General features: G+C 39.1%; 6 protein-coding genes across 8 annotated transcripts in view; 4 read left to right on the top strand and 2 right to left on the bottom strand.

The window, feature by feature from the left end:
• Nucleotides 1–6,521: 6,521 nt before the first annotated feature.
• On the top strand, nt 6,522–19,242 carry LOC149300840 (kelch-like protein 7). The gene is made up of 11 exons (XM_089484844.1): nt 6,522–6,644; nt 11,553–11,655; nt 12,267–12,360; nt 13,018–13,142; nt 13,272–13,447; nt 14,140–14,314; nt 15,178–15,320; nt 15,574–15,814; nt 17,281–17,482; nt 18,395–18,492; nt 18,959–19,242. The coding sequence occupies exons 1-11, from the start codon at nt 6,522–6,524 to the stop codon at nt 19,240–19,242; spliced, it is 1,764 nt and encodes a 587-aa protein (XP_089340970.1).
• Nucleotides 19,243–24,568: 5,326 nt separating this feature from the next.
• LOC149300839 (nucleoporin NUP42-like) lies at nt 24,569–30,664 on the top strand. Its single transcript, XM_089484822.1, has 7 exons — nt 24,569–24,716; nt 27,314–27,554; nt 27,867–27,961; nt 28,290–28,366; nt 28,659–28,745; nt 29,144–29,225; nt 29,976–30,664. Exons 1-7 carry the CDS (start codon nt 24,584–24,586, stop codon nt 30,662–30,664), a joined length of 1,404 nt encoding a protein of 467 aa, XP_089340948.1. The 5' UTR covers nt 24,569–24,583.
• A 14,637-nt stretch (nt 30,665–45,301) lies between these two features.
• Nucleotides 45,302–50,215, top strand: LOC149300838 (protein QNR-71-like). The gene is made up of 11 exons (XM_089484923.1): nt 45,302–45,374; nt 46,362–46,514; nt 47,084–47,227; nt 47,316–47,480; nt 48,161–48,319; nt 48,515–48,859; nt 48,946–49,110; nt 49,198–49,300; nt 49,386–49,604; nt 49,676–49,759; nt 50,065–50,215. The coding sequence occupies exons 1-11, from the start codon at nt 45,302–45,304 to the stop codon at nt 50,213–50,215; spliced, it is 1,761 nt and encodes a 586-aa protein (XP_089341049.1).
• Nucleotides 50,216–54,002: 3,787 nt separating this feature from the next.
• On the top strand, nt 54,003–56,256 carry LOC149300837 (mitochondrial assembly of ribosomal large subunit protein 1-like). Its single transcript, XM_089484821.1, has 4 exons — nt 54,003–54,156; nt 54,894–55,072; nt 55,773–55,854; nt 56,099–56,256. The coding sequence occupies exons 1-4, from the start codon at nt 54,003–54,005 to the stop codon at nt 56,254–56,256; spliced, it is 573 nt and encodes a 190-aa protein (XP_089340947.1).
• A 4,394-nt stretch (nt 56,257–60,650) lies between these two features.
• LOC149300836 (insulin-like growth factor 2 mRNA-binding protein 3-A) lies at nt 60,651–98,659 on the bottom strand. Of its 3 annotated transcripts, none has more exons than XM_089484734.1 (15): nt 98,485–98,659; nt 96,819–96,879; nt 82,041–82,089; nt 69,866–69,917; nt 69,691–69,754; nt 67,526–67,837; nt 66,797–66,931; nt 66,423–66,545; nt 66,177–66,312; nt 65,073–65,212; nt 64,697–64,871; nt 64,186–64,260; nt 61,553–61,684; nt 61,149–61,262; nt 60,651–60,767 (listed from the first exon to the last, which is right to left on the bottom strand). In XM_089484734.1, exons 1-15 carry the CDS (start codon nt 98,657–98,659, stop codon nt 60,651–60,653), a joined length of 1,860 nt encoding a protein of 619 aa, XP_089340860.1. The 3 variants fall into 3 exon arrangements, with proteins under 3 accessions (XP_089340860.1, XP_089340861.1, XP_089340862.1); XM_089484735.1 differs by having other exon boundaries at nt 64,697–64,816; nt 65,081–65,212; XM_089484736.1 differs by lacking the exons at nt 66,797–66,931; nt 67,526–67,837 and having other exon boundaries at nt 64,697–64,816; nt 65,081–65,212.
• Nucleotides 98,660–140,744: 42,085 nt separating this feature from the next.
• LOC149300835 (transformer-2 protein homolog alpha-like) overlaps nt 140,745–144,179 on the bottom strand; it is an 11,051-nt gene continuing 7,616 nt past the window's right edge. The window contains exons 5-8 of the mRNA XM_089484820.1: nt 142,034–142,149; nt 141,516–141,659; nt 140,872–140,939; nt 140,745–140,755 (exon numbers count right to left, since the gene is read on the bottom strand). Of these exons, the coding sequence (XP_089340946.1) occupies nt 140,745–140,755; nt 140,872–140,939; nt 141,516–141,659; nt 142,034–142,149 (339 nt within the window). The remainder of the gene's footprint in view (nt 140,756–140,871; nt 140,940–141,515; nt 141,660–142,033; nt 142,150–144,179) is intronic.

Genomic DNA, 144,179 nt, shown 5'->3' with positions numbered 1-144,179 from the left:
TACTGTTGTGTAACTAATACTACATTATCACACTATAATGTAGTGTTATTAACCATGAGCGAGCTGTACCAAAAATATAGAATAACAATTTAAATGTAACGTTTGCAGAAGCATATTGTGCGCACAAAATTTTGGCTCTGGGAAAATTTTTGCACAAGAGAAATTTTCTGCGCACATCACCTAAGAAAAATTAGAGGGAACATTGGTTGGGAGTACTGTAAAGCAATGTTGTACGCTTCCCTGAACAAGTGGGCTTTCAGAGAGGTTTTGAAAGTTGTGTACGAGGCAGAAAGTCTGACTGAACGGGGAAGGGGATTCCACAGGAGGGGAGCTGCACGGGTGAAATCCTGAATACAGGAGTGGGAAGAGGTAACAACAGTAGAAGAAAGCAGCAGGTCATGACAGGAACGAAGAGGGCGGGTAGGGATGTATTTGGATAGGAGTGTAGAGATGTAAGGGGGTGTTGAGGGCTCTATAGGTCAGGGTTAGAAGTTTAAATTTGATTCTGAAGGGTATGGGGAGCCAGTGAAGTGATTGGCATAGTGGAGCAGCAGATGAGGAGCGGCGGCAGAGAAAGATTAATCTAGCTGCAGTGTTGAGGATAGATTGAAGCGGTGAAAGGCGGGAGAGGGGGAGACCGGTTAGTAGGGAGTTGCAATAATCCAGGCGGGATATCACAAGGGAGTGGATTAGTAATTTGGTGGTATCTTGTGTGAGCAAAGGGCGGATTCGGGAGATGTTTTCAGGTGGAGGCGGCAGGATTTGGTGAGGGATGAAGGAGAGAGCAGAGTCGAGGGTGACACCAAGCCAGCGAACCTGGTCTGTTGGATGGATAGTAGAGTTGTCAGCAGTAATATAAATGTCAGGAAAAGTGGACAAAGCAGATGGCGGGATTACCATGAGTTCGGTTTAGAGATGTTGAGCTTTAGGTAACGGGACGCCGTCCATGATGCAATTCCTGATAGACAGTCAGTGAGGTGAGTTAGAAGAGAGGGGGAAAGGTCAGGAGCAGAAATATAGAGTAGGGTGTCATCTGCATATAGGTGGTACTGGAAACCAAAGGAAGAAATAAGTTTTCCAAGTGAAGAAGTGTAGATGGAGAATAGCAGAGGCCCAAGAACTGAGCCTTGAGGAACACCAGTAGATAAGGGAGAGGAGCAAGTTCCAGTAATCAAGTGAAGGTTTCTTTAGGATGGGGGAGATGATGGCATGTTTGAATGAGGATGGGAATACACCAGAGGACAAGGAGAGATTAAAGATGTGGGTTAGGCTTGGGGTAAGGACACTAGAGAGAGGTGGCAGGAGATGTGAAGGTGCAGGGTCGAGGGGACAGGTGGTGAGGTGGGAAGACAACAGGACATTGGAAACGTCGAGGGGTGTAACTGGGCTGAAGCAGATGAGGATCGATTGAGGTGAAGAGGGAGGTTGAGGTACCATATGATTGACACTATGGTGGATGTTATGCCTGATGATGTCAATTTTGTTTTTGAAGTAGGTGGCAAGCTCTTGGGCAGAGAAGTTAGAGGGCAAGGGGGGTGCTGTGGGTCTGAGAAGGGTGGTTAAATGTGGAGAACAGACGTTTAGGGTTATGGGAAAGAGAGGTGATTAATGAAATGAAATATGTTTGGAGAGATGGAGGGCCGATATATAGGAGCGGAGCATGAATTTGTAGTGAACGAAGTCTTCAGGTGAACGAGACTTCCTCCACAGGCGCTCAGCTGTACGTGAACACCTTTGAAGGAAGTGTGTCTGCTTGGAATGCCATGGCTGGGGTGCACGGCGTGGGGGATTGCGTACAGTTACAGGGGCAACCGTATCTAGGGCTGAGGCTAGTGTATGGTTATACTGATCTGTGGCTGTGTCAGGACAGGAGGAGGAGGAGGATATATCTGAGAGGAGTGGCCGTAGTGTAGCTGAGAGCTGTGGAGTGTTTAGGTTGCTGATATTACGGTAGGTTTGTGGTGGTTTCTTAGGTAGGGAGGGTGTGTGTGGTATGTCGAGAGTAAATGTGAGCAGGCTGTGATCAGACAGACAGATGGGAGAGTTAGAGAATTGAGAAATGGAACAAAGGTGGGAGAAAACTAGATCTATTTGGTGACCGCCACGGTGCGTTGGGGAGTTGGTCCATTGTGAGAGTCCGAGGGAGGAGGAGAGTGAAAGTAGTTTGGAAGCAGCAGGTGAGGATGGGTTATCAATAGGTATATTGAAGTCTCCTAGGATTAGTGTAGGGATGGTGGAGGAAAGAAAGTGGGAAAGCCAGGCAGCAAAGTGATCAAAGAAATGAGAGGTAGGGCCAGGAGGCCGGTAGATCACTGCAACACGAAGAGCAATTGGGGAGAAAAGGCGGACAGAGTGTACTTCGAAAGATGAGAAAGACAGAGAGGGAATTGGTGGTAGACATTGAAATGTGCAGCGAGGAGAATACCAACACCACCTCCCTGTTTGTCTCTAGGTCTGGGTGTGTGGCTGAAGTGAAGGCCACCATAAGTGAGAGCAGCAGGAGAGGTAGTGTCAGAGGGTTTCAGCCACATTTCAGTGAGCGCAAGAAGGCTAAGGTGGTTAGAAATGAAGAGGTCATGGACAGCAGTTAGTTTAATGCAAACAGAGCGTGCATTCCAGAGGGCACAGGAGAAAGGGGGTCCGGGGTTGCAGTGGACTGGTCTAAGATTGGAGGGATTGCAGTGGTTTGTGTTATTTCGGCGTGTGCGGGGACGGAAGAAGGTGGGGATGGTGGGGCCAGGGTTTCGTTCAATGTCACCTGAGCAGAGGAGAAGGATACAGACAGAAAACAAATGGGAATGTGATTTGTGGGCATTGGATGCCATTACTTGTGCGTGCTTAGTGATGTTGGGGCATGAAGAGAACGGAAAGGCATGTTAGCTAGGGTGGGGTGATAGATGGGAAGGAGTTATGTGGACTGTAGAGTATTACATTAAAAAGGAGTTTTCAAAAACATTGTGGGGTTTTCTTTTTTAAAACAGTTCAAGTTTTTATGCAATGTAATGGTTTGGGGCTGTATAATAGTCATGCCTGTGTGTTCCAGCTGTGTTGCCTTAGCCCAATCTACAAGACAAACTTCCAGGCGACTTATACTGTCGAGTGCTAAAGAACAGAAAGGCTTAGTCTTAATCATCCAGACAGTGACAGTGACAGTGACTAATAAAAGTCTATGGAGGAAAAAACATCATTAGCTGATCTTTTAATGTCTATGATGACATACTTATGTCTATTCTACATGCCATTGTGTCCCTTACATAATCAGCATTACATAAAATGTAAAGCAACATCAAAAGAAAAAGCCAGAAACAATAGCATTTTGTACAAAATCCACATAAAACAACACAGAGCACATCCTGGCCCTAAAAGAGATCTGGGAAGAATAAGGCTTGTTCATCTGGCTTCAAATCACTTGATTATATAAAGTTGCACTAAGTGTAACCCTTTACTGACCACCCAAACTAGCTATCACTGAGTTGCATGCTATATATCAACATGGAAACCTGAACAGTTGTGGACTTTATTCACTTAATAGTGAGGCGTTTTTTGGTAGCGATGAAAAAAGAATGTCATGTGTACTTTAGCCATCTCCAAAGAGTGGACTGAGTAGCCTTGCATTATGCTAAGTCCAGGGCCCTACTTATATTTAAAGTTGTAGGACTACTCAAATTGGCTTGTTGTATTTGAAGATTTAGAGATTCTGTCTATAATGTTTGCATGTTTGGAATGATATAGATCTGTAAATAAAACCTGAGGTTTGCTGGCAGGGTTCCATGAATTGTTTACGTTCCTTTTAAAGCAGAGCGTTACTAGTTTGGGGATCTTCTTTCATGTAGCAGATATGACCGTTCAGCTCTTTGAGATATGTTTGGCGCAGGTCATAAAAAAGAGTGTTTACATCTGTTCCTGGTATGCTCTTGATATGTTGTAGCGGTCAGTTTCAGTCTACATATTCAATCTAGTAACAGCAGGTTTACCAAGCTGCTCGGTCACATTTTGTATCGTGAGCTCGTGTAGACCCCAAAAAGAAGTCCTCCGTGTTGAGGGACCCATTTTTTCCTTTTTATTTAGTTTTTGAATGATAGTACTAAATTAGTTTTTATTTTTCTTAAAATTGACTTTGAAGGAGCAAATTATGTATGGGAACATCAACTTACACGTCATATTACCCTAAAACCCATAAATTTCCTTATGGCCATGAAGAAGTTGCTCAGCCAATGCACAAGGTTGCTCACATCCTTGGTTGTATTGTCTGTCTTGGCCTGACCCATTTCAAATGTAATTTAATGAGAACATTTACTTGGTGTAATCTTTATTAATCTGCCAAAATGAGCTGCCCAGCTGTATTTAACGGAGTATTCTATGTTTGTGGGGTGTCTCACGTCAGCCAACGCATCACATGTACATCTCCTGCAAGGCAAATAGATTCTCAATAATTGATGAAAAATGGTTTAATTTGAGCTAACAAGGCTATTAAATGCATTATGACGGCTCTCCACATTGGTTTTTGTGGGATCCTGCAAAATATTAACAACATAGCAGATGTTGAACCTTTCACATAGGTTGTTCTAGTTTTAATGTTCATATTTTGCAGGTGTGTTGTGTGGATATAAGATAAAGCAAACATTACGGAATGACAATAAAATCATATATATATTTATAGATATATAGGGAATGTTTGTAGGATAGCAACAGCAACATGTGTAAGAATGACCTTTGGAATGCTTTATAATGGTCCACCCCACCAACAGCATTGGGACCGCCCACAGACTTCAGAGGGCAGTCCTGGCCGCATCCCACAAGGGAAGGCTCAGACGCTCCCAAGTATGTTGAGATGAGATGCGGGGGGATTTCTAATGCTTGCTCCTTGGTTGAAGCCAAACAAATAAAACCTGAAACTGATATATTTATTATAAAGTGATTCAACTTTCAAGGCCTCAGAGACTTTAATTGAAGTAAAGAGGTCTTTGTCTAAAGTACACAAGGTGACAATAAAGCTAACGTTAAACATTTCAACGTTCTTGCTGCGGGTAATATTTCTATCACGTAAAGGAGAGGGAAGGGTGTCTAGGCATTCTTCAGCCACCTTAAGCAAAAGGCCTGTTTCTGTAACGCAAGTGATAAAAAGCATAATTATACAGAAACAACATGCTATATTATGGTGATATCTCTAGATTGTAAGCTTGCGAGCAGGGCTCTCTCCACCAAATGTATCGGTTTGTCTTAGTCTGTCAATTCTTGTCTTGTCATATCCCTTGAATTTATGTATTGTATTAAGCGCTGCGTAAACTGTTGGCGCTATATAAATAAAAGATAATAATAATAATAATATCTGTATGAGGAAGCATACATGTATGCCCTGATAAAATGGGCTAAGGCTCCCCTCCTCACTTATCGTCTCTTCCTCTTCCTGTCTACAAGATTTCACACAGCTGCCCCTATATCTCTGGAATCTACTCCCAAGGAACCTTCAGCATTCACCCTCCCTCCCAACATTCAAGAAACTTCTCAAAACCAACTTCTTGAGAGAAGCCTCATTATCTTAGCTGCTAGAACTTCCCTGTCATTGATACAACCACCACACTACCTCTCACCCTTTCTCTGTGCCTTATGTTTGTTACCCCATTCCCTCAAGATCGTTCGCTTGCGAGCCGGGCTCTCTTCACCTAATGTATTGGTTTGTCTTAGTCTGTCAATTCTCATCTTATCATTCCCCTTGAATTTATGTATTGTATTAAGCGCTGCGTAAACGGCTGGCGCTATATAAATAACAGATAATAATAATAATGAGGAAGCTGTATATCACCCATCATCAAAACCTCTGCAGCAGCTTAATGCATTTGTATGGCAGAGCCGTCTGAATACTGAGGTCACTGCGGGTATCATTTGGCCCTTTAAGGTATGGGTGCAGGGAGGTGAGATGCAGTACCCCTACCCCATTATTCTAGAGAGAGAACCTAGAACAGAGCTAACAACATCCCGATCATCTATGATCAAATAATACAGGGCCTGACACTAGGCCACATTGCGCCCAGGGCCGAGTCTGCGCAGTAGTTTGTACATAGTGAGGCGGGGCATTGCACATGTGCACAAACGTCACCGCTAGTTGTATCAACTCCCACCCCTAGTCCCCCTATGTTTCTCCTTCGTCCCCGGGAGTGCTGCGGGGAAGCCTCGGCCCAGGCCTTTATAACATCTCACACCTTCCCAATAAGAGCCTAATAAACGCTGCACACCTCCCTTTGTAATGTAACCGCAGCACAACATAGAAAACAAAGCGCCCCGCTGAGCCAATCCCGAAGCGAGCTGTGATTTCTGGCAGCCAATAGGAGCGCAGCCGTGGGTCCTGCACACTGTGTGCCGTCCGGCCCTGGCCCCGCTGTCTCCTGCTGCCTTACCTCTCTCCGTTTAATGTTGTTATTATTGGAGGTTGCGGGTCGGTTGGTGTGCCGGTAAGCAGCAATAACGGGAAGGGACGGGGGATCGGGGAAATCCTGGGAGGTAGTGGGTGGCCGCGGTAAAGGATGGCAACGCAGGGATCAGAGAAAAACTCGAGCAAGAAGAAAACCGAAAAGAAATTCGCGGCCAGGGAAGAAGCTAAACTGCTGGCGAGTTTTATGGGAGTGATGAATGTCATGCGGAAACAGGTAAATGGCCCCCGCTAGTTATTTGGCACCCTTTACGTGCCGGCTGGTGGCTGCTTTGCCCGCCCATCCGGCGCTGTATTGGTTAATGGCTTGCTTGGTTTATGTGTGCTGTCATACTCTGTCTCCAAGGAGACTGCGGTGACATCACAGCCAGGTGCTGGTTTAATACAATGACATTATTTTGGCACAGAGCAGCCATGCAGGTGATTCATCTCTCTACAAGAAACTTCTAAATACAATGAGTGAAGTTCTGCGTCCTCTTACTACGCATATTATTATTATTATTATTAAATAAACCAAAGGAATGAATAATAATACTTAGTTATTGTATGATGTGGCCGTTGCCAAGGGATGACATTAAATAATATTTTATTGTGTTTCTTGTATGCAGTGGAACTCTATTGTTTTGCATAACAATACAGTGTGAGTGTATTGTGGCGTCTGCGCATGTTAATCATGCCCGCCGTTTGGATTGCTTGCAGCACTAATGGATTACAAGTTAAAAGCCGGAATGTTCCTCGGATCCATTTATAGCACAGTAACAGGTTTTGTGTAGAAGCAGATGGCTGCAATGGACGGAGGGGGCTCCGCTGTTCCCCACATTGAATGATACAATTGGGCTCTTTAGAAGGCCTTCTTTACTAATTACTAAAATGAAAACTATACACCTGCCAAACAATTCGGATGCAAAATTACTATTTCTACCCAAATAACTTTTTATTTTTTTAAAGACGATGGTAATATAAGTCGCCTTCACCCCTGATTCTCAATTTGGCCTTTTTGTTTTCAGGAATCAAAAAAGGAATTTGGAAACTTAGAGTTTGACAGCAGATTTTAAAAAAACATTAGGCCCATCTGGGTTTCGTCGTAGAGTCAGGATACCTTTTATTCATTATTAATATTTTATATAGCGCCATCATATCCACGGCCCGATGGGTTTGATGGAGATGTCTTACAGATGTCCCCTTTGAACTGGTGGATGGTCCATACAGGTGTTGAGGATGAGGAGAACACAAATGTAGTGGGTATTGTGCACCTTTTGGGTGCTTACAGCCACAGCAGCAAATTCTCATAAGTTACTTAGAACAGATACCTTCCATTTATCACTCCAGACCTTATGCATTGAGAAAGAGAGTTAGCACCAAAAAGTCTGTTTTTACAGCCTGTCATATGCGTAATAAACATGAAGAGACCCTAAAGCCCAAGTTGGATTTGGAGTGTAGTATGTATTACATGCGCGCTTGTAAATGGAACAACCCCTCTGTGGCGGATACCTCTGGATACCCAGGGGAATCAGCTGTTTTCTTTTTATACGAGGTGGAATAAACACATCAATTCATTGATATATTTATCAATTGTATATTTATTAATGTAGTTGTCAAATCGTGGTGTTTTGCATTGTGGGTGTCTTGCACAATAACAAGTCTACAATTTTGTACTGAATAGTTTGCCGTGCCTCCTCCACAGAGCCTGGCTGAATCAACAACATCACTATACATGAGAGAGAACTTATTGGGGAGGAATAATCATGCAGATTTTGGGGATAGGAAGTTAAGATACCTTTCCCATAGAATACATATTATGTGACATTTGAATATGGATGTATTATTTCTTCTAATATTTGAACACAATGACATGGGTTTCTTTAGTTGCATTGTGAGATTTGATTAAAGTAATATTCTTTTAAGCATCACAAGCCTTTAGTTTAATGACGCCCACCCAAGTAGAAGAAAATATTCTAAGCTTAAGATAACTATTAGTTTGTGTTGCTGTACAAATGTCAGCCCGCTGAAAGGTAAGACACAGCGGCATAACCCTAGATGTGCCATCTTCAGATATCAGATCATGTTAGTAAATGAAACTAAATACTAATAGACGAGGCAGCGTCTGTAACTGGATAAAGTGACAGCCCGACCCAGTCGTTCACACCAAGCAGTCTCAGACAGAGGATTACGATACGCAAGGAGCTTAGTCTACAGTCTGAGGTGCGGAGAGGGAAAGGATGGGATAGTTTGTGAGTAAGATAACGTTACGGATGATCCTTGTACTTCTTGTAACGGCGCTTATTATAGTTATTAACAATGCAATGAGGTGGGGGTTTTATGTATGTACATTATTGATGTTTTCTGGTTTCTGTAAGTCCAATTGCCAGGTGATATACTACTTGTTATGTCCTGTTAACCCATTGTACAGCGCTGCGGGATATGATGGTGCTATAGCAAACCATATACAATAAGAATGTTCACAACCGTTAATGCCTCTGTAATATACTTTAGTCACTCCATAAGGACACCACTTTTAGCATATTTTTCACTATTGTTGACTTTTATGACTCTTAAAAACGATATTGGACAGCCTAGCCTTCCGTGTCATCTTTAATTGAACTCTTTGGACGTTTCTCTTCCTGGTTCAAACTGGCTGCTAATTTTCGGTCAGGGTAGTAAATTCTTCACATTTTATTTTTCTTTCTTTCACTGTTTCTTCTTTTCAATTAATATTTATAATTCTTCCAATAATATTTAATAAAAAAACAACCCAATCTGTTATATCTATATGACTATAGATAGGAATAAATATATATATTTTAAAAAAATTGCAAAACACGGTGAACATTAATGTACCGGTGATGTTTTTTGGCTCATTAAACCACAAATAACATTTGCATAGGAAGAGCTGTGTTGCAAAGTGGTTGAAGCAGAAGAGCAAAATATTTTCATACGTTTCTCGATCACCCGTGACAAACTTTTTTACACTTCAAATATCTGTCCTTACATATCCTTTTCTGTGTATTTCTGTTAAGTCATAAAAATTGTTTCCTTCGCACTCACGCCTACTTAAAAGCACCGTCCACCGAGACGGACATCAACCGATTGCCTCAAGGGACTTAAGCAGATCTTACACGGATTTCCTCAAAGGGTTTATTCACACACTAGTAAAGTGGAAGCTTTTTAGATGATGTTGCTATGACAACAAAAACGTTCAGTCTATTCTCTTTGTATGTCACATGATTTAAGGTTAACAATCAACAAAACATGGGAAAAATTTCATTTGGGTTAAAATATGATTACAATATTTCTAGGCAAGGTTGGCACATCTGAAGTACTAAGAAACATCTTTCTAGTGATATAGTTCTAAAAGTATTCAAAAGAGTACCTTATAGTGCCTTCAAAACATCCTTACGTTATTCAATATGCCAGATTTTGTAAATATATCCCATCGCTCATGTTTGGTGAAGTTGACTGGATGCCCGTCACAGTCTGGTGAATGACTTCTTACATTTTGGGTTGGCAGTATGCAGTCGGTATATGTACTCTGCATATCTCCAACTGGGTGCATGGAGCCTGGATATAGAGCTCTGGCTCTCCGATACAGACTACAATACATTTATTTATAGAGCCCCAGCTAGGATCATTTTAAAATCACAAACAATAACTGGTACAAAAGGAGAAGGGGGCCCTGCTCTTGCGAGCTTACAATCTTGTCGGATGGGGGAAGTGAAACAGGAGAGAAGCAGAGTCACATCCCAGTTCTTTAATTAACAATATAGGTGTCTTTCTATGCATCTGCCTTGTTGAAAATCTGGTCTCACACACACATCGGTGGCACGTGCATAATGGAATTATCATTTATTGATTTAGACACTGTATGACCAAACTTATATGAACTTGTTGGACATCCCATTCCAAACCCATGGGCATTAATATTCATCTGAAACGTATTCAATGGGGTTGAGGTCAGGGGTCTGTGCGGCCAGTCAAGTTCTTCAACACCAAACTCATCCAACCATGTCTTCATGGACCTTGCTTTGCTGGGGCACAGTCATGCTGGTATAGAAAAGGGTCTTCCCAAACTGTTCCCACAAAGTTGGAAGCATACAATCGTCTAAAATGTCTTTAAATGCTATAGCATTAACGTAGAACTAAGTGGGCCAGATCATTATCCCCATTTCACAAAACTTTGCAGTATGCACTATGCATTCCAATAGGTAGGGTTCTCCTGGCATTCACCAAACCTGTTTTCGTCCATCAGACTTCCAAATTCCAGTTGTTTCCAGAGGTGGTTTGGAACTCTGTAGTGAGTGATGCTGCAAAGGACAAGCATTTAAACTTTATTTAAAGTCCTTCAGTGTTTGGCGGCCTGCTCTCTGCGTGGTCTACCGCTTTGTGGCTGAGCCGTTGTTACTCCTAGACACGTCCGCTTCACAGTTGACTGGGGCGGATCTGGCGTGGCAGATCTCACGACCTGACTTGTGGCAAAGGTGCCATCCTATGACAGCGCCATGTTTAAAGCGACTGAGCTCTTCAGTGCGACCCGTTCTACTGCCAATGTTTGTCTATGGAGATGGCTGCCAATGTGCTTGGTTTTATACCCCTGCTAGCAGTATGTGTGGCTGAAACACCTAAACTCAGTAATAGGAAGGGGTGTCTACATACGTTTGGTCATATCAGGTATAGCACTGTATAACAGATAAAAATTACATAACAGTGCGTCACGTAAGAATTTGGACTTAGAGAAACAAAAGGGGGTTATTTGTTAGGAAGGGCATACACTTGTGTTTTTTCAGCAAGAAGGGCTGAGCTGACCCTGTTTAATACACCATTCATGGATGATGAGATTGACTAAATCTCACTTAAGTATACATTATACAGGGTAAGCCAAGCTCGTTCTGTACCATAACTGTTGTTAGACCATCATAATGTATAGTGAAATCAAGGAGTCTTCTAAGAACTCTCCCTTTGTTGTAGTAGATTTCTGGGTAATATTGTTGTGTGATTTATTAGAATCCATATTTATTGTGCTTTAGCTGGTCTAATATCCATTACTTCTCCTTCCTCTTCTAATTTCTTTTGTATGCAGTGGAAGAAGTAACTTGATTGTGTAATAATAATGTATTTATTGTTTGATTAGAAAACCCTTTGCGATGTCATTCTTATGGTGCAAGACCGGAAGATTCCAGCTCATCGAGTAGTATTGGCAGCGGCCAGTCATTTCTTTAACCTAATGTTCACCAGTGAGTATCCTTCACATACTTGATACATAAAAGTCACTTTCTCTAACCGCTTTGTGAGTCAATGGGGCTTACTGGTTGCTGGGGCCAAGTTCAATGGGCGTCAGTATTGTTGTCAAAACCAATTTAAAACTGTTTTTTAATGTAAAACCAGTATTTTGGTCCTATGGTTTGTGTTTTTATGCACCCACATCTCTGTTCTTGCATAAAAGCTGTGTATGGCCCTTGTCCAATTCTTGCAGTATATGATTATTTAAGTCGCACCCATGCACACCCCTGGCAGCTCTCGTTATGACAATCAATTCACGTGGTTTTTAGGGTCAGGTTTTTGAAGTCTGTGAATGTTTCCAACTTGGCTGCCTCCTACCGGGCCCCCCTTTCATCTTAAACCCATCTATCCTGTGTGTCTGGTTCCTCCCGCTCCTGGCTTCCGCATTAAGTGCTGAAAGACGACTCTTCGATAATCCTGAAGGTGCAGGCTGTCACCAGTCATGTTGTAAGACGTATAGAAGCAGAATTTATGGAACACCATGGAAATCCATGACATTTAAATTTTTTGTTGATTTACCCAAATTAAATGAACACTTTTTATCTTCCGGTTTTTTTTCTTGCAGCGAATATGCTTGAATCAAAGTCTTTTGAGGTGGAGCTGAAAGATGCAGAGCCTGATATCATAGAGCAGCTGGTGGAGTTCGCCTATACCGCAAGGTATCTTTCTGTGCTCGGACAGATTTTGGGGGATTTCTGTGGCTTTATACTGACCAAAGGGGATCTGTCGCCAGCTCGGTGTTACCATCATGAAGTTATTAAGTAACCTAGAACGTGTTCCTTGTATGTTTTCAATTGGTATTGTTTGATACATTTGGTTTAAAGGTAAAATACTATTTTACCTAACTAAAGCAGTTGGTAGTGAAACCACCAACCCTGAACCCATCAACCCTGAACTCTTCAATGCCCTCCTAGGGAAACTGCTCCCATCAAGCACCCAAGGGGAGGAATAACTTAATGGGCAGACATGCAGATCCTGCTAACAGGTAGTGAAGGTCACTGGTGCCAGTAACATGCTGCCTGAATGAGTGAATGAGAATTATTCTGCAAGGGATTAGTAGATTAGATTTGGCATTCCCTGTGTGGTAGAGGGTGATAGGTATTATCACTACAGATACAATGTGTTTGCCTCCTAATATTAGTCTGGCAGCAATGCTGAGTAAAGCCATGCATAGAGTCCTCAGATTTAAAGCCTATTGACTATTTTATCTAAAGGGTACATCATTGGACCATTAGCTACTAGTTGTTGCAGCCCATGCAGTTGTGAAATATTTGCTGTGCACAAAGGGGTAAGGTTATTTCGCTTAATTCTTGTAGGATATCAGTAAATAGTAACAACGTACAGTCCTTGTTGGATGCTGCCAATCAATACCAGATTGAACCCGTCAAGAGAATGTGTGTGGACTTCCTGAAGGAGCAAGTAGATGCTTCCAACTGTCTGGGTAAGAAGAGGCTCTCTGTGCCTACATAGACCACTTTTTAGTTGCAACTCCAAAATGTGCTACCTACATAAAATTCTTTTAATGTTTTTGTCTAGCGGCTCAAACGAACTGTTGTACTTTCATTCCTAGGGATTAGTGTTTTAGCAGAATGTCTTGATTGCCCTGAGCTGAAGGCTACAGCAGACGACTTCATCCATCAGCATTTCACTGAAGTTTACAAGACAGATGAGTTCCTGCAGCTGGATGTGAAACGTGTTACCCATCTTTTAAACCAAGACACCCTGACTGTTCGCGCAGAGGATCAGGTATAACATTAAGGAACTATTATATAAACATACCAAGATAGGCATAAACAAAGGAGAATAAAAATAAGAAATGACCAATGCGAAATACACTTGGTTTAGTTCAGTTACCACCTTGTGGGACTGATTGGTTTTAGAAAAATTATGAACCCCAAAGAAGGGGGAAAAAGTCACCACTCCTCCATCAGGAACACCCTGGTAGCAGAAAGCTCTTTAAGATGCACTGTAATATCGGCAATAATATGCGATCTGCAGAAAAGAATCAGGCGTGGGTTACAGGACAAGTGCTAAGGTTTCCAGACCCCTACAAACCACTTCTCCAGCGCCCCCACCCTGCATGTAACATAGAAAGAAACCTTACAGTGCTGCCCTCTACCACCTCAACCCGTTATTCACAGCACCCACCTAGCCACTCAACCTGGTGGAGCCTACCCTACAAGTAAACGGGAAAATGACGTGTTCAACACATTCCCTATTCCAAATTACTTCTAGTGTAGATCATTAAAATGATAATAAATTAATGTAATGATTTTGTCCAAAGGTAACTTGTTAAATTACATCAGACAGAACAATATTACTGTGTGTTCAGCTGGGCATTGTATACCTGTGATTATTTTATACTTTTTTATAGTGTAATGCTATTTAACGTAAATTCAAGGGCATGTGGTTTTTTTCTACTTTGTCAATGTTTTTAGGTGTATGATGCAGCCGTCAGATGGTTAAAATACGATGAGCCAAACCGCCAGCCATACATGGTGGATATTCTTGCTAAAGTCAGATTTCCTCTCATTTCCAAGAACTTCTTAAGCAAAACTGTGCAGGCCGAGCCTCTGATACAAGACAACCCGGAATGCCTGAAAATGGTGATAAGTGAGTAAGCTTGGCATTGTTTTGGATCCCTTCTCTCTTTCTAGTAGACTCTAAACACAGTTTTGTATCTGTTGCTTCGGCTGGTGCCTTCAAAGTATCAGCAGGTGGAAGTGGCGTATGTTGATGTTTGAAAATAAAGAACGCATTTGGAGAGGATATCTGGTATTTGTAGTGAAGCTGAACAGAGGACCAAATTCAGAATTTTGATGTTTAATCGGGGGAGGGGTTATGATTTAAGGAGACAGAATAACAGTAAATGTTACAATTGATAAGCAAACATTTACTATTACAATAAATAGCATGTAGATTACATAATATGGATTGGGGTCTGTCTTCATCAATACATCCCCCATCAGTCTGATAAAATCAGTTCTAGAGATAACCCTCCATGCGAGTCATATCTTCCTGCCCCGCCGTCATAACATATTGTATACTATAATATTACATATGCAGTACCCATGCATTAATAATCTGTGTATCTTGAATCGCCATCAATAGTTTTCTTTCTTTCTAGTTTGCTTTCTAGGCATTTATTTGATAAGACCCGAGATGTGCGGTATTGTATATCAGGCTTTGTGGTGACTTCTGAGCATGGTCCACGTGGGATGCTATATCATGACATGGATTAGGATGCCTTTTGTCAGGAGATGACTCACATAAAATATGTTTCCCTTATTTTTGTTTTATTTAAAATGTCAGATTTGAATGTTCCTTTTCAAATAAAAAAGTTGGCAAAACTAAATTCCAATTACAACAAAAGGTGGACCCAGTAATGTAGAGACAAAAACGTAGGCACAAGTCTGTCTGTCTTGCACAGGTTACTATATAATGAGTACATTGCTCTTAATATTTTTTACTCGCAGGTGGGATGCGATATCATCTGCTCTCTCCAGAAGACCGAGAAGAATTGGTAGATGGAACTAGACCAAGGAGAAAGAAACATGATTATCGAATTGCCTTGTTCGGTGGCTCACAGCCTCAATCCTGTAGATACTTTAATCCAAAGGCAAGTATGTTGATGGTTATAGTTAATTGGCTAATATTCAGTGGGGTATTTTTATAAAGGCCTATTCCGGGACAAGGTTCTAAATGTGAAACCATGGCCAAGATATGTTAAGCGTGTATGTCCTTTAAGCCGAAGGAAAACGCCATCTTTAAGGTAATTGATATCAAGTGACATAACTTATTTTTGTTCCATTTGCAATGGGGAAACCATTATTATATACAAGATTTATATCCAGGTTTTTCTCTACTAACAGGATTACAGCTGGACTGACATTCGCTGCCCCTTCGAGAAGCGACGAGATGCAGCATGCGTTTTTTGGGACAACGTGGTTTATATTTTGGGTGGTTCTCAGCTCTTCCCGATAAAGAGGATGGACTGCTACAATGTTGTGAAAGACTCTTGGTACTCCAAACTGGGGCCGCCAACACCACGTGACAGCCTAGCTGCGTGCGCCGCCGAGGGCAAAATCTACACATCAGGGGGCTCAGAAGTAGGTGAGAGACCTTTCCATTATCTAGACAAGTGTTCCAAAAACAGAAATCCAAAGTGATAGTATCCTGAAAGTGGACAGGTCTTAGTTTAAGTAAAACATGCTTTAATCCAAATGCATTGATGGATTCATCAGAATACTCTCTATTTGGATCATTCTCCGACCCCCAACCTCATTGTCTTTTGGCTGAGGTATTCACATCCAGTCAGCTTCAGTGCTTGCCAACAAAAGATTTCCAGAGGTTCTAATAGATCCCACTGCACATATGGCACCCTCCGATTTCATATAAGAAAAATGGATATAGCTGTGTTAGCCTAAAAATGGAGTGCCTCATTTAATAGAAAAGGCCCATGTAACTTTACATCTTGTTCTATGTTGGCCTGTTAAAAGGGATCAACTTCAGCTAAAATATTCCATTGATTTCCAAGGGAGAGCTTTCGTTCCAGTGACCGGCTACAATAAGCAGCCAAAACTTGAAAAATAGGTGTTTTTAATTGTTTCCTTTACAAAATAAAAAAATGCATATTAAAGTACATACTAAGTACTTTAAAGGAGTCCGTCCTATTTACGTGTTAAATGCATAGTCAATCCAATGTTGCATGGGCTCCAGTGCATTTTACTAAATGATAATTGGTGCAGGAATATTCTTCTCAGTAGAACTCCCATTCTGTTCAATGGGAGAAGCAGCAGCTTGTTCCTTTAATATGCATGGTGGTTTGGGACAGTAGGCTGACCCTTTTAAAGATGTCCCTAACACCCCTTCTATAGAACAATGCGTATAAGTGTCCTCCGTGAATACTGTGTGCTCTTCCAAAGAATAAAACACCTGACACAGAATTTGCTGCTGTGCTGCAAAACCTGCTTTCTTTATCCATAATCGAATGTTGCATCTTCTGTTTCTCTTTTCTATCTTCAATCATTCTTTCTTCATCCTCATTTTTTCCAGACATAACTCGGCAACTTCCACCAAAATGGCGGCGCTGCAGTTACCTCCTCCCTGATCATCCAGTCGGTGGAGAGGACATCCCTGCAAGCGCCTCCATTTTGGCGAAAGTTGCTGGGTTATGTCCGCCAAGATGCGGAAGAAGATTTAAGATTGAAGAGAGAAGAAGATGCAGAGAAGGTAGGAAAAGGTTTAGAGAGCGGGAGTGAATGTGGACCCACAAATGAAGGCCGAAAATTTGTCCAATTCGTGGGAGTCTGGCTTTGTTTTCGATTCGTATGAATCCAAATGCACAAGTTACTTAGCTTGCTACTGCATCAAAAGATCAAGCAATTTTGGGAAGCCTGTTACTTATTCCTCTAATCTCAGATGGCCTATGTCATCACTGTTGCGGTTTTGGGAGTTTTCTGATTCACTGATCATTCCTATGTTGCTAGTTTTAGGCAGCGGAGAACCCCCAATCTGTTTTGTTATCTAGCAAGCTAAAATGCAAACCGAAGTAGGCAAATATTTTTCTCCCTCTTAAGGAAATTCTGCTCTGTACCTGTTTGAGTGCTATGATACGAGGACCGAGAGCTGGCACACAAAGCCTAGCATGCTGACCCAGCGCTGCAGCCACGGCATGGTAGAGGCAAACGGACTCATCTATGTATGTGGAGGAAGCTTGGGAAACAACGTTTCGGGGAGAGTGCTGAACTGCTGTGAAGTGTACGATCCTGCAACGGAAACGTGAGTTTGTACAAGATGTTTTACTTGTGTCCCAAGCCCGTTTCGAGGAGTAATTTATGGGTCAGAGCCACAGAATCTTTACAAAATATAACTATCCCCTTGGCAGTCAGGTCTCTGAATGACCAGCTTAACCCTTCATGCATGGAAAACTCATTTGTAATGCTACCTGTTAAAAAGTTTTGTCTCTCTTGCAAACCTTTTTGCAATAATATTAAATACTCCCTTAGTGGATATAAGGAAATCCAGACTTTGACTCCTTGCTTGCTGTTGTCTGGATGTGCAGCACTAACAAGATCCAATCGCCTTCACTTCTATTCAGGGTGTGCATTCATGCAGAGGCTATTTAGGGCTGTGTTATAGAATGTATATATTTATCAGTGCTTCTCTAATCAAATTCTTTTTAGATGACAGATTTCTTAATTAGAAATCCATTTGAATGACCGCAAAAAATGTAATACTTAAATCATGCTGGACCTTGTCATTAACATTTGTGGAAGACATGGCCACGTAATAGTAATTGACCTTAGTAGTAGGATGACCACATCTGCCATGTTTTCCAGGACACGTATATATTTTTTACATATTGTTGACCAGCCCAGATAAAATGCTGCCCTGCAGAATGTGGGATATATAGACGTATGGAAGGGAACCAATTAGTCAGTTATAGATCCCACATAATACAGGGCAGCATTTTATCTAGGCTTGTCAGCAATATGTGTCCTGGAAAACATGGCCAGTGTGTTCATGCTACAGTTAGTAGGTCAATGTATTCATAAACTAAATGTTTCACAAGGATGAATGCACTTTTAAATAAATGTCCAATATAACCATATTGATTTACCCGTTCCATTACACTAATAACATTGCACTAATAACCACAAGGTTCGATTTTGTCTTTTTTGTTATTTTTAGGTGGACTGAACTATGTCCCATGATAGAAGCTCGGAAAAACCATGGGTTGGTGTTCGTGAAAGATAAAATATTTGCCATTGGTGGGCAAAATGGCTTAGGTAATTCTTCTGTGTATTTTTTGCTCTTTTGCAGATCGTAGGTAAATAGGTTTGGGTTGGCAAACAGCTCAGCAAGTGCCTACAAATACTGAGAAAAGAATACAAAAGGAGGACGGTTAAGATACTTAAACCTATGTTTTAAAGTGTGGATGTATGGCGTCGGTTATTAAACTAAACAAATTACTACACAGGCGCTGATCTCAGGTTTAATGGAAGATGTGAGGGTTACAATTTTCAAGATATTTCTAGAATATGATATTGGTATCTGCTACTTCTAGATTGACCTTATGTGATGCACTAAAATGGTTTTCCATGACATTGTGCACTATTGTTTAGCTTAAAGGCATTTATGTGTTTTATTATTATGTATTATTATTGCACTAATAAGTGATAATAAATACAGTGTGACATCTGCTTTAAAGCTGACATGTGATCCTAGCTTTTGTCCTTGTGCTGTTTCTTTTAGGTGGCTTGGACAGCGTGGAGTATTATGATATCAAACTTAACGAGTGGAAGCTGGTGTCCCCTATGCCGTGGAAAGGCGTGACGGTGAAATGTGCCGCTGTGAGCTCTGTCATTTATGTTCTGGCGGGCTTCCAAGGAGTAGGGCGCTTGGGACACATTTTGGAATACAACACAGAAACGGACAAGTGGGTCGCCAACTCCAAGGTCCGTGCCTTCCCAGTGACTAGCTGCTTAATCTGCGTGGTGGACACGTGTGGAGCGAATGAGGAAACACTAGAAACATAAAGATCGCTGCTGCGGGGAAGACGTAATGCCCAAAATAAGACTACTATTTTCATACAGAAATAAACATCCATTTTTTTTGTGTTGAAAACAAACTTTTCAGACTGGTAAAGTCACGCAATAAAAAAAAGGTTATATATTCTCTTAACCCTTCGTATCCTAGCGGTGCGATTAATTCAGCAGATTGGACTGATCATCTCTTTGCAATTATTACTTTTATCAGGTAATAAGACTTTTTATAGATTTTTTTTTTTTGCCGGGCTGTTTAGAAATGGTCAATATTTGCTTACTGTGTGGCCCCTTGGATCATTTTGGTTAAGCACTATGTCCTTAGTTCTGTTGTTTAATATGTTTTATTTGGAAAGCCTTTCAGCTATAAATTAATAGGCGTTTCAAACCCTAGGTATGCCAGAATTTGCTCATTACAGAGATTATAGTTTATTGCACTCTTTTTACATGTTGAATACATATAAAAACTGCTTAATTTAACTACGATTACTTAAGGTATATTTTTTATTTATCCACCTCTTAAATCTCATTCATTCCCCGCATCCCTTGTCAACATCTGCTTACTTCCTGGATATTTGGTTCTTACTTTTTCCTAATTATTTACATATCACATCTGTTTATTAATAGTAAATATTAAGGTAAATGCAATTCTAGCAAATATAGATAACTGACAATACTAAGATGAATGTGGTCCCAAAATTCTAGGGTTTTTTCACTGTAATGTGAGTTGCTGTCAGAAAAATTTAATCTCACTCACTTAACTCTGCATTATGCAGGGCCAGTTTGACCCTTATTGTATGGCAGGACCCTTCATAATACATACATTATATAAATAACATTTTTTAATTGTGACATTTCATCTCAGAATTTAGTGAATAAACCCCTAGATTGCAATTATAGAATGAGGTGTGAAGGGAAAAGAACGCAGATTTAAAATTGCTCACCTTGTCTGAAAACACAGCACTTTGCCAGGAACCAGACATCAGCAATGGTTTGTTTTAATATGGTGCCTCCAAAGCTACCAGCGATCTATTCACGTAATCTTCCATATTATTGAATCTCCTCCAAAAATAAACAATTTGTCCTTTGTGTTTGCAGTTCTATATGCCATCAAACAGGGCTGGGTGGTTACTGATCTGGACATTCACACTTTTGGTAGGTAGTGGGTAACTGTATGGGTTTACAAGTATACAGCCTGCATGGTAGTTATACGTCATCTTAAAAAGTTGCAGTTTACTGGCCAATCAGAACAGTGCAATTTTCTAAATATAATGATGACCCATAAACAATAATCGAAAAATGTTGTTGTAAGTTTATTTGTAGCCGTTGTACATGTTCACTGTGAACACACAATTGTTTTTAAATTCTGTCAACGTAAAGGGTGAAACCATCTCTTTGTAAACATCCAGTGTATCACCAGGCCTACTGATCACGCTCCTAATGCCATTTCAAGCACCTAGGTTCATGATTGAACCACTCCGCCACCTGTAAATGCCCATTGCACACTAGCCAACTATGTGGTCTTCTATGCCACATCATGGAATGGGGAAGGACCAAGGGCTATGCAGAGGGTTTCACAGAGAAACAGTCTCTGAAAAAAAAATCAGATATTCTTTGTTTAGTTTAAATGGATGCGTATGTTGTGAAATGTTCAAGTTCACTTTTATTTTCAGAGTAGCATTTAATATATGCGTATGAAAGTATTTTCAAGTAATAAACTTCTAAAGCTATGCTGTTGTAAAAATGCCTCTTACAGTTCCTCCTCCCAATAGTGCAGACCAGAATTTTACCCGCTTTCAGTTAAAAAAGAATCGAAGTGTATTTTGGTTTCATTTTCCTTTCTAGAAAGAAAAAAAAAAGTGATTCAAACCTTATTTACTGGGTGATGCTGGTTAAAGGCGACTTAATACAAATCAAAAAGTAACACACTGTGTGGGATTTGGGTTAGTCGTAATAACATGGGAAAAAGGGCCAGCTTGGTTGGGGGTTTTTGAGGTGTGGATTTATATCTAAATATACTCGGAACTCCGAAAAGATTTCACGAGCCACCAGTGTGAAGAATAGGACAACTATACTTATTAGAATATATGTCGCTCTTATAAAACTGGTATAATACTCATGAAACATCTAAAAAAATAGATGTTATTTGGTTGCATTTGAAAAACATTCATTTTTTATAGCATTAGTGTTTACAGTATATACAGTGCGTCTGTGCATTTTCAACGTACAATGTGTGCGTCATTTTTCACAAGATTCACAAGTATTTGCAGTTCCTTGGGTAGATTACTGAATCTATGGTTCTGTCTTATTTTTATACATCTTTTTAATTTCATATTATGTAACAGTTTCTGTATTCACAATGTTCATTTATTAAACTAAAATAATGTGTATAAAAATACATACTGCTCCTTCTTTTGCCAAAAAAATACCATACCAGAGATACCGTCAAAGGTTGAGTCACTGTGAATTCATATATAAGAGCTGTGTGTGTGTATATTACATTACAAATTAAATTATATCATATGATGTATTATATTAATATATTAGATATATATATATATATATAATTGATATTAGATAATATATAATAGATTATATAGATATATATATAGATTAATATATATGATATCGATCATATAATATATATATATAATTTTTTTGTATTTTATTAAATCTTTTCATGTAACACTGAAGAAATGACACTGTAGTGAGACAAAGTAGTGAGTGTACAGCCTGTAAATTTGCTGTCCCTTCAAAATAACTCAACACACAGCCATCAATGTCTCACTTTTGTGAGTGTGTGTGTATATATATATATATGTGTGTATGTGTGTATATATATAAGTGTGTATATACTAATGTATATACTATAATAATATATCCTATAATATATATATTATATATATATATCCTATAATATGATATATATACGACCCAGTGTATAGTTCAATGGGGAAAATAGTTGTTACAATTTCATCTAATGATCAATTCGCCCTTTAAACTTAACCTTGGATTAGGGAACACAACCTCCCATTGGAACACAGGAGTGATAAAGGGAAGATGTTCCAGTACAGTTCATGTTATTTTAATGGACAGAATTTGACATCCAAAGCTTTAAAGGGCACCACCCTATAGAACATTGAAATCAGTGGTTTTGGCTAATTTGTCACAGCTGAATCCCTGCTTGAATATAGGTGACAGTTAATATTCTATGTCCCTCCTTATAATTGTATTTATTTATATATTATATTAGAATCATGTGGTCGCCACCATTAGCAACGCCATACAGCAGAATACGTAATGGGTTTTTAAAGGGTTAATATTTGAGGAGTCTCGATGTCAGCTGCTTCCCAGATGTGCAGGGATTGGATTTCAGCGTCATGCACGTTTTCCGGATAATCAGCAGGGCTAACGTGCCTTACTAAGCGGCCGCCATGGGCCCTAAGGAGCAGCCGAGCTACACGTTGATTTGATCCGGTTCTTTTTAGTGATCCGGATGAATCGGTTCACTAGACTGAACGATTCATTTGTAGCGGTTCAGTCTGTGAATCATGCAGCTGTAACCTGATCCTAGAGCTGTGAGTCATCTGCAGAGCACTCAGACACAGACTCTGGGGTCAGGTTACAGCTCATTAATTCACACAGGAACGATGACTCACAGAGTCAGAGAGTCGTTCAAAGAGTCGAATGATTCGAATCTTATAGGGATCCGGATCTTACAAGGATCCGAATCTTACAGAGATTCGAATCATTCAGAGAATATTACTGATACCATACTTTTATAAATAAATACATTAATAATGTTCACACTGCCCCCAGGATTTAGATTCCCCTGAGTTTGCCCCCCTTTACCTATAACTGCACCTACAGTTAACTTTATTAAATTAATTAAATTAACCCTCAGTCATCAGCATAAAATTAACCATTATACCCCATCAACTATAACTGCCCCTGAAATTAACCGTAAAGATCCCATTAACCATAACGGCCCCTGAAATTAACCCTAAATACTCCATTAACCATAACTGCCCCTAAATTAATTGCATGTACTCCAGATAAATTACCTAATAAATTGGTATGGTTGATGGGGTCTTTAGTGTTAATTTAGGGGCAGTTATGCTTAATGGGGTGTTTAGGGATAATTTAGGGGCAGTTATGCTTAATGGGGTCTTTAGTGTTAATTTAGGGGCAGTTATGCTTAATGAGGTCTTTAGGGTTAATTTGGGGGCAGTTATGCTTAATGGGGTCTTTAGTGTTAATTTAGGGGCAGTTATGCTTAATGAGGTGTTTAGGGTTAATTTGGGGGTAGTTATGCTTAATGGGGTCTTTAGTGTTAATTTAGGGGCAGTTATGCTTAATGAGGTGTTTAGGGTTAATTTGGGGGCAGTTATGCTTAATGGGGTGTTTAGGGTTAATTTGGGGGCAGTTATGCTTAATGGGGTGTTTAGGGTTAATTTGGGGGCAGTTATGCTTAATGTGGTGTTTAGGGTTAATTTGGGGGCAGTTATGCTTAATGGGGTGTTTAGGGTTAATTTGGGGGCAGTTATGCTTAACGGGGTGTTTAGGGTTAATTTGGGGGCAGTTATGGTTAATGGGGTGTTAAGGGTTAATTTTAGGGGCAGTCATGGTTGATGGGGTGTTTAGGGTTAATTTAATGGTGAGGGTTAATTTAATTAATTTAATAAAGTTAGCTTAAGGTGCAGTTGCAGGTAAAGGGGAATGTAAATCCTGGGGGCAGTGATTATTAATGTATTATTTATAACAGTATGGTGATATTCTCTGAATGATTAGAATGCCAATGAAGGCAGAGAGTCGTTCAAAGATCCGGATCTTACAGTGATCCGGATCTTACAATGACCCGGATCTTACAGTGATCCGGATCACTGTAAGATTCGGATCCCTGTATGATCCGAATCTTTGAACGACTCTCTGCCTTCATTGCCATCACTGGAGGCAGGGGGGAGGATTCATAATGAAAGGGGCGGGGCCAATCGTTAGTGTGCCTGCACGGAGTTACTGGAAAACAGTAACTCCGTGCAGGCACACTGAGTGATCCGAAGATCCGGATCATGAATCGGATCATTTCAGTGAACGAATCGAAATGATCCGATTCACTTTAATGATCCGAACTTCCCATCACTATTACCTTCCCCTGGCCCCGGCACGTCTCTTATCCGAGAATCACACAACCCGCCCAATGATCTGCGCAGACTTGTGACGCGCAGACGGGGCGCCAGAACCCAGCGGGCTATCGCGCTACATATTCATCACTCTGCAGCGCCGCTTGTTTGTGAGTCTTGTTTTGTCGCGCTGATTGACGTCACGGAACGGCAGTATGGCGATCTGTCAATACTTCTTGGAGGGCCGGTGCCGTTACGGAGATAAATGTTGGAATGAACACACGAGAGGTGGTGGAGGGGGTGGTAGATACCACACGCAGACCCGACACCAGCAGCCACCCTCTTCAGGTAATACCGCTAGGAGCTGCAATGGAGGCTTTAGTTGAAGTTGAAAGAAAAGTGGATTTCATCTGAAGAAGAGACCTCTGAGGTCCCAAAAGCGTATCCACCGTTACAGCTTATGTTGGACCAATGAAAGTTAGAAACTTAAGACTCCATTTTCCTTATGACTAAAACAGCAATGTCTATTTTCTAGAGCGTTCTTCTATAAACATAAAATTAGACCTTAAACAGAACCGTGAATTAATAGGCGTTCGGTGATTATATGCTGGACACCAAACGCTGCATTGAGCATTATTTCTAAACCTGTTTACAAGTAAACACAGCCAATTGAAAGCATGTCTGACGATAGATCAATCGTATCTCAATCGTAAACCTTGGGGCCAGTACTTAAGTATAAACATAAACTTGGCTCCTCTTATTCTCCCGTATGGTGTGTGTGTGTGTGTGTGTGTGTGTGTGTGTGTGTGTGTGTGTGTGTGTGTGTGTGTGTGTGTGTGTGTGTGTGTGTGTGTGTGTGTGTGTGTGTGTGTGTGTGTGTGTGTGTGTGTTTTTAGACGTATGGCCCCTGCACGTGGGACAGGGTAGAAGAGATGCTCCGAATCGTTCTATCAGCCGTCTTGCAGAACGGGGTACATCTGCAAGGTTATAGGTTTATAATCCTAGTTTGGGTGATCCCGGTTTGCTCAGGATATTGGAAAGTGGAGGGAGGTTTGGTTGGTGCTGCCTGCCATGGCGATGACCTGGAGAATGTATATTGCTCTCTACAGGCGAAAAACAAATGAAAGAGGACGTTCCTCAGCCCGTAATAAAATAGTTTAATCTGTATTAACTCCAAAAGTATTGTGAATTATAATTTAATTAAACTAATTGGAAGACTTTTACTTGATTTATTTGTCTTTATGAACTATTTTGTGTTTAGTGTTTCTTTGAAAATGGCATAAAAACCTCTCAGATGATATGAGGAAAGTGTTTGTTGCTTAGTGACTTTGTGGAGGTCAAATAATTGGTTCCTTTGTTATGCCCCATTGTGACCGGCACGCCAGCTGGGTACGCCTGTCGTATCTGCGACGCTTCCTGCCGGGATCGAAATGGTTACCCACTTCCAACGCTAGCCGATACTAGCAGAGCCCGTCTGACGAACTGGTCCGGTGTCTCTAACGTCACGGCACCGCAGCCCGCCGAGGCGTAGCCGAATACAGCGCCGTACCTGTCCTGAAAAGGACAATTGGTGATTTAGCGAGCCCCCGAAGCATTAGAAGAGACTAATGTTCCAGGGAAGTAACAGTTTATTGGGGATTATATGCAGGTTAGGTGAGAAAAGGACCATACATCAGGCACACATCTACCAGTCCTGCCCACGAGGCGACAAGAGCCGAAGTCTGTGGGCAGGGTATGTGATACATGGATGGGGTAGGACGGGAAGGGGAAAAGGGCATAGGCAATAAACGGCACATACACAGAAAGGGAATACGTCACTCACACAGGGATCGATACAGATACGGTATTATTTAACCCCGGATGGTCATAATAACTGTTATAGACGGCACTTATTAACCCAGGGCCGTCATGCCCATGATGTAACAACTGCGTTTGTGTCTGTATGTGTGTGTGTATGAAAGGATTGATAGGGCTGTGAAATACTCCAAGCTTGGAGCGGGGAGATTTTGTCCATTTGGATTTTGAGGTGTTGAAGCGGACATGTTGGATGTCCCGATAGGGACCTGTTATGTCCCTGCGCTGCTTAGCCCGGTGGAAATGTGGGCTGTCAGAGAGGGCATATGGAGTGTAACCGATAATGGTGTATGATGGCTCTCTGGGGTATGGTCCAGTCTCGCTGTTAGATATCTCGGCTGGCATGTATAAAACAATATAGGTAAGTGCAATGGGTGTTTTTTTTTTTTTACTATATTTAAGGAGTAATATTTAAAAAAGTGTTTTATCTGGTAATGCAGAAGAGCATTGGGGGAAGTTTTGGGGCAGTGTCTGTATATGTGTATGTATATATAATGTAATAGTTAATATTGTGTTAAATGTATAAATATACAAAGCCTTACGTGTCTTGAGAAAAAAAAATATATACACTTTGTGCGGGCCGACTTAACACAAAAATGGGAAGCAAATCTTGCAAGAAAGCTCAAATCTTTCGGGCACAAGTGACCTGTAGTTATTAAAGAGTTAAACAAAATTACCAATTGCATAAGTGATGTTTTACTTAAAAGTAACAGATCCTACGCAAATGTTTAATTTTAATGTGTATAAGTTCATGTTTATCAGGCTGTTCTTGTCGATCACCTTTTTATGTTTTCCTTTTTTTCTGCCACACGTTAACAAAGTCTGTTTTAAAAAGGTTAATATATAATTTTTTTAAGTTACGGTAAATCAGACATGCTTCTAAGCCATATCAACCCGTGGAAAATTAGCACACGTGTCCCATAAACATAAGTGATAAAAATAAATAACATTTCACTGATCCCGGGGAAATTCATGGCTACGATACATGACTTGAGGACAGAACTTTCTAGACTTCATTTCCTTGTTGTTAAGGTGAAATTGCTCTGGAATATCTGCATTTCCGCTTTACATCTTTCGTCATTTTCAAACAGGTGGCTCTCATATTTGGAAAAATGCTCCTACAAAACAGGCTCCCGGTTTCCAAAAATCCACAACATGGAGCAGTAAGGACAATAACAGGGGTGGGTTTGGATCATTTTCCGGCTCTGACAATAGCGGGAACAGAAACTTTACTGGATCTTCGGGGTTCCAATCTACCCAGAATCGTTTTTCCGCCTTAGGCAATCAAGGTCATAGTAAGGATTCTCAGGCAGACCAAGACGGCAACCTAATGTAAGTAAAAATCATTGCGCCTTCTCATACTATATAATGATGATATAAGCCATCTTAGAACAGTTATCGGTTTTATTGATGGCCAACATTTGCTATGTGGAATAGTGACCAGAAATGATTTCTAAAAACACAATTGCAAAGAACAGAACGAGGATATGCTGCAGGCGCCGGGGGCCTTTCCCCCGAGTCCATACATTCTAGACGTGTGTAAGAAACCATGAACTGAATTGCTTTTTGTACAGCATGCGTTTCTCCAAATGTACAGAAAGGCCATTATTGACCTCAACCTAACGTGTTTGTCTTATCTTTCAGAGATGACATTAAAAATGACATGGCGGTGTGGGAATCTACAGGACAGTGGCAGCTCTCTGTTTATGCGCCACAAAGGGAGAAACATAATATCTCCGGTAATTATTTGGTTTCACTGGCTGTTAAAGCCTTTTCTTGGAAGCGCCTTGAAGCCTTCAAAAAAAATAAAAATAAAAGTTTAAATCAAAATCTACAGTAATTAGTGATATTCTGCAGAAATGGCACAGCATACCTTGCTAGTGATTTCATGACTGTTGAGCAATGCTTTATTCTCATCTTTATTCTTCTTATGATCAGTAGAATGGTGATAAGCCTAATGATTATTTAAGGGCCCACTTTTTTTTTTTTTTTAATCCATTGGGATTTCTCAACATATTGTCTAGTTGGTAGCCGCATGTAATATTTACTTTTGTGTTTGCCTTGCAGGGTTTTCAGACGTTTCACCAGAAGAGCTACGTGTTGAATACCACATGTCCAAGGCCAATGGCAATGCTGCAGGCTATGTACGTCAACCTTTTATTTAACAGAGTATATGAAGAGCGCGATTACACGTGTGGCTGGAAAAAAAGACAAGCCTTCATTGAAATTATTTTATAGACTTTTTTTGTATATGAAAAAGACAAACACATCTTTTTGTGGGTTGGAGAATTTGTGAAATTTGGAACATGTTTGCTCATTTCATGTGGTGGGTAATTGTTTTATTAGCTCAGTTTGTTTAGGGTAAAGCTGGGGGGGGTGGATAATTTATTTTGCGTATAACAATTGCAGCATTTAAGCCTTGTTTTCTTGCACCAGATAAATTCAGTCCAGCAGATGGTGAACCAGTGGAAACAGAGACTTCTTCAACTCAAAAACCTAAACCCATTGTCTAGAGATGCCTTGGTAAGAACAGGACCCTTACTACTTCCCCACGTCTGTCTTTATTTCTTTCTCCGTTTGCTCTCCAGGTTTATTCGTTACAGATGTACAGGTACAGATGGCAGGAGAGTTGCAGTTTCAGCTCCCTCACTTAGTTGCAGTCCATATTGCACAATGGTGCATTATGGATTTCCAGCACTGGCCCTTTTCTCCAACAAGGCGACTGAGCTGACCCTCCATAGTTCAATGGGTGGGGGGGAGCCTTTTTGAAGAAATCTTACTTGTTAACTGTGCATTATACAGGGCCAGCCACGCTCTTCCAGCAGCTGGAGCTCACTGGAGATGGACCTTTGTAATGTATGGCAGTCAAAGTCCCCTCTTTTTTTCTACTGAATGATATTTAGTAAACTTTTGTGTTTCAGCTGCGTGAACTGACTTCTGCATCTTCTAGTAACACACCTGCAACATTTGGAGCAGCCCAGCAATCTACCTTTGTGCCTTCCAGTAAGTTTCTGTTAAGGTGTAGAGATTCAAATGATATTTCCATTTAATAAGGGAGATTATACGGTGCTATTTGGTGCAGTGTTTCAAAAAAGGGGTCTTATTTCCTTAGCAACCAATGGAATGGTCCAATCGACAAGAAAATACCGTTGGTCGCTAGGGCTATGTACCACGCACCATAATCACCTTTTTATAAATATCCCACAGTTGATTCGTATTCAAATGTGGCAAAAGTTCTAGTTCCTTAGCAAATTAGTAATTTTTATTCTTTCATCTGAACATTTAACATAAACCAACTTTTTAAGAAGCTATTTTACTTAACTGTGGCAAAAGCTCACGAGTGCCTGATTTTGTGTCACGTGCCGGATATTCCCTAAAACATTATGAATGTAGTAAATTTTGAGATTATTTTTTAATTAATTCTGGCATGGTTTTGAGCATTGAACCCTACTTGGAATAGTGTTTTGTATACTGCATTTAGTTCTATAATCGCTTAATTTAGCAGAGCAGGTTGAGCAGCACTTTTAAAATGAGACGCCATAGGAGTTGTATCATTCTTGACTTTTCAGCATTAAATATATATTTTTAAGATAATGTTTTTCTTTTAAACTGGTAATTTCTGCAGATTACAGTGTAAACCGTATATATTTGCATTATTACATTGTTTCATATAAGGACTTTACAAACAACCAAGGGAAGACGGAATGGTGTTTGTACATATTAAGTGCTAATACACACGTTTTTGTTCTGCAGATGCGTCATCCAGCAGCGCAGCCCTTGCCTCGTTCAGCTTTAAATCGGATTCTACCTTTGCCCAAAACGTGAATGCTCCATCTTCAGGGACTGGTTTTACTTTTTCAGGGGCTTCAGGGTTTGGTAGTAAACCCAGCAGTACTGCTGCGGTTGGCAGCATGGGGACGGCATCCGCGGCAGCAGCTGCTACATTTTCATTTGCAAGAACAACTGCCCCAACCATTGGAACATCTGGGTTTGGTGTGCCATCTGTTGCACCTAGCTTTGGGATGTCTTCTACTACACACACCGTTCCTGCTTTTGGTGCAGGCTCCCCACCTGTTTCGGGATTTGGGGGAGGTGATGGTACTTTTGCCAGTCCTGCTTTTGGGGGAGGTCATAATACCACAGCGGCTACCGGTTTCAGTGGCGTTGCAAGCACAGCCTCTTCAGTTGCTGGCCTTTTTAAATCTGCCACCGCGAGTCCTACTTTTACGACCTCAATATTTGGGCAGCCACCAGCGCTTCCAGTCAGTGGTACTGCAACTAACGCACCACCTGCAGCTTCTGCATCTGACAGCAGCACACTAGATCCTTTATTTACCCCTCGGAGTGAGCTTTCTCCCGAAGACCTGCTGCGATTTACGGCAAAGAAGTTTACTTTAGGAAAGATTCCTTTGGAACCACCACCAGCTGATCTGGTTAATTGATACAAGACTCCTTGAAAGCCGGCTTATTAAAACTTTCTTTAATGCGAATGCTTACTAAAGCTGAACACTTTTAACAACTCGCAACTTGTCGCCTCTATAAGTTAAGCTCTTTTACATTACTTGCAATCCTTTTTAGTGGTGAAATCTCCCAAGAAAGGAAAATATATTTTTCTGTGAATTTTAAATGCAGCATTGAAGAGAACCGGCTTTTGTTTCAAATACCTGGAGGCAGCAATTTGATATTTTTGGTAACTATTAGTATGAGTCTTATAGACCCTGATTCAGGGGAATCAGTGATTAAGACTGAGACATTCCACTATTTACCACAAGTTCGTATGTTTGGGTAATAGATCTGAGTTGAAGCAGATGTATATTTTTTTTATTGGGCCAACACAGACCGATGTATCCACTTGGTTAAAAGATGAATTTTCTCTTGTGCTAACATAACTATCACTGCGAGATACATGAAGGGAATTAGTACCTACCACATGCTTCTGATCCGCACCGTTGTGAAATGAGGTGTTACTCATCATGAACACATGTATTGAAGGCGCTGTTTCTCTTCGATAAAACAATTGTACTCTCTTGTATGCGACGCAAACAGAACTTAGCAGCACCGTCGTTTTTCTGTTATAAGATTTAGTCAAATTAGAAGCTTTAAAAAGCCTTTTCAGTTTCTATGGCAACAAACTCAGTGCCCGCCGTTGTCACATAAGTTAAGTGTTTCATGTGACATTTTGACTGATGCTGAATGGTACATGGTTAAATAACCGTTTTTGGTAATGAGTTTTGGCTGATTTATCAGGGATGATGATTCTAATGCTGCATTTAGTTACAGAAGCGTGAGACTCACAGAATCTGAGATGTAGTTACCTTCTGTATTGTCCTCTGCCCCCACCGGGCGCAACACACACAGCTCTGTCCCTGCATCGAATGCGTTCTGTGCTTTTAAGACACGAAGTGCCAGGATATGATGACCTACCCCGGCACGCTATGTCTTAAACACATGCGGCCTATGGGGGTTGTGAGAGAGCAAACATCTTTCCTATAACAGGCCCATTGAGCAGAGGGACACTGGGGGGTCTGATCACCCAAGAGGGCAATCTGCCCCCAGTTTTGCAGCAGGTGGAGGGTTGCCTCCCTGGGTCTAGTCAGCCTAGGCCGGGATTCAGCACTGAGCAGAATAGGTGGAACAGCACCTTTAATTTCTATCACTGCTGTGAATGGTATGTCAGATGTTTTGGTGTGGATCTCAAACAGGTGAAGCTATTAAAAAATATTGTCTTCTATACACAAAGGAGCTGGATCGGCTAGCTCTTGTGTCTCTCTGCATGTGTTAGCTGCGAGTAATGACTTAACAGACTTATTAGGTTTGAAACCTGTATGCATCTGACTTTAAATTGTCTCACGTTGAACATGATAAATAAAACTACAATAGTGTTGGAGAATTTCCAAGTACTTCTATTTGGGGTTCCAAATTTATATAGATATGTTTATGGAGCGGCTCGAGAGAATCAGACACACAGACAGAGGTGTATGTATAATAAGATCTCTGTTTATTCCAGTATGGATGTAAATTAACGCTTAACACAAAGACCGGAAGTAACGCTCTATACTAATCCAATAGTTTTACATAAAATAGCAGAATGCCCATATTTATCAAATACAAGGGAGGAGAGGGTGGGCAACAGATACTCGCTGCAGCTTCCAAAATGACCTTGCAACTGGTTTCAGCCGAAACTGGTTTAATCTGGAATACCGTGGTCCTGCAGATTTTGGGAGAACCAAATGTGGGACAAAGTTCATCCTGTATTCCTCCACAACAGGGTGGCAGATAATTCTTATCAAGCCTGGACTGACGGACAGATCGGGTGCTTCAGCGTCCAGCCAGCAGCTGGAAATACACAGCGTGCGTAAGGTGCCGGATCCAACCCATCCCCGCCAGTCTGGCCCTGATTCTAATTCAGATAAATAATCTCTTTCAAATGTTCATACAAGTACAAAAAAAGCTATCTAATAGATATTGTTCTACTGGCTCTAAATCATAGTTCTCAATAAAATAATACTGAAGCAGGCAAAACAGAACAGGTAGAAAAATAGCCAGCTGGCAGCCCGAGGACGAAAACACGCATTTAAAATACATGTTCATAAAAAATAAAAGTAGCTGTGGTTTTTTTTTTTTTAGGATATAAAATCTATACCTGGAACGTAAATAAAAACGTTTTTGAGCCTTGTCCAGCTTGGTAATAGACAGATTGCTGACTGTTTTGTTATCTGTCTCCTGGTTTGGGGATCACATGATAGGCTGGCTGCCCTCACTGTCATGTGTCTCTTAATATTATTGAGTTATTGGTAATTACACCCATAGTGCTCATTGTAGACACAGGGTTGCGTGCTAACAATTTGTTGCAGTAATAAAAGTTTCTCCAGAAAAAAAAAAAGAGATATATATGTTATATTTCGCGAAACATCAACCATTTCATATAGTTCCCAGTACTATACCTTTCACATATGCCTCATAAGAGGGCTGTCCCTTTTTTCCCCATCATGTCTCATTCCAAGCACAATATTCTTTAGTCATATTCTGAGGTCACAATAATATGTATTAAAACAGCAAAAATGTATTTATAAATTATGTAAATAAAATACCTGCTCCCAGCACACCATGCAAGCAGAAATCACCCTGAAATCCGCAAACAAAAGAAACAGAAAATAAGTTATTTAAGTTAGAAATATTGTTTTCTCTTGAGTAATGTCTTTATGCAGTTCATATCATGCTGTGAAAAAGTAAAGCTCATATCATTGCTTCTGTTACTGTCTACAAGGGTCACCCATTTCTTTGCCGAGTACATCAGATGCTTCCTGTGATGATCAGGATTCTCTTAGGTGCTCTCCCGAAGGGTCTGATTGTAGTCTGCACATGGATCTTAGCATGGCATGTGTCGAGTCACTATCCATATCTCACTGAAAAGGCCCGTAAGATGCTTGAATTCGTCTGGGGTTCTTGTGCATTTGTGTTGTATTTTGCCGCTGACATATCTTCATCTCATGAGGCAGTTTGATGCTTATTACACTCCTTGAAAACCATCTCACATGGCAAACCTCTAAGTAACACCTGATCTTAGCATTGTGATCTTCAAAGTATATTATGCATGGTTTAATATAGACAGGGATGTACTAGAGTATTTGGCATCCAGAGTAGACCCTATGTTTCACACCCCCCATCGGCCTCTTCCCCTCCCTGGTAACTCAAATATTCACTGTCTAGCATTTTTACTCACACTCTCACATTTGCAGAGACTTACATGTTCATGTAAACACATATTCACACACATACTCACTAAAACAGTTAAACCCTCATGATAACATGCACTTACACATACACATTAATTCTCACAAACACACAGACACATCTATGATCAAACACATACATGGTCACACACACATATACACACACCCATGCTTACACATACACAACCATGCTTACACATACATGCTGACACACACATCCATGCTCACATACATTTACACATACATGTTCACACAAATATACTTACACATGCATAGACACATAGACATCCATGCTCACACTCAAACATTTATACATACATGCTGGCACACATGCACATTCATGCTTACACACATACACATCCATGTTCAAACACACATATACTTACACATGCATAGTCACACAAACTTATACATAGACACCCATGCTAACACACAAACATTTACACATACATGTTCATTATAACACACGCATCAATATATCAATACCAAAAAAAGTTTGTTGACTAGTTCCTTGTTTTTTTAGGAAATACCACCACGCACAGAACTAAGGCACACAGAGCTGAGTGTCCTTTAAGAGGAAGTGTACATATGATCAAATAGTGTAAATAAGGAGGAAAGCTCGAGGAAATGTTTAATTAGTTGTGGCATAGACATTTCTTGAATGTTATTAAGACTCTATCTTACAGTTACATGAAATAGATACTTTACTGAAAAAAAAACTTGAAAAGAAAGAACAAAACTAATTATAACATGAAAGCTTAACAATCTAACTGAATTCTAGAATGAAAAATATGTTCTACTAATTTAGGTGTTCTTTAAGAAAGATCTTTCTTTAAATTTCCCTTAGTTCCTTTATTTGTCATTGCAGTGTTTGCTGTTGGGCTCAGTGATGTACTGCCCTAGGCCATCAAGGCAACTCCAAGGACTGGCTGCCCTAAGCCAGAGTACTCCTGCCCTCCCGGATGGTCCCTCTGAAGCTTTATGCACAAACAGGTTAAAACACTATAAGAACAGGCAGTTGTTTTATTTGTTTTAGTTTACAGAGGGAAAAAACTCCATGAAGATTATCTATGCCTCTGGCCTTTTCTTGCCCCAGTACTTCTGCTTGTTAAACTGGCTTCCACTGCAATGAAACAGAGAAGATACTGCTGGCTACAGTGCTGAGGCCAGAGTCACAACATCAGTGGAACAAGGAAGCTCATAGAAACTATCTTAAAATATGACTATTCTCTCCTTGTTAGCAAAGAAGAACCAATTAATTAAAGATTAAGATTAATGAAACTCATGCTGATGAAAATACGTGATGGCAGTTTGTATTATGAGAAGGTAACATGCAGATAGATGCATGAATGCCTTAAATCACTGGACTCCTCTCTTATTTAACTCCTCCGACAGCTGCCTCTACTGAATGCAGGTGGCATTTGACAGTATCCCAGTAGCCAGTAGCACACCCATTATAGTCAAACGGAGTTGATCTCCCATCACTCAATGAGAGTATTAGCCGCCAATCAAATGTATAAACACCCATGTTCTACATGCCTGTGACGGGATGACCTGTGAAAACCAAAAGGGATGGGGAGTAAGACAGGAAAACAGGTATGGCTTTTGTGAATCCCTTCAGTGGGAGCTCGACTAGTTCTACTGGGAATGTGGAAGACGTATACATACTAATGGTTCCTACACTCAGTAGAGACAGTCAGGGTAGAAGTTAAATGAGACAAGAGATTTATATTCCAATAAATAAATAATGCATGTTCTAATTTGCACACAGTAAAATACACTGGAGTCCATGCAAAATGAACGGCACTGAAAAAAACCTTCTGTACTAGAATCCAGGGGGGTGAAATTCCTGGACATAAAAGCAAGTCCATAATTTCTGGATATCCCTGCATGAGCACTAAAACATCAATGAAAATGGTTTAAATCACTTATGTTCAAATCGAGGGTTTCACCAAATCCTGATCAGTTTGTAGCCTTCTGGTCTGGTCTGGAGTTCGATACACTTGGGTAAGACTGCTACTTTAAGGGGCTGTGAATTGCTTTGAATCCTTCCACTCTTATTTTACACATTGCCAATTATCTCAGTGTATCATTGCATTGGATACATCCATTCTCTACATCCCTATATGTATGTTTTATATTTTTTGTATGTTTTTATATCAGTATGAACTGATTGCCTCGTTTCTGCTAATGAAAGTATAGTTGGTTACATTTGGCAGCATTTCTCTTTTGGTTAGGCTTTGGTTAGGATCACAGTTTTTCATCCACCTGATGTAAGTGCTGATTCATTATTAGGAAATCACAGGCTGAGAGCACTTTTTTAGCTGCCCTGCATGACTTATGCTTCCCTTTTTGTTGTCATATGAAACATGTCTTCATGGTCCACATCAAGTGACTACAGAACTAATATAATCACATGGCACATTAACCACCCAGAGTGATGCAAGCAATTTAAAGGATAGATGCGACAGTCTTCTTTATTAATCTACAAATATTCAGCTAGTTAACTGTTACTAGCAGGTCATCACAGAATACATACTCCACAAATAATTCACACAATCCCCAGCATCTTTCATACATGTTATAAATGTAGAAATAAACCTACGAGGAGCTCTCTATTTCATCTCATCCTCATCTTTTGTTTATTTAATTTTTAGAATAGACAACAAAAGGAAGTCTTGTGCTGACTCTATGAAGCCTTAGACCAGAAAAGGGAGCACATGACTTTAACATTCCAAGTTTTCTTTGTTGCAGGCAATATTGGAGCATACTGAGTCACAAGTAGCAGATTGTGGTAGACCATCATTCTTAACACAAAAGATCGACTATAATATCCACTATTCTTTCTGTTAAAGATTTCACAGTGCTTACATGCAAAGTCAAAAAGGTGTGAATCCTCTACGGTGAATCAGAAAGGATCTGCGTTAAACTCACATGCCAAAAAAGTTTTCACTGAAAACGTTTATTGACACTTAGGTTGAAGGTTATGAAGCCCCACTATGTTTTTTGTTATGAAGGAGTTGATTTTCTACAACAAAAGCTTTGGTCCCTCACTTAGAGTTTGGACCCAGCTTCCCTACTTGATCAGTTACTACTTGATCAATTATGTGCATCAAAGCTTGATACATGCAGAGAACAACATAGGAACTAGCTGAGTTCCATGAAAAAACACTGATGTCCTTCAAATGAAACCCCTACCCAGATACTGAGTTACCTAATGCAATACTCCTATAATGTCAAGAAAAGATAAATAGCTGTTCTGTGTATGAAATTAAATTAATAATGAGGACAGTGCTTTTGAGAATTATATTTCCCCAAAAGGAAATTATTTATTTACATTGATAGCTTTCACATGCTCTTTGATAAAGTTAAAAATTAGAAAAATATAAAACAAAATATCCAAAAAAACCCATTTGGAACATTTAGAAATAATGCTTCAGGGATGGTTTTATGGGGTAAATTGAATTGGGAGGCTGCAAAGATGTCCCAAATAGGACATGGGTGCAGAATGACCAGATTTGAAAAAAATTGTTTTGAAATAGCAATATGCTATTTGTACTTTTTGCCCTATAATTCGCAAAAAACCCAACCAACATAAAAACATTGGGTGTCTCTAAATGCATTTTTTATTAGTCTTTGTAGGGTAAAAGATTTTTCAAATAAAAATCAGAAAAGGTGACTGAATTTTATTATAGTTTCATAGTAAATTATCTAATATGATCAAAATAATCGCATTTAAAGAAAGCCCTTCTTGTCCTAAAAAAACATTACATGTAATTTCTGTGGGAACACTAAATGAGAAAAAAAAAAAGTTACAGCTAAGCACAAACACTGCAGAAGTATTAAAACAGCTATTGTCAGGAAGGGTACTTGAGGGGTTAAATTGTACTGATGTAAAAAAACAGCTGCCTGTATTACTGGTCTGTTTTGATTACGGTAACGTTGGTTCTTAATAAAAAATATTTAATCATAAAACCTGATATGATTCGCTTTATTTGGTTACCAGGTTGTCAGCATGTCCCTAAATAAACTCATTTGTTTTTCATGCCCTTGTGGTTCTTGAGTGAGAAGCAATCATTTGCTTTAACCAGGGTTTCAAAATATTAAATAATAATATTTTGATGTATGGCACATTGTCATTTCCAAGCTGTTCTTAACATACATGGTTTAGACAAAAACATCATGAATTTGTTGTAAAGTCTTTTTTTTATACTTGCATGACAGCAACAATATGCCTCTCGGCACAGAAAATAATGTAATGAACACTAAGCTCTTTGTTCAGAAGTTTTAACTATAAATCCATACGGATAAACATCATTTCTGCCAAGGTGACTAATGCTTATTTCTGTCGAGCAGCAGATCACTTGGTGGGGAAAAAAATCTAAATATTGTATAAACAATCTGTAAGAAAAAGTTTTGTTTAACCACTTTAAAGCATGAAAAGATTGCCCAGTAGTAATTAGAGGGAGCAAATTAATTTTGTGCACAAAATATGGTAACCTGCATAAGAATACCTTAAGTTTAAAATTAAGGCATATGGAAAGATAAAATTGCAATGTACAATTTGTGAAATTTTTTAAAATGATCTGCTTCGTTTATCAAAGGTCAATGCACAATAATAAAAATATTTTGGTATTATTTAAAAAGCTAGAAATAGTTTCTGATTACATATTTACCAATGACAAACGGGAAGGGATCAGAACAGAAGTATTCCCCACATTAGAGAGAATCTCTACATTAGCAGCACTATATTTTCAAAAACTGCTTAAGATTCCCAACTGAATCGACAACAGATGCTCACAACCTTCTACCAACAAATGTAGAGGTGATATAGCAATGCCACAGGGGAAACTTTGCAGTCTATAGAACCGTCTGGTTCCAGTCAGTGGCGGCGCTACAGGGGGGCAAGGGGGGGCAATTGCCCCCCCTAGGATATTCCTTGCCCCCCCCGCCGAATTTGGAGTCACCCAGGACAGTCCCGCAATGGGACTTTAACCCCTTGACTGCTAATGACGGCATGGTGCCGTCGCTAGCAGTCCCAGTCAGGTGCTAACGACGGCACCATGCCGTCACTAGCACTACCCTACCTTGATGGAGGTCTGCGGACCTCCATCACCACCTACCCCGGCGATCCGCCCCTCAAACTGAAGGGCATCACCGGGGCCACCCGATCCGCCCGGTGACGTCTCGCGCAATGACGTCACCGCGCAACTTTATTAACAACTGACAATTGTCAGTTAAAGAGGTATGGGGGCATGCTGCTTAGATGCCTGTATCTCAGGCATCTAAGCAGCTACAGACCCCCAACATATACCGTTGGAAAGGTAATTACTTCACCTTTCCGGTATATAGCTTGTAAAAAGAATAAAAAATGTTAAGTTAAAAAAATAAAATGTAAAAAAAAAAAAGTTTAAAAAATTAAACATAAAGTAGTTTAACTTAAAAAAAAAAAAAGTTTATGTATTCTAGCTAAATGATCCACTGTGGTAGCCAATGTTACCACAGTGATCATATAGCTATAAAAAGTCACATTCCCTTTTTAAAAATGGCCGATACTAATTTTTAATCCCATGATCCCTTTGATCATGGGGTTAAATTTAGCCAACGGTAGAGGGAGGCAATTTTTGAAATCCTGATGAACTGCAAATATTAATAAAATCAGCCATTTAGCCTGTGCGGTACGTGAGTAACCATCTTATCCCTGGAGCGCCTTGCATTTTTACTGCAAAACTTATTTTTGCTGTAAAAGTGATTTTTTTCTCCCTTTACCATCATTTCTTTGGGACTGTAAGGGGAAAGAATGGTGTGTGCTTCTGTGAGTGAATGTATGGAAAGTATGGTGTGTGTGTGCTTCTGCGAGTGAATGTATGTGTCAGAGCTGAGTTGGGATCGGAGCGCAGCGCAGAGAGACCCCGGGTGCAAGGGAGTGAAGTAAAGGGTAATCCAACACACAAAGTCCAGTATATAGCCAAGGGTCAAAAGTCCATGTAATCGAATCAGAAGGTGCGCAGTACAACAAGGGTAATCCAAAAACAAAGTCCAGAAATCCAGCCGAGGGTCAAAAGTCCATATAATCCAAATAAAGAAGAAACAGCAACAGGGTATAGGAATCCGGTAGGGAACTTGAACAACCAAGTACTGAAGGTACAGGGTTGCAGGTTTAAATAGCCCGCCTAATTGTTACTCCTCCCCTCCTCTCTCTCTGTGGCTGTCAATTAGTCCCTAATCCCTCCCCTCTGCGGTTAGACCGCAGGACACGCCTCTCCTGGCTGTCAGTAGAGGTTTGGGACTGCAGGCCACGCCCCCCTGGCTGCCAGCAGCGGTCTGGGACCGCAGGACCCGCCCCCCCGCCATACTGCTAGTCCTGGCGTCTGTTGCGTGCGGCTGCCGCCGCAACAGAGACCAGGGACACGGCCCGCGGCACGGAGATGCCGTGCCGTGCGGCCGAGGATGTAGTTGCTCGGCGGGGATTCCGCCGGGTGAGGACCTCAGTCGCCGACGGGTTGGGACCCGACGGACACGTGGCCGAGGACCGCCGGGCGAGGACCCCTGCCAATGACCGGTAGGGTCCTGACAGTATGGAAAGTATGGTGTGTGCTTCTGAGAGTGAATGGAGATATGAAAGGCGTGTGAATGATCAGTAATTAGGGTTGAAGCCTTGACGTGGCATTACTGCTCACGTAGGAAGTTAAATTATGGTACAAAAAGTACACATTTGCAAGAACTACACCCCTTGGCACATCAAATGAGGGGCTGTATGTGTTTCTAGTACAAACCTGGAGTGCGCAAAGCGACATATTCCATCATTATTTGTGCAGTCAACTTTTGTCCTAGAAATACATGTAGCCCCTCATTTTAAGCTCCAAGGGGCGTAGTTTCTTAAAATGGATGAATTGTCCTAATGAGGGAGAGCATGAGTTAATATGTGGATGAATTGTCTGAATGAGGGAGTGCATGAGTTAATGTGTGGATGAATTGCCTGAATGAGGGAGAGCATGAGTTAATGTGTGGATGAATTGTCTGAATGAGGGAGAGCATGAGTTAATGTGTGGATGAATTGTCTGAATGAGGGAGTGCATGAGTTAATGTGTGGATGAATTGCCTGAATGAGGGAGAGCATGAGTTAATGTGTGGATGAATTGTCTGAATGAGGGAGAGCATGAGTTAATGTGTGGATGAATTGTCCTAATGAGGGAGAGCATGAGTTAATGTGTGGATGAATTGTCTGAATGAGGGAGTGCATGAGTTAATGTGTGGATGAATTGCCTGAATGAGGGAGAGCATGAGTTAATGTGTGGATGAATTGTCTGAATGAGGGAGAGCATGAGTTAATATGTGGATGAGTTGTCTGAATGAGGGAGAGCATGAGTTAATATGTGGATGAGTTGTCTGAATGAGGGAGAGCATGAGTTAATATGTGGATGAACTGTCTGAATGAGGGAGAGCATGAGTTAATATGTGGATGAATTGTCCAAATGAGGGAGAGCATGAGTTAATGTGTTTGTGTGTATCATAGATGTATAATTGTGGAAGGGCAAAGATGGCACTAGCAGGATGTTTGAGCCTTGGGGACCAAGATGGCACAGTGTATGGGACAAAGATCGCAAATCTTATGTGTGTTATCTGGGTGCTGGCCAGGTTCTATGTGGGCAGTGTGGACGCCAGGGCTGACTTTGGGGTGTGCAACCTGTGATCTATGCAGTAGAGCAGCAGGTAATGCTAGCAGAATGCTTGGTTGTATAGCGAGAGGCGTTAGCAGTAGAGAGAGGGAAGAGCTCGTGCCGTTGTACAGATCACTGGTGAGACCTCACTTGGAGTATTGTGTACAGTACTGGAGACCGTATCTCCAGAAGGATATAGAAATGTTGGAGAAAGTGCAGAGAAGGGCTACTAAAATGGTTTATGGATTACAAGATAAACCTTACCAGGACAGGTTAAAGGATCTTAACCTATATAGCCTGGAAAAAAGACGGGACAGGGGGGATATGATAGAAACATTTAAATACTTAAAGGGGATCAACAAGGTAAAGGAAAAGAGTTAATTTAAAAGGAGAAATACTACCACAACAAGAGGACACAAGCATAAACTAGAGGGGCAAAGGTTTAATGGTAACATCAGAAAATATTACTTTACGGAAAGGGTAGTGGACGCATGGAATAGCCTCCCAGCAGAAGTGGTAGATGTTAATACAATAAAGTCATTTAAGCAAGCATGGGATAGGCATAAGGCCAAGCTAGATATAGGATAAGGGCAGGTACAAAAGGAAAGTACTCAGAGGTTGGGCAGACTGGATGGGCCTACTGGTTCTTATCTGCCGTCACTTTCTATGTTTCTATGTAATTTAGGGGGTTTAAAATATACCTTTAATACTGTGTTTTTATGTGAATTCCAATTGACACTATACCTGCAAATACAGGGTTTGTATGTCTTGTTCAGTTGATTAATACCTGCAATGCTGTTTCCATGTATTTATTTGATCTATACCTGCAATGCTACATTTCATATATTATTATTGTATACCTGCAAATACAGGATTTGTATGTCTGATTCTGTTTATTTGATATATACCTTCAGTGCTGAGATCACAAGTGAATTTCAATTGATCTATACATGCAAAGCTGGGTTTGTGTGTTAATGTGTTGATCTATACCTCCTATCAGCAGAAGGATATAATATTTATATATCTATATATATATATATTTATATATATATCGGCAGCAGGGACTAATATTAATATATATGGGCAGCAGGGGCTAATATATATATATCAGCAGCAGGATCTAATATTAGGCCCTGAAATCATTTAGTGCAAAAGTTAAGGTATTGTGTTGTTTAAAGGATTTCAAGGATTAGTCGTACTAAATTGTGGCTTCAGGCTTCCCATGTTGAATGATCAAGTATTGTATTGTCCAATAACAAAAGTATCATTCCATAGCACATTACTTTTGGCAATATATATATATATATAGATATAATGTGTTTTTTCAGTGTTATGATTTAATGGTGGAAATTATTAATGCCCCCCCCAGTTTGACTGTGGTATCTTGTGTGCCCCCCCTATATATTGTTTCTAGAGTCGCCACTGCCCCTTATACATACCCGAGTCTCACTATTTGCCATACAAATAACTATAAAACAATCTTTTTAGCACATTATTTGTATTAAAATGCCAGAAAAGCAAAATTGTTAAAAGGCCCTAATAAATGAAAATACATTAGACATAATGGAATCAAAACATTTGCTACTGCAAACATTTTTAGATGAAAAAGTTCAATTTTATTCAGTGGAACAAAACAGTGATCACATTATTCTTCACGATATTCTTGTAAGAAGCTTGTATTTCTTTATTAATTAATTTAAACAGTTTTTTCATATTTAATAAATGCTATGATTGAGAAAAATATATTTTTTTGTTTTTATTTCATTTTATTTGCCAACCTGCCCCCCTAGTTAAGCACATCTGCCCCCAGAAATGCTTTATACCCCCCCTATATGCCACTCTCCTCCCTGATATGCCTTATACCATCCTATATGCCACTCTGCCCCATGATATGCCTTTTAACCCCCTGCCACTCTGGCATATAGGGGGTTAAAAGGCATATCATGGGACAGAGTGGCATATAGGGGGGTAAAAGGCATTTCTTTAGGCAGAGAGGCATATAGGGGGTTAAAAATGATTTCATGGGGCAGTCTGCCTACAGAAAAGCCTTATGCCACTGCTTCTGACTCCCTGGTGTCTGGTGGGGGCAGCCGGTGGAGGCCGGCGTTCATGAAATTAAAGCAGCCGTGTGCACGCACCGCGCCGCCCAATGGCCGTGCCTCAGCTCTTTCTCCCACCCCTTTTAAGACGTGGGACGAAGAGCTGAGGCACGGCCATTGGGAGGCGCGCTGCGTGCACACCGGCCCCTTTAATTTCATTTGGCGCCGGTGGCCGGACGAGGCGGCCCGGCTGCCGTACGACAGTCGCTTCAATCCCGCTCGCAGCCACTCAGCGGTTTTTGTTGGTCTGCCGATTGATAACGGGGGAAAGTGTGGCATTGTCTCTCCTAAATGGGGATACATGGAAGGTACATGTAGATGACGTGTAGATTCACTTTTGGTCAATACACAAGGATAAAAAATAGAGAAAACACAGCCTAAAACAACAAGTCAGCCTACTACATGCAAACAGAGCAGGACATGTGATTTTTAAGCAGATGGAAAAAACATCAGGGATTATATTCGCTTAGTATCAGAGCCATAACAGGGGTTGTTAATGCCTGAGTTAGGGTTGGAGGTTCCATTCATTGTCACACCATTTCTGGACGCAGAGCTATTGCCTCCAGATGCACACCCCTGACATTGTGGAGGTTGCAGCTTTGTTGTGTATCAAAGTGACACACAGGTGTCACAAAAAATCAAGGAGCATGAAAACTACTCACTCAAATTACTGGGTAAGGAGAACACGCTCCTCCTTTTACCACCCTGGCCAGCTTTTTAAAATGAAATCAGGAAGTTGACCCTGGCGCTCCCCTCTTCTTCCCTTGGTCAATGCCTAAGTGCCCGATGGGTCAATTTGGCCGATGTGTTACCTAATTTTTATACCTCTGTGAACAATTTTCTGTTTCTAGTTACCCAGGTGTAGTACAGAAATGTAAAGTATCACTGGGAATATACTTCAACTATATTTTTCTCGTATGAATTCATAGGGGTGCTAATAATTGTGGCACACATATATTTAACAATTTTTATTTTTTGGGGATAAAACTTGTTTGATATCCATGGGAGCAGAGTATTTGTGTATATTGTTTTAAGAAAAGATCAAAAGGTTAAACTATTTTTCAGTCTTCTTTGCTCCTTTGCCCCTTTACCAAGGGTGCCAAATATGGGCACTGTAATTAAGTCTCTGAGTGTAGAACTTAAGAATAATGCAGGGTACTGGTCATCAACATGTAAAATATACATATGTCCTGGAAAAAATGGTTAATGTGGCAACCATAGCCAAGACAATAACTCTGGTTATCAGGAGAGCAACTTCAGGCAATTTGGCAACTATGAGGTTCTCTCTAGAGTAACAATGTTTTACTCTTGGAGGATACAGTTTTTACATTCCAGATTTCTATTCTGTTGTTGCCATGAAATGTTTAAGATTTTTATGACTCATAAGCACATGAGCTAAGAGGCTGGACGGTGAACATGAAATCAGGCATCTTTCCCTAATTCTATCACATGATGAGCCTACAGCCTGTTCATAATCAGGAGAAGGGATGGGAGAACCTGATTTTTGTTGGCTTCAGCTGTGAGGTGCAGATCTCTGCTTTAAATTCTGGTGCACTGACTTCTTGGAATCTCACTCTCTTGGCAGAATGAAGGCTATGGGGCTGGGGAGTGTAGTGGCTCTCATTCTGTGTCTTGGCTCAGGAATCCAGGCAGTAACACGTGAGTTATATTTATATGCATAGTCTGATTCCCTCTACTTAGGTGACTATTTCCAAATAATCTAGAACCTGGTCTATTGCACATCCATTAGTTAGTTTTTCTATTGTGTTGTGCATGTGTTCCTGGTCTGTTGCCTCCATTATGTACTGGTGGAATGCTGAATCCCTCTGGCTTTTGTTACTGCTTCAAAAGCAAAAACAAACATTGCCTAATGCTGAAGAAATACAGTATTTATGCCTTTTATCAGGGTTTTTTTGTGTTGGAAAACACTTGTAATTTGGTATGCTTGCTGTTTGTCAACTATAAAAGTGGCTTCTCCAGTGTTCTGGAGGGTCTACAGAGAGCCCCCTGTGTGTATCTGTGTATCGTGTTCAGCTGGTACCGTGTTCAGCTGCTGTTAGTGTGTCCCCCTCTACACAGGTGTTTAATATGCACTTTGTCAAAAACTTTGAGTGGGACACGGGAGCAGCCCTTTAAGGTGCTGTTGGGATCTGCTTATCAGAGGATGTTAAACTGATTTACTCCCCTAATGTCGGTTTATGACAGACTTTAATTCTGTTAATACAACTTTAACTGGGTCTCCAATCACATAATGTATCCTTCATGGAAAGCCCGGATTGTAAGTAAGACACCTGAGATTTATAGGTATACAAACCTTAGAGGGTTATGGGTTTTTCAGGATATAATCTCTGCAATACTATTAACTGACTTTCTTGCTGTTGTGTTCTGGCACTTGGGTATCAAGATGCTAATGTTGTGTATTAATGATAGACATATTTTCCTGTATGACAAGGAAATAATTTCCAAGCTTCGAACAGAGCTTGCGATCTATAGTCTGGCCTTTTTGAAGTCTTTTCTTCGGATGTCAGTTTGTCCATAGTGATGGATAGATATATAGCTGTGTTTTGTTTTTTTTTTTGTTTGTTTTGTTATTCCTTTCTCTCAATAATGAATGTGCAGGTGTCTTAGGTTTGTCTGTCTCATCAGGTTATCAGGATGTGATGGTTCTTGGAAGCCAGTCTGGCCATACGGGAAATCATAACCAAATTCGTGGCTGGTCTCCTGGCAGTAACTCTTGGGATGAGATGCTCTATCCTGCCTGGAAAGCCGGAGATTCCAGATGGGAGAACTGCTGGAAAGGTGAAGTGATGTTATGTTGGTTAGTAGATGGCATGTCTGTATTGACAAGCAACAGTTAGAGGGCTATTGAAACAGTGCCTTCATACATTCCTTGGTAGCATTATTTTACTAGAAACATGGATGGGCTGTAAGTTGTAACTCTCTGTACTGGTAAATTAATAGATGTGGCTTGTTCCCTTAACCACTCAGTTGACTTCTAACATCTATTTGCAAGGTATCTGCTTGTGTAAAGCCATACTTATTGCTTCAAGGGATAAATGCTCAAGTGACCTGTGCGCTACTGGCAGGCTATCCTTCAACTAGAAAAGGCACGGGTATATTGCTTGGGCACAAAATGCACTGTTGCGATGGATTGATATATTTAATGAGGGGATAGCCTTATAACCACTACCTCTATAGCTGCCTGTAGGGTTATTTTCCCTTTGTGCTCCTCTGAGGATACTTGTACTATAGAGATTATCTTTGTGAATGGGCCCTGAAATATAACTTGTAAATTTGTCTGGTTTCATTATAATTTGCTGTCGTAATGAATGTCTTTGTATTAATCTATAAACGCACAAATCTTATAGGTGGAAAGGTGGTGGCTCTCTTGACCAGTAACAGCCCAGCGCTGATAGGGTCAAATGTTACCTTTGCTGTGACACTACAGTTTCCCAGATGCCAGAGAGCTAATGATGATGGGGACATAGTGTATGACAGAAGATGCAGAAATGGTGCGTAAATTAAGACATTGAGCCTTGCACATTTACCCAAAAAATTCAAATCTATATTGCCATTGTGACTACTCTGCCTTATTTCCAGATACTGCCAACTACCAAGACCAATATGTTTATAACTGGACCAAGTGGGTAGACTACTGTGATCAAGGAAACTGCAGCTTTATGAACAAGTTTCCAGATGGCCGACCTTTCCCACAACGTCATGACTGGAGAAGGAGGAATTTTGTTTACGTTTTCCATACACTGGGTTGGTAATGAAGGGCCATGCATCTTGGAAGTAAAAGGCCGTGGGCCGTAAATGAATGTTGTACTGTAATCAGAACCAAGACCCATAATGTTATGCCCTATTATGTTACTTCAGTAAGGTGCTTAGTGTTTATAAATTGACCTAGCTCAGCCCAGGCTGAATTGGTAAGGTAGAACAGCCTCGCTATGCTGAAAGTCCTTACGTCATAAAAAAAAAAAAAAATACACCTGTATTCATGGTAGGAATGTCCCAGAGTCCCTCTAGAAGCCGAATGGCATGCAGCTGTACACATGCTAATGGTAGCCTTGGTATCCATTGGCTTGTTCAGAAGAATCTGGAAGTATATGTTTCTAATTTGTGCTAGAAGCCTTAAAATGCTAGTTCTTAATCCACTTGTAATACATCAAATCAGTGTTTTAAGAAATGCCTTCATTATAAGGTGATTTAGAATCTAAATGGTTTTTAATCATTTTAAATCTAGCGCTTTGTTTATATTGAACCATAGAAGCACCATTTATTGTAAAGAATCCAATGCCAGTCCATTTGGTGTATGTTCTGCAACAATCACGCTTCTGTCCTTAACTCTATATAACTCCGCATGTTTAAACTGGCAGAGGTGGTGCAGTTTTAATATATGTGGCTTTCACATGGCTTGTGTGAAATTAATGCTTGTATATTAGGTCAGTACTACCAACAACTCGGAGGACCATGGACAACTCTGTCCCTTAATACTACAAATATCACAGCTGGTACACAGATGATGGAAGTGTCTGTCTATAGACGAGCGCACAGAAGATGTTATCCAGTTGCTAAAGCAAGTGACATTTACGTTGTAACAGGTAATCTGTATTCAATTTTATTCTGGTTGGCTGGTACTTCATGCGGATCAGAAGTGTGAACTGTCTTTAGCTGTAAGATACATTTTAAAGGCTAAACTTAAGATATGGGTATCTGTCTAACTCTTGCCTGGCAACACACATGGCTATCATGGTGGTTGTTTTGAACCTAGCATTAAGTAGTGAATCTTGTTACAGATGAAATTCCTTTCTATGTGAACATTTCTCAGAAGAATGACCGCAGCTCATCAGACAAGACCTTCATTAAAGATTCTCCTATTAAATTTGATGTCCAGCTTCACGATCCTAGCCATTACCTTGATGATGCAGTGGTGACCTTCAATTGGAGCTTTGGTGATGGAAATGGGTCTTTCATTTCTAATGATCCAGATATAAAACATACATATAATGTACTTGGAAATTACAGCCTTAAACTAACTGTGAAAGCAGCCATTCCTGGACCCTGTAATCCTGTCACGCCTACTCCTCTTGTACCCACAACACACGCTACTTCCACTGCCCACACAACAAGCAACAGCACTAGTAAGTTGTAAAACTGTGTAAAGGGGTGGGGGGGGCTGTACTTGATTTGAATATGGTTGAATCCCACTCTTGGTTCATCCCTACAGGTAATGGTACAGAGTTTCCGCCTGCAGACACTACATTTCCATTCACCACTGAAGGTCCCAATCTGACAACTTACTCTACTCCAACTACTACACAAGTGCCAACGGAAGCTCCTGGATGCTTCATCTACAGATATGGGCATTACGAAACAAATCTTACCATTGTAGGCAAGTGTCTGGGGGGGGGGGGAAACTCCTATGATTAACAGGGACACTACTTTCTACCACTGCCAATTATATTTTCTCCTTCTGCAGATGGTATTCTTGATGTGAACATCATTCAGATGACTGATGTTCAAGTATCAGCATCTCTAGCACAAGATTCTTTCATAGACTTTGTTGTGTCCTGCCAAGGAAGGTAATGAGCTATTGGTAAATCGTGAATGTGGCGTGTGTGTGTATATACTGACTTTGAAGGCTAAAACTGACTTATTCTCCCCCAGTTTACCTAAAGATGCCTGCACAGTTATTTCAGACTACACGTGCATGGTGCCGCAGGGCATGGTTTGTGATAAACTAAATGCTTCAGACCAGTGCTTGGTGACCCTCCGAAGATCATTTGCTGAACCAGGAACCTACTGTGTAAATATCACACTGAGAGATGAAGCAAGCGTGGCTCTTGCAAGCACCTTGGTATCTGTAAATGGTACGTCAAGCTACTTGTGTAACCTAGAACACTGATGTGGATGGTTCTACTGAGTTTTCTTCTATCCTTTTGTATTTTAGGATTCAGACCACAAAGAAACATAGAGGCAATTCTTATTCCTCTAGGCTTGGTTGTCATTGTAGCAGCAGTAATTGGTGCCATTCTCTTCAAGTAAGTGAAATAACGTCAGGGGAGGTGCAGTTAGGCCTGAGTGTCATAATGGTGCTGCACAAACTTTCCTCCTCTAGCAGCAACAAGAGCACATGTACACCAAGCCTTTGCATAACAATCTATGCAACATGCGTGGACTTCTAACTTCACCTACATTCAGGAGCGTAACTAATGATTTTTGGAGACAGATGCCTCTGAAATATCTTCTGTTCCAGAAGAGGGTTAGCATTTGGAAACCTAGTATTGCTGCTATTGGAAACCTTTACCACTCTATGCTGTTATCATAACTTAAATTTATCTTTCAGGAAATACAAGGAATACAAACCAATTGGGAACGCTGCAGATCAACATGCTGATGAAGGAATCCGTGTGTACTTCAATCAAATTAAATCTGGTCTCTTTAAGGAAAACTCTGAGAATGACCCTCTCCTGAAAAACAAAGCTAGGATTATATAATGTCTGTCTTGGTATACCTGTGCTAAAGTAAAACTACTGAAGGTGTCAGTCTGGATTGTGTGCGGTTTTATTAAAGTGACTTTTTCTTTAAATCATATTGGATAGTCTGTAAATGGTGATCTCTTTAATATGTTTAGCTTAATCACAGGTGATCTGTTTTCAGTTAATCCATACTAAGGCTTTCAAGGGCTAAATTTCCTACAACGGCAATAAGGCTGTCTCTGATATTGGCTGACTTGTAGGCATTTCTTTGGCATGCTATCATGCCCTCCATCACCATAAAACAAGAGTGCTTGCTGCACTGACCCTGCGGATTATGAGTAAACTGTCAGGCAGTGCAGTCTTCTCTCCTTCTGACCCTAGAGACAGAGTATAGCAGCCACATGCAGAGGAGGCACGCAATAATATGTTGACTCGCATAGTAAATTATGTGGGTCTGGTAAGACCTGGAACAGACATGTGAGCCAGGCTCGCCTTAGGTGTTCAGGTGCCCTATTCTGGACTCCTATGCCCCTCTAACACCAGAGTCTGATGTCCTCCATCACTTTACCACAACTCTCTTTTCCTTCCTCATGTAGTTTAGGTATAGATTAAATGAACACATGGAAGCACAGCATTGCGGATATAGATACACTGAATAAGGCAAAACATACAAAGTCTCTATTTGCTGGTATAGAGTAACATAGCATTGGAGATGTAACGAAACTAAACACAAACCCAATGAGCATGCATAGATTAACTGTACATCATATACAACGCAGCATTCAGGGTACAGATAAAATAATGCAAGGATCACAGGTCACACATGCCAAAGGCCAGCCCTGGCACCCAGGGTACATGCACACATCAGGACTTTCCCTGGCACCCAGATTACACACATGACTTTCCCAGATGGTACCCACCGTGGTCTCAGGCAGGTCTCCTCTTAGTTTGGCTCTTGCACAGCCATGCTTCCCAGAGTCTGAGCCTGGAGAGATCATGTGACCTTTGATGATCTGCCTTTCCCATATGTGTAGGGAGCGTGAGAGGCTGCCTGCCTGCCTGCCTGCCCCCTGAGAGAGCGAGCAGGTGAGGGGAGAACTTTTGGTTAGTTATGTCAATATAGTCTGTGGCCCTGATCATTCTCCCTGTAAACTGATTTGGGGAGAGCGCTGCTTAAAAGAAGGATCTTTGCATATCTTAAGTTGGTAGCGATGGCTATCCATTGAGGGGGAAAAGTTCCATTGCACAGTGGTATTAATCTACTTTAAGTATTGTATACCTTCTTATTCTTTTGTATTGCGCTGAAAAATAAAATTCTACAATATTTTTGTCTAGTGTTTGTTCCAAAACCTATGCGGTGTTGACAGTGACTCTTAATTTGTTTTGAGCAAGCAAAGTGCTCTCAGGGGAGAGGGTGGTATAATATAAACAGTGTGTGTGTGTGTATATATATATATATATATATATATACACACACACACTGTTTATATTTATATTATACCACCCTCTCCCCTGAGAGCACTTTGCTTGCTCAAAAAATGAATATATGTGTATATATATATTACACATACATATAACCCAGTATGTGGACACCTGATCATTACACCAAATATGAGCTTGTAGTACATCCCTTTCTGAAAAGAATATGAAGCTCCCCATTTGCATCTATAACAGCCTCCATTCTTCTGGGCAGGCTTTCCACAAGGTTTTGGAGGAACTGGTGTCCATTCAGCAGCAAGAACATGTGTGAGGTCAGGCAGTGATGTTGAATGAGAAGGCCTGGTTTACAATCAGCCTTCCAATTCATCCCAAAGGGTCTCAATGCGTTTTAGGTCAGGGTTTTGTGTGGCCCGCAATAGTTCCTCCATACCAAACTCTTCAAACCATGTCCTTATGGACCTTGCTTCGGGCATTCTTTTATTAGGGATAAAACAGATCTTATATTTATAGAGCTATAGCATTTAAATTAGGCTTTAGAGCCGAAAGAACCTTACACAAAACTACTAGAGGCGGAATATTGGACGCACTTGGAGTGGGAATAAGGTGGCTCATGGGAAGATTGCCTCATGGGAAGATTGAGGAGTGAAAAATAGGAGCAGAGCCTAACTTTTTGTTATCTTATAGAAAAGGGTAACCAATTGGAGAAGCCCCTGTCTTCTTCGTGGGATCAGCACAGACCACCCTGCTCATCCGTTATTGCTTGAGGCTTCCTAAACCCGGGATCCTCTTCCCCTGCTGGGCCCTGCACTCCCACCCTGTCACATTTATACAGGCCCAGCTCCTCCGGCAATAGAAACTAGACTTGTGCATTCGTCTTCGGGCGAACATGAAAACGAACACAAAGAGTTTCATTTTCGTGTTCCTTCCGAAGACGCGAAGAAGAGAAGAGAGCAGCGTTAAAACGTAGACGAAGACACACGCGAAGAATCTTCGTGATCGTCTTCGTCTACTAATCTCCCTGGTCCCTTCCCTATCTAGACTACCTTATCTTCACGGCATCGCCAGAGTTGACGGAAGTGGAAATCCGCAGGTTCGCCGTCAGGGGTTACAGGGCATTGCGAGTGAGCCTATTGGTTGATGCCAGAGGAAGACCCTGCAGGTGACCCATAGGCTCACTCGCACGGCCTTTTTAACTCCTGACAGCGAACCTATGGATTTGCGCTCCTGTTAACCCCTGCAATGCTGCGTTAGATAACGGGAGCAGAAATCCGTAGGTTAAAGGGCCGTGCGAGTGACCAATAGGCTCACTCGCAAGGCCCCTTACCACTGGTTGCAGAAATAAATAAATAAAACAACCTGGGACCCTGCTGCAACAGTTAAAAGTCCGTGCCAGCGACCAACAAAGTCGCTGGTATGGACATTAAACTGACACAACGGGAACACCGCTGGTCTCCCCGCTGCAACAGTTAACCCCATATTAACCCCTTAACCGGAAAAAACGAACAAAAAACGAACACGAAGAATGTCCACGAATATTCACCAGAAGAGAAGACAGGAACGGGCGAATATTCGCGGAATACGAAGATTTATTTTTTTGCTGAAGACGAGCACGAAGACGAAGAGCCCCCTGGTGCCCAAGTCTAATAGAAACTCACTGGGGTTGGCTTTTCATAACGTATAGCAAAGGAGCTGAAACACAATTCTCCTTAGACCCCTATTTGTCACAGCAAGAATAAATAAGCAAGAATGCCAACCGAGTGTAATATGCATGTATTACACACGTTATCTATCGCGCTCCGCAAACTGCTGTCCCTCAATGATGAGGCACTTCCACAAATGATTATTTTTTTGTTGTTTATAGCTTGGAAGGGAAACTATAGTCATAGCAACTGTGTGTGTTTTGCATTGCATCTCTTTTTTATACTGATAGCCTGTGAAAGTTGTGAACTGTAGTAGAAGTAGAAGTAGGCAACGCTATGAATAGAAATATATAATGTATACGATGTCACTTCCCCCCATTTGTGACGTATACAGCGCTGGACCGGAGACATAACTTTGAGCACCACCGCTCCTATTACGTAAAATAAGTCAAGGCCCTGTGTTACTTGATGACCAATTAGAAATTTCCGAGAGCGTCTTGGCAACCAATAGCAGCGCCGCTGTCATATTCAGCCATCCGGTGCCTTTCCGGAAGTTGTTTTCTGAGAGCTCGTGTAGAATGTGGGTGCGATGGCTGCGCAGGGTGCATTTCGTGCACGTAGCTCGTTCCAGCTCGTTCCTCACGTTCGCTCATCTAAGACAACTGACATGCCGTGGCTTTGTTCACCGTAGAACCGAGGCCAGAATACGCGGTGTCCCGGCCGCCATGACGGCCAGAGTCAGCCAGCTCTGTTTTCAGCGTGAGCTAAACTGTGTAACGACTGAACGGGTAGGAAGCAGCCACGAGGCACCTCTCCCTTCCAGGGCTTCTGACGGAACCTACACGGAGGAGGGCGAGAGTATACAAAACGAGAAGAGAGGTAGGGTAAGAGTTAAAGGTACATGTCAATGGTCAAGGGCGTCGGTAATACCAGCAGGCATAGGAGACGCCTGTCACTCCACTACTACCGATATCATGGAAAGCCTGGCATCCGGGACCAGAGGGTCGGCAATTCAACTATTAACATAAATAAGGTCATTAAATACGTTCTGCAAACTGAAGGGCAGCATGTGGAATACGGTTTATAGGTGTTGGGTATAAATCCATGATTTGGCAGTCTTAATGATGCCTTCCAATAGCAGGCATGGTACTCCTCTGCTGCTGGAACTGCACAGTATATACCTTCTTTTTCCAGGCATTGTGAACTGCTTAGTATACCATAACTGATGATGTCAGAATCGCTCTAACGCGATATTTTTATTTTACTTAAACATAGAATTTGACGGCAGATAAGACCCATTCCACCCATATTTTCTGATTGGCCTTTGTTCATGTCCTATAGCGAGGAAAGCTGTATGTCTATCCTATGCTTGTTTAAATTCCCTCACTGTATTAGCCTCCACCACGTCTGCTGGAAGACTTTCATTTATCTGCTATCCCCTGAGTGAAGTAGACCATGTCCTCTTGTTCTAACATTGCTCAGATAAGCTTGCCTCTTGTCCCTTTAAGTGTTTTAAATGTTTCTATGACATCCCCCCTCTCTCTTCTTTCCTCCAAGCTGTACATATTAAGGTCCTTTTAACCTTTCCTGATCATTTCTTTTTGTTTTTCTTTCAGATGAAGCCCTTCCCGGCTTCGGGATTCATGTGCTGGTTAGCCTACTGCGTGAAGAGAATGCCAAAGACATGTGCGTTATTAAACTTCCTCCTGAAATGAAGTATGTTGATTATTTTGTGGTTGTCAGCGGCACTTCTACACGACATATTCAAGCAATGGCGCAGTACTCGTTGAAAGTGGTAAGGTCCTCAATATGCTTGTGTAACGGCTGTGACAATAGCTATTACCGTATTTGCTCGATTATAAGACAAGGTTTTTTTCATAGCAAATGCTCTGAAAAATACCCCTCGTCTTATATCAGACCTCAAATAAAATAGAGGTCTGACTACAAGATTAAGATTTTTAAGCAAAATTTATTTTGTTATATTCTGTATTTTTTGGGAAAGCCCCCCCCCCCATCGCATTATTGTCCCTCAAGCAGATCTTCACTTAAAACAGATGGAGTAAATAGTGGACTGGCTTACTAACCCAGCAATGTTTTTTTAACCCCTTAAGGACAATGGGCAGTCCCAAAACCCATTGAAAACAATGCATTTTGAGCCCATACATGTACGGGCTTTGTCATTAAGGGGTTAAGAGACAACAATGTTTTATTAACTGGAACACAATTTGTAGAAGTTAGTTTGGAAATTGACTGTTTAACCACCATATATAATTGTATTTTTCAACATACAACTCTCTAGAAAGTGAAGAATGGACATGCCATAGCTGAGCCCAGCGATAAACATTGTCAGCAGTAGTGCTCCCTAGTGGCACTCAGCTGCACTGAAACAAATCTTGTGTGTGTATTGTAGTCATGGCGGTTTCACAATAACTCTGACATTACTGGATTTACAAATGTGTTCCCCCCATTAAAATAATCTTTTGTGTCCTTCTTAGTTCAAGTCTTTAAAGAGAGTCAAAGATTCACACGTTGTAATTGAAGGGAAGGAAACGGAGGACTGGATGTGCATAGATTTTGGTACGTATTGTTAGTAAGCAAAGTTATGTATTTAAACCTTGCTTGGGTCTGTGAAACAGCACAGGAAGAACTAATAGGACTGTATGGCACTGGGTATCTTTCATTGGCTTTAGGGTGATGACAGGCTTCTGTATAATTTGGAGCCTTGCTTTGAAGTTATCTGCATGATGTATAGTAAAAACTGTCAACTATAGAAACAAATTCCCAAAATCCTATGGGCATGATTTATGTATCTTTGTTACAGGAACTATTGTTGTCCACTTCATGTTACCAGAGACAAGAGAGCTATATGAACTGGAGAAATTGTGGACTTTGCGTTCATATGATGACCAGTTATCCCAGATGGCAGCGGAGGTTTTACCGTTGGACTTCACATTTGGACTCCATTTACCAAAGGAATGATTACGGACACTTATTTGCATCTAAAACCATAGTGAGAGCTGTGGATTATATATATGCAGACCCGGAAGACTTGCTGGCTATGAACTCAAGATGCAACAGATATAAAGCAGTCCTGTGCCATTATAGACCTGTCGTGGACTTGTAAAACGCATGGTAGGGTGGATGAGTGGATTACCTTTTTATCTAGGAGTATCAATTTCTGTACCTTGGATTTTCACTGACAGTCTCATGATATTGATTTTGAGCACTGCTAGGGTAAACCATGTGGTTAAGACTCAAGTATTTGGAAGTAACATTAAACCAGTAATTGACCAGTAAATGTGGTTTGGATCGTCAAATAAATTCCTAGGTGTAAGGTGGTGGCTTTTTTTTTTTTTTTTTGCAACAGTGTATCTGGTATCCGCAGGCTAACGCTTTTTTTTTTTTTTTACCGAGCGTGATTTCGAGGATCTGAAATCTAGTACATATGACAGAAACATTATTTTGTTACTGGTTACCAATTCAGCTGGGAACATTTCTCTAAAAGGGGCAGTAGGACACTTGTAAGGAATTTTATATGAAATGGAGGGTTTTGTGTTTTATTTGTAACCAGTGCAAAAATAAAACTAGCACTTGACCCATTGGAAAGTAACTGACTTGATTGGCCAAAAATACCGACATGCCTTTAAGACAGTATCTTCATGTGTAAGGGTTTTAGATTAGTAACAATGATTTTAGGTAAACCGCAGCCCCACGTGTTATGAAACAGAGCAAAAGGTATCCTAGTGCTCACTTAACATGTGATTTTTAGCATGGTTTGTTGAAAGGAAGTTTTGATAGAACTGCCTTTTTAATGAAGACTGAATATATATATTTTTTAAGTGGTTCCAATTGGGGGGGGGGGGGAGCATAATCTCTTCATATGTATGTGGAGTTGTTTTCAATAAAACAAATTTTCACTTTTCTTAAATTGTCTGCTGCTGAGACATAAGGAGGAACTGCTGCCAGAAATCTTTTTCATGTACAAATTCATCTCATGGAAGGCTGATCTGTTGCATTATCTGGTACAGCCATCACTTCATTTCCTGAATTTTTCTACCTTGTTGCCTCCTTTCAGATCCAATTAACACTAAGGAACTTAACAGGGACAAATAGCCATGCAAATTCTGAGGAGGAATAGCTATGTCCCTCCAACATATACAAGATGTGGCTAACACCTGCTTGTGTTTGAGTCCATACTATTATCTCCCCAGCTTTAGGCATGATAGGGGGTTAAGATTTTATTGAGCATATGCGCCATACACATCAGACAGAAAACCTGTTCTACAGTATGCTGCCTAATGAATATTAGCCATTAAAAGTTTAAAAATGTTGCCATAAAATGATGTTGCTTCTCACAGCTGATAACTGCGGGCATGTATTATTTGGTCAACCCCAGGAAGATAAATAAGCAATTTTCTCACTGCCCCCCACCTAATTTTCTTTCTGCAAAAAATAAAGGGGGATCTAGGTTAGGAGCCCTCTGGCTAGCAGAGAAAGCGATTTAAAATAAATCATTTTCCAAATAAAAAAAACAAACACACGAGCCAATCTAGGAGTTAAACTCTTTATTCCATTCAGAGGCATCTGGCAAGTGGAGCTGCGTTGGGGGCACATTACAGATGAAAAATGATCCATGCTTTGCAGATATTAAACTCATTTACAGTATTACTTTCTACTGTATCTATTGCCAAAATACTCCAAGTTACCAAGTCTCAATTGAAAAGAACATGATTACCACACTAACAGTCTAGAAATTTAAAGAGATATGACAGTATTTAAATCAGCAGATGTAAATGCAGCACCTATCTGTAAAGAAAAATTCATGGAAAATCAAGTTATGTCTGCTTCAACAGGTTAAGAAAAAGAAAGTCGGGTCTGTACTTGAGACTCAACTAAATATCAATAAGCTATTTTAATGACTTTTCCATAGTTCAGTATTTCTTTAATCAAAGAAAAAGAAAAAATTCTAAACGCTAAATGAAGTCACTCTCGTCAAGAAGAAGAAGAAAAAAAATTATGTTTCTCTTAAAACTACAACGTAGGCTCTGAGTTTTTTTAATTTTAATCAAATTAGTAAATTTTAAATGCAGTATAAGGAGGGGGGAGGGGGAAACCCAAAACACTTCAGACCATTTTCAAAATTGAAGAAAAAACAAAAAGACCTCTACTTTGTACAATAATGATCTTTGGGAAAATTATCTATTCTATGCAGAAATGCCTCTATTTCAATATGAATCTAAGAGGTAGATCAACAAAATGATGAAACAAATGGTTTTTGCTAGTTGTGCCCCTCAAATCAGTGCAGCATGGTGATTGTGATCATCTCATGCACAAAAACATCACGAAAAATAAAGGTTCAGAGGTAAATCGTATGGCTCTGGTAAGACCACACACACGCACGCACACACAGCAGTCTTTATGCACCATGTGTTGCCACAATTCCAAAACTGAGGTAGACTGAAGTTTATTGTATAAACTTGAATGTGTACTATTACCACAATCATTGTTCAAATTACATTCTGAAATTAAAAAGAATTTGGTAGCTTTCCTTTCATTCCCTGCCTTTTGAACTGGTTTTCTCTTCCACCCTTTCGCTGCCAGAGGGGCTATCAGAAGCATACTCTTGCTCGCAGCTCTGGCAGTCAAAGGGTTAATGGTTGGTTGCAGAAAAAAAAAATTTGAAAGAAAAAAAAACAAAAAACGTGCATAAACCCTGCTGTAGCTATTTTAAGCCAGAAAAGACAGTTGTATTCAGCTTTTAAACCTTCTAAGTGGCTTTGTGTGGCCCTTTTTGCTTTAGGTTTTTTTCATATATATATATTTATTTATTTTTATTATTTTTTTACTGCTGCTGGATATGTAAACTAACACTTGTCATCTTCCATATGATCAAACATGAGTTTGACCCCATCCCCAGTTCCCTCTCCCCCAGTCATGGTACATGAAAGTAATATGTATTGATCAGATGGGAAGCATCAAGTTGATGGTCATGGAGGGCACAGGGGAGGGAAAAATTAAAAAACAAAATTAAAAAAAAAAAGGAAAACAAATAGAAAAAGGAAATATATATTTATATATAATTATATATTTATATATGCTCCCATAGATTGTGTTTTTGTTGTTGTTTACCAAACTGATGATGAAGCTTGCTCTTTGAACAGAATGGCAAAGTTCAAACAGGCTGCAAATGTTTATGTAACATCATTAGGTAGTGATGGTCAAAGGCACAAAGGGTTCATTGCATTCAACCAAGCAGCATGAAAAAAAAAAGAGAAAAAAAAAATCCAGTCTTACATAGCATTAAAATATTTTCCCAAACCCAGCCGGCCTCTTTCCATCACTTCCTTGTGTCTTGTTCCCAGAAAAAGTACCGTCGAACTATTTTCATCCCATAGTAAAAGAAAAATAAACGGCATTGCTGCTATCAGTATGGTGGCGTTTCTGTTTGTCTCAGTATCTATTTTTTGAACATTCACTGAACTTTGTAGCAAAATGATGGCGTGGAAGGCCACAGGAAATCTGAGGCAACTCCCCATCTTTTACTCCCATCAGCCATCAGCGAGAAGCAGCTTTTCTCATAGTCACCAAATATTTATGTGCTTCTAGCTGCTGGCTGATATTTTATTTTTTTATTAAAAAAATAAAATGCTCAAGAACTATTAGCTTTATAAAGTATACAAAATACCAAAAACAAAAAAGGAAAAAAAATAAAAAATTAAAATAAAAAGGAACAATTTCTCATTGAGGTACTAAATGCCTGAGGTAGTTTAGTAAAATGCATATTTATCTTTTTATGCCCTGGCCAACACCTTTCTACACTTCCCTTAGGTTATTCATGGCAGTGTTAAGTAAAATGCAACCAAATTAAAAAAAAAATGCCACTTGTTCAACACTGGGACTAACACTTAATCTCTTCAATACCCTTCAAAACACTAACCCACCCTCTACTATTTTCTTTTTAATACAACTGGACGTATAAGAGCAATGCCTTTTCTTTTTGAACCAGAAAACTCATAAGAGAAAGCTTCATTAAACAAAGTTCTAAAATTGTTGGGGGAATAAGAATAATAATAAAAAAAGACAAGGTTTATGTTAACTTGTGAGAATAGATCAAAAGGGAAGTGAAGGGGTCCTTTTTTTCTCTTTTCCTTTTTTCAAATTTTTTTTTTTTTTTTTTAAAGCTGTATTCCAAAAACTTTGATAGCCTATAGAATACATTTTCAGAGACAGCTACATGGTTGCCTGGTCCTCAAACAGGTGACTAGCTAGGAGGAAGTCTTTCCCCACATAGCACCAACAGGTATGGGTAACCTATTATTCAGTCTGTCTTTGGTCTGGCATCCATCTCTGTGAAGGGCCATTATCCTGAACCTTTATTTTCGTCTTGGCTGAGGCTGTCCGCTTGGTGCCGTCTTTTGCTGTTGCTGCTGCTGTTGCTGCTGCTGCCTTCTAACCTGAGCGAGGATTTCCTGGATTTTCCGCTGTGCAAGCTGCAAACAGAAAGGAGACATGAAGACTGGGATGTACAGTGTTTTGTAATACAATAGTGCTATTTAAATCAAATATAGAATATACAAGTTACACATTTAAAAATTGCACCCACACCACCACACTTGGATGTATGAAGAGTAAACTCAAATTTGCCTGGGTGGCATATTTCAGGTTAACAGTTTGTAGTTTTATGAAATCTTGTCTTCATCGCTCCCGGAATTACCTTCTAACATTCTGATGGCTTGGCTACCCCGAAAGAAGTTCAACCTGCAGGTTTATTTACCCATTTCCAGTCTTCTATTTAGTTTACCCACATCAACATTAATGTGAAAAATATATATTATATATTGGTGAAATGTGCCAAAGAAAAGAAATCATACCTGGCTTGCATAAAAGTGGCCTGTTATTTTAACAACCACTTGGTCATTCTCATCAGGTGTTTGATCACGGGGAACAACTACTTCTGCACTGGTTAGATTCTGAAGCTCATTAACCTGAAATAAAATAGTTTCTCATACATGTAATTATGAAGCAAACACATCAACTCGAAAAAGTCATGGTAAGACTGCTTATAACTAGCATGCTGCCTAGCCCACAGATATTTCATCGCCAGTCCATAGGTATGGAACAGGTTGTGGAATTAACCACAGTAAACAAGGGAACCAAAACAAAACCTTAAAACTTTAAAAATATTTTAAGGATGCCAAGACTATATACCAAGGCAGCTACAACCCTTCCTTTGCTACCTCGATAACAAACATCGCTGAAATGGTTTTGAACTTACAGTTTTGCCTCCTTTGCCGATAACACGTCCCGCAGCATAAGAGGGTACTTTAATGTGCGCCTCCAGCTTCACTTCCTCCTTTGGTCCAAAGAAGTTTTCTTCTTTGAGTTTGCCATATATTCTTCCTTGGGCCTACAGAGAAAATATTTGATCAGACACATTTACAGGCTTTCGATTTCTACGATTTTCCAATTTTGAATACAAGCAGATCAATCATTGCACCATTCGTATGCTTTGGAAGACCATTACCCAACACGTAAGGTAAAAAACAATCTTAAGTTTGTATTGATATTGTTGAATTCTAAATTAACCAAAAAATAAAGCGGTTCATTCTGTATTCTAGCGCAGATTCCAAAACATCTGTGTTGCTGTAACATGCAAGGGGAGTTTAAGAAACGGGCTCTGGTGTGCTTAATCCTGCTTCCATGTTTCACATGCTGTATGAGCACAATATGCACCCGGGTATCAAGTAATTATCAAGATGGTATAAGTGCAGATACAGAATATTCCTAGTTACTGGGCTTGGGAAACGCTAAAAAAAAAAAAAAAAGTTTTCCCAGGGGACAGCACAGATTGACATACACAATGCATCTAGAAATCTGTAAGAATGTAAACTTGTGCGGATCTGTACCTCCTACAATAAATGTTAACATGCATTTCCATTTCTGTGCAAATGAAAAAATTAGCTTAGTAAAATGAACCACGCTTCGGATCTGTAGTTATGAGTCTCTTTCCAGTTGGTGGTTAGCCAAAGCTTGTGATGTCAAATTATTTTTGATCTGTCCCAGAGTATAAATTCTTTAGTCCATGTGACTAAATGACAACTAGCTTTTAGTCTACGCAGACATCTCATTTGGTACAAGCAAAAAAAGGAAGTGAGGCAGTGTTCCAGATCAGGATTTTGTTCAACTGTTTATGCTCTAAAGCAGGGGCGTCCAACATGCGGCCCGCGGGCCAAATGCGGCCCGGGAGACCTCGAGGTGCGGCCCGGGTAAGATCGGCAGCCAGGGCAACCGATCTTACGCGAGCCGCACCTCAAGCCCTGCTACTTACTTGTGGGAGGGTCTTCTGGACTGCACAGAGGAAGCGGAGTTCACGTGACATCCTACTTCCTCTGTGCTTTAGCAGAGAAGGCAGAGGGAGGCCGCACCCCCTGCTGAAGTCTGTGAGCGGCATCGAGGAGCTGCGGTGCAGGTAAGGGGGTGGGGAGGGTGTTTGAATGAGTGTGTGTGATTGAGGGAATGAATCTGAATGAATGATTATATGAATAAATGAGTGTGTGTGTGATAGCATGGATGTGTAAGTGCTTGAACCTAGGCATGATGGGACTGTGATTGCTGTTAGCAATCACACTCCTATCATGCCAAGTCAGCCAGTACATGCTGAAACCTGGCCAGCTGCCCCCCTTGTGTAGTGATGCTGCCAGCAGTATGGGGTCTGCACTTACAGCCACCTTGTACCAGCATGTATTGGCTGACTTGGCATGATAGGAGTGTGATTGCTAACAGCAATCACAGCGAGCACAGTCCCATCATGCCTAGGTACCAGCATTTACTGGTTGCCTGGGTATGATAGGAGTGTGATTGCTGTTAGCAATCACACTCCTATCATGCCAAGTCATATTGCTAATTTTGTCCAATTGTGTGTTACCTACTTTTATTAAACATGTGAGTTTTTATTATTTTTAAAGGTGGGGGTCATTTTCGGTTTTGGCTAAGTGAACCCTGATAGTTTTGGTCCAGAATTTTCATTTTAGTTCATCCCTGGAATAAATCTAGGGAATCCTGAATTTGTAGTCGCAAAACTTTCAAGGCCCAGAAATCAGTGAGAGGAAGAGTAAAGGTTTTGTGTCATTTTACTTTATTTTAATCTGCATATTTTATTAAAGGCCATATTTTTTGTCACAGTGAAAAATGAGTGCGGCCCGCGCACGTATACAATTCTGATGAAGTGGCCCACTGCAGAAAAAACACCCCTGCTCTAAAGCATTAAGACTAGAGTTATAAGAGCGAGACAGAAAAGTCTGCCAGGAGGGTGTCCCAGCTCTTACCCATGCCAACATGCAAAGGAAAAAAGTGTATGGAAGTGAGCTGGGAACACTTTTAAACCATACATATAATACCCTTTTCCTTTAAAAGGCATTTAGAGAGAGTTTTCATGAAACATAAGTAAATTATAAAAGGACTCACAAGTGTGCCTGAATCAGCAGTTATAAATTACGCACACGTATTATGGTACCCTTGAAACTTCAGTATTAGAACAGCGGCCATCATTCACACTATAATGCATTCCAACACTAGGAGGCTGGCTAGCAAATGTCACACGCACCCTACGAGCCCTACTAAAGAAGTACACCCATCGAGCTGTAATTCCAACAGACTATTTAATCCATGCAGAAAGTATTTTGGCCGTGGAAGTCTGCCAATGTTGCAGTCTGTAAAAGTACCAAACCCCCAACCCCCCGTGTATGTGTTCTATTAATGGAAACCATGTGCCCTTTTAACTTGGCCTTATACTATGTGATTCACAGGATAGGTTGGGAGTAATGTTATATGTACACAGAAGGTCCCCTGCTAAATCTTCATGCCAGTCACCCAATATTTAGAGAAAAGTTGCATCAATGTGCAATTCACCTTAAATTGGGCTTCAGGTGGTCCAGTAATGATCACCATTCGTAGCTTGGCATCAGGCCCTTCTGCAGGGGCAATCTTAAAAGAAAAACACAACATGTTACTTATTACACAAAAAGAAACAGTACTAGACCTAAAGTGATAAGTACTTAAAAAGCTGGATTAACTGAATAAGCAACAACGTAAGCCACCGGGCTAATATAAACACACTCATGATTGCAGACTCACTCGCTTGAATATGTACTGGGAAAACGGAAACATAATTTAACTTGGATTTAGGACCAAAGTTGTAATGCAATGTTTAAAAATTACTTTGTAAAAATGAAGGCGTACAATTGCTACACACAGACACATAAGAACTGTAGCCACAACCCACCTATTCCTCCACTACAGTGCTGGACATCACCAGAAATATTACCTTTCTTACCGAAAAAAGAAATATATATATATATATATATATATATATATATATATTATATATATATATATATATATATATATGTAAAAATAATACCTTAATAGATGCTCCAGCAAAGCGGGAGAGTTGTTTGATATGTTGTCCTTGTTTGCCGATAATAGCTCCTACAGCTAGTGCTGGGATGAAGAGATGAACCGTCTCTGATTCTGGCTGTTGCTGAAATTCAATAGAAGTCAAAAAGTGTGTTAAATTTAAAAGGAATAAATACCCCAAACCCCAACTTCTCCTACAACCACATATCTGCTTTAAAAATAATTTGTAATATTAAAAAGGACAAGCATGACTTCTTTTTTTTATTAAATGTCTTCTATAAAAAGCAGCTAGTTCACACTTAACTTAGAAAAAGAAAGATACAAGCTAAGAAGTGATATAGGAAAAGTCACATGACTATTTTAGAATTGTCTTCAGGATTGCTCTTACCCCAAATGGTGGATATGAAGAAGGAGTAGTAGGCGAGGAAACGCCAACATTTGGAGGCGGCATCCCTGATGAAGTTGGGGGAAAGAGACCCAAAGCATTCAGATTCAATCCAGGAATCAAATGAGCTTGGAGCTGCAACAGGGATCACAGACAATCTGGTCAGTAGGGATATTGTAAGAGCATAAACTACTACCTGTGATAAACAGAAAGCTGCGACAGAGGCCTGTCGGATAAAGGAACAAACTCATGTTATGTGTGCTAGCAGCCTTACTCCTGAGGGACTGTAAGCGGCTCAGTTTCCACAACTGTTCCCCTCTATTAAATGAGTTCCAGTCCCGCTAAGGTTGGAGACACATAATCAAAGCCTGGAATGGTGTTAGAGGGGTTTACCGATGAGCAGACCACAGGCCACAGCAGGGCAGCTTACACAAATCATTCAAGCCATTCCAAGCTGGTACATGAAAGATTAAAGATGGCACACATCCTTACAGCCAGCAGAACCCGTTAAAAAACACAATCACCGAAAGAACAGTTATCACTTCACATAAGGCTGTTGAGTTAATAAATTTATTATTAATAGGAAAAGAGCACGATAAGGAAGACACTTGTTTAGAAATGTTTTCCATGAATTAAGAGGGCTGGCAACTTCTGGACCAGAGGGCAGGTAAAGCCAAGTGCCCACATCGGCACAAACATTTACATACACACATGCCAACATGTACACATCCACTCAACACGCATACTCAATCGCTTCCTCCTACTCTCGTCTCACTCTTATACCTTCGCGACAGAGCGCCTGCTGCATGCACACAAAGGATGTTTAACGACTCTTCTCACAAAACATGAGAAAAAAAAAACAAAAAACGAGACGTTTACCTCTGCTAGCCAATCACAATCAGGATATGGCATTAACCCTTTTCAGCTACACAGATATATTTCTGTCAGCTGCAACAAAGTGTGTTAAATATACTTTACGACAGTAAAAGACTGAACTCTCTGCCATGTCCTACAGAATTTGAAGCACGTAATTCCAGCAAGATTCAATTATTTCCGTTCCAGCCTCCTCCTAAACTCTGTACAACGTTATTTCACTTACATTCATAGCAGCGATGTCATTTTCATAGGATTCTCTAATTTTTTTCATTATTTCTTCCTCGGCCTTTGCGCAAGCCTCAATACTGCCTTTTACTGTAATGGTCCGTTCCGGGTTATACAGTGTTAAGTCCTGCAGTCTAAGGTCACAATACACAAAGGGATACAAGATGTTTAGTTAGGCCTGGATACCATTTCCATTCTATAATATAATAAAAACAAAAAACGTTAACGAAAAATACGCCCTTACGGAGAGATTGTGATTTTAGTATCTGTATCCTGTTCAATTTTCTTCAGGTTCCTCCCTTCTTTTCCAATGAGGCGACCCACAAAATTGTTATGAGCTAGAATTTTTAGGGGGATTTCTTCAGTGCTGAAAAGAAATTGAAATAAATTTAAGATTCAACAGTTATCAATTTTAAATAAGTAAACACATTTTCTATGTCCAATGCCACAGTGTAAAAAGCCATGGTCCAATAGCAAACAATTATTGATGTATGCAACGCCATCATTCTGCAGTAATGATATATTATATATAATATTATATATATATAGTGAGAGCTTCATTGTCCTGGCATACAACGCACTTAAAGCACTTGTGATAACCTTACTCAGTCTACTTACAATTTAGTATCCTGAGCTTCCTTCTGCATGATCTCCATAATTATTTTACAAGCTGTTGAACAACCTTCGGGAGTTGAGTGAATGGTAATGGGCTTCTCTGCAGCACCTGCATTTTCTTTACGATGAATATCAATCCTAAGGAGAGGAAAGAACAGCTTACAACAACAAAAACATGGTCTCAAAAACATTACTTTTCAGATAGCCTGTTAACAGCAAGAGTAAAAAAAATATTCATAGAAGAGAAAAAAAATATTCTAATGAAACCAATGCATTTGTAAAACTGGCTCACCCGACAAGACTGGAGTTGATCAGAGTGAAGGGCTGAGCTGAAACCCCATAAGAATAACCGTTTAATATGCAATAAAATCCAGACAGAATATATCCTAGTTGGGCATGAAATCCCAATATACAAGAATCAAATGCAAAATTCTTACATATAGTTCATAAGGTTGAAAAAAGACTTAAGTCCATCAAGTTCAACCCTTCTACCTAACCTTCCTATATTCTTGGCCTTACAATCAAGTTCCCCTCTTAGCATGGGGAACGCAAGAACAAGCTACGGAAAACGAAATAAAAAAAGTTCTAGAAGAAATTCCAAAGTTACTTTTACATTTGAGCACCTGGAAAACATTTAAAGAGCCTTTTGATATTTTATTTACATATAAAAAAAAAAATTAAAGGCACCAAGGTATTGACACGCACAAAATGTAGCATTTAAACCATGCTTACTTGGACTGAGTTTGCTTAGTGATGTTCCTGATCGTTGCTCCTTCTTTTCCAATAATTGCTCCTACAAACTGCGTGGGGACCAGCATTCGTAGAGGAACCTCTGACTGGGGTTTGGGTCTTGCAGAAGCACCAGGAGAGCCCTGTCTGGGAGGTCCCCGCTGCCCAAACCCACGCCTCCCCTGAGGGTGCTGCTGTTGTGGTTGCTGCTGCATTTGCTGAGAGGGGGCTTGCGGTGTGGCCATTTCATCAGGAATATAAGTTACCTTGAGTGAATAATTTTCGAGCTGGTAACCGTTTAGTTTTTCAAGTCCCCTAATTTTGTGGAGAGGAGAAAACAAAATATATACAATATCAGGTTGCAGGAACAGATATGCAGGATGCACGAACACAAGTGAGTGGAAATGTTAGTGGTTTATCACAAACGTAATCAAGTGAATGTGTTTAAACAAAAAAAGACTAACTAGAGGAATGTACGTAAACAGAAATGCACGAAAACTATTGAAATAGCTACAGAACACAGAATTTGATTTTTTCTGTTATATGGCTCTGTGTAAATTGTTGGTGCCATATAAATAGTAATATTATTGTTCCTCCCGATGGGCTTTACACATTACAGAAACCCGGGCTGCTTACTCTTAACCCTATGCGCTTGCATTGTTTGCAGATCCCCAGAGCTACAGAGAAGCACGCGGCTCAATCACTGAATTAGCACAGCGGCACAGGAATCATTATGGAAGTGATCGTGTAAATCCTTTAACCCTTAGCGTGCCATCAATATGACAGCAACACAGAGCACACATGGCATTGAAAGTCTAAATAACTCCAGGTTATAACTCATATTTCCCAATCAACTTTTCTAATGATTTTCTTGTACGTGTCCTGTGCTATATTTCTGTATTTTACTGCCAAGCCCCCGATCTGTGCAAAACAGTTTATAAAGCAAGATCGACACATCGTTCAGATATTCTAAGCTTCTAGATCCCACAGGAGCGGAGTCTTCAGCAGCTGACCTTTAAAGATTAGAGTCCTGTCAATATTTATTTTGGCCACAAGGTGGCAGAAAACTACCAAACAAAACGCCTGCTGGCACTGCATGGCATTCACTGCATCCTTACTACGGAGTACCACTGTAGGAGCGGTAATACGGCAAAGAAAACAAAAACAAGAATGTGGGAACGTCACGGCAAATACCAGAAAGTGGAATTTTTACCACTTTTTGGAACGTACTTGTCATGATCTGACAGTGGACAGGATGAGAGGGGTGCAGTGTTTTATCTCACCCTCTCTCATCATTTCCAGGTCTTCTACACACAAACGTTTAAGTAACCTTATCTGGAAGGAGTCTATAGAGGACATTGCAGAGCAAGGATGTATACTACTATTACAGGGCTCTGCTCAAGGACAGCACGCAATAGATTCCATATTTGTTGTATACTTTTAGAATGCTACTCCCACAACTCTCAAGCATCCCGTCGTGTCAAACACTGTACTACTAATGAAATGCCACACAAACAGTGTTTATATACAGCGGGATTCTACGGCAAACAGAAATTTCAGTTGCTAAGGCGGCCTGGCTGTTTTTACCATTTTACACCAAAACAGCTCTTTAAACTCCACGTGGCTTCAAAAAAACACAAAAAACAAGAGATGGAAGGGGAGAAAAAAGAAAAATGCCATGCTGGTTTAATGAAAGATGGATGTAAATTAAAAACTTATTGTACAGGCAAAGTCTGCCATTTTACAAAGGGAAATGCATTTGGAAGTCAGGAATTTAAACTTACGAAGGAAGCAGCAAAAGGGAAACCGTGGGAGGGGGGTATAAAGAGGACAAGTATAGATCATAACGCCGCGTCCCATATTTCACCAGACAGGAAGATGGAAAGGAAGAGATGTTCGCCCATGCGAAAAAGTATCTGATATCCTATAGGTATAGATTTATGTTTCACGTGACTGAATTTACACATACGGGGATGTGCTAGCATTCAGTAGATACTTTTTTTGTTTTTGTTTTTTTATTAAGATTAATTCTGGTGCAAAGTGATTAAACTGGTGCAAACCCTACACTAACCAATTCATTCGTTCCTATCAGTATCCCCCAGCTTACCACGCTGGATAAGAATCACACTTCATGAAGCCCCCACGTGTATTTTGAAATGTCAACTTACTGTCTTGCGTGTTCCTTATTGGCATATGTTACATTCACTACTGCAGTCTCTGTGTCCGTATTCACTGTAAGGGAAAAAAAAAAGAAAAAATAAAAAAAAAAACATACATACATACATACTACAAAAGCTTTGAATTTTACCAAAAACTGTGACACCACATTATCAAATTATGTACCTTGTTCACAGTTTTCAACTGTCCCGTACTGTGCTAAAAGGCTGTCCAATACCTGGAAAAAGATAAAAAGCAAGACTTTATTTTAAAATTCCCAACATTTTTAAAAAAGTTTACAATGGAGACCATATAACGGAACACTAGTAGCTTTGTTTTTACAAAGACATGGGGATGACCATGTGTACAATATATCTATGAAATGAAAGCCCACTACATGTTCACCAGAACAAAGTACTATACAAAAAAAAAATAAAAAAAAATTATAAACAAACAGGCGATTTTAAATTAAAAACAAAAATGCATATCCTCTTACAGACTAAGACCTTTAATGTAATCTGCAGAGATGGTTGGATGTAAAGGAGTCATGTTTCCGAGTACATCTGTGGAAATGTGTCCTCATGCAAGCGAGAATCCTCATCCATTAATTCATGGGGGGTGGGAGGGGAGCAGAATGTCTACTTCAAATTCCACATGCCTTCTTCCCATTGGCTGAGCTGTACTACATGGGGGGGGGGGGGTTACCATCATGTGCAATGATTCCAGCTGCCTTGGGTTTGGAGGGTGGCTGTAGCAAGATCAATGGGAAAGAAGAAAATAAAAAGACCACAGCAGACTGACCCTCCGTGCGATAGCACTGGGATTAAACACAGAAAGAGTGCTTACCTACAAAAAAATAAATAAAAAGAACAGAAAAGTGGGGGGGAGGGGCTACCTACATCATACTAAAGCACATGTTTTGGCTGTATATATAAAAAAATATATATTTCGCAGAAATAAAATAAGACACATACAAGAAATTTGAATACCCTATACACTGTGTTCTCCAGAGGGGTAATTGACACAGTGAACAATGTGGAATAGCAATCGCTCCTGATGTCAGAGGGCATAAACTCCGACGCTTCCAGCAGTAATGACAATACATTTCAAGGACAGTTTGCATCTTTTTTAAAAACAAACACAAAGCACTTCAAGGTCTGAGGAAGGAGTGTATGGCCACGGTCCTTGTACACTGTATGGGAGGATAAGCCGAAAGCAAGGTGTTTACCAATAAATCCAGCGCAAACGGTGCTATAGGATTTCACACGACACATCATAGAAGATACAATCACAGCAGAGTAAAAAATAAATGTGAATGCAATCAAGGATAGTGGACATGTGCCTAAAAATGCCATGACACTATTTAACTTGCTTCTTTACAAATATTGCTGGTTAAATCTAAAATATACAACACAACTAAGCGAGAAGCAAAACAAGAAATAACCAAGGAGGTTTGAGTTTGCTACGCACGCTCCATCTATCTTAACCGTCCTCTACCACAGAGGAAGAAGCTGCAGCCCGCGGTAACGCCAGCTCTACCGAGAATTTGACGCTTGTTATGAGGGGGGGAGGGGAGTGCCGCAATCATACAGTAAAAATGGACATAGTTAACCTAATCCAGCAGCCGGGAATCAGAAAATTTACTGGGGAAAAGAAAACTGGGCCAAACACAGCGATATTGTTTGGTTTGCATAAAAAAGAAAAATCCACAACTATTGCATTATAACATAATAAAATGGCTGACCATATTGACTAAAAGCAAAACCGGTCTTGATTTGAGAGCAGAACATGAGGAACACACATACACACACACAAAGTCCTACATTACACAAATTAAAACCCTGTCTCAAGGAAGCCACATCCATAACACGCTACTGGACGATATTTACAAAAATGGTGTATTTGTCACCAAAATGAGGCTTTGGATTTTACAATTCTTGCAGGGCAACAGAACTGCCATGTGCAAAAAAAATTAAAATGGTTAGTCCGGAAGTGATTAAGTAGAAGGACAAAGCCCGTCACCGAATGTATATGAATAACCATCTCCTGTTTGCGCAGGCATGTGCTACTGAAGCTACCATCCCCCCGCTTCTGAAATGCAGCAGAATGGCTGCACCTTGATAAACCTCTTACATTAGCAGCCAACCCTCCCCCAACCTCTGAAGAAAAAAATCAAGAGGATCACAGGGAGCCCCCATTTAAAACTTGGAACAGGAGCAATGACTGTTCAGTATTCCCATATCTAGCTATTGAGGAATGGAAGCAGAATCAGTTCCATTCCACTCAAAAAGAACTAAACAATCTGCCCGGCGTAGACACGTGCCATTAAAAGTCTTATAAGAATATCAAATATTTGACAATGTTTCGAATCGTATGGAAACATGAAAGGATACTTTGATTCCATTTTTATTTGGGCTCCCAGTGTGTGCACAATGCAGGGAACCCAAACAATTCTTTAGAATTTCTGAACGGATACGAGATGGACGGGTAAATAAAGAATGGCTTCCCCAGGAATCCGGAAAGTCAGTTAATCATTTTAATCGGGAGATAAGAAAATACCTGTTGTGAGTTCTGTAGTTACTGAAAGACTCCCAATGAAGGAGGTCAACGGAGAGCTTGTCTGTCCCCACAATATGGGATCAAACACGCAGCTTCATTCACAAACCTACAGCTATATCTTCATTCTAATCTGTAGATGCAGCCCCCATTCTGAAAGGGGGAGGGGATGCTGAATGAAACACATGCTTATTTAAGGCACAGATGTATTCATAATTAACCCCTTGGGTTCAGGAAAGGAGAGGCTACATGCACTGCTCCTTGGCCATGTCCAAGCTGTAGTTTTTAATGTAAACAGTCGCATCTGCTGGGGTTTCCACGCCCTGGACTGTTAATTGTGCTCTTCCCTATTGAAAGGAATGTATAGCCATGTGTTGAACAACCACGCCAAACATTTCGCTTGAGCGTATGCTCCCCCCCCCCCCCCCAATTCCACAGGAGTTCAAGATGGCGGGAAGGCGATATCAGTCCCCTGATACGATCCACAATAAGATGGGGATATTATTTAGCACATTGTATAATGGGTGCATTATGTATGATTTAGCAGACGGTTTACGGATAAGCGTTTGATCCAGTAACAATTCATCAGGGTTACGTGTTAGGTGCAATTCCAGTGCAGCAAAAAGCTGATTTCACACAATTTTAGCACCAGCCCCCCACCCAAAGACTGCAACAAATCACCAGACATACTAGCACAAAAAAGGTATTAATATAAATCTTTATATTTTCATATTACATAGAGATAACGCAAATAATTCTCTGCTGAAGCATTTAGTCATAAAGCATTCTAATTGCCAATTATGCATCTTTTTAAAGAATATATATATCCAAGTCTTTGGCTGCAGATGGAATTCACTGATGTTCAAATTCACAATTCCGAAAATGGATCCAACGGCCAAAACATTATCTAACCAATCATGCATTTTCCTTAGACTACCCACAAAATGAATCATGCATGGAAAACAAACACGAGTGTGGGGATTTTTCAATATTCCACCATAAGCGAGCCGTACATTTTGATCCCTTCATGTTCCAAAAGCGTAAACAGGCCATAATAGATGGGTCTCTGTCCTTTCATTCTTTAGTAGTAAAATTTATTTATTTTGTACATCACTACCGACCAGCAGCTCGTTTTAATGGCTAGAAATAAATCCTGTGCATAGCCGACATTCATTAAAAATGCAAGACTAAAACAAAAACCATACACACACGCATACACATACCGACACCCTTCAGAGTCAAGGATGTCTACCTGGCCCCCTAAACAAGGACAGTCTAACACACAGGGGTTAACATGCTCACAAACCGCCACTATTCCCAGACATAGATTTAAAGTAGGACATCTGAACTTAAAATTCATAACTTAACTTCAGTAAGTTTAAGTGATCTAAAATTTTTCATTTAAAAAAAAAGAACAAAAAGTAGATTGTTTGTTCTAGACATGTTATCGGTCATTTGCTTAGATCGCCAGGTTTAATGTCATTAACTTTGGCAGCTTACACGCATGCCTCCTCAACATAAACTGCATGTTTACAAAAAGATAATGATAAACATACTCTAGCAGTCTTTTCAGTAGTTATTCCCAGTACATTCGGTTTTGGACAAGAAAATATGGCATCGGATTTAGCTCTAAGCCACATTATCCACTAATTAAAAGATCTGGTAGAGTAAGGCAAAAAATAAATAAAACACGCACACTCAAAAGGCATTAACCTTTCCTTAGTTCACATTAAAACAGTATTTGACGTACAATAATTAAATAAGCCCCAAAATATTGTTGCGGCTCAAACACTACAAAGCACCACATAGTATGAGTACAGAGGGAATATAACCGAAAATGAATGTTGCACAGACCAGAATTAATACAAAACATGCTCTTGTGGGTAACATGGAGCATTAAAACAGTTGATGTGTTTTCCCCATTTCTTTCGGAACACAATGAAAACATTTGTTCAATAAGCTCTAATTACGATGTGTTTGCACATGCAACGGTTCAGTGTAGAGAACTGCATTTGTTAAATGCCACTTGTTACTTCAAAAGGGAATGGGAGAAAAGGGAGGACGAAGCAAATCATTTAAGGTGGCCACAAAAACAAAAAAAAAATACAAAAAAAATCTTCAGCTGTTCCACAGCCATCTCTTATTATCCAGTTTCCGCATGCAATCAGAGGGAAGCCAAGTTGGTAAAGATGCAAATCAGGAGGGGGTGGGCAGCTGAAAAGAAGAGTTTGTTTTCAGTCTTGCTAGATCAAAACTGGAAAAAAGTCACTTGTTGTTCCAAGTTGCAGCATTTGGGCGAGATCAGGCCTCCCTCGCCTGTTACGGCACAGATGTCATTCCGAACTGGAGTTTCATTCATAAAACTTGAATGAGTCAAGCCCAGGGAAGACAAGAAAAGGGGCTTCATTATATATAAGAGTAAACAAAATGCAACTATTCATACAGCTTGCAACAATCTAGAACAAGAACACTAGCGTAAGATGGATGAGTAACCACAAGGTTAAACAAAAAAAAGGAGCCGCACATGCCTTCGAACCACAAAGGACAGATCTATAGTTACAAAACTATTTTTTTTATTTTAATTTTTTTTTTTTTTACTTTTGGACAGTTTTCAGGTCATATATTTTACATACTGCTGACCCCGGATATCTTGGCATGCCTCGCCCTAGGATTCAAAAGCTGCGAGGTTCTCATACCTGACCGAATGTGTAGGGAAGTTGCTGGAAGACTGAAAATGAAAGACATTTCATTTGAAAGTAACAGCAATAAATAGCCCATAAAATATATTTGAGTTCACAGTGGCTGGTTTTTCACATTTGACTGGAAAGCTTTGTCTCCCTGCGCTAGATAAACGCGTGGATGACGACACCGAAGGGTCTAGTGGCCCATTAGCCCCCTTAACACTACCAGCTTCCGACAGACAATGGGAGACTAACACAATCTATCCGAGACAGAAATCAAACGGAGAATGTTGTGCCTTAAATGAACTGAGTCACTTTATTTTTATTTTTTTACTTAATTCATAGATCCAAAACAAGCAATCTACAGTTAGGTGATATTGCCCCTAAACAAAGTTAAAAGGCAATACAGTCAATTTGACACAAGAGGTGGACAACTGTATCGAACTAAAGCAGTGACAACAAATATATAATATGTACACTAGATTTAAAACTAAAGTTTTATACATTTAAAAATGGACACAATTTTAGTGCTGGGGGGGAGGATAATAAAGAGTATATATTATCCATTCCAGGATAACTAAAGGGATGGCAAATGAAACAAGGTTCTTTGAGTTACAAAATAAAAAAAATGTATATGTTGGGTTCATTACTTTTTAATACTTTGCAAAGTAAATGATCTTATATGTTGGTTTTATTATGTTAAGCTCTTTTACTGAATAGGAATATAAGTACAGGGAATGTTCAGTAATAGAAGTGACCTGTCTTTGCTAAAAAGGTATGGCATAGGTCTGGAAGACCTATTGAAAACAGAGCTTTTGAAGCATGCATGCAGGGGGCTGGTTAGACCCACTGGAACTCTTGTGGGGTCCGGTGCTGCAAGGGGCACAGTGGCATGGAGCAAAGGACCTGGGAAATAGCAATGTATATATGGTTTTTCTTATTAATCCAGCCATGCATGCATGCATTTGAAACAGAAAAAATATTTTTTTATTATTCTAAACCTAACCGTGCCTAAAATTGTGTTAAATGCACAATTTGCATATTCACAAACGTAAAAAATGCCCTGAAGTTGGGCTAAAACCATCACCTTTATATCTGTTCTACATATTTATTTCATATTCATTAATAACTTCTCTTAAGTTTTATTCCGGTTACAACCATTTCAGCTTGTATGGTAGCCACCTTTAGGTGGCTGATTTTTGTGGCATATGACAACCATTCACCGAAGTCCCGTGACAGATAGAATTCCTTAATTGAGGGATATTGTTTCTGGGAAAGGTTGGGGCGTTCTACAGTACTAGAAACGCAGATTCCAATGCCTCGTTGAGATGTAAAACCTTTAAAAGAAAAAAAAAAAAAAGTGCACAATTCTAAAAGAAAAAAAAAAAAAAGACAATATCAATTGCGGTGTCTTTACTCCAAACCAATACTAGAAGTATATAAGGTTTATACTTTGTTAAGTTTACAGTCCGTCTCAGAATTAAGATAGCTTAAGCCAGCAAGCACTGCATAATTCTTTAGAGACATGAACTGTACCGTATTCAAAGATCAGAACCGCACATTTAAAGTTATCAAGTGGGGTGAAAAATACAGTGAGAAACCTTGTGAATTCAGTAATCATGTAGTTCTAATCTTAATTCTAAAATCGAAACACATTGACAAATATGCCAATCTTTATCCAGGTCATCGCGGCTGATCGAAACTCATCGGAATCCACATTTTGCAGTACCATGATCTCTCTGTAGGTGGCGCTTTATGAACAGATTACAAACACCTTAGCAAGCAACAAAACCTACATTTCCTAACCAGAGATTTTCACATTCAAGACCTTCTAATGTATGCTAATGGGTAAACATCACTTTACTTATCGAGTTAAATAGTTCCATCATGCCCTGCAGCTTTTTACAACAGATAAACAGGGCCTACATAAAGCTTCACATAACTTTTTGTTTCTGGGAGTCCAAATTGTTAATCTTCAGAGTCCTTAGTTTGTTCAGTGCCCTGTTTGCCCAGATTCCGTGTACATTAGCTACCAAGGCTACTCTAATACATCTTACAATGGTCAGAAGAATACTTCCAAGCAACAGCGCACATTATTCTAGAGGGCAGCTCAGACAATTCATTAAGTACACGTCTCTGAACAGGGCAATTGTATGGCTCAAATGTTTGCAGAAACATCAATGGTACGCCACAAATGGGAACTTTTCAGAGTGCTCCTTGTTTGCAGGTCTTCACTAAACATTGAGTCTCTGTAGACTGTTCTGGGTTCAATGAGACACCCAATACTGTTTATAGAACAATGCATGAAAAGTGATATTACAGGCCAAAAAAGCCACATCTGTCTTAAGATCTAGAATCAGAGCTGGTTTTATTCAAATGACTGGACTTGAGACAAATGAAAGCCGTGCTATAAACCTAAAAAACGTATTGAAGAATACGTAAAGAAGATGGGTCTGAAATTTTACTATGGTCATGCTCAGAGCAACTCGCTGAATTATATACTTGCTTCGCTGCACGCCCTTGAAATGTCATTGATAAACTGTAACCTGACCTATATACTACATTCTCTGCTGAGCAAATACACCACAGACCCGGCCCTTATGGTGACGCAGGGCCATTTTTAAAAAGCACTGCAATCAATTACACTCCAAGTATCTACTCAAAAAGGTGTATGGCCGCATACCCAGAATAGATTAATCTTGCAAGGGGAAGGCTGTGTATTATTTACCCTAACCTTTACAAATAACAGCTCACGTATCTTTACATTAAATTATTTTATTCTGTCGATATATATGGTCTGCACTTTTATTATTTTTTTTTCTTTAACGTCCTTAAGAAACAAAAGGATAGTCTTTATAATTTTTTCATGACTGTAAAGTCGTACGCGTAAGGAGCAGCTGCTGCAGTTTGCGTTACGGGAAAAACACAAAAAAGTTATATACTGCGTTAATATCAAGACCCCCTTGTAGAGGCTGCTCGGAGTCATCTGCAGTATTAATAGGGTCTTTACACACAAACATCTCTGGGAATTTGCATCAAGCCAAGGACTTCGTGCTGCTCTGTGAAGAATGTGTATGGCGAAGTGGTTAAGTTCAAAAGAATTCACAAGTGAACACATGGTAGTGTGCCTCCAGATCCTGAAACACCACTCATCGGCAAAATGGCGGGGAGAAAAAGGCTCTGCTTTTCAGCTGTTCTGTGGGGGAAGGGAAGGAATTCAGCGCCTCAATCCTTTTCAAAGCAAAAAATATATATAAATACACCTAAAATGTCACACCCCTCTCCAAAAAACATATTAAAGAACATTAAAAAGGACAAAGAAGGCAGTTCTAATTACTAAACTGAAATTGTTTCATAGCTGTATCGGCACCCTATGTACAGATTTAAACCACTCTAACGTGGTGATTCTGTTAACTTAATGTGCCATAGATCAAAAGTAATGATGTTACACAAAATGCTATTGAGATTGCGAGAAGGGGGAAAAAAAAAAAACAAAAAAAAAAAAATTACCTTGAATTTTTTTAATTACTGGAAAAATGTCAAATTAAAGATATTTAAATGCACATTACACTACACACACAGCTGGCTGAAATTAATCTTACTCGCTTGTGAGGGAAAAAAAAAATCTTATCTGATTATACATTTTAAACATTGTGTCTAAGGAAATACAGAGGGCTACGGATTCAACACCAAACTGATGATCACAACTAGATTTATTATTATTATTATTATTATTATTATTAATAATAACCACATTAGCGAGGGGCCTAAACTCTGCTCAAACACACATTAAGATTAGTCAGGCATTTTTATTTTACCCCAATACTACTTCTGCCGACCCATAATCTCTAAATCTATTTAATGGATTTGAAGGATTTTTTTTCTCCTCTATGGGTGTACGCCATGAAAACCTCTAGGATTTTTACATCATATCCCTCAGGACCCCAGAAATAACGAAGGGCTATCTTACATGCACTTTTCTTTAAAATGACTCGTAATCCCCAATGAGTACAGTATGCGGGTGTGAGACTAGAACACACGTAGTATTCAGATACAGCATCAAACCTACATTTCATCTGCATGCATGCAGACTAAAGAACGCTTTCTTGGAAATAAGAACTATATTTGCAATAATTGCGACTATTTGCAATACTGCAAGACTTTCTTCAAATCCAGCGAGAATTAACGTATGCCTAGCAGGCCATTATGATTTCCAGATTAGGGCAAAATTTCATTGCTCTCGGATTGAAGTTAACGGCGAGGACTTCCGCTTCCCTATCGATATGACATTTGTACTTCTCCTTGATATAGAACAATTTACAGAAATTCGTGTCCAGCCCGAAAGAAAAGAAAAAAATTGCAGATTTCTGCAGGGTGTGAGATCCGGGAATTACAGATTTAGTTTTTGTTTTTTTTCTTTTTTAAATGCTTCCAACGGTAAGGCGTCAGCCGGTCCCCACTTGAAGCATACGACCGACATAGACAGACATTAGTATGTTATATATAGCCACACACACGTGTGCACGCGCTACAAACACACCCACCAAGTGCGAGTTTCACTTGGCTAGTTGCTGCAAACCACAAGCAGCCAATCGCAGGACAGATGAAGAGATAGGATCGCGCTGCTGTTATTCTGGCAAGAAGCCAGGTGTGCGTATAGAACACCAACAATACGAAATGCCCGCATTTAAAAAACAGCAGAACACTGCAGGATTTATAAGAGAAGAGAGCCGATACTGGGTATTGGGGGTCCGGCCAGTTATAGAAGAAAAAAAAAAAAAATACTAATAAACCACACACCCCAAAAAGTCATTAGCTTGAACATAGATCATTATCTCACGAGCACGTGTAAAATGCATTCTGTAGACGTCATATCTATTTGGGACACATTGTTATGTAGCTGAAACGTGTGCGATTTAACCATGAGTGAGCCAGTAGGAAAATGCAAAAGCCTCTGGCATACCACAAAAAAAAACACCCCAAAAAAACCAGAAAGTACCATAAGAGTTAAACCATTGTATGATTCAACTTCGGCCAAGATAAAGCCTGTTAATGTATCTTGGCACACGTGTGCTGCGGTGGCCTTCCGTAGTGATGATGTCACTGCTTCCGGGGACAGCGTGAGAGTAAGAAAGTGCGGGTCACGCTCTGCCAGGAACTCCGATCAAGGACTTACTCATTCGTCAAATGAGTCAGTCAGCAGACACAAGCACCTTCTTGCCAAAGGACGACCGAGCAACTCTGTTCCTCAGACACCGATCACCTGAATTTAAGACAGCCTGGCACATTGCTGCCAGCCTCTGTGAACATGCACAGCATGGCAGGCAGAATTAAGTTACATCGTAGGAGAGAATAAGCAAAGATCTCACACTCTGCCCTGCTAAGAGTCTTTTACAGAGTAATAAATTAAGTTTGGCGGTCACTAAATAGTGTACAGAAGTTTGGCAGGGATGACTCCTCTGCCTAATCCAGGGCATGTATCTAGCAGTAGCACGGCGTACATGTTATGAGAGTGGTTATCACGCAAATTATGCGTAGACCTGCATTACACTTTAATCCACTTTGACTTGCTTGTATTTGAAAATTCATTTAGGGGTCTGGAGTGTTTTTGTTGTTTTTTTTTTTTAAACAATTGCTTGCTCATTTCTTCTTAAGAAATATTGGATCATAACCAATGTCCATTTTTTTTTTCTTTGCAAGTGGCATAATCTTGAATTTCTCTTCATTTTGAATGACATCTGGATGATCATGAAATCCCGCCTTATAGGCCACCCACTAAGCCCAGGAGACACCATGTGTTACAATGGCAATAAAAGCCAGACTCACCGGAGACGACATGGCAACAATGAATTTGTGTAACCGGACCCTCAAATAGAATTACTTCAACAGTCTCATTTTTAGTATTGATGATCAACAGAACAGCGCCATGGTAATGGCTGTTTAATAAAACCTACTCTTCAACACACTGTAGAATACAAAACTCTGAACTCCCATCCACAAACCATCTAACAAAGTAAAAAATGGCGCACCAGAGGAAAGGGGATTTTTGGTAATCAGGAATCTATAGATCTATTCCATATCTACAGATAAAATGTAACAAGGTGCGGTAAAACATAACATAATTGGACATCACTATGGAAATAATGTGTCTCTAGGGAGAGGAAGTCGTCAGGCTTGTAGCCAGCAGGGTCATAATGAAAATAGAGTTTATTAAAGAATTCGCTTTTTTTTTTTTTCGTAAACACTTGCCATAAGTCAACATGTTAAACATTTCCTTAAGCTAGTTTAGACAATTGTTGGTAATAATAATAAATATCTTGACATTTTTTCTACCCTTGAGTGTCAGTCCTATCTATAATCAACGCTGGCCTTTTCACCAGCTTCCGTGATAACTCCAGCAGATGCACCAACGAACAAGAGTGGGTGGAAAACAGGATTTTCTCCTGTGTTTCCCTGGGGCTACTTTCCACCCAATTTTTTTTTTTTTTTTTTTTAAATAAGAGATGGGCATATTTTAATTGTCTGGCTCTAGTTCAAATACATTCACATTTTTAAAATATTGGCATTTTGCTAGCATCATAAACATTTTTACAAGTTTATGTTTTTATGTTTGAAACCCAATTTACTTCTCAGAGGTTCCATTTCAAATATATACAGAGGGGCTCTTGCATTAGTTCTACAAGATATAATTCCACTTTATATTTTAACGTTATGATGCAAACTTTTAAACACAGGGGATATTTGTTTCAAAAGAATGAACAGGTTTGGAAAACCAAGCTGAAGTTTTTATCGAGATGTCAATTCCTTGGGTTTTACATTAACACAAGTTTACTAATAAAGGTGATCTTTACTGGAATTGCTGAGCCAGATTACAACAAATTGTGCTTCATGCTTAATAAGAATTTTATTTTTATAGTTCTCCTGATAAATGTTCCTGTACCTTTATGTCCCACAAACCAAAAACATTTCCATCATTTTCTTGGCACCTCGACTCAAACTAGGACTAATTGTACTAAAGATACTGAACATGGGATTCATTTAATCCCCCATCAACCCATATACAAAAAAACCCAGAAAATGTAAAAAGGTAAATCATAATAATAATAGGGTAAGAAAGATCTTACCTCCCACTGCAGATGGGGTGGTATATTACGAATCTGTAGCTTCCGACTCCTGAAAATAAATAAAAAAACATTTAAGTAAGGCACACAAAAATTATAAACCAAGTACTACGCTTATGCGTTAAAATATTTGCACACAGATTCATTAGTGTAAAGAGTATCGGTGCTGCAGAAATTTAGAAAAGTGACTGGCTATGAGCTAACTAATCACATACAACTAATGTGGAATTCCAATCATTCCTGGTCTTCGAAGTTGAAATCATTCAATTAGCTCACTTTATTTCCAGGTCCTTTGTGCGGGGGGGGGGGGGGGGGGGGGTAAAAAAAAAAATAGGGATGTAGCTTGTGAAGGGGCGCCGTACCAAGAGACACATGGAATTCCAGACTCATAGCACAGAGGTTTAAAGTCCCTGCCCTGAGCTTTACAGCCAAACCTTTCTGGTGATGAGAAATTTGAACAGAATGAATGCAGGAGATGCCACACGATCCTTGGGATTCCCAGGAATGCGTATTTAAAGATATACAAATCCTACTGCTGACTTATAGAACGGCTGCACCAGAAAGGGGCTTTAAAAAAAATGCCTTCCAAGACACCCTTTAAATGAGAACATTAGGTGTCCACACTGACCTCAGCCAAAGAGTCTAAAAATATAATTTTTTCTTAAAACAAGACAGTTATTTGGAGAGTGGGAAAGCAGAGGCTAATGATCTATTCCGAAATGACACTGAACATCAGACATGTAATGTAGGGAGCCATCGTTTGCATTGTAGGGAAGGTCTGGCGAGAACACAAAAGCATTCTGTATACACGAGGATACAACAGACATTTATGAAACTGCTCATTGTAGGGCTACTCTACTAGTAAAAGTACTTTAAAGAGCCTTTTAAAAAAAAACAACCTTGAAAATGTATTATATAAGTATTTGTTATATATATATATATATAAAAAAAAAAGAAAAAACAAAAAAAAAAAAAACACCAGTGGTATCGATAGTTTGCCTATGTGAAATGTCATGGGGTTTTAGCACAAGTTGGCATCAGCACAGTTTCCTTTTCTTGGTTGTAGAACACGTATGTTACGGTCCCCCATAGATCCCGGTAACCGATGAAATAGCTGAACATATTAGGATGCCAAGTTAGTCATCCGCAAATACATCTGTTTACCACAACCAATATAAAGCAAAACGCAAGTTCTGGTAATAGAGGGCAAATAACGCCTTCAGCATTGTCCATTCGCTATAATAATCCTTTTCTCCACACATAGGCTCTAATAGACAAGTATATCACATGAGATGCATTGTATAAAATTATTACACATGCTTACAAACTCATACGTCTTGCTATTACTTTCTATATAATACTACACGCACACAGTAAGAGCTTCATGGAGAAACAAAGCCAAGATTGTAAACGTGAACAGAGCAGGGCCTTCTCCTAATCGCGATTTTAACGTTCATCCTTTTGCATTCTGACAGGAACCTGTAGCTATGCTATCTGCGTCTCTACAAATAAAATGTAATAGCTACTGTCAGGATTAACTTCAGTCATAAAAGGGATCACTTCTGGGTTTGTCATTAAAAGGTTAAAGCTTAGGTATCTTTATTTATATATTTTATTTTTTTCAGGCTTAAGGGTCCAGTCCAAACAATTTTGGGTATGTTGGATTTTATATTGGTATTTAGTTGGAGCAAAGCGTTCAATGTCCTGGTCAAAAAAAAAAAAAAAAAAGTTAAATCCTCTCACAGCGCCAAAACAGGCATTAAAAGCAGCCATCTTTTTTGGATCCCTCTTTCAGTGTTACAGAACATTAGAGTCTCTGCTCATGACAAACACACCTATACATAAAAAGATACAGTGGAATGGGAAATATTTTCACATATAGGTAGTTAAAAACAAAAAACTCAAAAGGGGTTTCTTACAAAATGGCTGCCAAACCATCTGCTCCACCCAAGACATTCTTGGAATGGACTTTACAAAGCTGTCAAATTTGCAGGGTTCAATAGGCATTCTTTTTTCCCCAGTCAGGAATAAAAATGCAACGCCAACAATTTGTTAAAGGATAAAAAAAAAAAAAATTAATTCAGCTTTAACGGAATCTAAGTAAATTACCCTAATCACGTGGGGGAAAAGTAAATCACTTAATGCTTTTTTTTTTTTTCTTCTTCTTCTTCTCCTCCTCGACCAAAATATAAGAGGACTATCCAGAAAAAGAATCTGGTGCAGAGCTTGATAAGCAAAGACCACTTTTTAAACTTGGCACCATATCCCTTCTGTACACATAACCCAGACAGCCTCGCTGCCCCCTCCATCTTTGCCTTTAATGAAGTCCGATGCTACACTTCTGATTAAACATGAATGGGGACGTTTTTTTATATTCTATTATAAAAAAAAAAAAAAATAGGCTTTAATATAAAATATATATATTAAAGCCTGTGTATGAAATGTGGTTCAGGCTATTCAGTGCACACATTAAATGAACCTCATGTATGCACGCATGCATAAAATATATTAAAGTAAAATCTTAAGCTAACAATTTTATTTAAAAAAAAAAAAGCGCTTTTTAACAGGCATTTGCAGCTCATGGCACAATGGTAATTTAAACGATCTAAGACCTGATTAACACCACTACCTGATAATATCAGATGGCTTCTAAGGATTACTGGTTAGCATTAACTAAGTAGATGCTGCCCGATATCCAGTTTTTTTTCTTTTAGCCCTGGGTACACGAAGCCACATAGCTTGTTAGCCTTTTCTTCTCTTTTTTAAACTACCCCCCCCCAAAAAAAAAAGGTTACTACATAACCCATAATGAAAGTCTGAGGTTACACAAATTACATTTACGACAGAGCGTGTAACATGCACACCCATGTTTAATAAGACAATCAAGCAATTATATACAGCACAGGATATTTAAAAAAATAAAGGTTAAATTACTGACGGCCATTTGAGCCACAGCAAGTTTGAAAGCCTCAGAATAAAACTCTTGTTTATAGTTCAAGCTAACCAGACCCAGGCTGATATGCCTTTGATACGGATGAAATTGGAATAGAACACAGAATGGGAATCTATAGAGGTAGCCTAGAACATTGCGTCCAACACAGATAATACAATATCTCTGCTCCAAAATAAAAAAAAGTTTTACAAAAGAGTCCAAGAAATATCTTTGAAGACAAGATATCTGAATGCTTCATCTGCACAAGAACCCACAAATAAGGAACCCCCACCAAGATCTTATTCACCTTCATAGCCAGCGTTATCGCACCTGTCAATTTCCATAAATGTGCAATCTTTTTTTTTTTTTTTACAACCCTTATCTGTATCATGGAAAGAAAAGGACGTAAGCTATTGAGCTGCTCAAGAGAAAGATGCAACGCAACCAGTACGTTGTCCAATGGGAGGGGGGGGGGGGAAGGGTCCCCCTTTATGGGACATCTAAATATGAATTTTCCCAACAACCCTAAGGCAGACTTAATGCTGGGGAGATATTGTAATGACTGATCAAATGGATTATGAACTTTGCTCTGGACCAAGTTGCTGTATTTTAATTAGCATAAAGAAGAAAACATCACAAACCACAGAAAGAATTCTATAATACACATCATATGCACACGCGGTACTTCAAATCAGAGCTACTCGTTACTAGACACCATTCTTGGATTCTAAGCCTTGCAAACACCAAGTCAAGGTTACCAGACAATGTTACTTTGTCTGCTACATCTTACGGGAGGAAAAGAAAATAGATAGATATACTATATCTGCAAATAAAAAACATGTGACCACTCTAAGGACAGTAAGGGCCAAGGAAATTATGTAAAAACATGTTCTATTACCAATAAGCCAAGATGTGCTGAAGGGTTCCTACAGTCCATTGATTTCTATGACATTGTTTTGTATACTTAGATTTCTCTTTAAATGCCCAAATAGAGTAATTAATGTTCTTTACACTTTACTGACAACGATGTTTTGGTAATTTTAGCTTCGTTGCAGATTTAGTAGCTGAACATGGCACACAATTTTCCTCGCAAACCTCTGGCTTTTATCACAAAAATGTGAATATTGGAATTTATTTTGTTAGTGGCAGTCAAGCTTATGGCTTTTAGACTTATAGATCTATACAGACATACACACACACTAATATATATATATATATATATATATATATATATATATATATATATATATATATATGTGTGTGTGAGCAGACAAGTATTGTGTAATGCACATATCAAAAGGAATACACATATGCATCCAGCTATACACTGCAAACAATATGTTTGTCAATCCACCATTCTACAAGCCTCTCTCATGTCTTCATAAGAATTAACTTCACATTCTAACACATTTGAACAGTCTGGGTAACTCTTGCCTAAAGTTACTACTGAAACAAAGCCTTTCGAGACATTGTTCTTGTCTAGGTCCACACTGGACGGTATTTAAGGGACCCTGTAAAGCCTTCCCACTCTAGTAAGGTCTATTCCCTCACTTCCGGCTGCTCATCTTCAAGGTATTAACAAGTACCTGCTTTCCGTTTTTATTTGACACAGCATTTGCAAGTGAAAAAAAGGAAGTATATTCATATTAAAACACAATATTGACAACATCGTTCCTATAGATCAAACACTGATCAAATGAAATAAAGGCCATTAGTTTATAATAAAATTAAAAACATGGCGCAGAATGAACAAAGTCCTCATCGAGTAAGAAAATGGTGTAAGAATGAAGTAGGTCCTCAAAAAGGACCTTCTGGAACCATACAAATAAATCAAACAAATTATGCGTAGTAAGGCACCTTTTTTTTTTTTTTAAGCAGGCTTACTCCAAACTGAACAAAGACTCCCCGTTTCCTATGAATGGACATGTCGCACCCTCCTCATTCCAACGATCGTTACAAACCCACGTATACACTACAATCATGTGCATGTCAACTTCCTTTACATTATACATCAGGATGCTGAATTTCCCCTTCGATCCCCTCCCCCACCCCAGAGAGCTATATAATCCTGCCCATTTGGAAGTGCAGCAGCTTACGTTGCCTTGGGAACGGTGGGGCCCAATTTATAAGATCAATGGTTTGGTAGCAATGCAAAGCGAACATGGTCAGCAAAATAGGGGGGGGGGGGGGGGTGACCAATGCCATATACATTCCCTCCATTGGGCTAAGAATGCTTTGTGTAAAGCTTACTCTGCATTTACCAAGCATGCAGTCCATATGGGGAATCAAAACATACAATAAAAACCAACATTAACCAGATCCCAGAATTCACGCTACATGTATGCAGTCAATATTAGAGAGGATATAATTTAATAAATGTATCCATTAAGGTGTTTACCCAGTGGCAAATTAAAAATTGTTCCATGATCAACAAGGTATTTTTTTAACCTTTCGTATTTAACGAACCTTCTAAATGAAGCTAAGCAGCACCATAGCCAAAGGCTAAGCAACAAATCTAAATCAATATCTTGACGCCTTAAAGTTTTTCTATTGCACCCATCATCCTCAGGCAGCAACAGCCATACCATGACCACAGTAGCTACAGATTAGAAACCATACTCAGGCGTCTACCAGAAAGCGGTCAAAGTGGGAACCATGTGTAAACATAGCTACTGCGGCTCATTTATCACAAAACCTGACGTCCCCACTTAAATATATCCTTGAAATCCCTGCAGGACGGCGCTTGTGATGTATACCCCCACTATGAAAAATAATATTCCAAAATCGCTCTGTTTATGGGCAGAGTCTATGGTAACATTTCACAGTGGAAACCTTGTTATGGAATGAAGGCAGAGTGAGGGAAAGCCACAAACGAGGTAGGATCAGACTTCATAACGGAAGGTCACTGTGGATTCTATATAGGAGCAGTTTCTCTAGGGTAAAAACAATGACATCTTGTGAGCTTGGACCAGGCTAAGAAACGTTTCATGGGGAAGGTAGAGAAACAGATTTTTATGCTCTTGTACTGGATTGTATGCCTTTCTTCTCTTTTTGAGTCTACTAGGGATAGCCAAGACATTTACAAAACCTTGTCAACCATAAAAAAAAAAAAAAAAAAAAAAAAAAAAAGAAGGGATAGATAAATTGAAATTTGTTACCACTATTAATCGATTACTCTCCGGAATGGCAGATATGCACTAACCAAGTACATATTTTGCCAGTTGAATTGGTTCAGTTCCCATTCAATCTGATCCTTTATGTTTCTTCTGAATTTACAGGTTTAAAAATAAATTTAGAATTACTAAACCGTCGGGGGGGGGGGGGAATTCAAAATATAAAATAAAAATGGCCAATTGTAATTACAAAAAGCAAACAAAAAACCTACAAGGGTGAGGTGATTTTTGCAAAAACATTAACAGGCTACCATCAAACATTCCCTGCAGTAAGTAAATTTAACGCCTTTATTAAAAAGACTATTTGCTTACATAATATTGCAGAATCTCAGTTTCTCTTTACTGCTGCTGAAAAATGTGTGCCGGGCAATCCTGCCATGCCGGTTTGCAAGGATACGTTTAAAGGGACAGTAATTCATTCGAAGTAGCCAACATCGATCAGGAGAAGGCATCATTTACTCAAAAAAAAAAAAAAAAAAAAAAAGTCTTCTTTCCTGTAATTCCTCCAATTATCCCTTTTGTAGGCGTAGCACAAAAGGCTTATTAAACAGCGTAAACGGCTTTGTCACAAAAACATTTAAAAAAAACACTTAGTTCTTGTTCCAGAATTGAAAATCTAGTACTATGTAGCAGAGTTACATTTGGGCAACGCAATTACAGAACAGCAATGAATAAGATGTATTTAAGCATTAAATAGAACATAAAAAGCAAAGTAAAATATTTGCTGCCTGCAAATACATACGTGTAATTATATTATATTAGTACTATAAAAGAGTTGGGAAAGTAATTCTGCAAAAGTCTGCAGTTCAATCGCTCCGATTAGGTCCCGAGATACAGATTACACACCATGAACTATCTTTGGATCTACACTAGCGTGACAGTTAAGATAAGAAAAGAAACCTCCGAACTACGTAGGGTTTGCTTGATACCGGACCGGGCTGAGATTCCAAGACATTAATAAATGCCTTCGCATATACATTCTTGTTAACACAGAAGTTAACCATCTTCTAACGCATGTTAACAAATGTAAACAACCACAATTACACAGAAAGATGCGTTGCTTTTCGTGGCAACATACTCTGAGTAGAACATTTCCACACACAAACAAAAAAATAAAGAATTGGGAACTCTCCTACCAGTGAGCTTCTCCTTCAAAATGTGTCCGGGCAGGCAGGTTTAATACATACATTGAGATGGAAATTCTCATTAAAGATGCATTAATATTTTTGCTTTAAAGTGAATTAGAAGTAGAACATTTTGAAAAAAAAAAAATAAATTAAAAACAAAACAGGAGCTCGGCACCTGTTACTTATCACATTCTGTTCATGCATCAAATTAAAGTCACGAAGAACAGCAGGTTCCTCATTTTCATAGGGTCATGAACTGGTACCAAGCTGAATGCCCAGTCGAGGAACCCCTAATAGTTCGTATGAACCCACACTAAATCATGTGTTTCGAAAGGTATTAGGGGATAATTGTAAATTTCCTCAGTTTGTAATTTAATTTAAGATAGTTATGTGTCCTTCACATTTAACACACGGGACCCATCAGAAGCATTTACATAGGCCATGTGCTAAACTGTTCCAGTGTTGTCATGGTGACGTGCAATGCGGCACCACTGCTAACCCAAGCTACCAACAGCAAAATAAAGCATTCTGCAATATGTAACAAACGAGCTTTCACTTTCTGTGTAGATTTACACAAACCTTCAACATGTTGATCTCCTCAGAGCCAAGAGGCTACTCAATGCATCGCCAAGTTCTTACCCTCTAGTCTCAAGTCTCTAAACCACTTTTGTTTTTTCCCAACAGGCGATACAATACCAAATAGACTCGCTAAACCATCAGAAGAACGTGCAACCTTTGAGCTTTACTCCAAGGGCAGGGAGGCAGTATCCAATCGCGTGTTTACAAGCTGCAACACTCCGACTTTCCCATAGCTTGAACCATCCATATAAAAGGAATCCATATTACTATTATAGTTTGTGGGCCGCTGATGTGTATTAAAGAAAGATGGTTGGACTGTCTTGATGCTACCATTTCTCACACCCAATACCATGTGACGTTGTAATGAGACCGGATTCTATGGGATTACTTGTTGGGAAGGTCAGCAAGTGTTTTTGTTTTTTTTTTAATGTTTTTTAGTATTTGCTAGACAATTACCTAGAAGATACTTCCAATGGAACAAAATCCTGCCTCAGACAGCAAGGTGTATTCATTAGTCAGGGAGTCCATAGGAAATAACATCTTTATCTCCCTGAACTCACTCCACATTGTGAAAAGCCAACGGCAAAGGGGCTTTTCCCGCAAGAAATGATGAACTGGCCCTGTAAAATGCATAGTTAAGATTTCTTGAACACCAATTTAAGTAATCATTATGCAGGACGAACTCTGCATTCTTACAAGAGAAGCTCACTGGGGTTGGTTTTTTCCATACTGAATAGATAAGAGGAGTTCTTTTGCGTGTCTGCGAATACACCTCTAAAAAGGGAACAAACATGAGGTCACATGTACCAAACCTCCTCCTGTTGCATTTCTTTTCTACATTGTTAACTGGATAAAAACGTATGCATATAAAGTATAAAAATCTAAAGTTTTTGTAGTCAGATTTGCTGTTCCTTTTCGTCCACCTGTCCTACAAAATTTTGGACAACTTGGCAACCAACAGCAATAACTTTCGACATACACGCAGATACTTGCAGTCGTGTGACAAACTATTTTACGTAAGGATTCAACATTCTGTAGTGACAGGGATGCCTTTTTACATAAAGCTATTCAGCAGAAATCAGAGCAAGCCGTCCAATTCATTTCAGAAGGTCCAATGGCATACCTTAGACCGAGTCAGGACCCGGTCACAGATAATAATGGAGACCGTCTACGGTGGATCTGTCACTTTACCCCAGTTTTACAGTGCAACACAGTAAATAAAGGAGTGCTTACATTTTCAGAAAACCAGATTAGAAATCTCTCGTGTGTTTACAAGGAGATTCACTAATTTTCCTGTTCTCATACCTGTATGACATTCACACAGGTTCTGAGAACACCAAGTTAGGATGTTTGTAATCATAACCCAAACCCAGTAGTACCTTGCAGTAAACAAGAGAATGGCTCAGACAAACTAACACGAGCAAAACATATCATTGTACAAGAAGGGCTTCAATAAAAGTAGAGTCTATTCACTAAACACAGAATTGGCAGGAATGTTTGGAGTAGAGCTTAGTTTCAACTCGCACACTCAACTATTCATTACTAAGGGCCAAGAACAAGGCGGCTCTTTAAGCTAGAATGGCTGAGCTGGCCCTACATTATTTAACTGGCGAGGGGACTATGAAGAATCCTGCCGATTTAACAATACTTTGCACAGGGCCAGCCATGCTTTTACTTTAGAAATTCACTGGGATTGGCCCTTCTTAATGTATAGTAAAATTAAGCCACAGCTTTCCATTAATATTGAATAAACCAACGCCATGAAATAACATCCATGAACAACTGCACCCTCAAGGTCTGCAGATAAAGGGAATTTTAATGGAACAAAAAGATTGTCAATGCTATTGTACATTACCGTATACAGCATTGTTTTTATGCTCAAGGAAATTCTCTCTCCATGGAACTTCCCTGATAATCTTCCAACCTAACTCTTCCACGGTTTCTGTATATATGCATAAACATTTGGAAAAACTTACATTGCCTTATGAAGAGGAAACATTGATTCCTTCGGCAGTACTACAATCTGTAGGAGGGATGCAAACAATATGGGCACCTGCGTCCTTACCAGAGAGGAAAGTTAATATTAAATATTAACCCGTCAAATCCTTCAACCACAATATTTACTGGAATCACATTTTGTTTCTAGTCACAAGAAAAGAAAAATAGAACCCACCTCCCAGCACACTTAACTAAACTTTCAAATAACCATGAAGGAGCCCAAGCTCATTTGTGACACAAAGAGCAACATTGTTTCTATTTTCTTCATACATTCACACAAAGCATAAACATATTGTCAGTAAGTAGTCACCACTAGCTGTAGCGGTCACCAGTATAGTATGCTTTGATGTTTAAAGTCAAGTTTATTTTTTTGGGTTTTATTATTATTTTGGACACGCGGGTTTATTCTCCAAAAGCGTTACGTTGACAGGACAGTTTGCTGGAGCTGAGTTTCATCTGTCTTACTGCACTATACATTTTGAATGTCCAACATCAGCAAGCTTCTGATGCTGGAAGACCTCAGGCTTGGAGGACAAAAAGGCCAGGTTCACCTAGGCTAGACAACGAGACTACAGATCACATCATTGTAAGCAAAGCAACATTAGCCCCTGATCCTAAAAGACTTCAGCTATCCAAACAGAACTGTTAAAAAGACATCAAATCCACTCATATCAATAGGCGAACTCGACAGACATTTCAGTCAAACCCTCACTTTACAGTCACCATAAACATAACAGAATGCAAGGTTTATTTACTTTTCCCTAACATTTAAAAACCAAAAAAAACTTTATAATCATAGATTTTTCAGGTAATAACTATTTTGCCCTCTCTACGCAGCCCATTACTTCAACTGTAAAGAATCAAACCTTAACTGGTCCTTGGTCTTGACTTCAGGATAGGCGCATGCAGCGAGTTACTTTAAAAATGCATTAGCCTCTACATCTGCTGTTTGGAGAATGTTCCACTTATCTACCAACCTCCCAATACATTAACACTTCCTTACATTACATCCAAACCTCTGACCTCGTCCCAACATTTCCCTCTTGTACTTTTTAAAATCCCTTTACGTATATAAACCTTTCTATAATATCCCCTCTCACATCATGCCTCCAAGCTCTGTAGAATATCTATACCCTTCCAGAGACGGGGCCTCCAGAAATGTACACAATACTTTAAGGGAAGCCTGTCGAGATCTCTGTAAAATGGCATAACAGCCTCATCTCTCTCCAAATGGGCTGCTCAAGTCAGATCAGTGTAACCTCAGTTCTGACAACAAATTGGGAAGAAAGGGTGAACATAGCACGCAAGTAAATCGAGATGTTCAGCACCCTTTCTCTGATCATACACACAACCCACCTGCCTGCCTAAAGGCTGGCTTAAGGAAATACATAGGAAGCGGTCATTAAGTAATCAAGTAAACATCCATTTTTAGCCCAAAAATTGATAGTTTATCCTGAGCAAAGACAATAAGACAGAATGATGATTTATAATATATATATATATTGTGCAAACTGAAGAACTCGTCTACTCATATACATAAAAAGGGACAATTCAACCAAACAGTACCCTTCAGTGTAGACAACCCTACTGGGCAAGTAGATGATGATAAACATATAGAATACGTTTTTGTTAAACTTATAGAATAGCTTAATACAATTGGTTGAGCTGACCTGTTTTAATTACACAAATAAGTAGCATGAAGTTGCAATAAGTTAGAATGCTAACAAATGCACACTGCCATGATAACGGAACAAACAAGGAATTTTGTATGAGCTAAATTGTACAAGCAGGAGGCTATGAACGTCAATGTTTACACACATTATATACGGCCTTATAGACACACAAAGTTATAGATACCTATCTTTCGGTATCAATAGATACACACACGGCAAAACTCGCTTCCTGTAAGTGTAAAACCTTTAAATACAATATCTAAAAAGAGTTAAAGTATATGTAGATCGCCAGCTCTAGCAAGCAAGCCCTGGAACACCTTTATGTATAGATTTGTTTCAATGTCCCATTTACACGCAACAAAACACTGCGTAGCCCTGAGACCTGCTGGAGCTACGTAAACAGACACATTAAACAGCGCAAAATTATAAATTAAATGCTTTTTTAATAGACATTTAAAAGGCAAGAGAAAGGGGGGTGGGGACTGGTAGAATCTGACCACAATCAAGCGTTTTTGTGCAATACACACACACGCTCATATACCGTATATATTATGAACACAATTCTAAAAGTTTACAAACTACCAACAAATAAAATGGGCAGCTTTTAAAATTGTCACACACACGATATGTGAACAAGTGTGAAGTGAAACAAGATTTGAGAAGCTTATCGATGACTAAGCAATGCATCACTTCATTTGGTAGGGAAATTATGTCTGAAATGGTTCTTTAGCGTGATCATAAATACGCGGTATAAATGATACAAACTTAAATCCATATATATAGTATTTTAAAATGTGTAAATCTTTACGAGTAACTAAGAAATACGAGAATTCAATAAGGTCCATAATGTCTAACGCTGAGCAGGAAACTGAAATATTACGCTGGACTACAACTGCCTTCCATGACTCATTAAGGCCTAAACATCTGAAGAAGGGGGGGGGGGGCTGCATTCCTATGGCATTCTCTGGAGACTTCAGTAGTGTAATCAGGAACCAACATTGGGCTGCAGCCATGTTCCCCTACTCTCCCTTCCCCCACGCAGACTCTACTCTCCAGTAACAGCCCTCTCTGTGACAATGCCGCTTAATGGCTTCTGCAGCACCATATTCCCAACCTGCTTTCCCAGCAGGTAGAAAAGGTCACGCCAGCAATGTGGGAGTCTCCACCTCGGATTTCCAAAGCCCCAATATGGGTTGGAATGCAGTGACTAAGGGGCCCAAGAATTCTGCATTTGAATAACAAATTAAGCACACTGGAAGGCGATTGGTTGTCTGGATTCAGCACAACTTTAAGGCAAACCTAACTGACACCACCTCTTGACCTTCCCATAGTGAAGAGGATATTGATTGCCATTTCCAACCCCCACCCCCACAATGCACAGCTTCTTAAGGAATCGGCCTAAAGAGGGATGGGGGTATACATAGATTCACTGATCGAAAGGAACCCAAAAGTTAGATGCTCAGCCTCGTAAATGACAACAGGACTTTATAACCCAAAACACAAAGAAAATGATCAAAGACGAATAATAAAAACAGAAGATGCCAGCTGAAAAAAAGGTCCCATTGAAAAAAAATGAACACTGCAGCCGAGTGGGTGGGCTGCACATTTACCCAATAAATGACTGCCTACTTCCCATACCTTACTTAACCCCACCAGCACACAAGAGGTTAATATCCATATGGAACCATGAAACATATAAAGAATTCATCTCCTCCCCCAATAGCAGAGAGGGGGCAGGGGGACCACCCAGTCCTAAAGAATGCGTCACCTAAAAAAAAAAAAAAATCCCAATTCATGGATTTCACTTGAATGAGTGTTAAAGTAAAACTGTCTTGTTACAAAACCTATCAAAGGGCAAGCAGGCAATAAAGACACATTCATATTATAAATGAGCGTGCCTTTAATAACACTAAGTCCTCATTTTAAACGCACTGCTAAAAATACCAGCCGTAGCTTCTTTAACACACTGAAGGTTTTTATTGTGTATTTAAAGAGAACCTATGCTTTTATTTGCCACTTATACAGAACACGTGGCTATTAATACACACCCTTGAAAAATAGAATTGTTAACCAATTAGGGCATTATGGTTTTTTCTTATTTTGTTTTCTCCTTTGAACTAAAATTGCTATTTTATTATCTCTCTCTCTCTCTATATAGCCCTCTTTTGTAAAATGTAAATATATACATACACAAAGCACCAATATCAATACAAACACTGATCCAATGCCAATATAGCAATTATTAAAAACTTTCCCCTAAGCCGATCTATTTTTAAGACATACTAAAAACTTTCTAGAAAAGGAAATTAATAAAAAATAAATACCATTTAATGTCAGATTCACATTATAACTGTGTTCGCCAATAATATAAAGATAATTCTAATTAGAAAAGGAATGCGCCAGAGGATTATTTAGGGGAACAAATATAAAAAAATAAATAGTAAAGGGAAAAAAAAAAGCAAAGAAGAGTTCCCCAATTGGGCCTCAAAATGGCAGCAAGTTACGCATGAGGCCCTGTGCATAGCAAAAACAGGCCACAGAGAAACAACATTCACAGCATGGGGGAGTAGAAGAGGCGGCTAAAAGAAAAAAAAAAAAAAAAAACTATTTATCAGCTTCTGGGGGTGTAACTGCAATGCATTTTTTTTTGAAGTGCAAAAATACACATTTGCATATAAAAGTGATCACTCATTTGCATTCAAATGTCTGGCTTGAATAAAAAATAAAAAAAAAAAAATACCTAGAACATATACCATATTTTCTACATACGACATCAGTATACAGGAGTTATATATGTATTTACAGATATAGATATACATATATATGATATATGACATATGTATACCCAGTGCAGAAAAGAGGCTGATAAACATACATTCCAAATGCATATATAGAGAAGACTGAACAGGTCACATGTTTGACCTTTAACCCACATGGGGTGGCGATCCATTGTTAAGAGCGGTTTCACAAATGTAACAAGAATAACGCAACATTATTTATGCCCTAACGTGCATCATACATGTGTGCAGATACTTAAAGATGTATAACTTAATAAATGATATGTTCTCGAATTCTCATTTGAACACAAAGCTATATTTTCATCTTTCTCAACATGATGTGTTGATGAATATGAAAAAAAAAATGATAGGTTAATTCCTCAGTTACTGACTTTTTAACTGAATCAAAAAAAATGCACATTTAAGGGTTTTTTTTAATTATTTTTATATCTGTAAATGGTGGTAACCTGGTGACATTAAGTGAAATCGCACTCCACCTTCACAATTAAACATCGGATTTACCTTTGCCTTTTAGGCACTGAGTGTTCAACTTCTATTACTTTGCCATGCAGTTCAACCTTCCCTGCAGAGAATAAAAAGGGATAAGTAGTTAGTATAACAGGTTATACGATAGTTACCCCCTCCCCATACATCCAATAAGGTGGGGAGGAAAAAAGCAAATAAGGCTGAGAGATGCAACATGTTACCATTATAAGAGGGTGTAACTACATTTTGCTTCTGATCTATAGATTGAGTTATGTATCAATCCCCATTAGACACCCGTATATGCGAGTTACGGACTCGTGGATATTAGAAGGAATAAGCGGTGTTTGATTTTTAAAAGGAAGTGGCAGCTCGTGTGAGATCAGCGAGGCAATAATGAATAATTTAGTGTGTGCAGAAATGGATGGGGCTGGACATCGGGGGCAAGAGTGGGAATAGGAAGACTATTTGGCAGCTGCTTCGGTTTAAAGCGGAGAAGGATACGTGTGCATTTATACAATCCTAGACAGCACAGATTATAGATTAGGGAGTCCGGCGTGGAGCAGAGGCTCGTGATCCGGTCATGTGCGTGTTTACGCGTGTTGGTTTGCAACATTCTCTTTTTTATGAATGAGCCCTGCGCTCGGCTATACAGCAAAAGCCACTAAAGCCCCCCCCCAATCAGGGTCCTGCGCTGCCCGTATGCATTCACCTTAAGCAGCGGGTGCAGCTGCCCAGCTCCCTCCGCAAACACGCACATTAGTGGCGTGCGATCTCCGTGTGACAACATACACATTAGAATGAAGCGATCTATGCACGGAGAATCCCCAGGCAAGGGGTGTGGGAGAAGTCATCTATCCGTCGCATCGAACCCCCCCCCCCCCCTCCGGTTAACTCTATCCGCTGCCGGTGAGATCAGCAATACGATACAAAATGGCCCAGAGATCAATACATGCATGTAGCGCACGGCAGAAAGGGGTGTGTTGGCACGGTGGCTCCTAACCCGCTTTAATACTACCTACCCTGGCAGGCATCAACTGGATGTGCGAAAGCTCCTGAAATAACACGTATGGATAAACAGCGATCGTTTCCACGGCTGTGCGGTTTTTTTTTGTTTTTTACACGGTGTTACCGAGTGGGCCACCACCCACGCCAGTGTACTTACCATACGGGGATGAGGGTGGGTTCAAAAGGAACAAGCACGAGTGGCCGGTGTTACTAAATAAGCATATAACACCTGGGTACGAATCTATAATGTGATCGTGTAACGTCCTTACAGACCGTAACCTTTTAACTAAATGCCGGGGTCATCGCTAAATCACCGATCCCCTCCCACCCCAAATAACCGAAAGAAACGGGATCCTCAAAACGCACACACGCCTCTCCAACTTCACGATCACACGAATTAACCGACCATGCCAAGGGGCTCTGCGTGTACACCCCCACGAGTGCAGAAAGCAGAAGAAGGGGTCATGTTCTGCTAACCTTAAAATGAAAGAACGGGGAGGGGGGTTACGAGGTTGCAGATCGCTGCCCAGCCCGGGCCCCGTTTGCAGCCTATGGGGGATTTAAATGACCCTCCTGCTGCTCGGGAGAGTTGGGGGCACAGTGGGCGCGCACAGATCCGAGGCTTCGGTTTAGAACGCAGAGTATTGAGCAGCCTTGCCCCCGCCTCCCCTTCCACACCCCCGGTTCTGTTACCTACCTGAGAGGGTGTCGATGGCCTTCATAGCCCAATTCTCATCCGGACAGTCCACAAACGCGTATCCAGTTTTAACGAGAAACTGGCCGGTGAAAGGGATCTTGGACTCCTTAAAGAGACTTTCCAAATCCAAGGGGCTTACGTTTTCGCTGAGGTTTCCAATGTACAGCTTGTTCATTTTAAAACAAAATAAAAAATAAAAAAAGGGGGGGAAAAAAAGCAAACAAACCGAGAAATTGCCCCCCGAAACACCCCCTTAACAATGTACTGTTTGCACAAAAAAGGTGGGGGGCACCGCACGCCGAGAAGTGAACCAGCTCCGGAGCCGCTGCCCGACTAACGCATAGAACTGAGAGGGGAAAAAAAGGAGCGCAGGACGGGCTGTTATCCGGATGTACGGGAAAAAAACAGCTTTTTGACTAGAATGGCGGGCTTAGAAAGAAAAAAAAAGGAGGAGAAAAAAAAAAAAGTACTTTTTGTCTTCCCCCAAATCCTTTTGGCAGGCAGACTGTGAAAATGTCACTCTACGTTAATGTAGGCACCGCCTCTAAATAAAACCGAGAGGAAGAGAGGGGAGGAAAAAAAAATCACTTTAATATTCCGGCTTTTTGAATGAGCCACGTGTTCAAACTACAAATCAACTTCTCACGTGAGGAATCCCAGCTCCTCAATTAGATAGTAGATTTGGGGGAGAGAAGAAGGGAGCGAAGGAGAAAAAAAAGTCAGGGAGGGGTGGAAGAGGGAGAGAGAGATTGGGTAAAGGGACAGGGGGAAGAGGGGAGGAGAATGAAAAAAAGAGAGAGAGAGAGATGGAAATGAAGGGGGAGGGGGAGAGAAAGAGGAGACCAGGGCAAGTTTAGATGGGGGTGGTTTGCTTGGTGGATGTATGGATGTCAGTGTGTTTGTGTATATAGGAGGGGAGTATGGGGGTTCTGTGCTATGCTGATCAGGAATCTGCTCTAGAAAAAGTATTTTCCTCTATAGTGCAGGGCAGGGAACCTGACTCCTTACTCGGTTATTGTAGCAGATGGCTGAAGTGTTTGTTTGGGTCTATTTATTATGAAGTCATATATATAGATTAATGCATTGGTTTTATAAGACATGATATAAGGAAGGAGGCGGGAGGAGTTGTCTTTGTCTCCTCCCACGCCCTCTCCCCCACTCCTCCCCCCTGGGTGTGCGTAAAAAAAAAATCCCTCTTGCGAGGAGGAGGAGGAGGAGGAGGTCGTGCGGTTCCCCTCGCTGTTTGCCAATATGGCTTGAGGACTTTGAATAGGTAGATCGCTTTCAAGAATGAATGGTGGAGGGGTGGGGGATGGAGACGTGGTTGGTGGAGGAGGAGTGGTATGGTCCAAGGCTGTTGTGTGCCACCGCGCTCCAGTCCTCATGTCTGTAATAGGTTGCAGTAAAGCTCGGGATTCGTTTTTGGTGGCTTCCTCGGATCCTGTTCACAATTGGTTCCTTGCCGATGAATGACTAGGAGGGGTGTGTATATCATAAGAGTATACAGGGGGGGGGGACCCTCGTATGGTCATTTCTTTCGCATTTTTGTTCTTTATTTTTTTAATTGTCTTTGCAGTTCTCATCACTAGATGCCAAGATGTCGTCATCAAGACACAATTCCTGATTAATAAACTGGAAGGCGGGTGATGACACCCTGTATTACCATAAATCGCACTCATTTCTATTATTAATAATAATAATAGTAATAATGCCTACAAAGTACCAAAAGATGGTCAGTCACACAATAAACCAAAACCCTCCTGGATTTCGGCTCCGCACACCATGTTTTTTTTTGTTTGTTTGGGGTTTTTTTTGTATGCGATGTATATGGTCATTCATAATTTTCTGGATTTGTAAGAAATACAATGGTGGATCTGTGGGGGGAGGGGAAGTGGATGGGAAACGCTTCTGTAGTAAAAACAAAATCTAGAATGAAGGTTCAAGGAACCAGCCTCTATAGCATTTGCTTTCATTTTGTTCACTTGTTGCAGACATAGTTCCACTATATTAAGTTCGCCTAAAGAAATCTGTAAGTATTGTAGAATTTTTCTTTTCATTTAAAAGAGTATATGTATGTATAGAATGTGTACTTATAAGGGGTGTTGCTGCTGTTCTATTATTTACAAAATATCTTATTTTTTCCCCACCAGGCTGCAATTTATTTATTTTTTATTTATTTATTTATTTTACAATTTAGATGTTAAATTATACATATCTAGAAATAAAACAGAAAATGTGTAAATTACAATTCACTATTTATTTTCTAGTTTTCACTAAAGTGTTTATAGCCACAACAACACTAATCCTTAACATAAAATATAGATTTTACACCAAGTGTATTTATATACATATTTAATATTCATATACAATATGAATATGGAAACTCGTACGTATGTAAACATATATAATATGAATGCATTTAACATAGTATGTGTAATATATTGGTTATTTTGTATTTTAATTTTAAAATAATAATTCAGAATTCAATAAATGAGATCTAGAATGTTTACCATAAATTAATTATTAAGAGAAATAAAAAACTAAGATTAAAGAGTTATATATATTTATATTTACTTAATTTTTCAGTTGTGTAATAATTCACATTGTGTGCATGGGGTGTGTTTTATGGATGCATATATTCGTGTATACATTTGTTTATGAACCATAAAATGAATTTGAAAATATGTTTACAATTAATGTGATAGAAGTTTAAGTAAACTTTTTTTAATGTGTGCCTAAAAAGGATGGTTTAATGCTGTGTGATACTTTTAAAATGAGCATTAATTGAAGAATTCAATGATAATAAATTCCAGAATTTGGAGAAAATTAAAGATTTAAAGCAAAAGAAAGGGGGGTATGAGGATTTCATTGATTATGCACATCAAAAAGAAAATACTAAATTGATTTCTGTAATTGACAATATTTAGGTCATATACTTCACAAATAGATTCTAGATCTTACACATTTTAATTTGGTATTTAGTAATAATGGTGTAAACTTCACAATTGTGTAAATGATCAGGGTTTTTTTTTGTTTTTTTTTATAACTGGGGCAGAATTTGTAACACAATCTTGTATTTGTATAAAACGTGGTGCTCTCTTTAGGTAAGGGTGGCATGTACATTTATGTTTATAGCGCCAGCAGCTTCCGTGGCACAGTTTCAAGGGGGGCAGGGACAATATTTAACAAATTAAAATGTATAACATACTGGTATAGGAGGAGAAGGAGGGCCTTGGTCTTGTGAGCTTACGATCTATTGATATACGTCCAATATACATACTGTATGTGTATATATGCTAAAAGCATCATTAATGTGTAGTACAAATGTGGCTATATATAGAATTTATTGGAATGTAAAGGCACAGTGATGGGAATTGGAGCGGGTTTCCCTGCTGAGGGAGGCGGGTCCTCTATCTGCACACAGTTGCAAGAAACCTAGAACATTTTGTATCGGGATTCTTTAAGAATAATAGTAGATCTATACGTCTTGGGTCTGTATGCAGATTATTTTGGCTAAGAGGGAAAGTATTTCAGCAGGCTTTTATGATTTCCTCACCTTTTCTCGAAATAAAGTTTTCTTATTGATCGAAATTATATTAAACGCAAAAGGTAACATTTCTTTCAGGCAATCGCGGGGATTATTTGTTAGCAGAACTGTATTTTTTAATCAAGGATCAGTAGGCAAAGAGCAGCGATCTTCCAGCACAATACATTTTTCTCGCGTGGGTCTGCAGCGTCAGTGGTGCTGGAGGAGAGAGATAGGGAGGAAGGGGGTTTCTGAACCCGGCTCAGAAACACTAAGAACACAAACAGCAGCCACTGGGAACGCTCCACGCACCTGGAGCCACAACAGCAGCGGCGGCCCCGGTAGTGTGTGCATTGCGGGCGAGGGTGGTGGTGGGGGGTGATTAGCGCACCGCGGGCCCTCCTCTGCATCCTTCCCTGTGCCGTTAAAGCAAAGTCAGCAGGAAGAGCCAGGCTGCAGCAGTAAAGGGGCGGCCGGCGGGTGTAGTAAACGGTAGTAGCCAGTGTGTAATATAGTACGGCGCTCCGTGCCAGTGTGTGAGCGGCGTCGCTGTCCTCGCAGCTGATTGGCTGGGAGCTGACTTAGTGTCACCTCCCTCAGCCTCGCTTGCGCCGTGAGCCCGGGCTGACTGGCCTCTTCCCTCGTGTCTCCCCATTCATTGGCTTCTCCGCGCTTTAAGCTCTTGCGCCCCCTCGCCTCCTTCCCCTTGTTTGTCGTGCCCTTGTTGTTTAAAGGCCGCGGGAGACAAGCAAAGGGTTAAGAATTGTAGTCCATGTGTTTGCTTCCCCTTAACGGGACAGGGAGGGGTAGCGGGGAGGGAATGTGATAACCGGAGCCGCGTCCTGCGGGTGTGCAATGCAGACCCCGCTCCCTTATTTCACCTGAGCGCTTCGCAAGGCTATCGCTAGCCTTTCCTATAAGGGTGCTGCGTTTAACCTCTTGAGTGCTGATAGGGGGGTTGCTTTCCACCGCTAATGCACACGCCACTGGGTACTGGAGCTCGGTAATATTAATTGAGGCGTTAAAGTGGCTTGAGGTTAATGTGCGTGTGTGGGCATAAATGGGAACACGTGGTGGCTGGAGGAGCTTTAAACCCCTCATCTTATACACAGGGTGCTTGGGTTGAAGTTAGCTTTATTACAAGTCACGATCCAATATACTGGTGCCTGAAATGAATTACAGTCACCTTTACTACAGCATGAAAACAATGAACCTAAAACATGTCATAGGTACATCTCCTATCTCTTCAAGGCTTGAGAAACTATTTGTATTTGGCCTGTGAGTAAAAATAAACAAGATAGATAGCAGTGTATTTATTGTCTGTGATCTAACCCTGAAATACAGCATTACGGAATGTTTTAAACCCCAGGCAAGTTCATATGATGCACTGAAAGAAGAATGTGGTTGTAAGTCAGATCCATTGTGAGGTTTATGCAAAACACACTTGTGCTCCAATGAATATAGGAGCAGCTACATACTTTCAGCATGCTACTGTTTCCTCTAAAATGGAGGAATTCCTAGTCTGAAATTCAAACCATATGTCAGCGGTATATAGGGAGAACTTGGCTGGGCTGGTTTGGGTGTGCATTTCTTCTTGCATGGAACAATCAGCAACACAGATATGGTTATTACAGACAAAAAATGTATTTAATTGTAGTTTTTAATATAGATATATATTACACACATAATTTGCCTGTTAATTGTAGAAACACATACGTCGTGTACATGCGTATTAAATCATTTTGTACCTGTGAGACCCAAGAAAACCATTTTCTCTCCTTTCTAATAAGCTCCACGTTACATTTCTGCCGCTTGAAATATTGGCCAAACATCTAACAACTGCAGCACAAGCTTTATTTTTGTATAATGCATGTAAATCGCTTACAGAGGAGGCAGATGTGTTTATTGGTCTCATCGCATGAATATATAACCCTTTAGTATCTGAAGGGTTAAAGACATTACTTGTAAATTTGCTGTAAGGATTTAAAAACATTTGTCTTAAGGATCGTAGTACGTGAGTATTTTAAATGCGTGTTTAGATGCTACCAATTTTCCTTAATTTGTTTTCTTCCTGTCGTTTTTATGCTGCTTGCTTTTTTACGTAATATGTATGTGTGATTATACATTAGTTTTGTATACTCTGCACTTTTTAGTTTGTTTATGTGCTATTATTTATATAGGGCCACCGCATTCCGTAGCACGTTTAGATAGCACTTCTTAAAATACATATACTCAAAGGGTATGAAAAAAACAAACTGACAAAGACAAACCGATGCATTGGGTAAAGGGGACCCCGCTTGCACCCTTCAAGCTCGCACTCTAGTTGTTGTTTTTCATTATTGGGTTTTCTTGAACAAAAAATGACTATTAACATTCTTCCACGATGAGTTGGTTCATGGCAAATATTTACGTGAATTAAATGTCAGCACATTGAGTCTTCAATACAACAGTCTTGAATCCTTCCTAATTCAGACATTTAATAAAAAAGCCAGCAAACCATATTAATTTTACTTGTAAGGATCAAGAAATGTGAAAATTATTTCCAACATGGTTTGGCATGTCTTGCTAGGGGTGGGCGTATTGCGTAATGGAGTAAAATGGGCTAGCAATTCATGCATGAAACCCCACCAGTAGGAACAATGAAACCTGCTCTCTGTTAAAATGGTACATAGATGTGAAACTAGCCTGGGAGTGGCTCCAGCCTGGGCTGAACATTGAAGATGGCTGTCTGACATTCCATCAGCATATTTCTAAAACTGGTGTGTGGTATGCCCGGAACAACCATTATCAGTGGTTAGGTCCAAAGGCCACATGCATTCATCACTTGTGTTAGGAGATACACTCCTTTTCACATGTTTAGTGGGATAATCAAGCTTTTTTTGTTTGGGAAATTAAGGCTAAAACGTTGGTTTGTATAGTTATATCATGAACAAAGACTAAAGGAATACACAATCTGCACACCTAATTGAAAAATGTGCTAAAGCAATCAGGTTCTTTAATTTGCGGCAAGGGAAAAATATTTGAAATATTTAGAGGATTCACTTCTAATTTACTAACTTTACATAGTTACCAAACCAAAAGGCTTTTGGTTTAATGAAACTGTGTTTTGAAAACATTTGTATATCTGCTTTAGCTTGTATACGCTATAGATAAGGGGTCAGTGCACAATCTCTCTTGGTCTATTTAATAAAACTTGCATGTTTACCCCTGTATAGCACTGATAAATATGTTAATTCTTAAATAAATAAGATACAGGAATTCTCAATCCAAGGTTATATTACTGTAGATTATATCAAGTATGTGCTTAATTGAAATTAAAAGTTCAACTGAAAATGTAGATGCATTTTATTATTGTTAATGTAATATACACCAGTGAAGAAAGACAAAATCCTTAATTACAGACATTTTGAACTCTCCATTGAAGTCATCTGCCACTTTAAATTATTTTCCTAAACTAGACTCTAGATATGTTTTCAGCAAAAACAAGGCTAAAAAAACATTTCTCATAATCTGTTTTTCCTATTTATATAACATCATATGGAACAGTTTGTTAGCTTTTCTTATATATTGACTTTAACATATCAGTCAATAAAATATATTTTAACACATGTATGAACAGAAATTACAGACCTTTTATTAAAAAAAAAAAAGATTTTATGTCTTAAAAATAAAAGGGTTTTTATAATCTTTTTATTTCTATATTTTTTTAGTTGTAAAAGACCAACCTGTAGCACCACTGACACTTTTAGTTCACTATGTTCTTATTATACTGAAGAATCGTTTTTAAAATAAAAAAAAGCAATGGTGCAAAAAATCTAATTAAAACAAATATATTCTTGTCACCTTTTTGTGGCAATATTATTAACATGGCCCTTTTATAGCAAAACTCAGCCCAGTTTTTATTCATAACTGTAAATTAAGTGGTGTGAATTAAACGTATTTTATTTTGTAGTCAATTATTTCACATTAATAGCCTTGAAACCAACACATGTTTAATATGCTGAATGTGTCACTTTCTGAATGCAGCAAACAGTAAGGAAAATATGTAAAAATCTGAAAAAAGATATAGTGTATAAAACAGCTTTTTTACCCTTCAAACATTTTAATGAAATAGTAACAATATAACACGTTAATCACAGTGACTAAATGATTGTTGAACGAACAAAACTGAAAAAAGTTGAAAGTACTCGGATGATCAATCTCTCATAGCAGGCCATGTGGTCCTAGGTCAGTATGCTAATGAGGGGGGCTCTAGAGGAGTAGAATGTTGGAATTTTTCATCTGAGGGAGAGGGTCTCACATATGCATGTTGCATGGCCAAACAAGAGAAGGCTTGCTGGAGCTTTCAGGTTAAAACAAACAATGAGAAATGTGGAATGGAGGCAAGTGTATCCCTTAGACACATGTCTGACAATAGCATGTATAAGCACTAATAGAAACACGTAACTATTGCTTGATCCTTGAAAAAAAGTTTAAAAAAATGCAAAAATTGTAACCCAATGGTTAGGTTGGAAATACAATTTGCTGACGTGTAACTCTGTTTTGTCCACTAACTAGATTCCCAACCTGATTGATGTAACCTTTTCATCCTCTTTAAACCAAATAGTTCATTTGACCCTGACACCTCATTGTTGCAAACATAATTCTAAATAAGCAGAAAACAACATAACAAAAAATGCATATATAAACCTAATTCACCTATATCGATGCACAATATCTAATTTAGTCTGTTTTGTCAATAAGTTTGGCTATTATCATATACTGTAAACTATTGACATTTAAAGATACTTGCTTAAAAACTTTTATTTATGTTCTAATTACAAGGTTTTCATTGTTTAAATGTAATATATTTTGATTGTTGCTTGACTACTCCTGTAATTCTTTTTATGTTCATTTACATATTTTAATACTTTGAATGCAAAAATAGTTTTACTACATTTTTACACATAAACAGAAATTTGACCATTTGATCACAATTAATTATGCTGACTCAACTGTTAAGGTGCAAGCAATATAAGTAATATTATTAATAAATACTTATGTAGATGGATTTGATCATTTTAGCAAACATTTAAGTGTTCCCAATAGTCAATATTGGTCCCAGTATTTGGACAAAATACTAGTTTCCAAGAACTTTGCTTTCTTCTTTTTGCTACAAAGTAGTCCTAACTGGGCAAACCAAGCAAGCACTACAGCAAAATGTAAGCATTTTTAGATGTCTTCTGTTTTTGTTTTTATTGTTGACAGTTTTCACATGCAACTGGCATGTAAGCAACATTTAAAAAAGAGAGGTAAAAAGAGAAAAAATAATCAAAAAAGGATGGAATGGCTGAAAAACACAGTTATCTTCAGTAATCTATGTCCTTTTGGGCTCTAACATTCTTTAGATATCTGTTGGCTCTGTTGTCTGGTGTGTGAGTAACCGAGTTTGCATTTCCTCCTGCAGGAAATGTCTTTCTGCCCTGCTATAGTTACCTTCTCAATATTTCACTTTAAACAAATTAATTACATATATTCCAGAAGCAGAACATAAGAACATGTTTAAAAACCTTTATTTTTTGCAATGGGTACATTTTGTATAGTTTTCCATACATATTATTAGGTTTGTTGTATTGCACATAGCAGCAAGCGTCATATTTTAGTCTAAAATTCTTAATCCATTTAATTTGAGACCAGAGCTAATTTATTAACAAACTATTCTATTCTTTGGTGTTTAGTTCTGAATTGTACCGGTATTTTAATATTTTTACATGTTTTGCTGTATGTTAAAGTTTTAATGCTCCTTAGAACTTCCAATAAAATGTAGATATTTGTGTTATATAAACGAGAAATGAAATGAAACATCATGGCAGCTGGTAGATTTCATATTAACAGTTTGGCGAACAAGCAGAATTTACCTTTCTAGAACTAGTTTGCAAATAGAAGTGAGCATTTCAGATTTTTAGTTTATTTAGGTGCCAATAAATGCCTTTTTAATGGTTATGTTTTTCCTCAATATATTTTTCAACATATATTATTTGCATAGGTCCAGATAGGTAAACAAATATTAAATATATTGATATGATTATGGGCAATTAACCTTTCTAAGTACTGTAACACTGTCTAGAAAAACTTCTCATTAGGAAGTGAAATGATCATATATACTTTATGATGTTGCATATATTTAATTAAAATGACATAAACCACATGAGTGTTTGCTGGTGGATGCGATTAATTTTTTGTTAGACACCTGCATTTATATTTTCCAAGGTTTTACAAGCTGGAAAAATCTAGAATTCCACTTGTTGAAGAGAGAATCTGAAAAATGATCTATAAATACGATTCATATTCACAGTGATAACTCATAATGCTTGTTTGTTCAATATGTCAGTGAAACCTGCTACTTTTACATTAGCAATTTTTATACGTAGTTCCGTATTGTGACAGTCACATCAGCTTAGTTAAATGTCTTATTACCAGAATTCGGTAGTTATATCAAAGTTTTAAAACATTTTGTTTATTCATATTTAACCTCAGTCATATCTTCTTGTAGAAGTGCTTAGCTTTGCTTTTAATCCTTGTATTTTAAAGGTTTGGCGTTTGTAATGCCCATCTCCAGAGATGTTCTAAATGTGTGTGTCTAGGTGGAATCACTTTAATTTGCTAAATCCTTGGATACCATTTGAATTCCAGAATAGGGGAATTTCTTATTTGGAATTGTCAATGGATTCAGCTGACGCTAAAATTTTGGGGACTTTAATAAAATCTATTGCTGTTTTGCTATAAAGTAGGTTTCTAATTAAAGGTGTCCATAAAAGTATTATATCTAGCAGTCAAGATTAACTCTTTTTGAGTGAAGCTGGAAACACACAGCTGAATGTAATGGCTTGTTGAGTATATTAGAATAGCAAAACATTAGCAGGTAATTGTACAGGAATCTCTCCCTTTGGCTACATACTACATCACAAGAAGAACTTAAATGACAACCCGAAGAATACAAAAAAAAAAAGGCAATTTGATGTTTATTTCTGTCAACTGGTTAGCTACTCACTATAACTCATTATGTTAGAATCACCAGCCCTAGTGTTGACCTTTAGCTTTATTTTAGACTCTGGATGTTACTTTCCCTGCAGGGAAATATGAATCCTCTGGAAGTCACAATAATGATGTATATTTAGATTGACTATAGGATGATGAACTTTAAAATGGGAACAGTTGCCTTCCCGACCTTTAGAATATGCAAATCCATTTATCAAGCACCTGTTTACATTGTAATTGTTTTTGAGATATTTAGCTTAAAAACTAAGACTGTTTTATCTAACGTAAGATGAGATCTGTTGTAAAACTAGTAAACCTAATCAATATCCTGTTCTGAAGTTCTCCTTTCTCCTCACGCATGCCTTTCAAAGTATGTCTGGACCAATCAGCAACAATAAGTAACATAATAAGAGTGGAGAGATAACTTAAAAGCGAAAAATAATGCAGATCATGAGAAAAAGAATTTAGGATAGCTGGCGCCACAGTACATGCATGTTTCATATTTCAGTTTGTAAATACCATTATATATAGGTTCATTTAGTGAATATAGACATTTGGATATGTTCTCCAGTGATAAAATGATAAAATACCTGTATCACCTAATCATTTCTTCCAATTTCTGTCTTATAAAACGAAATCAATTAATATCATTATAACATCTAACTTTGTGTCTCAACTTTATATGGAGTTGCACTGTATTCCGGTTTTGAAGCAGTCAGCGGGAGAATTCTATTGGTTGCTATAGACATTTCCCACTTTTATATCAATCCGTGGGCTAGATTATATTATCTGACTTAAAACTAGTTTGTACCTCTACATTTTCTCTTGCAGTCTACAGCTGAATTGGTGTTCTATTATCAGAGTTATTTTTTCCTCTGAAAATAGAGTTCACTGCCTCTGTTTCAGTTGTGTTCACTTTTCTCATCGTGCAAACCAATTGCGTCGAAACCCATAACAATTTTGTTTTTCTAGGTGCGGAAAATGTCCCTTGTGTTAAAGGTTACTGCCACATAAAGTAAATGTATATATTCAATTCAAAAATATAAATAGAGTTATAACTCTGTAAGAATATATATATATATATATATATATATAATCCAGTATTCATCTAAATAAAAGGGAATGGATGAATATTGGCTTTGTTCATATATGTTGCTGATTGGTGGTAAAGTGGATCATTATTGTCACATACTGTGTATTCATGTATTGGGTTACCTGATAACTAAACATTTTCCTAATTTTATCATGAATTGCACAAACTTTTATATTATCTTTTGTGTTATGTACCGTTAAGATTAAAATAGATAATATATAGGTTTGTTCATGTGCAGTGTTTCCCATTGCCTCACATTTTAATGCCTTCAGTTGGAAACATCAGATATGGATATATAAGATAAAGCAGATTGCTAGAGCCATGTTGCTTTTCTAGAAGACTGAAGCGAAGGTAACGGTGGTACTATTAATAAATGGTAGAATTAGTTATTCCAGAGAACATGGAGCCTGAGTTATATCAGTCCTCATTTGATTTTATCATGTATTGTGCACACTTAAATCTTGCATAATAAACCTTGATATTATCTTTTGTGTTATGTGTTGGGTACTATTAATAAATGCTAGAATTAGTTATTCCAGAGAACATGGAGCTTAAGTTATATCAGTCATCATTTGATTTATAAATCATCTTATAAGAAATGCTACCACATATATTACAAGGTAATCTACAAAATAAAGAATTGGATATTGGAGGATTGTTAAAAGATCTAAAATAGTTTGTGTTTGTGATGTAAAAGGTATATGTGTGGTATTTGTCAATTTTAATTCTGTGCTAAACTAGTAGTTTTTTAAAAAAAAATTAAAGCTTCTAGTGATCTTGGATTGCAGGGTTCAGTGCACATACATTAGATTTTAAAAAGGCAAGAATTTCCTGCCATCATATATAAAATACACCCAGTAATACTGTTTATAGGCATTGCTCACTGGAGTCACTTTATGACACACACAGCAGATCTATAGATTCCAGCATTCTGTGCCCATCCCCCACAAGGAACAACCTTTCAAACCTTTGCTTTGCATTGCCATGAAATGGAGACAGTCTTAAAAGAACCATGTTATGGGGAATGTGATTATCCTGCGACTGCAGTCAAAAACACTGAGCTGATCAACATGGCACCATCGTACTATAAAACTACACAAAACTGAATATATGGTCTTTTAATATAAGATAATAGCATTTACATTACAATACTACATCATTTAATTTGTTTGTTTTGTTGATGTCCAGTTTCTAAATATACAAAATCCCTTAAAATGAAAACTGGTGGTTTTCTCTTGGACAGATACTGTCACACATTGTAATGCAACATGCCTTTGGTAGACCAAAAGAGTATGTACCTTATGTCATGTTCTAGAAGACAAACCATTCATAAACAAACTCTTCTTCAGCCGATGCAGCGTAATGTGTTCACCGCTGCGTAATTTGTTGGTGATTAATAAATTAATAAAATGGTGATAATAATAACTATAGGCTTCCTTAATCCTTGCTCACAGGATAACCTCAGAAAATATAAAAAATATTTTTTTAAAAGACCATTACAGAGTCCCTTAAAATGATTTAAACGTTAACATTACATTGTCTTAAAGTTATTATATTTCATTGTCTGTTACAAAAAAAGTAGATACGTTTTGTGAAGACAACAGTAAATAGTTTTCTATTCAACATTTAAATTGATCCAAAAACAAAATATGACTATTTCAAGAATATGTTTAATGGTAAATCCAGTAGAATAGTAGTATCCAAAAGATTGCAAGGGCTCTTTTCCTTTTGTACCAATATTCTTTAAGAAGTGTTAAAGCTATTAGGAATTTACACTGTTTAACGTCTCTACGGAATCTTTTGCTGCTATATAAGTAATATTTCTTTAAGATTGGTAATGCCTGCTCTGGAGGATGGTTGGCTCTATTTACAAGCGAATTAGTCATGTCAGTGCATTGCTTTTAGTTATATCATTCATATTACATTCCTGGCATAGAATATGCTCATGGGTATCTGCTTGGAGGGGCAAAGGAAGGCATCTCCTCCACCCCACAAACCTATTACAGGGACAAGAATCGAGCAGTGGGAAATTTTGGAGGGTTATAACACCTGCCACCATCTTTCTGCCAAATGCTAAAATTCATATGTGCATTCACTGTACTGTTTTCATGCAAGGATTTCAGATATGCCAGCGTAATTAGCATAGAAAGAGCCTATTTGGAATTTCACACACCATCTTATCAATGAGAAATATGGGGCTGCCGCTTTTGTTGTGTGACCCTGAAAATATTCCTTATCGCCTTAAGAATTGTAAAAATGTTTCCGATTCTGAGCCCCACAGGTACAAATACCATACTTTCTTCAGTTAAAGAAAGCAGCGTCATAGTCTTCATGCTAGGTTTGAATCTTTCACAAAATCAAAGCATTTGCACCTTTTCTCAAATAATTCTACAGTATATGGCTCGTTACACTAAACAAACCTATATAATCGCGTTTACACCCATTTTGTTAAGCTACTTTGGTTTGCTGGAAGCTAGTTTATTATTGTAGGCTTTGTAGGAGTGGAGGGAGGAAAAGAAAGATAAATTCAGGACATTTTTACTAGTTTAGCCACCTCTATCAATACATTCACTTCCATGAAGTAGAAAACTCCCTTACTTTTAAACCAAATATCTCCAATTTTTTTAAAAAAGCACAAGCTGTAGTTAGGTTTATTTTTTAAGAAAAAAATCTTTCTTCCCCTTTAAGGCGAGGATGATGGGAAAACCATGGAAGGGATCTTATTGCTTTTATCCTGAATTGGCTCCCTACACAAAGCCCCAGCCTACAATGGAAAGATTCACTTTGTCATGTAATTGAAATCAATAAACAAAGGTGTTTGTGAAAAAAGCAAACATGGTGTTATATTCACTAAAGTGAACCTTGACAGACAAGTTTGCAATGTTAGATTTACCTTGGGTTGGTACCAACCTAGTTGGTATCCTGAATGATTTAAAAGATTCTATGTACCTCTAAGGCAGTGTCTTAGAGGCATACGGCACCTTTTAATGCAGTCTATGGAGAGTCTGCACAGCCTCCATAGTGTAGGTAGGCCAGTTGGAGTGATCAACAATCTCCCTTGTGACTGTCCCATTGCACATCGGGACATTGAAGAGGTTTTGTAGTACGGAGACTGGTGCCCTGGATATGTCACTACTTGGCTGGCCCTGTATTGGGCATACCTACCAAAGGAACCGGCACGGTTCCAAGTAACTGTGCTAGTGCCCTGCTTTTGGAGCATGGGCTAGTTGGTGAGATCCTCTGATTTGGAATGGAAAAGCTTCATTTGATTTTTGGACACCTATGAAACACTACGGACAACCTGTACTGCTGCCTGATCATCAGGAGATAGCCACCAGCACCACGAATGGGCAGCATTGCTAGTTTCACATGGATTAGTGAAGTCCAAGATTTACCTTCTCCCCATTAAATTGTGCTTTTGTGTTGACTTTTTAATGTTTGCCTCACTAAGTCAAATGATATCCAATATTGGACTATTTTTAATCATTTTAAGCTAGAATGCATGTATACACCTAGGGTATGCACTAAATAAAATGGCACATCAGCCACAATTACCCATATATACCATTCTTCAAATTAAAGGTGATGAGTACTGGGCACAGTGAGAGATTATGGGTGCCAGTGGCAGGTTTTATGCTGATACGCCTTCCACTATTCAACTTTGATTGAGTAACAAATGTCTTTTTAAAATGGAAATATGGCTGTATACTGGTTACAAAGTCTGTTGTAGGTTTACCGGAGACACAGCTCCCTGAGTGACTTGCCCCACACAATGGCCACCCCTGTGTAGCCTAACATGGCATTTGATGTAGGGCATACTTTGACCTGAAGCTATATTGTTCTTTTTAAATGCAATTTATGTCAAGTAATTAAGTTCCAAAAAATAAATTCAAGTAGCCACTAGTGAAAACTACTTGGTTCATAAATAGACACACAAACAATTATGCAAACACTTGTTTATATAAAACAGACTGTAACACTGCATGTGTAGTTATGGTTATTCAGAATGTTGAAGGCAACACAATGAACTCGCTTTGCATTTTAACCATTGTGTTTGCAATAATACTGTGGTTGGGTCATGCAAGCATTTAAACTGACTTATACTAGATTTGCAATTCCTGTAATCACCATGCAGCTTGTTCTTTCTTTTGGCTGCATCACTTAAGAGAGATCCTCTCTGCGGTCACCAATATATAAGAGGCTTATGTAAATTCTCCTGGCCCTACTTAGCATTTGGGTCCATTTTCTGCATATGCAGGTGTAGGTCCTCTGTTTCTTCATCAGTCACAATTGAATGTATACATACAGTATGTTGTTTGATGCTTGATATGCTAGTGGAGAGAAAGCAACAGCAATGGAAATTAACACAGTAAATTCAAATATGCATGAGATAGGTACATGGCTGTCCTGAATCTAAGGCGAGACCAAAGACTTTAGGGAAAACCCCAAGCTCATTCTGCATTGGATTTCATATCTTTCACTGGAAATGAAAATTCTTTCCCTCTAGTCTTTGTATCCTTGAACATATGAACATACTTGTAGAGGAAAACATATGCAGATTCCGAAACTTTGGAAAGCCTATCATAGCGGTGATTATAGATAGATAGATAGATAGATAGATACACAAACTGCACAATTGTTTTGTTCTGTTCTTTAGAATCTGGAATATGTCACCTTCCTATGCAATGAGTACAAATAACATAGATATTATAGTGAATACTGGCAAGTTTTTTTGTTTCTTTATAACAAAAGAAAATGTATTTTGTATCTACTTATATATATTTAAAGTTTCTTAACTGTAACCAGTTCATTAAGATTTCTGAATTTAATTCTGAATAAGTAGAAAGTGTGCATTTATTAACCTTGTAATACATGTAATGTTTTTGTTTAAAATGTGCGTCAAGCCTTTTTGTTTGTTTCCCAAATACACTCCTTTTATACTTTAGTATATTAAACTACATCTGCCTTTTGAATACATAGTCTTTCATTTTGTCTATATCCATCTGGGCTTTGTTTTGAGTCATCACAGACAGGAATTCACATTTTACATACTATAAGTAATCAAATTTGAATTTGCATTATTTAACTTTGTTTTATTTTATTCTCCATTTTAATTCTCATACAGATACTGTTTTCTTTTACAGATACATCTTCTCTGTATAACGTGAGAACAGAAACCAGAAGCTTGTTTCCAGAGCATAATGAAAATAAGATTCTCGCCCATTTTAGATCTTTGTGCAATATCTATGTGTTCCGTTATCTTTTAGCATGCAAATTTTGACGTTGGTAGTTTTCTTTTCATTTGCATTTCTGAGTCATTTGTGTGGTCAGTCGTTATGTGGACTGGGATTTATAGAGGAGTTATCACTAAGTAGATAAATAACATTTTCCAGACCCAAGCAAAATCCATTTGCCCATGTGGTTTATCATTATCCAATTATATTTTTTTTTATCCTCTAGCTCTCAAATTTCTTTGGTTTTCAGTTGCCCACTGACTTTTTACCCTCTACATCACACTTTTTTTTAGCAATACACTGTGCCCCTAGACCAAGCACCCTAACCTATTATTATTATTATAGTTATTGTTTTTTATATAGCGCCATTATATTCTGTAGTGCTGTACAATGGGTAGACAGGACATAACAAGTAGTATATTTACTTACAGAAACAGCAGGTGAGAAGGGCCCTGCTCAAATGAGCGTACAGTCTTTCATAGCTTGGGGTAAGAAGTAATTTAGAAAATTGGTTTTTAATTAAAATATATTAAATGTAGCTAAAAGGCTAAAAGTAAATGTGATGCATACATGGGCTAACAGGAGTAATATGTATTTTAGTTTATTAGAACTATTAGACTACTTCCTGCTGTTCACTTAAAAGAAACATGCTAAAGAAATCTAATGTGAATCTGATGTGTAGCTCATCACAAGAAGGGATATCCACCAGGTTTTTCCTCTTTTTCAGAAATGGTCATCCAATTTACTTACTATGTTGGATGGTAAACGCAGGCTTTTAGGACACTTATATTTGACTAAGGATCCTTAGTATCCTGATAGCATATGTTTACTATCCCATTAAAGTTATATGTTATCAGATGTTTGAGGTTTCTTTCTTAGAAAAGTATCTTTACTCCTATATATTCAACTAGCTAGCACAGTACCACCTTAAGTGGTAATCAACTTTATATCCGAAATATAAATCCTTTCTCAAAAAATCTATTATTTTTTTCCATGTTCCTTATATCACTATCCCAATAAGAGAAGAATACAACATTGATCATGATCACACACTTGATCACACATACAACACATTCGTAGTTATGCAAGTGTACAATGTATTTAACCTATGCATTTTTTTATTTATACAGTAACATGTTATGTGGCATAGTATTAAAATTGTATGAAAAATACTAAAAGATCACTTCTACTGACTTAAACCTGATCTATAATTTTGATACTTTTTTCATAGAAAGTAAATATGGGGGTTATTACTCGTGAACCCTTGCCATCTCCTACAAATGATTGTTTCCAGGTTGCCTCTTACCAATCCTTTAAAACAGTTTCCTTCTTTGAACTCACAGGTTCTTACTTTTCAGGCTCTGATCCTGTTTTGAAAAGTGGCATCAGATTAGCTATTCCTTATCTGAAGGGATGTCCGCAGGGGGAAAGGGAATCCTTCATTCGTTTGTAGTGGTCCATTTTTTTCAACTACTCCCTGTAGTTACTATTTCAAACTTTAATATGTTTTCGGTCATAACATTTAAGAAGTTGGTGAATGCACAATACACAAGTTTCTGTTTTGATTTTCATAAAGGCACATATAGTATCTTCAACTATTGATTGTAATAGCAAAAAGATAGGAACATTTTGTACTATCATGCATTCACAAGAACATCATAACTCTTACGCATTTTCTGTTACCCTTTTAAAAAGTTCCAGTACTTTCCTGTACATTCTATTAGAATGATCAAAAATGTTTAAGTGGTTTTTTTTTTTGCTCAATTTTATATTAAATTAGTTTAACTATTCTGTTATACTTTTTATTTCAATATCTAAATGGTGCATCTGCTTTCCTTTATTTTAATCTCAAACCAGTGCAGGCATTTCATTACCATAGTCTATAATCTGAAATGTAAATTCAGATAGGTTCTCTTGCATTCACTTCCCAGTTATGCTTTCTATTCTAATCCCAAAGGTTTAGGTACTTTTTGATAATCTCCATGATAACATTAAGTATATCTTTATTATAATTTTGTTAGGGTTGAGGTACTTTCTATAAAAAAGGTACTATGTTACTAGTAATTAAAAGTATGCAGGTACTGCATGGTTTTATAAGAAACATATTATATAATATCAAAAAGCTGCAGGTTCACTCCCATAGGTACTATAGGTACTATAACAGGTTACAGGTTATATGTTTCTGAAACAGAATCAAAGAAGTGTAGGCACTCTTGGTTAATTTTTATTAACAGTTAAAAAATGTACATGTACTACATTTTAATTTTTAGAACATTTTTAAAATGTACTTTCTGTTACAGGTAAATGCAGATACAGATACTCTGATACTTTTTATTGAAATTTCAGAAAGGTATAGGTCTTTACTGCTTTTTTGTAAGGATTTCATAAAGCTGCAAGTCCTTCATTTTACCTTTAAATCAATCTAAAAGGGTATAGGTATAGTCTTCTACTTCCTATAACAAGGTACTCTGTTCTATCCTTTGTAACAGTTACAAAAAAAGTGTGTACTTGCAATCTCCTACATTCTATTCTGATTTTGCTGACATTAAGTACTCATATTATCAAAAAAAGTCCAGAAGCTTTTCTGGGTGTTTTTTTTAATGAAAATTTTAAAAAAGAGGGCAGGTATTTTCCTTTACATATATTTTTTAAAAAGTGCATGTACTCTCTCCTGACTCTAACAACTTCTGAAACGGGCAAGTACTCTTATACTATGTCCTCTAATAATTGCAAGAATGTACAAGTACTTTTGAAAAGCAATTTTGAAAAAGTTGAAGCGTTTAGAAAAGTAGGAAGTATTATTTTAAATAGTATTTTTGACAAAAATTGGAAGTACAAGAAACCTTCATTTATTTCCTGCAATTTCAAAAAGGTGCAGTTGGCCATGTGCATTTTATATAAAATTCAAAAGGGTGCATGCACTCTACCTACAAAACAATTTCAAAAACGAGAAAGTATATTTTCCTATTTTCTATTACATCTTCTGAACAGTATAAATAAAGATACTCTCCTGTAACAAATGTAGGTACAAGTACTTTTTAATAGCATTTTAAAAAAATGCAGTTAACGCTTTACGACTTATATAACAAATTCATAAAGCACACATTCTCAAATTTTCATTTTTTTTTAAAATTAAGGCATTGTATGCTATTTTCTAAAGCAAACTACAAATGTTATAGGTGCCCTTGCACCATCAAATACATTTCAGAAAAGTATGGGTAATTCAACTTTCCATAACAATTGAGGGAAAGTACAGGTACTCGCTTATACATTTATAACATTAACAAAAAATGTGCATTGTCCTATTTTCTGTAATAATTTCAGATGGATGCAAATACCCTCATACTTTTATAACAATTTTAAAATGTATAGCTATCCATTTTCTTCTACTCTAAAAGAAGGGATAAAAACTAAAAAGGCAAAGGTACTGTCTCCTATAAAAAATTCTTAACGATACAAGTGCTCTTAGACATTAAAGGCACAGGAACGCTTTGTTTAAGCCCACTAACAAACACATATAGGCACTTGTACTTGTTTATAGCAGTTTCAACAAAGTACATATACTATTTTCTTTTATAACAATTTCAAAAAGTAGCAAATACTATAATTTAAAAACTATTTTAAAAGGGTGAAATTTTGAAATTCTTATTTCTTTATCAATTTTAAAATGGTGCAGGCACTTTATTGTGCTTTGTGTAACAAGAAAGGTCCAAATTCTCATTATACCCCCAAAAATTAAACATTTCATAACATAACAATGAACTGAAGATGGAAGTACTCTAATATGTTTATATAAAGTTGCTGGTACCTTCTTATGTGTGCCAAAAAATAAGGTATTACATCCTATTTTTCTAATAATATCAAGAAAAAAATACTATGCTATACTAAAAGGCGCCAAATCATTATCCTACTCTATGTAACAATTTCAGAAAGGTCCAAGTAATGTTTTATGTTTTCAACAGTTTCGAAAATGTCTGATTTCCATAACAACAAACTGTAGTTCAAGGTACTCAAATTCCTTTTTATAACAATTTCAAAAATGTGCAGGTACTCTCAAATGCTTTCAATTCTTTTTTAAAAAATGGCAGATATTGTATTCTTTTTTAAAAACCATTTCAAAAAGATGCAGGTGCATTTTCCTACTTTGTGTAACAAAATCAGAAAGGCACACAAACTCTTATACTTTTATAACAAAAATGTGCATGTACTTTTATTTGCTTTCTATAATAATGACTTGCAGGTACTAGTACATTAATTAATACATGTTTCAAAGCCAATTACAAAATCTAAAGGCGCTATCTGCTATTATCTCTAATAATCAATTATGAAAAAATACTGGATTCGAACACAAATTAAAAAAAAAAGTGCAGGACCATTTTCCTACTACCTTACTTTAGTACTGAGTAAAGATTTCGGAAAGATCCCACGAATCCTTTATACATTCAACAATTCCAAAAGGGTGCAAGAACTTTTGCCTGCTTTCCATAACAATATACTGCAGATGCAGATTCTCAAATTCTTTCTTCTAACAATTTAAAAAAAAAGTTCAGGTATTATCAAACGCTTTCAAAATAATTCCAAATGGTGTCCACACTATGTCCTTTTTTGTATATTAGCATTGAGATATCGTCTCATTTTCTCTAATGATATCAAGACAGCAAAAGTACTCTATTATACTTAACATACTTTTATATTTCCAACAAAGAATGAACTATAGGTCCTGGTACTCTAATACAATAAATTTGGTGCAGGTGCCCTCTTATACTTTCTAGAACAATTTCAAATAGGTGCAGGGACATTCTACACAACAATTTGGCAATGGTACAAGTACTCTTGTCTACTGTCTATAATTACTTTAATTTGTATTACAATTTTAAAAAGTTGCAGGCGCTGTAACGTTTCATAGCAGTTTCAGAAGACAAATAAATGTACTATGATTCTCTCAAAACAATTTCAAAAAGATGCAGATACTTTCTTAAACTTGTTATAATAATTAAAAAGCAGGGAAGTAAATCTGGTATCCTGGTTCAGGTGGGTGAGTTGAAGGGAGAAGACTCAAGGACAAGAAATTGGTTAGATAATGAGATTAGCTTCCATGAACTCCATCCAACTTCATTCATAACAATGAACTCCAGATGCAAGTTCTCAAACATTTTGTTATAACAAGTTAAAAGGTTGCAGGTACTGTATCCTATTTTCTCTAATAATATCAAGAAAATATAAAAAGGTTAGCAATATACATATATAACCAATTATGGATCAATATCAGTTCATTTGTTTGCCATAACATTATTTTCATATGATTCGTTCTAAGTATCAATAAAGTGTATAGTAATAGTGTACTATTAGGATCACTTACAATATATATTTTTACCCCCCCCCATGGAAGACTTATTATATGTTGTACTATTTAAAAAAAAAAGAAAATCATGACAATATTTCCTTTTACTTAGAAAGATTTCTTAGTTTAGCCCAGAAGCTGGGATATCAATTGTTGAGGACATCATTTGAAAAAAGACCCTCTTAATGGAATGTTTTCTAATCCTGCAGTACTTTTTCTTTGCTGGAATTTACATAGGATGTCACTGCATATTCATATAAACATTGTTGTAGATTTCACAACAGGTTGGTAAAAAGAAATGAAATCTATAAACTCCACCCTGTACCCTGTTCCTTTCCTTCAATCCTAGTTGTAATCAGGCATAAACCTCAGCAAAACATCAAAAGCCCTCTAGACAAGAATGTAGTAACAGGATTAGCGGACCTGCAATTTTGGCTTGAATTTTGGGATTTTCTTTCGTGTCCCTTGTAATCCATTTTTTTGTTTCCTTAGTTAATAGTCTAGAACATTTTTTGTTTTCAAGTTTATGACTTATTTAAAAAAATTACATTTGTATTTGTTGTTTAATTAAAATTCATAATTGTGTTTATTGCACACCAAAAATGGGGCCCCAGCGCACTTGTTCCGCCACTGCTTCTGCCCACCACCGTACTCCTTGGAAAAACAGTGTGTGGATATGACATCATATTCTTGCGTTCAGCAGAAAGGATGGCGGTGACTGAAATATGGTAGGATTATATATAAGAAATAAATATATTTTCACACATCAAACACATTATTACTATCGACCAAAGAAGAATGCAATTTGATTTCTTTTATTATTCACATATCTATGAAGAAAATAAACGAAAAAAACAGCTGCAAATGAATAAAATACAAACATGTACCTAGTTTAATACCGGATAGAGTTTCAGTATGGAAAGGTTCATGCAGGTGAAAATAACTTTGTTTAATATACATAGGTAGATCACCTTGCAGTGGTGGAATATGCGGAATTATTCATGTTGTCCTCAGTCATATAGTACAGTTTTGGACTATGCCCAGAGCTAATCTGAAATTTGTGCATGATTTCGTACAACCAACTGGACTGGGCTTCAGTCTGGTCCTCCTGTGTCTAGCAATATCCTTAGGTGAGTAGATGGTTGTGGACCTTGCAATGTCTATGGGCAACAGACTAGAAATTTACATAGTATGCAGAAAACAAAATATATTCATATATTATAAACTAACTGGAGAGTAAAATGGTTGTCTTATGCATGCATATATTTAAAAAACAGACATATTGTCCAGGCATACTTCATCTGACTGCCCCTCTAGGGCTCTTGTGCCCCCCCCCCATGCCTTACCCTTATGAGACTGGCGTTCCACCTGTGTCATGCGTTCTGGCAGCAAGCATGCATCAATAAGTAGGTTATGTACGTAAGAGGCATGTACCCCTGCTGCCTGCTATTGCTTGCCAGCCTCTACGGTGTCTATGCATGTGCAGAGCAACGCAGTGCACATCGACAAGGGTGCATGCCAAAACATTGGTCTCATACAAATGCCCTGTGCATGAAAGGGCACTTCAATCCACAAGAGAGTCTTTCCTACACTGGTGATCCAGAAACACACAGCTATCGTCACAAAGGCACTAAGGCAATGGCTCTACAAATGTATTTCAATAGTCAGTGGACATCAGGTTCAAAGACAAACCAAAACAGCAAAGTATTCTTTACCTGCTTTCTGGTTTCACTAATAAGATGACATACTGATAGTAACCATTATGATTTAGAATGCCAGTATTGATGACAATACACCATTGCTTGGAAAGTTTGTTACAACCATTGGTTTACACAAACGGAGAGTTAAACTAATTTCACACCCTGTGACAATAGTTGCTTTGCGATTTAAGAAGTTAGAAGCTAGAGACTCTCAAAGACTCACTTATAAAACTAAGTATTGTGAATACTCATACAGGAGCCAAACAGGAGTCATAGGGAAAAAACTTAGACCATTGAAGGTAAGCTGACTGAAATATTTGAGCTATTGGAATTCAATGCACTCAGTAACAGTCTCCCCTATCGAGCTCTGCTGGGCCTGGGGCAAGTAAGGCTTGCAACGTCCCTTTATTTCCTTTCTTAGGAGGGGCAAGCGAGAGTCATGTTCTCACTTGTGTTAGTGGTCTCTGCATTGTTGAGAAAGTGAAGCACTGGGATATGACATCATAAGTGTGAGGGAGAAGTATGGTAAGTAGCAGCATTGATGGGCCCATAGTGTGAGCTCCATATGCCCCAGCCACTGGTGTGCAGATGCCTAGTAATACAAGTTACATGGCTCTGCGCTAGTAGGCAGCAGAAGTGTGGTAGTTGAAATGGAGAAAATGTGCTGCACTAAAGACAGGGCACAAGGAGTGTGTGCGTATGTCTGTATGTATGTGTAAGTGTATGGTGTTAAAGAGTGTGCGTGTAAGTGCATGGTGGTAAAATAAGCATATGTGTTAAAACATAGTGTTAGGATGCAGCAATGTATTTAGCTCTCATAGCACTCTGGGGCAGCGCCCCAACCTTCCCTGCATTAAAAGGCATGCTGTGTCTGTAAGACGGTAGTGCAGGGATATGACAGTGCTCTGTGGCTCAAAGGTGCGCAGCACCTTCTAATGCAGTCTATGGAGACCGTGCCTACTACATCAAAGATCAAACTAGTAACCGGCCCATTGAGCAGCAGGACAGCGCTGTTAGCATTTGGATGTGCTTGTTACTATATGGTGTAAGTGGGTGTAAGTATTAATCATTAGTTTTCCAGAAGGGGTCTTAATACTTATAAGTACCTGTAGTGATATGGATTGTCTTCAAGGATTAGTTTTATAATTCAGGCAAAAAAATGTGATGGAAAATAAAGAGCTTCTTATGAACATTCCTGTCCAGTATTAGAAACCATTATCTTGTTAAATTAATTAAAAGATTCAACAAAATGAAAGATTATCTGACTGCCCATAATATGAGTCTATATTGTAGGTTTAATAGGTATAAAATATTTTCTGAAAAACTCTTGGTCTGCTTGTAGCCTTCGAGCACTGAAGTCCAGCACTCTGCTTCAAATGACATGAAATCAATAGCAAATCCAAAGCCCTCCATGGCACCATGCTACCTGTCTCAGGGTTTTATTTAGGTAACAGAAGCTGCAAATGTGGCACACAGATCGTGTTTGCGTTGTCCCATTATGCTTTTATTTCATCAGGTCATGTTACAGTCATCCTTCAAGTCATGGTTATAGGAGTGATAACCTTCAGAGCCAGGCTTGAGGGATGTATGTAGGTAAATATTCAGGCTGGGGCCTGCCCCATGGTCTAACCATGACAACTCCCTATCTAGTCCTCAGGACTGCAAAACTGCTCTAATTTCAGCTTTGGACTGGTGTACTCGGCCAGTGAGTGTGACAAGATAGACATTTTTGTAAGATTTGTGAATGGTAACTGACTGCCAAGCCCCGTAGGTCGCAGACTGTTTAAAATAATTGGGCAGTTGCTTATATTTCAATAAGTAGTCAAATACTCTACACTAAACTCGACAGCCAGAGCCGCGTGTTACGATGTTCTGTTTATGTCCAATCAGCACCTTGTATTGATTGGAAAATGCTTAACTTTACATTTTATTTATTTTTATATATAAATATTATAAAGAATAATTTAGGAGGGTGTTAAAAATGTAGTATAGTGCTGTAATGAAAAAAATGACAAGGTGGACATAAAGGTGCTGTTCCACTTACTCTGCTCCATGTTTATATATAAAGGCAGTCTTTGAAATATCATTCCTAGTCCTGATTAACGGCCAAATACTTCACAGAGTGAATTACTTGTTACCATAGGAACTTTGTAAAAGTTAGTGAGTTGTTTTCATATCATTTTAACCTTCAGTGGAAGAGTAAAAACTAAGGTTTATGTGCTTAACATGCTAGGGAGCTCAATATTTTGTCTAATGGAATGACATCATAAAGAGCAGATAATTTGTCCATGCATTGTTTTAGTCAAACTGCAGTCAGATGCATAGATCAAACTATTTTCCCTGCTTTTAAACATCTACTTCATTTCCATTGATAAAAATCCCTGACCTTGAAAAAGATCAATTTTCCTAACAAAGTGCACAGGAAAAATGACATTGAAGCAGAATGGCAGTAACGTTTATCTACCCCACAGCAGCACAAACTGGAGCAATTTGTGTCAATGGTTTGCATACATGTTGTTCTTTGTACCTTTACCACTTAGTTCGACAATGTATCTTTATTTTTCCACCACAAAAGAGAAGGTCACACTGAGTTTGATTAGAGAGGCAATAAAACAACACTCAGCTGGGTTCAAGAGTCTGCGTGTTTGGTATAGTTAGCTATAAGATAAGAATACATTGCTCTTTGCTCTTATATAAGTTCAACGCATACATGGTGACATCACTAAGTCAACTGGTAAAGCACAAAGTTCTGTCCAACACATACTATCTACATGTGCATACTCATGTGCAGTTGTGAGACTCCATCCGCACTTTTTGGACACACACCTGTCTGGTAGGAGTTTGGCTTCTGCACATTAATTTTCAGGCTATTCATTGCAATATTCATCAAAGGGACAGCTACAGCAAAGTTTTATTAAATGGAATTTAGGGTGTATCTTGATTTTGTTGACCATATAGTCATTGACCTCTTTTCCCCAATGTCTATATTCAGTGTTGAACCCATCCAGAAGTAAGGGCTCTAATTGACCATGATCTGAGTCTCGGTAAACCCATTATGTCTAGAGGGTGCAAGGAGACAACCATCCTAACAAACTTTCCTAATAAAATGTTTAGTAGAAGTCACAATTTAGTGAAACTGGAGAGTTTACACACACTGTAGTCCAAGCTGTTTCCCTTAACAGGAGTAGCTTCTCCAGTTTATAACTTCTTAAAATAGCTTTCCCGAGGGCTCTTCACGTAAAGAATTCAAACATTTCAGAGACTGACTTGCTTTGAGTCTGTGTTCTGTGCTCCATTTTAGGACAATGTTAATTGTCAATGAGTCAGTGTCATTCTGACGGGTAGTGAATAACACGTGAGTCACGAGTAAATATGCGAAATAAGGGTGCAACAGCTCTGAGCTTACAGAAATAGGAGGATGAAGATCAATCTATTCTACTTGTGTAAAACTACCTTTAACATACTGCATTGAAGTTCTATACAGAGACTATGCCCTGATGGAAACAGTCTGATTGAAAAGCTAAGTTTCAGTGTATCTTAACAGTGAACAAGAACAGCGAGGCAGCACACATCCAGTTTAAAAGGACACAGAAAAACAGCTATTCTACATGTCTGATTGAAGCTGTATTCTATTAACTTTTCACACTATCTTGTAAACCAGAGTAACAGGCCCTTCCGGTGTATTAAGTACACCGCTTTTCCAGTTCGCTAGAAAGTTATACACACCATTTCTTAGGTTTCACTATGAAAAAAGCTTAATACTTCAAACACAGCCTTAGGGAGCCATTTAGTGTCTCATAATTGGTAGATCCACAAATTTGCTGGTGACTTGTAAAGGTTAAAATTGGCTGGTATAAAAAATGATTCTATTAACACTGATAAACACAATATTGTCTAGATCACTCGTGGAATAATGCTAAGGAGGAGCTTATTGAATTAAACTGTCCCGATTCCTTAGGGAAAATGTAACTTTAACCAATTAATGCTATTATTATGGCAGTTAAATTAATATATGAAGAATGCCTTAGAAAGAAAATAGATGTCCGTGTCTATTATGGCACAAACCTCTATGGCACATTACTGTCAATGTTCTGTGCTGCACATCCCGCATATCCCCAAGGACAGCATGACGGGCCATAAAGGTACTGTGCAATCGCACCAAAAATATCTCCTTGAGCATAACATACAGTGCTGTATACAGTATGTAAGTATTATTTGTACTTGTGTTGTTCCAATAAACTTATTTTATCTGCAGACCTGAAGGCTGCCACTCTTTCCAGCAGGGCCATAGGAAGGGCGAGGCGAGAGAGGCACTCGCCTAGGGCGCAGCTGCGAGGGGGCGCACAGCGGCCCGATCAGCAGCTGCAGCCTGCAGGACTAGTTGGGAGATCACAATCTCCCTCTAAACGGCCCAACATGAGGGAACACAAGGTCTGTCAATAGATGCCGAGCACCGGGACATAAGGTCATCCCCGCACTCTGCATCAATACACAGCACATAGTGATGAGGGAACAGTAAAGCAGAGGCCTGGAGTGACAGACCTCGCACTCACAAAATTTAAGAGATAGGGGAGAAAGAGGTGTAAGGGCAGTGTATGTGTATATATATGTGTGTGTGTGTTTGTAAGCTTGTGTGTGTAAGAGCAGTGTAGCTATTTGTGTGTTTATAAGCTGGTGTGTGTATGTGCATATGTGTGTGTAAAGGCAGGGGTGTGTAAAGGCAGTGTAAATGAGCAGTTGTGTGTAAGGGCAGTGTATGTGTATATGTGTGTTAATGGGCAGGTTTGTGTAAAGGCAGTGTGTGTGGGCAGCCGTGTGTAAGGGCAGTGTAGGTGTATATGTGTGTTTATGGGAAGTCATGTGTAAGGGTAGTGTATGTGTATATGTGTGTTTATGAGCAGATGTGTGTAAAGGCAATGTGTAAGGGTAGTGTAAACAAAATAGCCTCTGTAAAAGAAATAGCTGGGGGGCACAATTTTTCATTCTTGCCTCGGGCGCAAAAGGAGATAGCTAAGGATCTGAGGTGCGAAAAGCTTATGTAAGTTTACATCTTTTTCTATGCTGGCCGAACAAAAGGAATCATTGAGCTGATTCTTTATGGAAAGGCTAATGAAAGTCCTGCTTCTACAATGAAATCCTTTCATCCGTAAGCTTTCATTAACCAGTGTGTCAGTGCATGATTGAGACTGAGCCATTCTATTTTTTAACACAAGGCAGTGAAGGTGTCTAGTAGATCAGGACAGAGATAGCACATCTAGAACACATACATCTGCCAAATAAGCAACTCTCTGATAAACATTATAGTATGAAAACACCAAACAGGGAGGAAGCCCAATAGCAGGGCACACAGCAGAAAGCTCAATGGCAGGGCACACGGCAGGAACAATACAGGGTCAGGTACAGGGCCAGAGCAAAGCGGTCCAAACACATTAATGCAAAGGCCCTGACTGAAGGGCAGGTTTATATAGGCAGGCTTAATCCAGGTAACAAGGAACAGCTGCTTGCAATCATGAGGTCTGGGTGCGCCAGATTGAGAAGGACGACCACTAGTGGTTGTAGAACAACATGAGCATAACAAAATTTTGAATACTCCAGGCTGAGGAGGCAATATGGACAACTATACGGACAAAAGTTTTAGGACACCTGACCATTACAACAACAGGGACTTTTATGACATCATTTTCTAAATACATAGACATTAATATGTAGTTGCAACCCCCCCCCCCCCTTTTGCAGCTATAACAGCTTCCACTCTTCTGGAAAGGCTTTCTACAAGATTTTGATGTGTGTCTGTGGGAACGTTTGAAGTATGTCTGCGGTAGTGACTCGCAATCTCCGTTCCAGTTCATCCCAAAGGTGTTCAAGGTTGAGGTCAGCACCCTGGGCGGTCAAGTCAAGTTCTTTATGGGCCTGCCAGTCAGGCAGGTAACGTTCTCCTTGCATCCGCCAAACAGCTTGTGAGTGCCACCTTTGCCTCAAGCAGCTTATCATTGCCACCTGAACCTCAAAACAGCCTGTTTGTGTCATCTTTGATCCCAGCTTGGCAGTGCCCCCAAACAGCTTTATGTGCCATCATTGCCTCTTACCCCCTCCAACATACACTCTGGCACACATATGTCAACATACCCACACAAATGTACATGTTAACACATGCACCTATACTTAATAACACACATCTACACACTCATTCTAACACACAGTTGTCCTCACATCACTCATGCTAACACTCACTCCATCTCACATCACTTACACATGCACAGGGCCGGCCCGGGACTTTAACTAAAACATCGTTTTTTTTAAAACTTTATTTAACATCCTTCATGTTAAATAAAGTTAAAAAAAAAACCAAAACAATGCTTTAATTTAAGTCCCAGACAGGGGTGCCGAGCGGTTGCTCGTGAAGTTTTCAGCAACCGCTCGGCACCCCTCACTCTCCGTGACTCAGTCGCGGTGTCGGCATTTCATGTTGAGTGCCGGAATATGACATCATATTCCGCCGCTCAACTTGAAATGCCGGCACCGCGGCAGATCGGGAAGACGGATGCCTCCTGCTCCCACTGCAGGACTCCGGCAACAAGGTAACTGAGGATAATGATAAGTAGGGAGAGGGGGTAGATAGTGAGAAGGGGCAGGGGGGGTAGTGAGAAGGGGCAGGGGGGATAGTGAGAAGGGGCAGGGGGGATAGTGAGAAGGGGCAGGGGGGATAGTGAGAAGGGGAAGAGAGGGGGTAGTGAGATGGGGCAGAGGGGGTTAGTGAGATGGGACATAGGACATAGGGGGGATAGTGAAATGGGACATAGGAGGGATAGTGAGATGGGGCAGAGGGGGGGTAGTGAGAAGGGGCGGAGGGGGATAGTGAGAAGGGGCGGGGGGGGTAGTAAGAAGGGGCAGAGGGGGGGAGGTAGTGAGAAGGGGGCGCCAGAGGAGTAGTCTGCACAGGGCACCAGAAAACTTAAGGCCGGCTCTGCACATGCATGCTTACACACAAAAACTTACACATACATGCTCACACATCCATGCTTATTCACACTTATACATACACATTAATGCTCACACATACACAGACACTAATGCTCACATACATACATGCAAATCTATGCCCACATACACTTATACAGACAGCCATGCTCACATACACCTATACATAGACATTCATGCCCACATACACTTATACGTAGACATTCATGCTCGCATACATACAAACATACACATCCATGCTCACATATGCTTATACATAGACAACCATGGCCACATACACCTATACAGACATTAATGCCCCCCATACACTTATTTGTAGACATTCATGCTCACATACACACCCAAGCCCACATACACTTACACATAGACATTCATGGTCACATATATACACCCTCCTTCCATTTTCATTAAGAAACATTGTAAACATACACATCCATGCTCACATATATTTATAAATAGACATTCATGCTCACATATACTTATACATAGACATCCATGCCCACATATACTTATACATAGACATCCATGCCCACATACATACAAACATACACTTTCATGCCCACATACACTTATACATAGACATTCATGCCCACATACACTTATACATAGACATTCGTGCTCACATACGCTTATGCATAGACATTCATGCCCACATACACTTATACATAGAGATTCATGCCCACATACACTTATACATAGAGATTAATGCCCACATACACTTATACATAGATACCCATGCTCACATACACTTATACATAGACATTCATGCCCACATACACTTACACACAGACATTCATGCTCACGTACATACACACCCCCTCCCATTTTCATTGTATTAAGCAGCTAACATTTGAATAAACACACATCTCCCTGTGGAAATTAACTTTGCCTCTTAATTTTGTGGATTTATTTAAAATGAGGATTTCAGACATTTCAGGGGGCATGTGAACAGTAAATAATATTTGTGAAGCGTAGACAGACATCCAAGCTCAAATACCCTTATACATACACATACAAACATACACACATCTATGTTCACATACACTTATACATACAAACATACACATCCATGCCCACATACACGTATACATAGACATCCATGCGCACATACATACAAACATACACATTCATGCTCACATACATACAAACATACCCCTTCCATTTTCACTAAGAAACACTTTATAAGCAGCTAACATTTAAATGCAACACACATCTCCCTATGAAAATAACACAATTAACTTTGCCTCTTAATTGTGTGGGTTTATTTAAAATGAAGATTTCAGACATTAGTCATTTAACAGTGAATACTACTTTGTGCTGTGTCAGTTTGTATGAATACCTAGAACAACACAAGAAAACGAGTCACCATAGTCCTTCCCCCATCTCCTTACATTAGCTTTCCACTTAGTCTTTTCCTGTGCTCTCCCAGCTTTACTTTCACCGTTTCCATACTTTCTTCATCCCACAGGTACATCCTAAGGTCTTTACCAAATTTTAAGACCCTATTTCTTCCATAGCGTATACTATCTTTCAAGGGCTGTTGCCTTCTCTGCAGATATAAGCCATAAGAGTTGTGCTAAAGATTATGATGCTTAGAACCACACTTGTGGTCACTGAATATGGTCTAGAGGGCTATATTAAAATCAATACCTCAAGTTACTTCTTACCTCTTAGGGTCTCGAAATGGAGCATCTTTTTGTAGCTAGAATTTTCAACAATCATTAACAATGGAATCTACACAAATCTATCTTATCACAAATGGGGTGTAGGAAATAAGATATTTGACTCCAGAAAGCTAGTACCTATACTCACCAACCACTGCTGTACTAAGAGATGTGTGTGACATGTATTTGGTTTAAGGGGAATGGCTATTGTTTGCCCCAAATTCCAGAAGGAATTAGGAAAAGGTTTGGTTGAGACAAGAGACTAGGTTTGATTAATGTTCTCAGACGGGAAATTGTACTATGTTACTCATCTCTTTGGGGGGTTGGGAGTGAAATATAAGCTAGTTTCTAGTGTCATTTACATTTTCATTAACATCAACGCATATCAATGAATGGTCCGAAAAAGCATGACTGTGTGCTGAGGTTTAAAAAGCAATCAGTTCCTGAATTTGGGATGCAACTTTTAGTCTTCTTCAGATCTTCACTTTACTTAGTTGTGAAAGGAATCAGATTTCTAGCACACTAAGGTTTTGTATTGAAAACAAGTGTGAGAGGACAAAAGGTCATGTTGGATGATCAATCTTTTGTCATCCAACCTGTTGTCACCATACTTGTTTTATGCAGTTGGGGAAAGGTCAGCTTAAAATGGCTTAAAAACTTCCCAAAGTAAAAAAAGATTATCTCAGAGGGATTTGTTCCTTTGATACCATTTTTATATGTATAGTCCATCAACACATTTTTGGAATTTTACTTAGGATTTCTTCCACAAGTTAGGTGCAACTGAGTAAACAAAAACCCGATTTATATCCAGCAACACGCCGAATAGTACCCAACATGCATATGCAAAATGCTCTCATAAATACAATGCTATTTTTCTATTTAAACGTTTAGCTTGAAGGCATATACTGGGAAAGAATGGTGAAAAACACATATTGTTGGTTTGCCTTAAACCATGCATTTATGAATAACTTAGCCTAACATGAAAAAATAGGTTTCCTAGGTAAAGTGCTTATAAAGCTGTTTATAAGGTTGTCAAGTAAACAATAGTAAAACTACCAAATTTGCCCCTAATTAACAGGGAGAAAAAATTTCCAGATCGAATTTTATGTGGATTGGGATGGGCCATCCCAATCCACATAAAATTCAATCTGGAAATGTTTCCTTTAAGTAAGCGGCACATAAAACTGCATTATCCAAATACATGAAATAAGAAAAAAAGATTGAATTATCCTCTTTAGGTGTAATTTAAATTAAGTTTAATTTTTCTGGACACCTCAGAATAAAATAAACAGATTAACATGGATATTCAAAAGCAGAACACGGTGACCGAGTTTACAAACTGATGGAGAAACAATATAATGTTTGTTTTTTTACCAAATAGTGTGTTTTGGGTGATAACTGCAATTTGCAGTGTGTTCACTGCAGTTTCCTCCAAAGATTCATTAATACAATGATAAGTAACAATTTAAAGAATGCAGAGACTTTTAAGAAGCTTTTTCCAGTTTCTACGGCAATACCGTGTTAGTACCTGCTTTTATGTCACATGACAATTTAGTGTTCCCTAAAAATTATGTGAACCGTGTATTCGGCAGTACTAGGAATGATGATTAAAGCAGTAACCCCCATACCCTGCTGCAGCTAGGGCAGCTGCAGTTTTTGCCTTAGTTGTAGAAATGTTTGGTTTAGTTGAGTAGGTGGGACAGCTCCTTGGGAAGAACAGCTATATAAAAAAGAGTTTAATTGCATACAGATCAGGTACATATTTGGTAACTGGGGCATATACTATACAGAAGAACAAGAAGAGGCAAGAGAAGAAGCAGAGCTATGGACCCCTGTGTGCCAGTGTGGCACCCCGTGATGAGTGGCACCTGAAGCCGACTGCAACCCCTCCCCCAAAGTATGACACTGATACAGATTAAATGATACTATATGCTGAAATCAATTCTAATGCTCACCCATCATTCATGTAAGAGGCTAAAAAAGGCTGTCCTTGTGCATAACCCAAATGCCTGGGACGGATGGAATTTTTTTTGTTTATAACATTATAAGACAAAGAGTATAAATTAAATAAAAATAAGAACAAGCCCAGAAGTAAGTTCTAGCAACACAGCCATGTTTTCATGGAACACAAAATAATTCACAATATATATAACAGAAGCCACCTAAAATGGTGTTGGTTCAGCTTTATCACACAAAGCTTGAGGAAGACTTGGGAGAATGAGGATGTGAAAGTTTAAATGCCATGCAGTCAGAAAGGAAACATATTTTTTGAAGAAAGAGGAGTGCTCAAGCAGGACATGTCCCAAAATTGGACAGGAAGGAAATGTCAAGAACCATTTCATCATCTTCGGTACTGACGATACAATATCAGCATTAAACTGGGGACCACTTGGATCACAAATTAACCATGGGATACGGCAGTTGTGATGTAATACCAGATCCATGTCAACTGACAAAGGACAATAAGAAAACACATTCTATAGAAGCGATCAGGAAACACAGACAGGACATAATATAGACAAAAACCTATATAGTAGCATGAAAGAAAGGAAACACATTTAATGAGTAACATGGGGATTCTGTATAAAAATGGAATTCTGGTGCAAATTTTTTCTCATTACCATAGCAACCATCGGAATGGTCCATCCGCAGGAGCATTCCACTGGTTTCTCCACTTTTTATTAATTTGCATCTAATCTCCATAGAAATTAATGTTTGGAGTATATAAAATAGATAAATGTTACCAAGTAAAGCTGGATGAAATAAATCAGCTATCTGTCCAAGGAAAACTCTCACTGGGGGAAACATTGTTCCTGAATGAGCTTTTGCCAGTGTATACATCACACGCATCATGATGTTTATGTCACTTTACCACTTCCAATGTCATACACATGAGATTTCAGGAAGTGTGAAGTGCAGGGTGACCTCAGTATGTTGAAACTGGTGGTCTCTGCTTACTTTTGTGGATTCTTGTAACTTCCACAAGAATTACAAGGAAAGCAGGAGATAAAAAAAAACTAAAAAAAAAAATGTGTCACACAATTATTGGCTTTTAGTCGATACATTGTGCTACCTCCCTTTGCCAAGATAACAGCTCTGGGTATTCTCCTATAAAGCCTGATGTGGTTGGAGAAAACATAGCAAAGGTTAGCGTTCCTGCGAACTTCGGTGGGCGGTCCCACTGACATCTCGGAAAACACCTCTATTTAAACAGGGAATGGGCGGGGAGTTGGGCGTGTCAAGACCCCTTCTCAGGTGACCCAGGGGATTCGAGTGTTGACCCAGAGAACCGGAGAAGCAGCGCTACACCCGGGGTCCAATATTTTACAGGAAGCTATATATTTAAACAAAAAACAAAAACTGTCTGCGCTTCTTACCCTAATAAAGTTGGCAACAAATATATAAACATAATATAAATGAGAGGTTTTGGTTATATGAATTGGCCAAAGCATAATTAAGCTCACCCGCCACGTCAAAGCACACTCTCAATACTCGCAGTTTAATAAGGTTTTGGTAGCAGTATAAACTGCTTTGTGTGCCCACTATGTAGGAGGTGAGCGGAGACAGTTTTTGTTTTTTGTATACATTGTACAGCCAATACACTGTTTTTGCTGCATGCTTACACCTGTTTGGTAGGCCTCGTATTATACATTTGTATTATTTGAGCCTGTGACTAGCTTAGCACACCGACATTTTTTCTTTTCCCTGTTTGCACATATTTGAGGTTGTTGGCTCCTCATTAGTCTGGTTGCAGCTTCCTGTCCAGGGGTTAATAGGGAGGAGGTTTAATTGCACCTCCCCCAACACATTAATAAGGTTTTGGTAGCAGTATAAACTGCTTTATGTGCCCACTATGTAGGAGGTGAGCGTAGGTTCTCACCCTATTGAGAGTGTGCCTTGACGTGGCGGGTGAGCTTAATTATGCTTTGGCCAATTCATATAACCAAAACCTCTCATTTATATTATGTTTATATATTTGTTGCCAACTTTATTAGGGTAAGAAGCGCAGACAGTTTTTGGTTTTTGTATACATTGTACAGCCAATACACTGTTTTTGCTGCATGCTTACACCTGTTTGGTAGGCCTCGTATTATACATTTGTATTATTTGAGCCTGTGACTAGCTTAGCGCACCGACATTTTTTCTTTTCCCTGTTAGCTATATATTTAAGTCAAGAAAATCTATTTTAGTGCCATCTCTTAAAAAAAAATAAAAAAAAATGCAGGAATTGACTTCCTAGACGATAACACTCATTAAATAAAGACATTTGTGAATATAATAAGCACATCACACTTGTGAAAATGTGTTTTAAATGAGCGTGGATATAAGAGAAGCACTATTTCCTTAATATTATTCATGACACTTCCTTAACATATCACATATTAGAGAGTAGACAAGGTGCTGACGCATTAAGTAGTGAGAAGACTTTGTTCATTATGTATCCCAGAATATCGTGGAGCACTTTGCCTTGTAATGTGAACAAAGCCACCCTTTGAGGGGAACAGAGTAGCAATGCACACATGTTAAAGAGACACTCCGGCCATCAAAGGTAGTAATAATCATATGCACTTTACTGCATGCGATAGGTGTGTGGCCCATTTACTTTTACTTGTCCGTTTTGCGAATGCATGGAGGTATTCTACAGGACCCCCCATATGCCTTTGCCCATTTCCACGCTATCCACGAATAAATGGCGTGCAAGAGATGCGTTCAGCTGGATAGTGATATAATTCCCTCCGGTCAGCTCCAGCTCTGGGCTCGGCAAACTTCGGATGCAGTGAGAGCAATACCCTGTCACTGATCAGCGTCAAGCCATGTCGAACCGTGGACAAGGGCAGCTTCTGTGGCAGGACCGCAACTTCTAGGTCAGATAAATGCCGTATTTTTATTTTGCTTTAATTTCCAAAGAAATCGTATTAAAATACTCACAGATCACTTTGATATGCAGGGGTGTCAGTGACTGTTTCTTTAAGGACTTCTCAGCAAAATCCAAAGGAGGTGTTGGTAGTCTTTTGTGAACTATTTCCTGCAGGCTGCTTCAGATCACTGTGCACATCACCATTTAAACATGGCTACCTCTATCTGTTAGCGAGACCTATGTGGATGTGATCTTTCCAGGTGAGTTGTGCAACTTGAATGCTTAATATATCGCAGTAACCTAAGGTAGCCAGAGACTCGGGCCTGGAAAAAGGCCAAGCTTGAACTTCAAACCCTGGGGGAAAGTTTAATCATATTTTTGCGATAAAGCAAGTCTTAGTAAATAGAGGCCATATAGTACCTCTGACATAGTAGGTCCAGACTAAAGTAGGTCCAGAGGGAGAAGCAATAAATTAATTTGTAAACTTTTTTTAGGGACCCTAGGCAAGAAAGTTAGATGGGTTCCACCTCAAGTACAAGTGCTGAAAAAATTAATTATATCCTTCTATCATCTTTAAGTGGTGTTTATCAGGGTCACCCATTCCCTTGGAGGGTGGCAAATCTCTCAGAAACACAATTCTGATCTTACATGGGTTGGGAACCCTATAGCATGTCGACCATGCACTTCCAGCGCCCACTGCAGTCCCACTGGTGTATCCAATCTCATGATCTAATGCCATGTTTCATGGACTGGACATCTATGCGCCTAAACGTTTGATGTGTTTCTCTACCTCGCTCAGTGAGATGAATATTTCACAAAAGTAACTGTCCCACCTCTTCCTGTTTTTAAGGATCCCTCTCCTCTTGCTTAGTGCCCATTCAACAAGTCAACAAGTCAGTTGGTCTCTGTTTTTCTGTTTCATTATTCAGGTACAGACCTTTAGCTTTCCTGTAACCATAGAACTCTGTCCTGGCCCTTGATTTTCCATGAATACAAACAGTAGTGAAGCCGATTAAGTATTAAACTATGAAAAATCCCCCTCAGCCTATCGCAGTAGCCTGTATCCTGTTGCAATCAGGAGTCTGACTATTATCTGTGTCTTATCGGCTTTAAGTCCATTGTTGTCCAATTGCTCTATTGTCACAACATATTATAACTGGAATCTTTAACACATTTATCAGTTCTCATCTTCATTTATTATTATTATTATTATACTTTATTTATAAAGTGCCAACAGATTCCGCAGCGCTGTACAAGGTACAAATTTTACAGATAACGACATGTACAAAATGACAAGCAATTGACATACAGATACAAGAGGAATGGAGGGCCCTGTTCCCGCAGGAACTTACATTCTAGGTGATTCCATTCTATGATCTACTGGGTATGATCTCTAGAACACCAAAGACCAGTGCCCAGCAACTAGATAAACAAAGTTTCAATGAATGTGATATTGTTCATAAACGACTTTCCAAATCTAATCAATCCGAGCAGTAAGCTGGATGTCTACCAGCAAAAAAAATAAGCAACAGCTAGCAAAAGAGGACATTTAATTAAATTAACATACAAATTAGAAATCAAATAAGCAGCTAATGAATGAAGTCAGTAAGTTGATGAATTAGGAGAAAAAAAGGCCAATTTGCTCCTCAAAATCCATGCGGCTGCTCAAGTTGTGCTTACAATAAAGAGGTAAACAGAATCACACAACATGCTGTAATACAGGCACCTACCTTGCTCATCAATATCCACTCACGTTTAGATCCCAAGTACATAGACTGTAACGTGAAACAGATTATTTAAATCATTTCAACAATTTCTGTTGTGTTCTTTACATAAAACCTACCACTAGATTGTTTATTGAAGAAAAGTGGTTTTCAGGTATTTCATGCGATCAGCCTTCTTATCTTTCCTGTGTACATTTGACGTGTTTTACTTGCAAAAGTTCTAAACCTGTAACAAAGATCTAAATACACAGGGAAATGGTCTGTGAATCAGCTCAGATGCCGCTGGGAAATATTATGTAGTCACTAATTGGACGCAAAATATTCTTGAAAACTCCCAATCCTTTAAAAAATCTTAAAGCATCATTTTTGTTTTCCAGACGAATGGTAAAAAAAAGTCCATTACAGAAAATAATGAGCAAGGAGGTTTACAGAAACCAGTAACTGATTGGAAGCCATGACTCTTACCCCCACCCCTGGTAAATGACTCCATCAAAGATACAATTTATTTACTGTAAGAATGAGTACATATATAAGTGTAAGTATGGTATTTTGACTTTTTTTTTTTATAAAACAAAATCAGTATGTTTATATGTAAGTTTTTTTGTGTTGTGAAGACCCACTTTAGAGACTTTAAATTTGGTATTTTCCAAACAGGCTAACAATACTTTCCTGTTTTATTGTCTTACCTGGGAACTCAGCGGGTGTTTTTCTTTACACAATGTAAGAGTGAATAGGTCAATACCAAAAAGTAACTACTCTGGAGATGGCTCATATTCTGCTCAATATAATGTCAGTATCTAAATCAGGTTGATGTCACTGGTTTAACCAATTGAGATCTCTGCTTGCATATAGGAGACCACGGTGATCTTCAGCAGCATGAAGAACTTGGCCGGCTCTGAATATTTCAGTTAAATCAGCAAGAAAAAAAATCTTGCAAATTGGATTATGCATCATACAGGGCCAGCTCAGCCCCTTCATAAATGCTGCACTTGTGATAATTCGGATACGAACAGCAAATTTACAGAATTTTGTTAAATTGGGAGACAAGTATGAAGCCCCGGAGACGAGGCCGGCAACCACAATAAGACCAAAAAATGAAGCAGGGGCAACAGCTTAGAGAAGTGTTACCAGAGGTTGTGCAAATATTAGAGTGGTGTCTTAACGCTGTTCAGGTCTTTTTGTTACTTCATCTTTATCTTAACGGCTGCAAAATTGTAAATATATACATTTGAGGTCGCTTGAGGGAAATATATCCTCTCAAAATCACTCCTACACCGCTAACCCAATCATTGGACCAATTTGCTACCAGGTAAGCCACAGACTGAACTATGCATTATGCAGGTCCACCTTGGATTAACCTTCATCAGGCATAACGACCTGCTTGGTGAAGAATCCTCCACAGTTTACACGAGGAACGGAGGAAAGACTGCCCAGGAGAAAGATCTTCGGCACAAATGAACACGCAAATAGATCCTGCAGCCATAAAAAACAAACTTTGGGGTGAGGACCGGTGCACACTCTTATACAAGAGCACAAGACATGACACACGAGCTGCTTTTAGTAGCATATGTGCAGAGTATATATAACTATATATAATAAAACCCTTTACCTTAACTTTTGAGGATCCCTGCTGAGATTATACATATATATATATATATATATATATATATATATATATATATTAGTACGAGTTGAACTAGACTCTCCTCATTAAATGGCTTTAATATAAATATAAATGCAATCTACGAAGTCACATTTGGTCACGATAGTATTCTGTACGTTGTAGTTTGAACTACTTTGGTTCAGTTTCCTTTTTGATTGTGTATATATTTATGTGTAAGAAGTTTGTGTGTTTAAGAGTGGAGCTGCCCCCCTGACCATCTTTACCCGTCACAAACTCATTCATATCTCCCACATCACCCCCTCCATCTGCATGCCCACCACATAACTTCAAATCACTTCTATAGTCAACCAGCATTAAATTCCCCATCATCTTCAATACCGTTTCGCATTCATATCCAGAGCACACTGCTAGATTCCGGAGCAGGGGAGGCAATAGGGTAGTAGCCTTTTCCATACACATTTTTTGTGCAGTAGTTGCATATTAGCAGGAATATTGGCCCGAGGGTCAGATGGGGTGTAAGTACTTCCAGATACACCAGTTATCCCAGCTGAAATCAAAGCAGCTCATAGGCAGGACCTGCTCTTAAAACATATCTCCAGCAGCAGAGACCAGCTGAATTGGACATTTCCCTTTCACCAGAGTGCCGAATAATGCATTTTGATGACTAGCACTCATGTGATTGCGAAGGGACAGAAGCATATTGTTTGCTTAACAGAGAAGAGCCCCCCATGCTCACTCGCTCTGCCCACTGCAGGAATGGGGGCGAGAATGGCCTTGTAGTCTGCGCCACTGCTCCACCCGCCAAGAGACCATGAAAACAGATGATCTGGAGAGAATGCAGCAAGACAAACGCAAAGCTGAGCCGCAGGGAATGGTTGGCAGAAAGCAGGTAGTAGAGGTCCAGAGCGTGAGTAAGTGCTCATTCGATTCAGACGCCCTCGTTTTTGGGGGTTTTTTGACACCGCACACACACTATTGTTGTCTTAATGTGTTCTCTACAAGAGACCATTAATATGCTAAAAACACACACATTATAGCCAATGTTGGCACCATTTCTCTTACTCAAAACGATATCTCCATGCATTGCATGGCATAAAAACATGAAACAGGAAATATTTTCAATAATTTTATTATACATGTATTTACTATCACACAAAAATAGTTCCCTTGCAATCAGTGTACATTAAATGGTTCACAAAAAAATAAAAAAGGGTAACCAATAAGAAAAAGTTACCCAGAACCTATGTTAAGTATAACAAAAGCAGCAAGCAGACATTCCTCCTGAACAGCCGGGCTGTTTCCAGGTATAGCCCATTACGAACTGTTTCACCATTATCTGCTCATCGTTTTCTTACAAACTAAAACAATTTGTTTTAAGACTCACATAACAGTACATATAAACCAGAGTGCCGAGTTCTAAGTCAAATCTGGATGACTGTAAAGGATGCTTCAGCCGTTTAAAAAAACGAAACAAAAATTTTTTTTAAAAAAAATGTTCGCTTTAGTAACGTCCTGCAAAGAAAAACAAAGAGGTAGTTAACACACTGATAGGCAAGCAATCCAAAGAGTGTTTAAATGCCCAAGGTTTTTTTTTTTTTTTTTAATCGAAAGCTATTTTCTTTACTCACTTGGACTGTATGAACGTGATCTTGATCGGGATCTGTAACGGCTGTAGTATGGTGAAGGGGATCGTCGCCTGTAAAATAAGGTGGGAAAATAGTCAGTCACACATCTAGGGTAGTTGTGCTAAATCCTGCACACTGGACTAAAGTATTATAGGCTCACTTAACAAGAGTGGAAAAAAGTCAATAGGAAAGAGGTAATTTATAAGCAATACCCAATTTGCTTTTGCCATCAAACCTTAACCATCTAAAGGTCGGGAGCAACAAAATGTAGTCGTTCTACAGGAAGCCCATCATTTTAACAGACTGCTCAAAATGAATGCATACATAAAAAAAAAAAAAAAAAAATATCCTTCAGCAGTCATCATTCTGCTCAAGCCTAGTATGTAAAGCACTGCAGCGATCAGATTAGAAGTGTGTGAACACCGCAAGAGAAATCCCCCAATTCAGAAATATACACTGTATATGCTTCGTCAGGCCAAGCAACAGGATGCTATATTAACTGCAACAATTAACTCCTACGATGAACAATTTCGGGTTCTTAGCACCGCTTCTGCTGAAACAAACTTTACTGTTCCAGCCAGATGCAGGTGTATGACTCGCAATAAAAAAAAAATAAGTCTAGTTTTTGTTGTAAAGTAAAACCTTACCTGTACCTATAATCATATTCTTCATATCTGTCATAACCTCTGTCATAGCCTCTCTCATAATAAGAATCACGTCGGCGGCTACCTCCTCCGCCGCCGCCGCCGCTGCTGCCACCACCCCCACCACTGCTGCTGCTGCCTCCACCACTGCAAGAAAAAAAAAAAAAAAAAAAAAATAAGATTCATACATTATTTAACTAGCAAGATTAACTGGTATCAGTAAACAAGCTATTGGTTACATGCTTTGAGCGGTGTAGTAATGTGATTGATGAAAGTGGAACAATCCCTTTAATATGTAACAGAAATAAAGAACATTTTGGTTTAACATTTCTCCCCATAAAGCTAGCTCTACAGCGTTTAATCTACTGCTTTACTGACAAAGGGTTCTGGCTGCCTTTGTATGGCGAAAAAAAAAAAAAAAAAATTTAAATAACTTTTTTGCCACAGAGTGTAGCTTTCAAAAAAAAAATAAAAATAATAACCTAGTCCCATAGAACCTGACTGCAGGTTAAGTGACTCACTGTGTAGGCCGCCCCATATAGATGCCTGGAGTCGGGGTGTGCGCACGCTTGGTGATGGAATAATCCACGCGGATCCTCCTGCCATCCAGCTCCATACCGTTTGCATGTTCCATGGCCTTAAGAATAAACAAAGCATACATCAGATGTGGAAGAATATGCACAGACAACACAAGGGCCCCTGGAGCTGCACGGATTTAATGGAATACTTCAATCACCCCACCACGTTATCTTACTCTATACATACTTAGAAACGGTGGCCTAGTTCTATACTACAGGTTGAAACAATGCTAGCAAATGCATTAACACTTTAATATCGCAACGTAGGAAATAAGCATTAGCCATGCAAACAAACCCAGAGCAACAAAACCTGACATCTAACGCAGTGTGTGCTTGTATGGCTGTAAAGGCTCAGTAATTTGGACTGCCGCGTTATAGACGCTTAATAGGGGCGCCTTGATATCACTTTAACATGTTTATCTGCTAACACGTGTTCGTCTAACAAATCCAGCATCCGGTAAACAGTACCACGTATAGCCCGGGCGTTACACCCACTTAACCCCAAGCGTTTATCCAAGTAGAAGCGCCACGTTACTTTACGCTATCGGTAATGATTGGGTTAACCCCGCCTCGCAGTAGTGACGTCCCACAGAGCTGCGCGCGCTCAACGCACGTGGTCAGGCTGCCATTTCGCGCTTTTCCCCGCCTCACGGCTGCCATCTCACTACACTGAATTCCCCGCCCCGAATCCCATCACCAACGATAAAATGGCGGACAGAGGCCGGAACGGGGCGCCACCACGTAGTTACGGATTTATGTCATTCACGCGTAAGTCCGTTACACAATGCGTGACTACGTTGCCGCCACCACCATGGCATTAGCCGAGCCAGAGCGCCACGCTGCAACCAGCGCAAAGAGCGGGAGCTGAGTAATCACGCTCAATACTGCCTGGATGTCCGTGTTCCCCAAGAAAGCGTTAAATACAATTACAGGAACGTGTATTACCAGGAAAAATACGCTTGCAGATTCGTAGGCCTCGTCTCTGCGCCCGCAGATGTTCTCCATTTTTTATAGTCACGTGTGATCCTTTGCACATATATATACACACACTACACTATATATCGCAATTATTTCCCCTAAAGATGGAAAGGGTGAAGGGCTAAAGCATGTTTGGACATTCAAGCGCAGTAGAAAACCGCTGCGCCAAATTGTATACGCGAAGGAAACAAATCGCCAGGTTCTGCACCGAACCCCACGGACTCGGAACACTTTCTGTACCGAAAGGTGTTTGCAGAACGTATACGTTATCGCCCGCATATGTCCCGTCGTCCCATCCACCAATCGGGTAAGCGCACGTGTCCACCTCTTCATAAATGCAGCCCGATCCTGCCACCTAGCGGTACACCGCTGTATCACACAGAAGCTACTATAACGGCCATTTACTGCAGGCTTATAGCCCAAGGGATCACATCTTAATGACAGCTCTGTATCATTCTCTATAATAAAACGGTTACAGCAGTTATATTCTGAGCATACGGATCACTATAAAGTTTAAGGCACACTCCAGCCATAACGCAACTTATCTGTCAGTCTGCCTCATGCAGTCAAGCCTCTGTTTTATCAGGCATTATAATGGTCAGAAAATGCTAAAGGCAAATTGTTAAGCTTGGCACCCCCACACAGGATTGCGTGCTGAAGGTAAAGTAATTCTTGTTTTGTTACAGCTAGTATCATGTGCCAATATTAAAAAGGGACCGTTTAGTATACAGAAGTATATTAAATTAGCCGTTAATTACTTTAACACGCATTCTTCCAAAACGAGAGCAAAGCACCTCCAGCTCTATGATCTGACATGGACCGCTTCAAGCAGCCAATGAGTGGAGAAGTGCATAGCCGAGCAGATACCTCCTCCAAAGTGCAAAAGGAGCAATGGGGGGGGGGGCTTCAGAGTTATATGCATTGAGTGTCCCCAAAAAGTTTGTGCATAAATTTACACACATACCCATTATCACAGGCTACTTAACCCCTTCGTGACAAAGGCTGATTTTACTTTTTGTACCCTTCGTGACAATGGCCTTTTTAACATTTCTGCACTGCTCGTGTTTAGCTGTAATTTTCTTCTTTCCCGTTTACTGAACCCACACACATT

The sequence above is a fragment of the Sceloporus occidentalis genome, unplaced genomic scaffold (assembly GCF_023333645.1).
Source record: "Sceloporus occidentalis isolate IW3139 unplaced genomic scaffold, rSceOcc1.0.p SCAF_23, whole genome shotgun sequence".
In the NCBI taxonomy this organism is placed as follows: Eukaryota; Metazoa; Chordata; class Lepidosauria; order Squamata; family Phrynosomatidae; genus Sceloporus; species Sceloporus occidentalis.
The sequence above is the reverse complement of the archived record's forward strand: the minus strand, read 5'-3'. Positions and strand labels throughout refer to the sequence as shown.

Coding starts and splice junctions, on each gene's coding strand:
- LOC149300837 (XM_089484821.1), top strand. CDS start 54,003: ATGACGGCCAGAGTCAGCCAGCTCTGTTTTCAGCGTGAGCTAAACTGT. Junction 54,157..54,893: donor TATACAAAACGAGAAGAGAG/GTAGGGTAAGAG, acceptor TTTTTCTTTCAG/ATGAAGCCCTTCCCGGCTTC. Junction 55,073..55,772: donor CGCAGTACTCGTTGAAAGTG/GTAAGGTCCTCA, acceptor TGTCCTTCTTAG/TTCAAGTCTTTAAAGAGAGT.
- LOC149300836 (XM_089484734.1), bottom strand. CDS start 98,659: ATGAACAAGCTGTACATTGGAAACCTCAGCGAAAACGTAAGCCCCTTG. Junction 64,261..64,696: donor TTGCTGGAGCATCTATTAAG/GTATTATTTTTA, acceptor TTTTCTTTTAAG/ATTGCCCCTGCAGAAGGGCC. Junction 60,768..61,148: donor GCCACTTTTATGCAAGCCAG/GTATGATTTCTT, acceptor TTCTGTTTGCAG/CTTGCACAGCGGAAAATCCA.
- LOC149300840 (XM_089484844.1), top strand. CDS start 6,522: ATGGCAACGCAGGGATCAGAGAAAAACTCGAGCAAGAAGAAAACCGAA. Junction 15,321..15,573: donor GTAGATACTTTAATCCAAAG/GCAAGTATGTTG, acceptor CTCTACTAACAG/GATTACAGCTGGACTGACAT. Junction 17,483..18,394: donor TACGATCCTGCAACGGAAAC/GTGAGTTTGTAC, acceptor TGTTATTTTTAG/GTGGACTGAACTATGTCCCA.
- LOC149300838 (XM_089484923.1), top strand. CDS start 45,302: ATGAAGGCTATGGGGCTGGGGAGTGTAGTGGCTCTCATTCTGTGTCTT. Junction 45,375..46,361: donor AGGAATCCAGGCAGTAACAC/GTGAGTTATATT, acceptor CTGTCTCATCAG/GTTATCAGGATGTGATGGTT. Junction 46,515..47,083: donor ATGGGAGAACTGCTGGAAAG/GTGAAGTGATGT, acceptor CAAATCTTATAG/GTGGAAAGGTGGTGGCTCTC.
- LOC149300839 (XM_089484822.1), top strand. CDS start 24,584: ATGGCGATCTGTCAATACTTCTTGGAGGGCCGGTGCCGTTACGGAGAT. Junction 24,717..27,313: donor CCAGCAGCCACCCTCTTCAG/GTAATACCGCTA, acceptor ATTTTCAAACAG/GTGGCTCTCATATTTGGAAA. Junction 28,746..29,143: donor CATTGTCTAGAGATGCCTTG/GTAAGAACAGGA, acceptor TTTGTGTTTCAG/CTGCGTGAACTGACTTCTGC.